Here is a 121,896-nt window from a genome sequence, read left to right on the forward strand (position 1 = left end):
ATAAAAAAACCGATCCTGATACAAATTTTTTTTTTTCAAAAAAATTTCTGCAAAAAAAAAAAAAAAAAAAAAAAAAATCAAGGTCGGTTTTTAATAAAAAACCGATCCTAATAGTATTAGGATCGGTTTTTTATTAAAAACCGACCTTGATTTTTTTTTTTTTTTTTTTTTTTTTTTTTTTTTTTTTAAAAAAAAATTGTATCAGGATCGGTTTTATTGCTAAAAACCGATCCTGATAGTACTATCAAGATCGGTTTTTATATAAAAACCGATCTTGATATTTTTTTCGAATTTTTTTTTAATTAAAAATTACATATCAAGATCGGTTTTTATATAAAAACCGATCTTGATAGTATTTTCGATTTTTTTTTTAAAATTACATATCTAGATCGGTTTTTGAATAAAAACCGATCTTGATACGTACTATCAAGATCGGTTTTTATATAAAACCGATCCTGATGTTTTATTGAGGCTAAAAAAAATATTTTTATTTATTTGACCAGCTTCCATATATATTTTGCTGGCCAGCATCCTAAATTTTTTTTTTTTGCACAGTAAGAAGCAATAATCAATTAAATATCATATACACATTCTAAATTAATTATCATACACATCTTAAACTATTACAAAAAATTCATGTACTTCATACAAAGTTTTGTGAAGCATTACATATTATAACAATAAATTTAAATCCAAAAAAAAATTAATTAACAAACATACAAGTGACTAATTGGGCTATTTCTTCAATTAACACACATTTATGCAATATACACAATTATGCAATTAATGTAAAGCACAACAATAAAAAAATCAATAATTACCTCTTTTGCAATCACATCACTTGAGATTAAAAAAAATCCTAAAAACAAAAACAAAGGTAACAATTAGATAGAAAAACATTTTCCAATAAAAAATACAAAAAAATGTGTTTTAAAAGTATAATAATGAGAAAATTAGATAAAGCTAATACCATGATAGTTGATCGGCCGGATGATTAAGTAACTTGAGAGAGATGTCCTCAAAACTGTAAAACAATATACAAACACCATTAATTCATTTTTGAAACAATAAAAAAAATAAAAAATTGGCACAATTGAGCCGGAGGTGCGAGATGCTCGGATTTGAGAGGAAGAGACGGAGAGAAAGATAGAGAGACACACGGAGGAGAGAGAGAGACGGAGACAGAGAGAGAGAGTACTGAGGATTTGAGAGGGAGATACGGAGACAGAGACAGAGACGCTAAATTGAAAATGAGAGGCGCGAAATGAAAATAAGAAGAACCCTAGCTAAGCTGGTTATATAGAAAGTTATCATTAGGATCGGTTGTTTATAAAGAACCGATCCTAATAGTATCAGGATCGGTTTTTATAAAAAAACCGATCCTGATACTAATTTTTTTGAAAAAAAAATAGTATCAGGATCGGTTTTTTATTATAAAAAACCGATCCTGATACAATTTTTTTTTTCAAAAAAATTTCTGCAAAAAAAAAAAAAAAAAAAAAAAAAAAAAAAAAAAAAAAAAAAATCAGGGTCGGTTTTTAATAAAAAACCGATCCTAATACTATTAGGATCGGTTTTTTATTAAAAACCGACCCTGATTTTTTTTTTTTTTTTTTTTTTTTTTTTTTTTTTTTTTTTTTTTGCAGAAATTTTTTTGAAAAAAAAAAATTGTATCAGGATCGGTTTTATTGCTAAAAACCGATCCTTATAGTATCTGGATCGGTTTTTAGCAATAAAACCGATCCAGATAGTTTTTTTCTTTTATTTGGAAAATCTTTTCATATGGTTATGTTTAAATAAATATAAAAAATTACATATTAGAAATATAAGTTAATTATTTAATAAAAATTTTATTTAATTTTCAAATGACTTGTGCATATAATATATTTTCTTTTCATATGGTTATGCATCAATGACTTGTGCCATATAATATATTTTATTTTCCATTTCAACACTTAAATAAAATGAAGGAAGGGGATTTTTTTTTTCAGCTATATGTTTAATTTGATTATCTTTAGATATATATTGTGGTATATGTATAATTACAATAATAATTTATGGAAGAAACTTTCTTATTAAAACAACAGTTATCGGGTTAATAAATTAACAATGGCTATTTATATGATTTTTATGTAGGAGATTCTCTCTGATTTATAACAATTGACGACCAATGTCAAATTCATTAATTTCTATGTATATTTTGACCGGTTTGAAATGATCAGATTTGCAACGACCAATATTGTTGCTCTTTATACTAGAATTGTTATTGGTCGTCAAAAGAACGACCAAAATGACTTTAAGATTCTCAAATATCATTAATAATAAGACAATAAACTTTTACATTTTTTTTAATTAATGTATATATATATATATATATATATATATATGACAAATGATGTAAGCCTCATATACATATAGTGGTAAGTATAATATGAGTAAGGCTGGGGTGCTATGGATAGCATATAGGCCTCTATGCTACGGCTCAATATTCAAGTTTTTAAAATCCAAACGGTCGATCCGAACCGTTCATCTTATTCTCCATATTAATATCTGCTTGGAGACCAAATTTTATAATTTTCTGAATTTTTTTACTATTTATTAAGCCACTTTGAAAATCGCTAATCCAACGGTTTTACTGTTTTGTGCAGCCACCGTTGGATCAACAATTTTGTAAAATACTTAATAAATAGTAAAAAATTTCATAAAAATGTAAAATTTGGTCTCCAAGCAGATATTAATATGGAGAATAAGATGAACGGTTCGGATCGACCGTTTGGATTTTAAAATATGAAATATTGAGCCGTAGCATAGAGGCCTCTATGCTATCCATAGCACCCAGCCTTACTCGTATAATATATATGGTTCATCTCTCATGAGTCATGATTATTAGATACATGCATTAATTTTGGATTGAGAAAAAAAAATGCACGCTTTCTAAAATTTCTATTAAATAATTAACTTATATTTCTAATATGTAATTTTTTATATTTATTTAAACATAACCATATGAAAAGATTTTCCAAATAAAAGAAAAAAACTATCTGGATCGGTTTTATTGCTAAAAACCGATCCAGATACTATCAGGATCGGTTTTTAGCAATAAAACCGATCCTGATACAATTTTTTTTTTCAAAAAAATTTCTGCAAAAAAAAAAAAAAAAAAAAAAAAAAAAAAAAAAAAAAATAGGGTCGGTTTTTAATAAAAAACCGACCCAGATTTTTTTTTTTTTTTGCAGAACCAATTTTGAAAAAAAAATTGTATCAGGATCGGTTTTATAAAAAAACCGATCCTGATAGTATCAGGATCAGTTGTTCTAAACAACCGATCCTAATAGTTTAACTATTAGGATCGGTTTTTTAGAACAACTGATCCTGATAGTATCAGGATCGGTTTTTTAGAACAACCGATCCTGATAGTTCACAAATTTGGATCGGTTGACTAAAAAACCCGATCTAACTAGTTTTTAGGATCGGTTTTGTTCAGAAAACCGATCCAGATAGGTATTAGTATCGGTTGTTTCATATAACCGATCCAGATAGGCCGATCCTGATTCATGTTTTTCCACTAGTGTTGTATGGGCACACTAGAAATTTTACCAAGATTTAACTCTCGAAGATAGTACCTAAAAGATATTGGAGTGTACCGGGATCTTTTATGAAAAAAAAGTACTACTATTGAACTCAAATAATTAATTTATGTAATTTATTACATGCAAGACTTCAAAATAAATATGATAAATTGTTGTATATCCTAAAATACAACCAAACACAACAATTAGCATGGTACTGCACCACCAGTGCCATGCCAATAACAGTAATATTGCCAAGTTAATACTTATTCAAAGCAAATTCCAAATAATGGAAAATTACAAAAAGACGACCAAATGAAAGAATTACAACAATAAACCCTGCTTCAATCACAACCCCTCCACTATCTACCCAGACGGATATGGAATTTTATCATAAACAGAGCCAACAAAAAAAAAATATAAGATTCATGATACAATTTTTTCATTGAAATAAACAAAGCAAACAACTTTGGTTGGATTGCTATCAAGAGCTTGCAAAAATGCACTGATGTAGACAATTTTTCAAAGTTGCTATTTAAACTTTCTAATTCATATATAAAAAAAATTCAAAAGTATATTTTTTTATATACATGTAGAATAAATAATATAGATCATATATAGCGATTTTATTTTGACACATTTGTTTCAAAAAATTGTGTTATAAAATTAAAATCTGGAGGTATCATGAAAATACAAAAAATGAATGCATTTGAACCTCCTCTTAAAAAAATATATAATATTTAAATTGTTGTTAAGTAGCGTGACCATCGGTTTTTCATCTCAATGAAATTGTCTTTTATATCATCTGATAAGATAAAGAAATAAATTAAGAATTCTAAGTGTTTCTTTCACTTAAATTACCATTTTATTTTTTTTGTTTTCTTTTAACAGCTCCTTTTTAATTTAAGTTTTTCACTTCTATTTGGTTTTACGTTCTTTTCGGCTCAAGTATTTTGAACTTTTTATTTTAACTTTTTAGCATAAGAAACATAATATATAGTGTTCTACACATATTTTAAAATAGAGCAGGGTTCCAGTGCACCAGTATTTTCCTACTCCAAATCCTCAACCGCATATCTCATCTAAGATTAACGGCACCTCCGCATATATCAATATAACTAAACAATTTAATTAGAATGAAAAACAATAGCAGCATCTGATTACAATAATACTTATTTTATAACTTTTTCCACAATCAAACATGGGCATATTGTATAGCTTAATCCTATTATATTACGTGTCAACATTAGATAAGAAAAAGGAAAAACGTACAGGTACATATTCATCTTATGTTGTGAAAACAACCTTCCAACTCTTTTTCAGAAAAAAAGCAAATACATAATGTTTTTGAAGTGCCTTTACTTAAGCTTGAAGGAAGCATCTAGTTCTTCTTTTGGAGGTTAGGAAGCAACTAATTCTTATCTTCTCTCTTTTTTTTTCCACTGTCAATATCCAGCACATTTAAACTGGAAATTAGAAAAAGAACCTCAACTAATCCTGTCAATTCTAAACTGCTAAAGTTACCCAAACTAATCCTTACTAAATGAAGTAAAAAAAAATTACAACTAGAGCTAGAAAAACAAAAAAAAACAAAAAACCTGTCACAGATTTAACCATTTTCAACAGTCCTTGAGATATATATCCTGAAGAACCTTTGTCACTACAGTCATGCCGCGTCTCTCCTCCTTTCTCTCTCTCAAGCAATGACTCATCTATGGTAGCCATCATTTCACCATCCTTGGCCCTGCATTTTATATATCGGCCAAGCTCACATCATCCTCACATCAAGGAAGCTGAATCTCTGCAAGCGCTGCTGGTGCCTTGCTGCATCTGAACGATCAGCAACTTCTCTTTTTCATTGAATAACTACTGGCCTTCACCTGTTTTTATAAAAAAATCTTGATTAAATCCTAACTGCCCATTTTCTTATAACCAAGTAATCTGTGCCCGTAATTTTCTCCTTGTTTCCAGTTTATGAAATAGCTAACATTTTTCTTCAATTTCCTTGGAAGCTTGTTGTAGACTTAAATTCAATCATGTTAACAACATTTAAATGAATATCTCTATCTAAAAGAAAGGGATATATTTGTCTAAAAAACAAATTTGATGAATAAATGGGAATAAAACAACAATTGGTAAATTTATTTGAGCATATTCAATATTAAGATATTTTAATGGAAAAATTGACTATTTGAAAAGTTTCTAAATTTGGTTGATAAGCTTATTTAATTTGCTTAGTGGTCTGTCCACTCATTCATTGTTAATAAATCAAAATAAAATTCTATGTTAAAAGTAAAACTATTGAAATACGAGCTTAGAACAGTGGCGCACACCTTCTCTCTACGGAGAGTTGAGAGACAGATTTAAGAGAAAATTTCTGGTGTATCTATCATACAAACTTTTGAAATAACCAATTTCCCATCAAAACACTATAATATTCAAAATCCCAATAAAATCTTAACATTCTTTCTTATATCACTTTTAAAACATTGACAATATGTCCTTTAATGGAGCATCTCTGTTTCGTTTCTCCTCCCTTAGTCCCCTTATTTTCCACTCTCTGTTTTTTGTTTTAAAACATTGACAATTAGAAGTAAAAGAAAGGAGGATAAAATATAGGGGAGAAAGAAGACAATAATAAGGGCACCTCCATTTAAAATTAATAAACATATTGGTCAAATCAATTTTTAGAATAATTAAATAACAAATTAAATAATTAAAAAGGAATATAGGAAAAAGTGTTAACATTTGGTGGGGATTTTGGATATTATGGTATTTTGATTGAGAAACTGGCTATTTCAAAGAGAAATGTTCTTGGTCCACTGACTGTCCATAGCCTTATCCAATCTCGGGTTCAACTGTCGTTTAACTTCTGACGGTCTCACCTTCTAACGGGTCTCGTCTCCTTCTATTTAAACAACACGGAACCTTCCTTTTTTTTAATTTCATTTATGAATCTTCCATTCCGATCAGATCTGCTCTGCGATCCTTCCTTTTTCATCTCGAGGGAAGATTCAAGCGTGATTTTCCTTCCTCTTTCGTCTCAAGTGAAGATTCAAGAGTTCCTAGTTCGTCGCGAGTTCCTAGTTCTTCGCGAGTTCCTAGTCGCCATTTCATCGGTACTGACTATCATTCAAACGAAATTGTATTTTTTTTGTTTTTTTTTTTGTATTTTTCTTCTCTCATTCAATTTTCCTTTGCAATGACGATTTTTTTTTTTGAGATTATTGACTCAATCCCATTTTTTAAACATGATCGCGATGGAACCTTCAGGAGTGGATCTCGATCGGATAGAAGACGGTGAAATTCAAATCTAGTAAGTTTTTCTGTTGAATTTGTTGTTTTCATTGTATGCAGTAATGTATCTATCATTTTAACATAATTTTTTTTTAATTCTATTGGATTGTTGTAATTTCGTTTGATTTTGTATTTTCTATTTTTTAAAGTACATATATATCTGAATTACAAGATATATGTCACATTTTACAGGATATCGCACATTGAAATGTTATGTTGTAATTGTTGTTTTTTTTATTATTTACCTTCTCTTATTCATTTTTCCTTTGCAATGACGAATTTATTTGATCTATTAATTTTACAGTATTTTTCCTGTTAATTTTACAGAATTCATCTTGTGATTTTATAGTATTCATCTTGTGAAAATCTGGAGGAAAGAGATGATAGAGAGGCAATATGGAGTATTGATCTGTTAATTTTATAGTATTTTCCCTGTTAATTTTACAATATTCATCTTGTAATTTTACAGTATTCATCTTGTGGAAATCTGGAGGAAAGAGATGATAGAGAGGCGATATGGAGTATTGATCTATTAATTTTACAGTATTCATCTTGTAATTTTACAGTATTCATCTTGTAAAAATCTGGAGAAAAGAGATGATAGAGAGGCGATATGGAGTATTGATCTTGTCATTTTACAGTATTCACCATATTAATTTTACAGTATTCATCTTGTGAACAGTTACTAATGTTTAACAATGTAGTTGTGAATATTTGATGTATTAATGATTTATAGTTTGCATCTATTAGTTTTACTATTTACATCTTTTAAATTTATAGTATTGAATTTTCCAGTGTGTTTATCTTAGTTTTATAGTGTTTTAGGTTTCAGATTTACAGTTTTATAGTGTGCATCTGTTAGTTTTATAGTTTACATTTGGAAATTTTACAGTATTGAAGTTCTATAGTTTGCATCTTTATGTTTTACAGTATGTGTAGTTTTAATGTATAGGATATAGATGCATATATATTATATTAATAATTGAAGAAAAAAAATTATGAATTTTTTTCCAAAAAAATTATGAATTTTTTTCCAAAAAAATTAAAATTAATTTTAATTTTGAAAAAGAAAATTTGATTCAAAAAAATTAATTTTGTATAATTTTCGGGACTATTTTGAAAAAACTGCAAGTTTGAGAAGTGGTTCAATTTTAAAATGTTCTAGAAAGTTTTAAAATTGTCATTAACTGTAAGTTAGAGAAGTACATCAAGTGGTCCCTCATCAAGTACAGTTAGTTTGGCAAGTTGTGCAAGTTGCAAGTACACAAAGTGGTCCCGCTGAATGCTAGAAATTTAAAGAGCGTTTTTTATAAGATTTGTTATACAAGTTACAGCATTGAATTATTAATTTTACAGGATTGACGCAAGTCAAATGACAGTTTTTCTGTGGACAAACTGTGGACAATTAGACGCTTTCTTTTTTTTTATATGCATGCGACCTTTTAATTTTTTTTTTAATTATACAAATAAAAAAATCTGTAAGTTGTATATCAGCATTTTTAAAATTGGATATTTGATTCTGAAATTAGTTGTTGGTGTATATAATTTTATTTTTGCATAGATTTGCAGATATTTTGTGAGATTGTTTTGTACACACACAATTATTATGTGACGGGATATGGTGATATGCAACTGGGAGTTTTTGTATTTATTGAAAATATTATAAAATAATATAGAAAAGAGAAAAACTAGTACTTTTGTTTTTCAATATACAAAAGAATTAGTATAAATTTTACCGATTTAAACTTTGGATATGAAAAAAAAAATTAGGTCCATAATTTTTCGGATCCACAAAGGATCCAAGGTAACTGTACAAAAATATTCTTTGGATCGGAATTTCTTTTAGCAAATTAAAGTTTGCATCCAGAAAATTTCTACTAATATTTCTATACACTGAAAATCAACATTACTCTTTCTATATTATTTTATAATAGTTTATATGCATAAAGCATCCACGTCTGAGACCCAGTTGACAGACCATACAATAAAACATATATATTACATAAAGCATTTGATTTTTTTTGTAGCATTGTTTAATGCCATTTTGCCCTGCACAATTAATGTCGTATTCTACCGATACATATTTTTTTTATTATTTTTATTGGGTTCTGTTCAATTTGGCATGTGGTGGTGCCATATATGGTCGGGGACAATAGTCCTTTGTATTTTGAAACAAGTGAAAAATAAATAAACAATAACTGTCCCCGACTCCAGTGTGATTCCAGCGTGATTCTCTAGTCGGAGTGCATACCAACTCCACAACTTCGTAGAAGACTCAAGTGAAAAATAAATTCCACAAGTCTTCTAGTCAAGCAACCAGCCACTGAGTAGAGACTGAAACAGAATACAAAGAGTTTGGATTGTTTTCTTCCATCCAATCCCTCTCTACCAAGCTCCTTGAGGCCATTCGTGGCACCCCTTCCCTCATATCTTTTATATATATATATATATATACTAGTCAAGTGCCCGTGCGTTGCAACGGGGATTGAAATATTATTTTGATTATTTTCTTAAATGAGATTAATTTAGGGTACTTTACTTTAAATTGATCAAACTATGTGTAAACATAACATTAACAGTAGAGGCTTAGAGCCCAATTAACCATTGAGGGAGTTTCACAGTATAGGGTTGTTTTTGCAAGATTTAGAATTTAGGGTATTTTTTTACAAAATTGTGCCCTACCCTGGCAATAATTAACAATCTAATTAAGAAGCTATGAATCTTTCTTCTTATTTTTTTATAATAAGGAATCTTTCTACCATTAAGATTCTGGACAGTATCCCTTCTTTTATTAGTTGCCTGACCACATACAACAAAGCTGTTATTTGCTTACACTCTAAATAATTAATTTGGAGAAAAGCGCTCTGCTGATGTGTACATCTTGTTGGTTCGAAAATATAAGAGAATAATGCCAAATGTCTAGCCTAGCTTTTGAGCTTGCCTTACATTACATATACTGCTCTCAATTTTTTTATTACATAAAGAATTATGGTCAACACAAATAAATAACTGAATTTATGAAAGCAAAAGTCCTAATAGAATTTGGAAGCTAATCATTAACCAACAACAAAAGGCTGTGTGCAAGTTCCTCCTTTCTTTCAATTTATCTCTATTTTTGTTTCATGAATTGATTTCAGTTCAAATGCTCAAACTAAAAAAAATAAAAATAAATCAAATGTAAAACTTCACAGAATTGCTTTTCCAGTTGAAATACAGGCCCATTATTCTTAGCTGGGCCCACATGTCTAATGTCAGCTTCATTTTCCACATGGCGTCGTCGGAAAAGAGAAAAAGGAGCAAGCAGGTTGCGTGGGGAAGGAGGAAAAGAAAAGGAGAAAACGCATGAAAAAAGGAGATTTAGGTGATACAATTTCTGTGTGGCATTGTATATAGCACGGATCTAACTAACTAAATTTAGACTTCTACACGTTTGATAATAGAAAACAGATACATAAAATCAAAATTAATGATTAATGGCTAAGATTGAGATCTGTTTTGATGAGTGACTGAGATTTATAGAATGAACGGCTCAGATTTCCTCTTGACAGATAGAGGATTGGGTCCCAAAAAAATATACGTGCTATTATAATAGCCAGGATATCCAGGATATATATATAGAGAAGGGTTAAAATGCACCCTCACTTTTGTGCTCCTAACATGCAACCTTCCCTCATATTTTTATTTTCAAAGTTCAAATAGTCGATTCAAACATTCCAATGTGTTTTTCATATTAAAATATAATTGGAGACCAAATTTTACATTTTTTGGAAATTTTTACTATTTTTTCAGAATTTTTGATTAAACTAAACAATAATAAAAAATTAAGCAAAGTGATGATTTTCAAAAATTCTAAAGAAAATAGTAAATTTTTTTCAAAAAATATAAAATTTGCTCTCCTAGCCCATTTTAATATGAAGAACAGGTTGGAATGCTCGAATCAACTATTTGAACTTTGAAAATGAAGATATGAGTAGAGGGTGCACGTTAGAAGCACAAAAGAGAGGGTGCATTTTAACAATTGATTGTTCCTAGTCTCCCGTGCAACCAAATCATTTTCCAATTTTAAAGTCCAAATGATCGATCCAAACCGTTAGATGTGATCTCCATATTAAAATGTGCTAGGAGACGAAATTTTACATTTTTTGAAATTTTTTTACTATTTATTAAGCCACTTTGAAAATTGCTGATCCAACGTTGGCTTAACCAAACAGTAAAATCAGAAGCTACCGTTGGATCAGCGATTTTCAAAGTGGCTTAATAAATAGTAAAAAAATTCCAAAAAATGTAAAATTTGGTCTCCTAGCACATTTTAATATGGAGATCACATATAACAGTTTGGATCAATGTTCTAAATAACGCCGCTATAAAAATAATAAGGAAAAGAGGAGTAAATCGAAGTATAGAAGAATTGGTAGGAATTTTCTCGATTCAAATTTTGGTTTAGTAAAAAAAGTTTCCGATCCAAAAGTTTTTTTTTTGTCCTGTTGTCTTGGATCCTCTGTGGATCCAACAAACTTTGGGACTAAAAAATAGCCTTCAGTGATTTGCGGTTTAATGAAAAAGAAAAACATTGAACCGGTAGAATTTTTTTCGAATTTAAAGTGTAGATTTGTAAAAGTTCTACCATTCCTTCTGTAAATCGAAAAAACAAAAGTACCTATTATCTTTTCCTAAATTATTTTATAATATTTTCTATGAATAAAAGTTTTCCCACTGCATATCCCATTACGTACTAATGATTTTACGTGTATATAAAAACAATTTCATAGAATATCTACAAATGTAAGCAAAAATAAAATTATATACACCAACAACTAATTTCTATAATCAAATATTCAATTTTAAAGAAAAGCTGATATACTCTTGTCGCTAAAGCTATATAAGCTGGATAATAAAAAAAATTAACAAGTGAATATTTTAAACAACTTATCTCCTATTTTTTTATTTATTGCATTAAAAAAAATTTAAAAGGTCACCAGCATATGAAAAAAACTCGAAACCTAGCTAAAGTGCAACCTAGGCCAGTATTTTGCCTTTTGTTTAAGGTAATGGACAGATACAAAGTTGATGTTATTAAAAAATTGTAGTTTAGTTTTCAAAAACAAGTTGTAATTGCATGATTTTATTTGAGTGAGTCTATGGTACTATGCATATTACGATTTGGCACCGTGCTACGGCTCTATATTCAAATTTTCAAATCCTAACAGTCGATCCGAACCGTTCATCTTGTTCTCCATATTAATATGTGTTTGGAGACCAAATTTTACATTTTTTGAAATTTTTTTACTATTTTTTTAGATTTATTGAAAATCATTGTTTTTGGATGGTCCAGAATTTTCAGATCAAGTGATTTTTTAAATATCTAAAAAAATAGTAAAAAAATTTCAAAAAATGTAAAATTTGGTCTCCAAACACATATTAATATGGAGAACAAGATGAACGGTTCGGATCGACCGTTAGAATTTGAAAACTCGAATATAGAGCCGTAGCACGGTAACAACCCGTGATATGCATAGTACCAGAGACTCACTCATTTTATTTTGTCTCTGTACGTTTTTATTTAGTAATAGGTATTAATGCATTTTGCGATTGTAGAGAACATTCAATAATGTTGAACACGAAATTAAATAACTTAAGAAGAGACATGACCTAAAATTTGTTCAATTAAATAAACATACACAGTGATCACAATCTAATCACATAAATGGTCGTTACAGGAAATGAAAAAATGATCAACTTTAAAAGTCCTCCATAACTGGTGCTTCATTGCAATTTTATTTCTTCCCATCTTTGTTTTGGTCCTTAATTGTGTGTGATAGGCCCATGTAAACAAGGCCTTAGAAGAATGGATTTGGGTCATGAATAACCCGGTCTCACATCCCGAAATGGGCCAGACCGGGACTAAGAATAAGACCCTCATCCCCAGTCAAGCCAACCGGCATGACCAAGGCCCAAGGCCCGTTCAGGGCGGTCTCGGACAAATGAGGCGAACCCAAGCCCAATCGCAAAGTCATCCCGGCACGACTGCAAGGGCGCTACGTAGAACAATATGCGGACTCTGACAATCCTGACAACACGGAATGATTGTCAGAGGATAACCTATATAAGTCACAAATCCTGAGGGATTAGGGGCTGAACATTTTTAGACAGGAAAAGGTACTAACAGGCTAGAGTAAGAATACCTTTACGATTCCCCTAAGTCGTGACGGCGAGACCCGGGCTGGACCTGCGAGGTCGAGACGAGTCGAGCCATCGAGACACAACGGTCTCGTCCTCCGGGACTTGTTCCGTATCAGTGTGGGCCCATCAATAATCTAATTACAGACCCTTGGGCCCAAAATTCATCAATTTTGGATCCGGGCTTGGTTGTTACCACTGTAGTCCATATAACATATTTGCAAATAAAATTGAGGGTAGCTTTCTTGGAGCTGTCATTCTCTTTTATTTTTTATTTTGTTCTGTGAAATAATGTTACATTGGATTTATATTAAATCAGTTGCCCGGAAATGCTTAGGTTGGTCTTAATCTCTGGAACAAAACCACAAATTTACTGGTATACTTAACGATTTTATCTACCATGTCATCAACAGTCAAATTGTGAGCCCAAATTCCTCTGTTGATATGACATTGAAGACTGGATAAAAGTACCTCTTCAAGCTGAATTGATTTTCAGCTTGGATTAATCCAGTAAAACAAAACCTGCGCAGAAAATAACCTAACTGAAGAAAAAATGGAAAAGAACTAATATACATAGCATAGTATATATTACAAATGACTAAAACAACCAGCAATGAAGTGTTGTCCCTAATGTTGACCTAGAATGAGGGGGCCAATAGTTGCCTTAACAAAAATTTGAACTGCTTCGGCTTAATTTGCAATCAAAGTAAAACCAAAATCCAATAAGATGAACAAGCAAGATGCACAAACAAATTAAAAAAAAAGCAAGTAAAAGAGTTCGGACTAACAAGCTAGACTCCAACTTCCCCGGAGTTCGCAACCACCTTTGTATTTTCCAATAATAAAAGGATTACAATTTAAGTTGAACCAACACTTTCCTGTTGAGACTTTCCTCTTCATCTTCTCTATTATCCGGGGAATTGTCAATAGGATTGAACTGACAATGAAAATTAGACATGATATCAGCATAATACAAGTTGTTTGGTCTTGAAACAACCAAGTATATTCTAGCACTGGAAATCACCCCTTTTTCTTAATTTTTTTTTAGTTGTACTGCAACTTATTTATTTTCTTATGCATTGTGAATCAATCAAAAATTAAGTACAGTTCCAGCTATTAATACATATATATTCAAGGATCTCTAGCTTCTAAATAATCTAATATAATTTATTTTGAATGTTGTACTCATACCTCATTGTAAGTGATGCTATTTCTCTGGCACCAGTCTCTCATCAAAGGACAATCACCAATTGTAATAAGAGGCCTGAACTGGAGGCTTTCAGTACAAGGATAGATACTTATGTTCCTACAGTGCAGTAGTTCCACAGTTTTCAGATTGACCAGGCCATGAAATCCTTCCAACACAGCAAGTCTTGGGCACTTCTTTATCACAAGAACTTCGAGAGTGCTGGAATGGTTTTGAATAGATAGCAATGGCAAGGAGCTCAGCTTGTCACAAGAATCTACTTTCAAGAACTTGAGTGATAATGGCAGTGCTATATCATTCCAATGCCACAACTCTGTACAATATGATATTCTCAAGCGCTTAAGGTTGATGAGGTTATCCAGCCCTGTCACTGATATGACCATTCTGCAGCTCAAAATATTCAGTATTACCAACGAAGCCAGATTTAGCATTATACATTGACAGCTCACCCCAACTAATGGTGCCCATGTTAATGATTCCACTTCTTGAAAATCTTCTTTTGTAAAGGATAGTCTAAAGGACTTTTCAAGAAATGGGATTGTGGAATTGACAGATGACAGACGGATCTCATTATTCCCAAATAAATTCAACACTTCAATCGTTGTATCTCTCTGTTGCATGAGTAAAATAGATCAGTGTTATTAAAGAACCTAGTGTAATGAAAAGATTTTAAAATGCTCATCACATGGTGATCCTTTACCTGATAGACATATCTTTCGCCCAAATCCATTCTGGGACAGTCATAAATTTCAGCCCCCTGGGTCATGGAGTGTAACACATCCTTCAAAGGAAACTGGAGAATGGGACAGTGTGACAGTCGCACATTTTTCAGCCCTTTATGTATTTCGGGACAATCATCAATTAAGAGGTTTCTGTGAAACAATGTCTCACTCTTCACCCACTGAATCGAGGTGAGCATTGGACAGTGGAAGACATCAACCATTTGGATACTAGATTGTAAAGGAAAAACAATTTCCTGAATACTACAATAAGCTATTTTGAGTGTCTTGATTCCTGTTGTAATAGTTGGGAGTTCCAATTTTGGGCAGCTTTCAAAACTAACTTCCTCAACAGAATTTAATCCCCCGTCACTCGAATTAACCGAGATTAGCTCTACACAATTTGAGATTGTTAGGTTCTTAGATACTGACCGGAACATGATTTTGTGAAAACCACAATCATGTATCTTCAATTTCAAGGTTTCAATTGGAATGATTAGGATTTCCAATTTTGGGCAACACTCAAAAGTAACTTCCTTAACAAAATTAAATCCCCCATCAATCCAATTAATTGAGGTTAGGTCGACACAGTTTGAGATTGTTAGGTTCTCAGATATCGACCCGAACATAATTTCATGAAAGCCACACTCATGTATCTTCAGTTTTTTCATTACTAATGGACATGTTAGGAGTTTTAATTTTGGGCAATATTTGAAAGTAACCTCTCTAACTTGCTGTGGAATTGTTGCGATTTTCCATAATTTTGGGCAATTTTCTAAAATGAGCTTCTTAAGACAGGGGAAGTCGCCAGCTTCTGCCCCCCATTCCACCAAATTGAGTGTGTTCCTCAACAAGAGATCTTCAAGTGATGGGTAACTAGGTTCTTTGGGCTGCTTGGAAGAATCATATTCTTCCAACAGTGAATATGTGCTGAGCTCATCTCCCACATTTCTAACACCAGTATTACATGATACTTCGAGAAATTTGAGACATGGCAGTTGACCAAATAGTGGTAAGAAGTTAGGCTCAGTACAAAAGTTAAGAGTAAGAGTTGACAGTTTGGAAAGTAATGGGTTAAGCAACCAAGAAGGAAAAATTCGCCCTTCATAGTTTAATATTGCAAGCTCTGTGAGGTTACCATGAGGTTGGAGGCTCTGGAGTACAACATCCTGAATCTTTTCATCATTCTCATTCTTTGAATTTTTTATTGAATTGACAATTAGATGCAGATGGTGTTTATCTCTGCAATTCAGCATACCACGATCTTCATGGAAGTTTAAAATTAACTTGTGTAAATTTGGCTTTGATGTAAGATTGATGTTCCTGGAGTATTCCGCATCACTGATGTTTCTGAGCCCTGATATGCACAACAACCCGCTAAGCTTATTCATATCCTTAAGCTCACCGAGCCCCCCAAGCATGCCATGTTCCATAACATCAAAATGCCCACTTAACGGTTTAAGAGTTGTTAACTTTCCAATCCCAGATGGCATGTTCATAAAAGATTTAGGTAAATCTAGAATGCACAACCTGGTTAACTGCTCTATGCCCCCTGGTAACTTTCTGAGTTTTGTACAATTACTTAACAATAATGTATGCAAGTTATGAAGCAGGAACATAGAATCAGGTAAATGCTGGATTTTGTTACTGCTTAGCCAGAAGTATCGAAGGCCAATAAGGTTTTTGATGCTTTCAGGTAACTCCTGAAGAGAAAGGCAATTCAGATACAAAGATTGGAGGTTGTAAAGAAGACATAAAGTTTCGGGAAGCGTTTCCATCAGGTGATGTTCAATCGAAAGATAGCGCAAGTGCTTCAATGTGCCAAATGTATTTGGCAACATGGAATACCTCATCTGAAGAGCTCTCGCACAAGAAATCTCAGAGAAGTTTGCAAAGTCAAAGTTCCTCCTTGAGCATATCAGTGTTCTGATAGTGAAGTAGTTGCTGGGTGGTAAAAAAGAACCCAATAATTTATCTTCTTTGGTTAAGTACAAATGGTATACTTTGCTTGAGCCATTGCATTGTTGGTAATTTTCTGAAACAGGTCGGTATGCTTCTTGAGAAATGGATCTTGCCAGATCATGTATTAAATCATGCAAGAAGTATTTAGTGAACGTCCAACAATCAACAAGTGTTCTGCCATGCAATTCATCAAAGTACTCGCTTCCAATCTCTTCCAATGTTTTCAATTTTCTTGTATTGCCATTAATATAGCCTTGTGCCATCCAGAGCCTAACCACCATGTCTTTTTCAAATGGTGTACCTTTCGGAAACATGGATAAATAAAGGAAACAGGGCTTCACGTGTTGCGGCAATTTCTGGTAACTTAACCTCAATGCTGGCATAACCTCTCCAGCCTCATCTATTTCTGATATATCACTCTCCAAAATTTCTCTCCATTTCTCTTCATCCATTTCATAACGGAGAATGCCACCAAGTGCCTTTATGGCTAAAGGTGAGCCTTCACACTTTTTGACAATACCATGACCAATCTTGTGCAGATTTGCATTTTCACTTGCCTCCTTATTGCCAAAAGCAAAATGCTTAAACAACGACCAACAATTTTCCTCAGGTAAGGAACCCAACTGAAAAGGTGATGTTGTTTGCATGATCTTAGCAACTGAGTTATTGCGAGTTGTTGTCAAAATTGTCACAAATTTAGCACCAAAAAATTGAACTTTAAAGCACTCCCACAAGTTTCTTTTTTCATTCCACACATCATCTAGCACAAGAAACAAGCCAATACCTCTTATCTTTTCCTTGAGAACATCTTGGACTAAGTTTAGCTCAGAAAACTCACAAGGGCTGTTGCTCACCGACTCAACGATACATTTAGTTAGCCGCACTAGATCAAAATCTTGAGATACATGTACCCAACATCTCTTGTTAAACATCCGACGAATGCTGGAGTCATTGTAAACAAGCTAGGCAAGCGTAGTCTTGCCGAACCCACCCATTCCAACAATCGGAAGAACCATAAAATCAGGACCATTTGATGGATTTAGGAGGCTAATAATCTTTTCCTTCTCCTTTTCCCTACCAAAAATGGCTCTCTCCTCCACATGAGAGCTGGTTGGTGGTCTAACTTGTGGATCGACAACCAGTCGGGTCCCATCCTCCTCCTTCAACTGAAGATCCCTACGTGCGTTTGAAATCTCTTCAAACCTCTCTGTTATACCCTTGATCTTCTCAGCCATGCCCTCTGGAATGGAGGCCTTCGTATGGGTAAGTGAATAAGAAGCATGGGAGGATGATGCGTACATCTCAGACAATTTTCTCTTAGTCCCTGTAAAGTTGTATATCAAAATTTCTCTTAGTTATCCCCATCTTTATCTCAGAAAAAAAAATTTCGTAGTCTCTTACAAATTCTTTAAAAAGTCATGAAAAATTAAAACAAGGTCAACCCCGATAATTTTTTTTTGTTGTTTTATATTTTTATTTACTTTGTGTTGTTTCGGATGGAGTCATGAGGGTTAAAGTCCCATATTTATAGCCTTTTTTAGGCAATGAGAATTAATAAAATGTGACATTTTAGCTGTATCTTATCATCTTACCACTTAGGCACTAGTGCCGATAAATATAGATGGAAAACAACTTAACTCACATGAGTCAGCATACACACATGAGAGCCAGTAAGACGAAAGAAGTGTGCTAAATTTTGCTTGGTTTTCGTACATCGGACGTTTCGTCCAACATCACCTGTGCAATAATTAAAGTACCAAAAGATACGATTAAAACTTTAAAAGCATACCCCCGTCCCTATGGTAGGCCACAATGGCAGCATCTCCTTTCTCGATGATGAATCTGAGCACCTCATAGTAAAACTCATCGAGCACATCCTCTGCTTGGTAGGCCACACCTCTCAGCTCTTCCAGCCACAGACGAATGGATCTGTCGTAAATCTCCCTCTCTTCAGCATCCTGTTGAACGGCCTGGATCCTCCTAAGCATCCGACTCAGCTTCTCCAAATCTTCGCTAACACTTTTATGTTGGTCGGTAACAGGTTGATCGTGGTTGTGCAAAGTGGAAGGGTTGCCACGAATGGCCTGAAGGAGGTTGGTGGAGAGGGATTGGATGGAAGAAAACAGTCCGGACGCCATTGAATCAAATTGAATTGAATTGAAACTATCTCTCTCTCTGTCACTCGAGTTTCAGTCTGTACTGTGTTGCTGGTTGCTAAACTAGAATAGTGCAAATTGATTTAAATTTTAAATACTAACTGTGTCTAACTCAGCATAGGAAATCATGCTGCAGGTCGGGGACTAGAGTAGCCTTGTTCTTTACTTGCCACACCAAACCAAGTCCCCTCCCATATAGCACAACAACTAATTTAAATCAATTTGTCCAGTTGCATATCCCGTCACATATTGATAAAATATCTACAAATTGAACAGTTTGGTGAACTGAACCAAATAAAAATAATAAAAGTGACAAGTATTGATAGAATATGACACTTGTGGTTGGCAATCTGACCTAAAACAATGCTACAAAATTAAACAAATGATTCATGTAATATGTTTTGTTATGTGCTCTGTCAGCAGGGTCTTAGATGATGTTGATGCCATATCCCTTCACATATAAATATCTGTACCTATATATAAAAAATTATCTCACAAAAATATCTACAATTCTAAGAAAAAATATAATATATACACTAACAACTAATTTCAATAATAAAATTTCCAATTTATAAAAACAGATATACTCTCGTTGCTAATAACTACTTTGACCCATCAATATATTTTTTTAACAATTCAATATTTCAACCAATTTATTTCCCTATTTTTGTGTTTACAGAATTTAAAAAATAATATTCAAAAGCTGGCATGCAGATGAAGAAAATTCGGAACCTAGCAAACCAAGGTCTGTGTTTTACCCTTTTTTTTTTAAGCTAATAGACAAATACAAATTAAGTAGATGTTATTTTGTGCACTATCTTATTAAAAAATTGTAGTTTTATTTGATTTTATTTCACCTCTTAAATTTTTTTATTTAGTAATGGGTAAATACATTTTGCAATTGTTGAGAAGGTTAATTGAATGAATAATGTTGAATACGAAATTGCATTACTTACAAAGAGACATGACTTGAAAATTGTTCAATTAAATAAAATATACAGTCATCACAATATAACCTCATAAATGATATGCTAAAAAAGTCCTACATAAATTGCAACTTAAAAAAAAACATTTCCTCCCATCTTTATCTTGGTGCTTATTTGTGTAGGCCCATCAATAATTTAATTACAAATTTACCCTTAGGCCCAAAATTCATCAATTTTGGATCCGGGCTTGGATGTTAATTACCACACATGGAGAAAACAACAAGTCCGTAAAAAATGTTTGTAAATAAAATTGAGGATAATTTTGTTGGAGCAATCATTATCTTATTCTTATTCTTTTGTCCGTGAAATGTTGTTACATTGGATTTATTTTAGATCAGTTGCACGGACACCCTTTAGGTTGGGCTTAAATGAAGACATCTTGTTGGGCTGCTAAGGCATTGTTTGCCCTAAGTAACACTCTTTGGAACAAAAACACAAATTATGTACTCATTGTGAACCCAAAATTCTCTGTTGATATGACATTCATGAGCTTACAACCCAGCAATAAATTTAGATTAGATAAATCTACATTTAATACATTTTCTCAGGTTTTAAAAAAAAAAAAAAATCAGGTACTATAGGGATCAGTGAAACTACATAATATTGATACATGATAACAACAATTGGGGACTCATGCAACAGTATCTCACAAGGAATTGAACAAAACAGGGAAAAACAACAAGCCTTTTCTTGCTTTCTGATCTCATCAACTCAAATCAGAACTAAAGCCAATACCTGTCCACTTGAGGGCAACAATGATTAGTCACCAAAAGAAAGTGTTGAAGCTGTCAAAACTTAAAACTGAAATCATATCCTCATAAAAGCAAATGTATAAACTGTCTGAGATAAGGGGATCGAGCAAAGGGGGTCCGATGGGCATTGGAGCAAATTCAGTCCAATGCCTGTCCGGGCCGTTAGATCAGCATTGAGATTCACGGACCAGTTAAGTTTCACAAGGCAAGGGCAATTTATAATTTTAATTGCCCTCACGAATATTAATGCAGATTTAACTACCCTGACCAGAATCATATCGAATTTGGCCCGATACCCATCGGATACACCCAGCTCTGGCGATTCAAGACCATTTTTTGGGATTTGGCGTCGCCGGAATTGGGTACAGGACACATTAATCAGATATTATCCAACCATCACACTAATTAAATGAGAAAAGTATATAGAATTCCTATGAGTTGTACTTATATACAATTTTATTACCAGACATGCATATAATAAAATTCTATCTTAAAAATCAAATGCACTATATGTATGAAAATCAAAGGACAAGTATCAATCGAGCATATAGTTATATTCCGCACAAAACCCCATACGTCTAAAGTTGTTATGATCAACTATCCAAATAGAAATTGGTATATGATTATGGTTGTAAAAGAAAATTAAAACTTTACAGCATGCATTTTGGAGGCACCAAAACTGCCTCGAATTAATTTTCACCATATAAATTAGCATGGTTTAGGCATATATACCAGCAGCTCCATAATGTACCTGTTTAGGCAATAAAATTATAATGGTTTTATCAATTCAAGAAAAAAAATTGTTTCTGCTGAATGGAGTTGATCATTCAATAATTGTGCGTTATGGAGAAATTTCTTTCTTTTGGAGCTTGGTTTTATCAATGGAGTTGGGTCTTGCACCATTATCTTTTTCCCTTTGGTTCCTTTTAAAAATGGAGATGAAGAGGTATTGAGAAAAAAACTAAAGATAAAATGAAACAGAAGATATGGGTTTGTTAACAGGTCAGTTATTCCTAAATTAATTTTGTGTTCTTTGCACTTGGTGTGGTCTCGGAACAAAGTCATCGTCTGAAATATCAGGCCCAATCCACAACTTGAAATTTAGTCCATGATAAATTGGATAGTACCTTAGAAATTCTCTCCATTGAGCAAACTCTTCCTGCAAGGTTACCCCACGATTGGAATTTCTACCTCGACCCCTTCTTGACTCTTCTCTCACTATGCCATTTTTATATGATCTAGCTCGGTTGTTACTATTCATTTCTTCGCCTAAACAAATGTCTATTTTCGCCACCAAAATCGTCATTTCTCTTCCTCTTTTTCTTTTCTGTGGGTTTTGAGTGAATTGTGAGTGGGATGAGTGAGAAAATATGATTAAATAGCTCCAAGCCAATTTCCACTGAGATGCCATTTTCAGGACACCCAGAATTCCTAGCATTCCTGAAAAGAAATGGACCACTAGGAATTCTGGCGGTCTAGTCATTTAAAAAAACAGTGGACATATTTGTAATTTTTATTTTTTTCTAGGATATTAAAAAAATCGGCTTTCGTGCTCACCACTTTCCTGTTCATCACATTTCTGTTCAGCTTCTCTATCATCTTGGGGGTTACTAATCAACTGCAAATTTTCACCACTTTTTGGTTCAGCACTTTCTTGGTCAACATTTTCCTGTTCAGCTTCTCCATCATATTGGGCGTTGCCAATCAACTGCAAATGAAAATTAGACATGCAAGTAAGTTATGATTGTTTCAGAGGATTTTATGCTGGACATCAGTATAATACAAGTTGTTTGGTTATGTAACAACCAAATATATTCTAGCACTTTCCTGTTCAGCCTCTCTATCATCTTGGGGGTTGCCAATCAACTGCAAAAGTTCACTACTTTTCGGTTCAACACTTTCTTTGTCACCATTTTCCTGTTGATCTTCTCTATCATCTTGGGGGTTGCCAATCAACTGCAAATGAAAATTAGACATGACATGCAGGTAAGTTATGATTGTTCCAAAGGATTTTATACTGGACATCAGCATAATGCAAGTTGTTTGGTCATGTAACAACCAAATATACTCTATCACTTTCCTGTTCGGCTTCTCTATCATCTTGGGGGTTTCCAATCAACTGCAAATGTTCACCACTTTTCGGTTCAGAACTTTCTTGATCACCACTTTCCTTTTCAGCTTTTCTATCATCTTGGGGGTTGCCAATCAAATCAAATGTTCACCACTTTTCGGTTCAGTGCTTTCTTGATCACCACTTTCCTGTTCAGCTTCTCTATCATCTTGGGGGTTGCCATTCAACTGCAAATGAAAATTAGACATGACATGTAAGTAAGTTATGATTGTTCTAGAGGATTTTATTCATAGAAGGAAAAATCAGAATCGAAATCGGATCAGTCACTTGACAATAAAATTGGAATCGGGTTAATCATATCCGAAACTCGGACTTTTTTGGCTGAAGCTTATTTTATACATGAAAGAAAAAAAAATGGTAAAAAATAATATTGTCAACAATTTAATTTTAAATGAATAATTGAACTCAAATTATCCACTAATACAAATATAATACAAGCATTAGAAAGTTCAACATTAGTCCATTCTGGAAAAAAAGAAGAAGATAAAGACTATGGTCAACTGTGGGCTCAATTGTGATTAAGAAAGTATAATTTCGAATATAAAAAAACCACAGAGTTTACTATTATTTTTTACTTTAGACCAAATATCAATACTTGATTGAATGGTTTCAGACTGTAGTACAACTGTACAAGTGCTCAACGCACACCATATCTGTGGTTGTCTCGATCGGTTTTAACCGGTCTTTCTCTAAACAATCGCAAAAGGAAAAACTCAGCCCAAAATCGGATTGCCGGCGGCTGATTTGGAATCAACTCAGCCGATTTTTCCTTCTATGATTTTATGATGGACATCAATATATAATACAAGTTGTTTGGTCATGTATCAACCAAATATATTCTAGCACTAGAATCACCTCATTTTTCTATTCTTTGTTTCTTTTTTGTCTAATTCTATAACTTGGGCATATTTTTTTTATGCTTTATGAATTGATCAAGGCTTAAGCATGGAATTCCAGAAAAATTACCCACGATTTTTGTACTGATTGGGTCTGCTATTAATAAATATATAGTCAATTGTCTATGGTTCTAAATCATCTAATATAATTCATTTTAAAGTTGTACTCAACCTGGTAGTACGTGATGTTGTTGCTCTGGCACCAATCTCTCATCAGAGGACAATCACCAATGGCAATACGAGGCCCGAATTGGAGGCTTTCAGTAGAAGGAAAGATGGTTATGTTCCTACAGTGTCGTATGTCCACAGTTTTCAGTTTCAATAGGCCATGAAAACCTTCCAACACAGTCAGCCTTGGGCACTTAATTATCACAAGAACCTTGAGAATGCTCGAATGGTTTTGAACCGACAACATGGGCAAGGAGCTCAACTTGTCACAAGAATCCAGTTCCAGGAACTTGAGTGATAGTGGCAGTGTTTTATCCCTCCAATTGCACAACTCCAGACAGTATGATATTCTTAAGCACTTGAGGTTACTGAGGTTATCCAGCCCTGCCACTGATATGACCTTTATGCACCTTAAAATCTCCAGTGTCACCAACGAAGGCAGATTTAGCATTATAGGTTGACAACTCACCCCCACTGATGGTGCACATGATAATGATTCCCCTTGTCGAAAATCTTCTTTTGTTAAGAATAATGTAAATGGAGTTCCTAGAAGTGAAATTGTTGAATCGACTGATGACAAACGGATCTCATTATTCCCAAACAAAGTCAACTCTTTAATCGCTGAATCTCTCTGTTTCATGAGTGAAATAGATTAGTGTAAACAAAGAATATATGAGTAATGAACGAAACAGATTACTGTTTAAAGAATATAGATTAATGAAAATGCTATAAATGCTCATCACATGCTGATACTTTACCTGATAGATAATTAGTTTGCTCACATCAATTCTGGGACAATCATTAATTTTAATCTTCATGGTACTGGATTTGAACACATCTTTCATAGGAAACTGCGATTCCAATTTTGGGCAGCATATAAAACTAACTTCTTGAATAGAATCTAAGCTCCCATCCATCCAATTTATCGAGTTCAGCTCTCTACAATTAAAGATCGAAATCTTTTGAAGTTCAGATTGTGATGAGAAGTTGATTTCTTGAATAAAGCTACAATCTGCTATTTCCAGTTTCTTAACTTCTTTGGGGATGGCCGAGAACATCGAAAAATTGGGGCATCCAAAAAGTGATAAATTGGGGCATCCAGAAAGTGAAATACTCTCAAGAAAAGGTAAGTCCCCACTCTTGTAATAAATAATGTTCAACTCTCTACAATTAGAGATTGAAAGCTTTTTGAGTTCAGAGGGTGAAGAGAATTTGATTTCTTGACAACCACAAGCTTTTACCTCCAACGCCTCAACCTTTTGTGGAATAGTTACTTCCCATAATTTAGAGCATTTTTTTATGGTCAGTTCCTTAAGGCAGGGTTCTTTGCGTGACGAAAAACTAACTACAGGTGTAGGTTGCATGGACAAATCGTTTGTAAAAGTGTCACCGCTCATGTATATTTCGAGAGATTTGAGATGTGGGAGGTTATCCAACAATGGAGGCAAGAAAGTAAGCTCCATCTGGAAGTGCAGAGTTAGAGTTGTCAGCTTGGACATTAATGAGGAATCAAGCAACCAAGGAGGAACTCCTCTTCCTCCATAATTTAATATTAATTACAAGCTCTGTGATGTTACCATGAGGTTGGAGGCCCTCAAGTACACCTTCCTGTATCTTTTCATTATTCTCAATCTTTGCATTGGTACTTGAACTGAGAGCTATGTGGAAAAATGGATATCTGTATCGCCATCTGAAAGCTTTTCCAAGGAATATTGTCTTCCTCAAAGTTTAGAAATAACTTGCGTAGATTTGACTTTGATACAAGATTGGCCTTCCTGGAGTACTCGATATTACCAACGTTTTTGAGCCCTGAGATGGACATCACCCCACTAAGCCTATTCATATCCCTTAATTCTCCCAGCCCCCGGGTCATGTCACTTCCCATGACTTTAAATTGTCCATTTAAAGTTATAAGATTTGTTAATTTACCAATTCCAGATGGCAGGTTACATACAAAATCCTCAGATAGTTTTAGAAGACGTAGGTTTGTTAACTGCTCTATGCTCCTGGGCAACTTTTCGAGTTTGGTACATAATTCTATGGATAATGTATCCAGATTGTGAAGTAGGGATATGGATTCTGGTAACTGCTTGACTTTACCAGTAGACAACTGTAGAAACCGAAGGTTAATAAGGGATTTGATATTTTCAGGTAACTCTAGAATATTATGGCAACTCATATCCAAAGTTTGAAGGTGGTAAAGAAAAAATAAAGATTCAGGAAGGCTTTCTATCTTATGATCTTTAATAGAAAGGTAACGCAAGTGCTTCAATGTGTTAAGTGTGTCCGGCAGCATACAATTCCTCAACTCAAGAGCTCGCACATAAGTAATTTTAGATAAAATGGCCTCATCTATGTAGTTTCTTGGGCATTCCCCAGAATCAGTCATGTAGTTTATTGGCCATTCCTTTACACATGTTCGAATAACATCATTGTTGCAGTTTGCTAAAAAATCTGACAATTCATGTTTCTCGGTTAAGTATAGGTGGATTATTTCGTATGAAATATTCCATAGATTGTCATTCTCTAAACCAGGCTGGTTTGTTCTTTGAGAAATGGATCTTGCTAGATCATGGATTAAATCATGAACGTAGCACTCATTGTAACCCCAAGAATCAATGAGTGATCTGCCTTGCAATTCATTTAAGTATTCACTTCCTATTTCTTCTAATGTTTTCTTAGTTCTTGATGAATTGGTATTAATGTAACCTTGTGCCATCCAGAGCCTAACCACATGGTCTTTATCAATCCATTTACCTTTTGGAAACATGGCTAAATAAACAAAGCATGGTTTGAGATGTAATGGCAATTTCTGATAACTTAACTGCAATGGGGTAAAAATTTTGCCACTCTCATCTATTTCGGATATATCACTTTCCAAAACTTCTCTCCATTTCTCTTCATCCATATCATACCGGAGAATGCCTCCTAGCACCTTGGTAACCAGAGGGGAGCCTCTGCACTTCTTGACAATATCGTAACCAATCTCAAGCAATTTTCCATTTTCACTTGTCTCTCCATTGTCAAAAGCAAAATGCTTGAACAGAGACCAACATATTTCATTAGGTAAGTAATCCAACTGAATAGGAGATGTTGTCTGCATGATTTCAGCAACAGAGGTATTCCGGGTTGTTGCCAATATTTTTACAGTTTTACCACCTTTAAAAGGAACCTGAAAGTGTTCCCACAGTTCTGTATTTTCATTCCACACATCGTCTAGCACGAGAAACAAACTAGCATGGTTTATCATTTCCTTGAGAATATCTTGCAGCGTGTTTAGCTCAGAAATCTCACAAGTTGTTCTGTTGATTGATTCAATTATTGCTCTAGTTAGGCGTACTAGATCAAAATCCTCAGTGACTGACACCCAAGCTCTCATGTCAAACAACTGCAAGAACTTGGAGTCATTGTAAACGAGTTGGGCAAGCGTGGTCTTGCCCAACCCGCCCATCCCAATAATTGGAAGAACCGTAAATTGTGGATCATTTAAAGGGTTGAGGACGCTAATGATCTTCTCCTTCTCCTTCTCTCTACCAAAAATAGCTCTCTCATCCACATGAGAGCTGGTTGGTGGCCGGATTTGTGTACCTTTAACCAGCCGGGTCCCATCATCCTCCCTCAAATGAAGATCCCTACGAGCATTTGAAATCTCTTCAAACATTTCTGTTATACCTTTGATCTTCTCTGCCATGCCATCTGGAATCACGACCTTGGTAATACTAAATGAATAAGAAGCAATGGAGGATGATGTGTCCATCTCGGCAAATTTTCTCTTAGTCCCTGTAGAATTGTATATCAAACTTTCTCTTATCCCCCATGTTTAACTCAATATATATATATATATATATAGGAACCTACTACGGTGCTACGCGTAGCATAGAGGCCCTCCGTGCAACGGCTTAATATTCGACTTTTGAAAATCCTAACGGTTGATCCGAACCGTTCATCTTGTTCTCCATATTAATATCTATTTGGAGACCAAATTTTATATTTTTTGGAATTGTTTTACTATTTTTTTAGATTTATTGAAAATCGCTGTTTTTTATGGTCCAGATTTGCTAAAAACAGTGATTTTCAATAAATCTAAAAAATAGTAAAAAAATTCCAAAAAATGTAAAATTTGGTATCCAAATACATATTAATATGGAGAACAAGATGAATGGTTCGGATCGACCGTTAGAATTTTCAAAAGTCGAATATTAAGCCGTTGCACGGAGGGCCTCTATGCTACGCGTAGCATGCTAGCATATTCCATATATATATATATATTACAAATTCCTTGAGAATTCAATAAAAATTAACACAAGGGTTACCTCAAGGATTTTTTTAGGTTTTCTATTTTTTTTCTCATGTTGGTTTGGATGGAGTGTATGTGGTTAAATTCCATACAGATAACCTTTTTTTAGGAAATGGGGATACAAAAAGTGTGACAATTTGAGCTGTCTTATTCTGGTACCACTTCGGCAGTATGCCAGTAAAGATAAATGGAAAACAACTCAACTGACACAAGTCAGCATACACACATGAGAGCCAGTAATACAAAAGAAGTGTGCTGAATTTTGATAGGTTTCCGTAAAATGAAGAAATAATCATTGGACATTTCATTGAACATCTTGTATTCACTAATTAAAGTACCAAATTGTACAGTTAAAAAGGCAAAAGGTACCAAAAGAACAATTAAAAGCATACCCCCGTCCCTATGGTAGGCCTCAATAGCAGCATCTCCTCTCTCGACGATGGATCTGAGCACCTCGTAGTAGAACTCGTCCAGCACATCCTCTGCTTGGTAGCCCACACCTCTTAGCTCCGCCAACCACAGCTGAACAGATTTGTCATGAATCTCCCTCTCTTCAGCGTCCTTTAGAATGGCCTGGATCCTCCTAAGCATCCGACTCAGCTTCTCCAAATCCTCTCTAACACTTTTGTGTTGGTCGGTAACAGGTGGATGCCGGTGGTGCGAAGTGGAAGGGGTGCCACGAATGGCCTCAAGGAGCTGGGTGGAGAGGGATTGGATGGAAGAAAACAATCCGGACGCCATTAAACTTGTGAGTTGAATTGAATTGAACTGAAAATGATCTCTTTTCAGTGAGAGTCTCTCAGTCCATACTCTGTTGCTGGTTGATAGATAGAAAGAAGGCTAGTGGAAATTGCTTTTTCACTTTTTTTGTTTGCACCTTTGCGGAGTTAGTAAGCAAGCCATGGGTTTATTCACTGTGCCATACTTGGCTTAGGAAATCATGCTGCAGGTCGGAGACGGCTAAAAATTTTATCCGCTTCTTTCTAATTACAACGGACTATTGTCGTTATGTTGCCAGACCGAATCTGCTAGGAAACTGCATTTCGTTCAAATTTTTACATAGACAAATTTCAATGAAAATCAACACTTGGACGAGAAAAAGTAGAAATATGCTTTTTAAAAGAAAAGCAAAAGATTTCATTCCCACCCATATAGTGATATAGACTATTTCCTAACGCGTGAAGGCATCTGTACTAATAGCTGCACATGCAGAGGGCTCCGCCACAAGGGAATTAGCAATTTCTGAGTTAATTCAAATTTTGAGTTTAGATACTGACCGTCTGATTTAAATCCTGAATTATGATGAGACGATCCAGAGCCAAATTCAAACGGTCCAATTTGCTGTAGTGGGATGCGGACTCAGCCAAAGGAATCTTTAATTTACACTTTAATTCAGCCTTTCATGCATGATCTAGACTAGTGATGTAAAAAAGTCACGGTGTCACTCGATATGGCATGGCATGTGTGCCTGTTACGTGTTGTGACTTGTGTGTCTCGTGCCGTGATTATTCGCGCGACGTGACAATTTTTTATAATTTGGTATGGCACGGCACGTTTAAGATCAGATCTCGGCATAGCACATCACATGGTCACATGAGTCACATGTAATTAGGGTCATTAAATCTTGATCAAATGGTGAATCTCGAATAAACTAACTTAAATTATAAGAAAAATTAGTTAAATGTGACCAAACGTGACCTGTACATTTGGGCACATCATATGTGGTCACAACGTGTCTTGGTCATGGAGTGACTACCGTGACCATTCATGTGCCGTAACCATCCTTTCGAATTTGATCACGACATGGCATGACACATAAAAATTTGACTTAATCACGATACGACACAGCACATAATCCAAATCACAATATGACTTGTCACGGCATGGCACAAAAAGCCTCATATTTAAAACCCTGATCTAGACTACCACATCAGACCGACAACAATTGTACAAAATAAATTACATATAAAATAACATTGCATCTATTTGCTATATAAATATAGAGTAGGGTTAAAATGCCCCATTGTTTTTTGCCCCAACCATGCCCCATCTCTATATCTTCGTTTACAAAGTTCAAATAGTCGATCCGAATCGTTCATCTTGTTCTACATATTAAAATGTGCTTAGAGACCAAATTTTATATTTTTTGGAATTTTTTTACTATTTTTTTAGATAGGTACAAAATCACTACATCTGGACCATCCAAAAATGGTGATTTTGTACCTATCTAAAAAAATAGTAAAAAAATTTCAAAAAATATAAAATTTGGTCTCTAAGCACATTTTAATATGTAGAACAAGATGAACGGTTCGGATCGACTATTTGAACTTTGTAAACGAAGATATAGAGATGGGGCATGGTTGGAGCAAAAAATAATGGGGCATTTTAACCCTACTCATAAATATATAATGGTCAATCATTCCATAATAAGGTGGACATAAAAATGACTGTGAGATTGTCAATTGATTAGTCTGACAAAATAATTTGGTTTGCTGAGGGCCATTAGTATTAACTTGGGTGAAACCCAGACTCAAGATGAAATAAGTAATGCAAGTAATGTAATTAATAACATGCACAATTAGGAGTGTCTATGGGTATAGTATACGGGTCGGGTTGAGACATTTTCATACTCATACTTCAAAATTAACTTACTCATATTCAAACTTTTATTCATTAAGAATTAGCTTACCCATACCCTACTCTTCCGGATTTTTTATTAATCGAAAATAAATAAATAAAATATCGCGAAAGGAGATTGATTAAGTGGAAATTCGATATCTAGGTAAAACGGGTTGGTTTGTGAGATGAGACATTTTACCCTGTCCTATCTAATTCAACTTCATCGTCCGCTAATCAAATTAACTTTAAACATAAAAACTAGGGACGTTATATTTGTTCCCGTCCGCTCCTTAATGCTTTGGAATGATACTTGGTCCCTAGTTTGTAACTGAGATAAATTTTTGAGGTTTGAGGTCCCTGGCGAAATGATTTTGTAAAGATTATCTAAAACTTTGTTGTATTGATTTATAACTGGATCTATCCTTGACTTATAACTTTGTTGTATTGATTATCTATAATTTGATTTATAACTTTGTTAAGATTATCCCATCTAATTTCCGAGAAGTATCATTCCAACGCATAAACGTGCAATTAATTCGTTCCGCTTCTCGGACGGGACAATCTGCACCGTACTAGGATTTTTTCTTCTTTTTTTGTTGTCGGACGGGAATGGATTTACCGTCTCTGGTTTTTAATTTTTTTTCATTTTCTAGCAGGACGGGTTAAAATTGCCCGTCTCGTGGGACGGGATAAAACAACCCGTTTTACTTACATACCGAATTTCCATCAAAACCATCCCGTTTTGTGACATTTTTTTTAATTTCTTTTCAATTAATAAAAAAATCGGCCCTATTCTTACCCATACAAAACGAATAACCCAATCAACGTAATGTAGGCAATTTATAATCAACCTGTTATTTTCCAATTTCATTTGCATTTCAACCTTTGATTCTTAACAATAACAGGGACATAGTCAGCAATTGATTCAAATGTAGGCAAAAATTAAAGATTGAGATGCGAAAAAAAAAAAAAAACTGGGCTAGGCAAAGTTGAATTTTGGAATAGGCAAGCCCACATACATATGGATTTAGGCTTAATTTTTAACCGATTTTTTATTTATTGAAAATAAAAGAAAAAAAATATCTTAAAAGGGGATTGATCCGATGGAATTTCGATATCTAGATACAAAGGGACCGTTCATTCCGTCCTATAGATGGAATAATTTATCCCATCCTATTAGTTCAAAATTTAATCCGCCATTAATTAAAAATATGTATATGAGACGGGACAAACTATCCCGTTCAAAGCCAGTGAAAAAAAAAAAAAAAGCTGGACGGGACAATCCCACCTGTCCTAATCCAGTGATTTTTTTTTTTTTATTAAATTAACTAACTCTCCATTGTCTAGTGCCACACAGACGAATTCGTATCCTCTGAGATATCTCAAACTTTGCATGACTTTATGAAAAATTTCAACCGTTTAAAATATGTTATGCACGAATCTCAAAGCATACATAATACTGACCCCACATCACCCCCGAATAGGCACTGGACACGTCGGTCACGCAAAAGTTGAGATATCTCTGAGGATACGCACTCCACACAGACACACACCATTCATTGATTCAAAATAAAACAAATTTCTTTTTAGTATAGAATCTGATCTCTTGTTGCACTAACTGTGTGAGGTTGTGTATAGACACTTTCAAAACTCTTCTAAGACTATAATTACACTAATGTACAACTCTTAAGCACGCATATGAATTATTTATGAACGCAGCAGACGATCCGAATATTTCTAAAATCAATAGGAGGCTATTAGGCTAGCATGGGAACAAGAATAGAAATTCCAAAACCAACTACAAATTTTACCAAAATATATATTTCTTAACTCAAATTTTACCAAAATAAGCCTTGGAAAGGATGGCTTGTCCCGTCCCGTTTTTTAATTTTTTTTTTCCTCTTTCTTCGGACGAGATGGATTTTACCGTCCTATATATTTATTTTCTTAGTTAGTTAGATTGACGGGATTATATTTGAATTAGCGGAACATGATAAATTGTCACTACAACAAAGTAGACACTTTTTGCGAGGGAAAAAGCGCATTGATGACGGCACTCCCTCGCGAAAAGTACCGTCGCAAAAAGAAAAAGCTGAACAATGAGAGTAGTCCGTCGCAAAAAGTCACTTTTTTATCCTCGCGAAAAGTGTCTCATTCTTGTTGTGTGTCCTATCCGTTGGACATAATAAACAGTCCCGTTTTATCTAGATATCAAAATTATATTAAAATTGATTCCCTTCTGCAATATTATTTTTATTTATTTTCGATTAATAAAAAAAACAGTAATTATTTTTAATAACAGAAAATTTCAAAATCCAAAAGTACACAACTGCCTACTCCTGTCCCAAATCAAGGAGGAGCAAATCTTTTAGATCAAGAAGCAAAAACATTAGCTTCTAATAATATGCCCGCAATCTATAGGCAAGGGGTAAGGCATCGTCCTATCCTAGCTTGGGTCAAGTAGCTGAATACCAAAGAAAGTGTTCTCTGTCATTGAAAACTGGATCCCTTAAAAACTTGGAAATAACGTATGCCCCCTCTAAAATTCATAATATCATATTTACTTTTGTAAACTTCAAAAGCTCAGAAATATATCCATTTTCTATTAAAACTTATTTTAAATTTATAAACTATCCATTTTACTCATTAAATATATATATATATATATATATATATATATATATGCAATATGTTTTAGAATAATAAAATTTTAATATAAATCAATCTAAATGTAATAATAAACTTATGTTTCTCCCTCTGTTATTTTATATCATAATTCTTTTCCAACCCTCTCAATTCTTTCGCATTTACCATAACTATAGTTAATTTAACTACAATTTTTTTTTATTATTCTTTCTGTGTGTATTGAAATGGCCCTTGTATTTTATTTATTTGTTTTTCTTTTTTGAGTGGGACATAATTTGAATTTTTACATTATTTGAAAAGTTTTTCATAATCTATCTTCATACATAAATTAAACAAATTTGAGTGAGTCTATGCTACTATGCATAGCACATATTGGTTTGTAATATGAATTCATATTTTCATTTTCAAAATCCTAACAATCGATGTGAACCGTTCAACATAATTCCCATATGAATATGTACTTGTGGACCGAATTTTATATGTTTTAAAAGTTTTTACTATTATTTTAGATAGGTAGAAAATCACAGTTTTTGCATGATTTAGAATTTTCAGATCAAGTCATTTTCTACTTTAAAAGTTGTTAATTCACAATTGAAAATCATCTTTAACTGTTCAATAGTTGTTAATTCACAATGATAAATTAATTAGCAAAGGATCTGACGCAAGGGCCCTACATATCGGTTTCAGCGTGTTTCTTTTGCTTCGATATTTAGGTGAGAGTGGTGTACATGAACCATTTATGGCACGGCAATTAGGTTTCTTGTACTCCGTGAGCAAACAATTCCGAGAAGGGGACCGTTTCGCGGATTTTTTTTTTTAATAGAATTAATGAAAATTGTTTTGTTGAAACAAGTCTTGTTTGGTTTGATTTTTCAAAATTAGCCTCCACCGATCCCTAGGATCGGTGGATCGGTGGAGCAAAAAAAATCAATTCTACACCGGTCCTAGGGACCGGTGCAGCCTCTTTTGCACCTGCCACACATGGCTGCACGAAAAGCCACAAATTAACCCTACACCGGTCCTAGGGACCGGTAGCGCCTCAAAATCGTCCCTGCACCGTTCCTGCAGATCGGTGATGTATTTAGGTTTATTTCAGGTGCCATGACTTTTTCTCTTAAAATCGTCCCTACACCTCAAAATCGTCCCTGCACCGTTCTTTTTCTCTTAAACAATTCCAAAATTTTGAAACAATTGGATTGAGAAATAGTTGAATATATTGAGAGAATAATAAAAAAAAAACGAGTTTAAAGAGCCATGGCTGCTGGAAGGAAGAAGAGGAAGTAAGAAGGAGAAGAAAAGAATCCGTCGGGTCCGTAAATTGCATAAAAGATCTCCACCGATCTAGTGTAGCTCAAACCTCCACCGATCCGTAGGGCCGGTGCAGCCCAATGTTGGATCTTCTGTGGCAACATTCTATCGAGTGCAAAAACGGCTAAAAAAATGCTCCACCGGTACCTAGGACCGGTGTGGGATGGATTTTTTTGTCTCTAGGATCGGTGGAGGCTATTTTACGAAAAATATTTTTTTCCTAGCTTGTTCTGTTTAATTATTTTACAGTAATTCTATTTAAAAAAAAAAGGGTAATTATAATATCCCCCACCTATCCATCCCCCATTTCATCCCCCAACTAATTTTCTATTTTAACTATAACTATAACTACTATTTCTAACAACCTTTATTTCTTTCCTCTTTCTCCCTTTCTCTTCCACCTCTATTTTTCTCTTTCACCTCCATCTTCTTCTCCCACCTCCGCCTCCGCCTCCCTCTCTCACCTTCACCTCACCTCACCTCACCTCCGCCTCTACCTACCTCTCCCACCTCTCCCACCTCTGCATCCCACCTCCTCCTCCACCTCCATTTTTCCATTGATAAGCTCCCCTCCCTCTCCCACCTCGAAATGATAAATACAATAAGCAACATCCCTCTTACACTTTCGTCTTGGTTTTTCCCTCTATGCCTGCTGCTCCTGCTCTAGCAAATGTTCTGCCGGAGATCATCCGTCACTCCATCCCAAATCAAGCACGCTTCTGCCAGGAATGAATACTTCAACGTGTATGAATGAATACTTCAATGTGTTTGAATGAATACTAGAGCACGTCTCTACCGGGTCAGATCCGTCACTGTCGATCGTATCAAAATAATTTTGTATATGTATATGCAATTAATTTTTTTCATGTTTATGTTCCCCTTCCTCATGAAGTAGTGAGTTTTACAAAGAACAAAACTTTATTAATGGTGAATTAGGCCACTGCGTATTAAATAAATGACATAAAAACAAATTTTGAAAAAAAATAGAGATATATGAATGAATACTTGATGTCTTGGATATGAATACTTCAATGTGTATAAATGAATACTTAATATCTTATGTATGAATACTTGCATGACAAGATATTAATATTTGTGCAACAGACAACTCGAAAGTATGTCATCATGGATCTCATTTGAAAGATAAAATTGTGTAGAAAACGTTCGTGGTTTTAGATTTGCAAAACCCTTCCTAGATCGTCAGAAATATTGGTTAGATTGAACGGAGAAAAAAAAACCCACCTCTAAAAACATGTAAAAAATGGATGAGTAATGTGTCCAATTTTTATATTTACACTTACACGATGGGGATTAATACTTTCTCGATAAGAGATGAATACTTGTGCAACGGACAACTCGAAAGTATGTCATCATGGATCTCATTTGAAAGATAAAATTGTGTAGAAAACGTTCGTGATTTTAGATTTGCAAAATTCCTCATAGATCGTCAGAAATATTAGTTATATTGAACGGAGAAAAAAACCACCTCTAAAAACGTGTAAAAGATGGATGAGTGATGTGTCTAGTTTCTATATTTGCACTTGCACGACGAGGATGAATACTTTCTCGATAAGGATGAATACTTGTACAACGGACAACTCGAAAGTATATCATCATGTATCTCATTTTAAAGATAAAATTATGTCAAAAACATTCGTGGTTTTAGATTTGCAAAATTCCTCACCGATCGTCAGAAATATTGATTAGATTGAATGAAGAAAAAAAATCCCACCTCTAAAAACGTGTCCAATTTTTTTTTAAAATACTTGATATATTATGTATGAATACTTGATGTGTTATAGATGAATACTTAATGCATTATAGATGAATACTTGCGCGCGCCAGTTGTAAAATCTTTCAAATATTATGTGGTCCCCAAATAGTAAGTGGTCCCCTTAGTAGTTAGTAGTTATTAAAGTATTTAATGACTAGGGGATGAAATGAGAGATTGTTACGGAGGATAGCTAGATGCTCCCAAAAAAAAATCTCTTTTCGGTAGCATCGATTCCCTGTGCCTTTAAACACATGGGCTCACTTCGTCAGACTTGGTCGAATTATTTTGCTTTCTTCTCTGGTTTTGGTGCAGGCTGGAGATGTCTGGTTTTGCGCTCTGAGGCTCTGTGTAGCGGGTCCACACTGTCAGGCGCTGCGGAGGCTTGTATTTGAAGCGCTGGCGTTTCTTATCTCCGCTCCGATTTAATTGGAATGGATATGTCCATTCTAGCACTCTGTTTCCCTATTTTAATGGGTCCCACTTGTCAGGCGGCTTTCTGAGCCTGCTTATGTTGGATATTCCCCACTTTTTGCACCCAAATTGATCTCCAATCTTTATAAAAGTCATACCTAATTAACCATTTGGAGATTTTCAGCGTTCTTAATATAAAAATTCGTAGTTTCTCCATCTGCTTCTCGTTTGAAGTTTGGTTTTATCAATGGAGTTGGGCCTTGCACCAATTTTTCTTATTTATTTTTTTCCTTTTGCTGCCTTTCAAAAATGGAGATGAATAGGTATTTGAGAAAAACCTTAACAAAAATGAAACAGAAGAGATGGGTTTGTAAATAGGTCAGTTATTCCAAAATTAATTTTTTTCATTTATTTCAGATGTTGCTTTTTTTTTATTTAATTTTTTGAATGAAAGGTTATATAGCCTAGAATTATATTACATTATTACTACTAAAAATTTCATTGCAAGGCTAGAAAACCCACTGACAACCTTTCCTCAAAAAACCCTATTGGATTTTAGGGGCGGTAGCAAAGTCTCAGCTACCCAAAATTTGCATATCAGCCTAGGCAACCAGCAAAACTCAAAACCCTATGTTTGTTCACAGGAACAGAATTACTGCAAAACTCAAATTGGTACGAACACTGGTACACCACAATGTGAGGCAATTTGGTATGTTGCGACAGCAACTTTCCTTGGAATAATCATAATTCTTGCTAGCGGCAGAGTAATTAAAACAGAGGAGCAGAGAAAAAAAAAAAAAAAAACTTTCAGACTAGGAAGCTACAATTTGGCCTGCTAATGAGTGGGTTGAGCCCAAATTCGGTTTGGATCAGTTTATAAAGTGTGAAAAGCCCAGATGGAACTCAGCCCTGATTTGAGAGGTATAAGCTCCAAACTCAGCCCATCCAAACCATTCTTAGCTCAGCTCAGAAAAAGCCCATTTCATCTCGTTTCAGTTCAATACTCGCATTCAATAACAAGTCGCTATCTTGAGTAAATTTGATCATTTTTAATTTAACACTTGTGCTTCTCATCTTTAGTATTGAAAATCCATAGTTCCGGATAAATTGGATTTAACCAATATTTATGAACTTATTAGGTTATTTTTTTTCCCTTCTGTTTCTGAAAACAAAATGGGCAAGCATGCTCCTTCAATGTTTCTATCTAAAAGCCTTTCTCATAATTTTCATTTTTAGAAGTTCAGGAACAAACCCAATCAACGAAATGTGATACTTGGTGGTTGTATTTTATTATCAACACCCGCTATTTGCTAATTTCATTTGAAGTTCAACCTTAATCTGATTCTTAATAATAACAGGGACATAGTCAAGAATTGATTTAGGGGTAGACAAAAGTCAAATAATGTAGGCAAAAATTAAAGATTGAGTTTCGCAAAAGAAAACTGGGCTACACAGTTGAATTTTGGAATAGGCATTATGGGATAGGCAAAGCTCACATACATATGGATTTAGGCTTAATTTTCAATACCAGTAAATTTTCAAAATCTAGGAGTAAGCAACTGCTTACCCCTGTCCCAATGTGACTCTACCCCTAAGCAATAATACAATATTTAAAATACAACAATAATTGTAAGAGTATTTTCAAATTGAAGGGGCAGATTTAAATCAAGAAGCAAAAACATTATATTCTAATCATGTTCCTGTTTTTTTTTGACGTTGTCATAAAGGGCTTATACACCATTAGATGTGATACAATTCCAGCAGCATTTCCTGTACCCAAAAGCTGTTGGGAACGGTCACAGAAGCGTTCAAAGAGTAATTTCGTCGAACACATTGTGAGCATACTCTAATAAATGAATAATTGGAGAAATATAACAGAGACACACAAGATTTTACGTGGAAATTGTTACGGGAGAAAACTATGGGAGCAAGGCTCAAAATCACTATATGAAGGAGTCTTACAATACAAGGTATTAACACTCTCTCACACTCGCTCACAATTTCATATACCAATCTATGAGATTATCAAGTGTATTAGGTGGATTAGTACAAATTAAGAAAGCAAACCTTAGAAAGAAACTTGGAAAAGAGGCTTTGTTCTAAGAAAGAAGAGAGCCGGTCATCACCAAATGATTCACAGATTGGATCTTTCAATTCCAAGTTAACTAAAAAAAGCAAAAGAATCAATTCCATGTCTTCAAATGCAGTAATGCAACCTGCTTGGAAGCTGGCAACTCATAATTGATCTAGTTTTAAATAATGTTGTAGATTACCAGTATCTACTGTTTGGCATATACCAACCTGGTAGTGCTGAAACACATAGGGGTAATGATTCAAAACTCCAAATACTTTCTCCAAAAGATATGCCAACACATCCACCTCATCACCCAGCAAATCAACCTAACAAATACAAACATAAAACCAATAAAAAACTTGTGGCTTTAATGGAATGGAAAATTTTACCCTGACAAAAACTGAAAATACCCCAAGGACCCCATTTTATTTTTCTGACTTCTCTGAAATGGTCACTGTACTAGTTCTTTTTTCACACTCTCACTACTAGATAGGAAGGAATTAATTTACATAATAGTTTGAATTTGACAAGCATGGTACCTCTTTCTTAGCCGTGCAAAGATTATCACTTTTATTTCAGAGGCCTTCTTGTACCACTCTTTTTGAGGACTCTCCTCTTTTACAAGAAAAAGAAATTCTCGAATCTCCTATTTTAACAATAATTTCGAAATAATCCACAGAAATTTTCACTTGGTTCCCTCTTCTTTTGTTTGTTTGCCTTATTAACATTCCCAAAACTCAAGAACACTCTAGGTGTATTTTTGTTTTTGTTTTGCTTGTTTGCCAATATGGCACTTAAACAATCCGAAACAAAAATAATCAAATGATTTATGTGGGCCGGGCAGCCGATGTAATATCATTTTTATTCGGAAAACCGATAGAAAAAACAAATTTGTTTACTTCTCCAGTTGAGTGCACTCGATGTTGCTCTCTTAGTGCAAATGGCCAATATATATATATTAATATGGGGTCCACCATTTTTTTTTTTTTAATATGTAAATTTAGCACAGAAGAAATGGAGCCACCTCATTTTTTTATGCAATATATTTTTTAATATGGGGTCCATGTCCATCTTATTATTTTATTAAATGTCTCAATGTAGAGAAAACAGAGAGAAGAGATGGGACCCATCTCGGATTATTTATCAAGTTTGAATAAAAAACAATGCTTCTAATTATTGTATGAATCTAACAATTGAGATACACTTTCTGTTTTTCTCTATAATTTTTTAAATAATTTATATGAATAACAAATTCTCGAAAACAAATATGGTTTTATCCATCTGAATCTGCTAATGGTTTGGATATAGATATTCGGAGCGGATAATTTTATTCGGATATTAAATTAAAGAAGAGTAAATGATCCAATATTTCTATGAATAATTTTTTTTTCGAAAACATATCCGGTTTTATCTGTCGGAATCCACTATTGGTTTGGATACTGATATTTGGAGTGGATAATTTTATTAAGATATTATATTAAAAAAGGAAAAAATTATCCAAATACGGATACAGATTCTGTAGTTAAAACGGATAAGATATCCGAACTATATATTCGGAACCCATTTTCAGATCCAACACTCTCTTTCCTCTCTCTGCAGCACATGATGGCTCGAAAGTCTTTTAAGTTTTTTATACTTTCCATTTCTAACCACTCCAACTCTATTAATAGAGTTGTAGAACTAAAGACTATCCGGACTTTTATTTTATTTTTTAACAAATGGTCCACATAAACCAAGTCCATTGATGCGCCATATTGCTTTATTTTTTATTCTTTTAACAATCAATGCGCCATATATTGCTTTAGTTGCAGCAGACAATCGATGCATAGATTGTTCCCACAATGAGCTTAGATAAAAGAGCAGGGTTCAAATGCCTTCATTTTTTATGCTTTTATCGTGTCTTCATTTTTCAAAACTTCAATAACTCAAAATTTAAAATTTAAAAGTCAAAATAAAACCGTTAGATGTGATATACATTATTTTCTCTATGTGCTAATAAAAAATTATCACATTTCAATTTAATTTTTGTGTGAATCAATAAGTTGAAAAATCAACATCTATAAATTATCCACATTAGCACATTTTTTACAAGCTCTTGATGACAACCAAAATAAAATTGAAATGTCATAAATTTTTACACATGAATAGATAAAATTATGTAGATTATATCCAATGTTTTTATTTTGAATTTTAAGTCTTAAATTTTGAGTTTTTAAAGTTTTGAAAAATGGAGGAATAACGGAGGCACAAAGAATGAAGACATTTGAACCCTCCTCTAGATACAAACAACAGAACTTAAAAAAAAACAAAATTGCAATGCAATATAAAAATGGATAATTTCAATTTCAATTTTTTTTATTTATTCATTATGCTTACACAGTTACTGATAACAAATTTTAAAATATGAATATAAATATAACTAAAAATATTTATTACAATTATATAAAAGTACTCCCTAATTTACTAGTTTTCACCAAAAACACTGCTAGAAAAATAAAAAAAATTCTTTAACAAGTTAATACTTTTGTAAACAATTTCTGCCGATTTTATTTGTTTATAGCATTTAAAACAAAACAATCAAAAGGTATCACGCAGATGAAATTTTTTTTTAAATGTAGCTTAGATACAAAGTAGTTGTTATTTTGTGCACTACGTTGCTACAAAATTGTAGTATTGCATATTTTATTTTGCATCTTAGACGTTTTTATTTAGTAACGAGTAAATGCATTTTGCATTTGTTGAAAACATTAATTGAATGAATAATGTTAAATATGAAATTGATTAACTTAAGAAGAAACACGACTTAAAAAATTTTTAATTAAATAAATGATCATAACATAAATGGTGCTTGATTGCAACTTAAAAAAAGATCATTTCCTTCCATCTTCATCTTGGTTCTTGATTGTGTTGGCCCATCAGTAATCTCATTACCGATTGACCCTTAGGCCCAAAAGTCATCAATTTCTGTGAAATGTTGTTACATTGAATTTATTTTAGACCAATTGCACGGACACGCTTTAGGTTGGGCTTAAATGAGACATCTTTTTGGGCTGCTAAATATCACTATTTGAAACAAAGCACAAATTAATTTAATGGTACTTGAAGAGCAGTTCAGCTTGGACTAATCCAATCGAACGTTAACAGAACACATCCTAATTGAAGACAAAAGGAAAAGATACTATGAAAAAAACTGGATCAAAATAAAAAAAAAAAAAAAAACCGGATCGAAATTGAACCAGAGTTTCTAATTTTGTACTACTATGGAACATACAAAAAAAGTAAACAAAACTAAGAAACTGCTCTTTCTGATTCAGTCTAAGAACAAAACAATTAATTAGCATGGTGCTGTAACACCAGTGCCAAAAACATCAATTAATTAGCATGGTACCAACTTTTGTACCATGCTAATTTTGCACGGCTAATTTTGTACTGACTCATGATCGTTGGCCCTCGGGGTAAGCATCGGTGGTGCCATCTCCTCATAACTGAACCATGGCACCTCTGTACAGAGATACTCTAGGGCCTCCTGCATGACCTACATATAAATAATATTTGCCGTGATTTTCAATAACTACTTATTTGAAAAAAAAAAAATATATTGTTGTTTGTTACCTATGTGATGTATGCGGGTCCTGCCTCTTGTGCTCCCTCCTTGTTGCGGGATATGCTGGACATACGAATTCCCTCCACACATGGAGTACAACCAGTCTTGATGTCGGTAAGAACTGCCATCTGCAGGGGCATCTGGGATCGGTGTGCTATGTTCCTCTGTGTTCTCGCTAGATGATATTTCACGCCAGTTGGGCGGGTCAGTGTCCTCCAGCATGGAGACTAGTCACCCTTCTAAGCTTGCATACTCGACGCTACCAGCACCATGCATGAGTTGGCATATCCCTACTTTTCTCCAACCCTTTGTAACAACTAGCTTAATAGCGTAAGCACATGCCCTCATAACCTGCAAATGAATACGGATTAAAATAAGAAACATTAACATATGAATTTGTAATTTGTACAAATTAAGGCATTTACCATGCGAGTAAGGCATTTGTAATTTGTAATTTGTACGAATTAAGGCGAGATACCTAGGGTCTGGTAACTCTGAACCAAGTCTAATATTTTGAAAACCTAAATTTGATCTTTTCAAGGCAAAATACCTTGGGTCTGGTAACTCTGGACCAAGTATGGTATTTGTAAAACCTATATTTTCGGGCCTAAATCCTAAACCCTAGATTTATACAAATTCTAATAATTTATAATATTTAATTAATAATAAAAATAAATAAAAACATATTTGTAACAAACTTAGGACTTTGCAAAGTTGCTCAGAAAGGGTTTGGGAGAGAGAGAGAGAGAAGTGGAAAGTGAAATTTTGAAATGGTTTTTTATAAAACCACCGGTATTACCCCTTATTTATAGAAATTCCTACTGCTGACATTGCTAGCGGTACCGACAATAAATGCTACTGCTGGCAATGCCAGCAGTAGGAGACAAATGGTATTGCTGTCAATGGTGGTATGGTTATGTTCTGATATTTTCCAATGTGATGTTATGTTTGAGTTATTGAATTTTGTTGTATTATGAATACAAATTTAGGATTTCTTGGAGCTGTCATGGTCATTTTGTCTATGAAATGTTGCTGCATTGGATTTACTTTAGATAAGTTGCACAGATACGCTTAGGTTGAGCTTAAATTTTGAAAATAGACGGATGGCTAGTTGGCTATGCTAAATTCGACCATCTGATCAAACCAGAACCTTAATCCCACCAAGCTCTTCACAGGCAGATCGACACTCTCTACTCAAATCAATCCAATAAGCCATCAAGGAAGTTCTCAGGATCTTCACAGGCATTGTTTGTGCAAGTATCACTCCTCAGAACAAAATTACAAATGTACTGGTACTGTCGATGCTATCCATCTACCATATCATCAAGAACCTGTGAATCCAAATTTCTTTGTTAATATGACATTGGGTTGCATAGAAGTAAGCCATCAATCAACATTTATTACCCCTTCAGCTTGGATTAATCAAACAGAAGAAAACCTGGTATTATTTGTTGAAAATTGATCCAAAAATAGGAGCACGTTTTTTAGAATAACTGTTAGTAGTGCTAAGTTATTTTGAGTATATGTTTATAATAGCAAGGACAGATTAGTGGGTGCTAAATTTAGAGTAGGCATAGTGGTTAGTTATTTTTAGCATGTTGTGTAGTGGGTGCTTAATTTAGGGAAGTTGTGGGTGTTATTTTAGGAACATTGTATTGCTTTAAATACTGTAGAACTATGTGTAACTGAGTAAGAGAGAAAGGAAATAAAGCGTTGTTTCTATTCAGAAAAATATTCTTCTCTCTTCAATCCTTTGCATGCTGGCACAAAGCAGTGCAGTATTGCTTAGTTTATCCCAACAAAATGGTATCAGAGCCGAAGGTTCGGTGGGCAAGCAATTGAAGGTAGAGACAATTTGCAATTGATGGTAGAGTCAATTGGTGCACAACCTTGAAGAATTGCAGCAGCAACAATTGCTAAAGAAGCATTGACAACCTTGAAGACGGCATTTCAGGGAAGTTCTCGAGTTGTGGCAATCAAACGACAAATCCTACACGGAGATTTGTTGCATATGAAAATAGAAGAATCAATGCAGATTTTTCTGGTGAAGAGTCATGATCGTTGTCATCCAAATTCAAGCATATGGAGACAACATCTTAGAGCAAACCATGGTGGAAAAGGTGCTGAGAAGTGTAGCACAAAATTTGATCACATGGTGGCAGGAATTGAAGAATCAAACAATCTTTCAACCTATTCCTTTGATGAACTGATGGGATCACTGCAGACCCATGAAGCAAAGTTCAGATCAAAGGAGAAAGGAGATGAAAGGGCATTCTACAGAAAGGGGGAGTCCTCTCAAGGCAGAGGTGGACGTGGCCATTGTAGATTTGGCGAGTTTGAGTTTCAGCACGACAAAAAGATGTCTAGTGCTTCCAGTAGAACAGATATGGTTGTGTGCAAGCCGATTGTTTCAGAAAATAGAGGGAAGAACAACAAGCATGCTGTGTATACAGCAGGTGGAAGGCAAAGATCCACAATCTTTGAAGAAGCAAGAGTGAACCCAATTTGTATGTTAAGAAGAGTGAAAAAGAAGAGTTGTTGATCGTGTGCTTGTATGTAGATGATATGATCTATATGAGCACAAGTGAGAAGTTGTTAATAGAATTTCGAGCAAGCATGAAAAAGGAGTTTGAGATGACAGATTTTGGATTGTTGAATTACTTTCTTGGTTTGGAAGTAGAGCAAGAGTATGGCAGCATCTTTGTCTCTCAAAGAAAGTATGCAAATGATTTGCTAAAGATATTCGGTATGCATAGTTACAAGGCAGCAACTACAGCCATGAATAATAATGAGAAGTTAACAAGAGATGATGGTACGGGTTTCTGTGATGAAACAAAGTTTAGAGGCCTAGTTGGAGGTTTGATTTACTTAACCCATACAAGACGAGATATATCCTATGCAGTTGGAGTGATATCTAGCTACATGCATAATCCGACCAAGCATCACTTTGGAGCAGCAAAGAGAGTATTGAAATACATCTCAGGTACAACAGATTTCGGGCTGTGGTATGGTAACACAAATTCCTTTGAGTTATTTGGTTATAATGACAGCGATTGGGCAGGATGTTCAGAAGATAGAAGAAGCACCTCGGGTCACATGTTCTCCCTTGGATCAAGTGCAATAAGTTGGAGCTTGAAGAAGCAAGCAACAGTGGCGCTTTCATCCTCAGAAGCTTAATACATTGCGATCAATTTAGCCGCGTGTCAAGCAGTGTGGCAGATGTTCTAACCAAGGCATTATCACTTGGCAAGTTTGAGAACATGAGGAAGAAGATTGGAGTAACCAATTTTGGATCAAGGGGGAGTGTTGAAAATTGATCCAAAAATAGGAGCACGTTTTTTAGAATAACTGTTAGTAGTGCTAAGTTATTTTGAGTATATGTTTATAATAGCAAGGACAGATTAGTGGGTGCTAAATTTAGAGTAGGCATAGTGGTTAGTTATTTTTAGCATGTTGTGTAGTGGGTGCTTAATTTAGGGAAGTTGTGGGTGTTATTTTAGGAACATTGTATTGCTTTAAATACTGTAGAACTATGTGTAACTGAGTAAGAGAGAAAGGAAATAAAGCGTTGTTTCTATTCAGAAAAATATTCTTCTCTCTTCAATCCTTTGCATGCTGGCACAAAGCAGTGCAGTATTGCTTAGTTTATCCCAACATTATTGTAACTTTGCCTTAACAAAAATTTGAACTGCTTTGGTTTAATTTTCAACCAACAATAAAACCTAGGGAATTTTAGATATATGCCCATCATAACTTGTTCAATTAGATATTTCCCCATCCAAATTTGAAAATTACTTATTTCTCCATCTAAACATTATTATTTTATTAATATACCAAGTTTTATTTTTTTGACTAAAAAAAATCATATTAATATTAATAAATATCTAATTGACAATTTTGAGCCTTACTTTAAGCTATACTGTTATTCTCAATCATTTCCAGGCTCCCTTCCTTTTATATGTGTAAATTTGAGAAACTAAAATGTGGAGTCAGCATAGCTGAATTTCTCGATGATTGTCAGTTCACAGATGTGGAGTCGGTACTGCTAGCACTTGGTTGTAAGGAGTGCCTTGTTCCAATTGAAAGTGCAAAATCTGTTGAATTAAAAGCTTCAAGCCTCTTTATGAAGTTACCTCAAGATGCAATGTACTGTTGACTGAATGAAAAAAGTCCACGTTCAGGTCGAAAGATCTTGTTCAAGCTCTAGGCCAGATTCTGTGGCGGTGCGTGCATTAAATGTATTTGAGAGCAAGACTGACCAGAGCCAGAATTTTAGCTTGTTCGGTCTAATGAACCATACCTGTACTGCTGGTATGGATGAACGTCTTCTACAGTATATTGCAATTGAAAAAAATTATGTGTTTGTTAAATCTGCACAGCAGTATACTACCTTACTATTGGCACCTACAGTATATACCAAATTAGTAAATACATTAGGGAAGTTCACTGCTTTGGTTGAGATTGCCATAGACCTCAATAAAATAGATAACAGGAGTATATGATCTCACCAAGCTATGAGATAGAGCTAGCTTCTCTCAAGGATCAACTGTCCTTCATCCCACACGACCATGCACTGTCACGCGTGATCCTCAACCTTCCTTCCGGTTTTACCTCTGTCACACACACGACACTCATTTCAGTTTTCTGGTATTCTATTAATATGGCAATGCCTGACTCATGGTCGTTGGCCCTCAGGGGAATCATCTGTGGTGTCATCTTCCTCATAACTGAACTATGGCTCCTCTGTACCGTGATCCTGTGAGGCCTCTAGCATGACCTACATACAACTCTCTGCTGCAAAAATAATTACAATTATAATTAATCAAATTGTCACTGTATGTGTGTGTAGGGGGGGGGGGGGCATGTTGAGATAGAGATCCTTTACCTTATAAAAGTAGCAGCTGCTTCCTTGGGTACCAAAATCCATTCTCGGGCAATTACGAATATCAACCATCTCCATCATGGAGTGTGACACATTGCCCGTAGGGAACTGCACCTGCAACCCTTCAATTGCAGTAAGGTTTGCACACTCATGGATGATTAAGCGCTGAAGCTTGGATTGTGGCAAAAGGTGGATTTCAGGAAAACAGCAGTCAACTATCTTTAATTCTTTCAGTTGATATGGAATAGTTAAAACCTCGTGAAATTGGGGACAAGATTTAATGGCAAATTTCTCAAGTAAAGGGAGATCTTGCAGAAATGGAAGTGATATGAGCTTAGGACAACCCTCAAAAAGGAGGTCCTTGAGAAATGGCACGTCCCCATCCATCCAATGAACCAAGACCAGCTCTGGACAGTTACGGATTTCTAACAGCTTACATCTTGATGGTAAAATGATTTCACGAATACCACAGTGGACTATCTTCAGCGTATCAAGTTCTACAGCTGGCATGGCTGAGAAAATCGTTAATTTTGGGCAATTAAATAGAGACACTCTCCCCATAGAACGTGGGATAAACTCTCTGTAGTCAGAGATATTTTGAATTTCAGATTGAAAACCACTATTTCTTTTATCCATCTGTTTCATTTCTTCCAGGATGGCTGAGAATGTTAATAATTTGGGGCATCTAGAAAGTGAAATACTCTCAAGAAAAGGTAAGTCCCCATTTTTGTAATAAATTGAGACAAGCTCACTACAATTAGAGATCGAAATCTTTTGAAGTTTAGATAGTGATGAGAAGTTGATTTCTTGAAAGACACAATTTGCTATATACAGCTGCTTAAGTTCTTGGGGGATGGCTGAGAGCCTCAACAATTTGGGGCATCCAGAAAGTGAAATACTCTCAAGAAAAGGTAAGTCCCCACTTTTGTAATAAATAGTGATCAACTCTCTACAATTAGAGATTGAAAACTTTTGAAGTTTAGATAGTGATGAGGGGTTTATTTCTTGAATAAAGCTACAATCTGCTATATCAAGCTGCTTAAGTTCAGAGTGTGAAGAGAACTCGATTTCTTGACAACAACATCCATTTACCTCTAACACCTCAACCTTTTGTGGAATAGTTATTTTCCATAATTTAGGGCATTTCTTTATGATGAGTTTCTTAAGGCCGGGTTCATCACCTGCTTGCCACTCCCCCACATTGACCATGTTATTAAATGAAGGTTCATGTGACAAAACCATGTTATTGAATGAAGGTTCATGTGACGAAAAACTAACTCCAGCAGGCTGCTTGGATGAATAATTTTCAAATAGAATCTCTGAGCCACCACTCTGGTATATTTTGAAATATTTGAGATGTAGCAGTTGACCCAAGAATGGCGGCAACGAAAGAAACTCCCTTCGGAATTGCAGAGTTAGAGTTGTCAGCTTGGACATTAATGATGGATCAAGCAACCAAGGAGGAACTCCACTTCCTCCATAATTTAATATTACAAGCTTTGTGAGATTACAATGAGGTTGGAGGCTCTCAAGTACACCTTCTTGTATATTTTCATCATTCTCATTCTTTGCATTGGTACTTGAACTGACAACTATATAGAAAAGTGGACCTTGGTATTGCTTTTGCAATGAGCTTTTGAGAGCACCAATATCTTCCTCAAAGTTTAGAATTAACTCGCGTAGATTTGGTTTCGATACAAGATTGGCCTTCCTAGAGTACTCGATATTACCAATATTTTTTAGCCCTGAGATGGACATCAGCCCACTAAGCCTATTCATATCCCTTAATTCTCCCAGCCCATGGATCATGTCACTTCCCATGACTTTAAAATGCCCACTTAAAGTTATAAGATTTGTTAATTTTCCAATTCCAGATGACAGGTTACAGATAAAATACTCTGATAGCTTTAGAACACGCAGGTTTGGTAACTGCACTATGCTCCTAGGCAACTTTTTGAGTTCCCCACAGAGTTCTAAGGATAATGTATCCAGATTTTGAGGTAGGGATATGGATTCAGGTAACTGCTTTATTTTACTACTAAACTGAAGAAACCGAAGGTTAATAAGGGATTTGATGTTTTCAGGTAACTCTAGAATATTATGGCAATTAATATCCAAAGTTTGAAGGTGGTAAAGAAGACATAAAGATTCAGGAAGGCTTTCTATTTTATCATCTCTAATAGAAAGATAACGCAAGTGCTTCATCGTGCTGAGTGTGTCTAGCAGCAGACAATTCCTCAACTGAAGAGCTCGCACATAAGTAATTCTAGAGAAAATGGCAGAATCATCTATGTAGTTTCTTGGGCATTCCCAATCATATTTGTAGTTTCTTGGGTATTCCCTTACATATGTTCGAATAACTTTATTGTTGCAGGATGCTAAAAAATCTGACAATTCATGTTTCTTGGTTAAGTATAGGTGGGTTATTTGGTATGAACTATTCCATAGATTGTCATTCTCTAAAACAGGTAGGTTTGTCCTTTGCGAAATGGATCTTGCTAGATCATGAATTAAATCATGAACATAGCACGTATTGTACTTCCCAAAATCAATGAGTGATCTGCCTTGCAATTCATTCAAGTACTCACTTCCTATTTCTTCTAATGTTTTCTTAGTTCTTGATGAGTTGGTATTAATGTAACCTTGAGCCATCCAAAGCCTAACCACAAGATCTTTCTCAATCCATTTACCTTTTGGAAACATGCCTAAATAAACAAAGCATGGTTTGAGATGTAGCGGTAATTTCTGGTAACTTAACTGTAATGGGGTTAAAATTTTGCCATTCTCATCTATTTCAGATATGTCACTTTTCAAAATTTCTCTCCATTTCTCTTCATCCATATCATATCGTAGAATGCCTCCTAGCACCTTGGTAACCAAAGGGGAGCCTTTGCACTTCTTGACAATAGAATGACCAATCTCAAGAAGTTTTCCATTTTCACTTGCCTCTCCATTGTCAAAAGCAAAATGCTTGAGCAGAGACCAGCATTTTTCATCAGGTAAGCAATCCAACTGAATAGGAGATGTTGTCTGCATGATTTCAGCAACCGAGGTATTCCGGGTTGTTGTCAATACTTTTACAGTTTTACCACCTTTTAAAGCAACCTGAAAGTGTTCCCACAGTTCTTTGTTTTCATTCCACATATCATCTAGCACAAGAAACAAACTAACATCTCTTATTTTTTCCTTTAGAATTTCTTGCAGTGTGTTTAGCTCAGAAAACTCACAAGTTGTTCTGTTGATTGATTCTATTATTGCTCTAGTTAGGCGTACTAGGTCAAAATTCTCAGAGACTGACACCCAAGCTCTCTTGTCAAACAACTGCAAGAACTTGGAGTCATTGTAAACGAGCTGAGCAAGCGTGGTCTTGCCCAATCCGCCCATCCCAACAATTGGAAGAACCATAAATTCTAGACCATTTAAAGGGTTGAGGACGCTAATGATATTCTCCTTCTCCTCCTCTCTACCAAAAATAGCTCTTTCATCCACATGAGAGCTGGTTGGTGGCCGGAATTGTGTACTGCTAACCAGCCGGTTCCCATCCTCCTCCCTCAAATGAAGATCCCTATGAGCATTTGAAATCTCTTGAAACTTTTCTGTTATGCCCTTGATCTTCTCTGCCATGCCATCTGGAATCACAACCTTTGTAATACTAAATGAATAAAAAGCAACGGAGGATGATGTGTGCATCTTGGCAAATTTCCTCTTAGTCCCTGTTGAATTGTATATCAATCTTTCTCTTATTTCCCATGTTTAACTCAATATATATATATATTACTAATTCCTTGAGAATTCAATAAAAATTAACACAAGGGTTACCTCAAGGATTTTTTTAGGTTTTCTATTTTTTTTTTCATGTTGGTTTGGATGGAGTGTATGTGGTTAAATTCCATACAGAACCTTTTTTAGGCAATGGGGATACGAAAAGTGTGACAATTTGAGCTGTATCTTATTCTGGTACCACTTCGGCACTATGCCAGTAAAGATAAATGGAAAACAACTCAACTGACACGAGTCAGCATACACACATGAGATCCAGTAATACAAAAGAAGTGTGCTGAATTTTGCTAGGTTTCCGTAAAAAGATGAAATAGTCATCGGACATTTCATCGAACATCTTGTGTGCAGTAATTAAAGTACCAAATTATATAATTAAAAAAGGGGCACAAAGTACCAAAATATACAATTAAAAGCATACCCCTGTCCCTATGGTAGGCCTCAATGGCAGCATCACCGCTGTCGACAATGGATCTGAAATAGGGCCTTGGCATCGTTCATTTGTTCTTGTTTCTGCTCCGGCGTCAATTCTCCCGTCGTTGGCACGGTAGAACCTTTAACGACTATATCCCACAATCCTTGCGAAAGCAGCAACGTCCGCATCTTGATCTTCCACATGTCGTAGTTTTCTCCGGCAAAAATGGGAACTGTCGATTGCGCCATAGTTGCGCCCCCTGAAGACATCGACTTAGGATGCTTCTTATATTTCACGAACGCCCTTGTCTACTTCGCTAACTTCTTACTCGAACCTGATGCTCTGATACCAAATGTTGGAAATTTAATTCGGATGGTGGTATTGAAACAAGAGGAGTATATATATATGTTGATTTCTTTTATTTATAGTGGTGGTGTTTACAAGTACAGAAGCTTTCTTTTTTTCTCTCTTCTCCCTCACGCCACATGCTACATCTATATATACAAGTGTAAAGTCGGTACAAGTTCTTTCTAGAATAACCAAGTTATTTCATCCACCGACTTTAGTAAAGTCGGTTAGTCCTATCTCTAGATTATTTTACACAACTCTACAAAAGACTACATAGTAATTTCTAGTTCATTCTTTTCTACCGACTTTGACTATTGTAGGTTTGAATCCTATATTCTAATATACAATTCTAGATATTTCTAGGATACCTATACTGCCGACTTCAATTTATATATTCTCTTGAACAATCTAGAAATGTATTTGGGCCTTGGGCCTTCTTTAGAAATATAATATTGGTGCTGTTAATAATTTCAACAGTTAACGGAGTCCTGGAAATCATCACCACTAACAAGGCAACTTTGTATTTCCCAATAACAAAAGGATTACAATCTATGTTTATTGAGGCTTTCTCTGTTCACCACTTTCCCGTTTAGCACTTTCTTGTTCAGCACCTTCCAGTTTAGCTTCTTTCTTATCTTGGGGTTGTCAATCAACTGCCAATGAAAATTAGACATTTTGAAATGCAGGAAAAAGAACGATTGATGGCCTGCGAGTAAGCTTACCAAAATCAGATATTAATGCTGTGAGAGGCAGAAAAATAATGAAAACATCTATCCTTAGCGAAAAAATAGACCATCAAGAGGTCATCACTTTAATCAAACTAATAGCAACATTCAAAACACTTTTTATCTACATGGCCACAATTAACCAGTACAGATTTGAATATTGTACAAATTGGATAATACTACTGAAAAAGGTCCATTTTGATCCACAAATGCACACGCATCATATAATCAGGTCATTTAACCAAAAATGAAGTAATACTGGTAAATTAACTGATTTTACACAATTTTATCTTGTCAGAGAAAAAGAAAATTAAAGGCAGAGAGGTTCTCTCTATTACAAATGTTTCTCTGAGCTAATTAATCCCCAAAGTATCACTAATAGTATAACAATGTTCTGTTGTCTTAATTAATCATGGAAGTTAACAAGTAAGCCCTTAAAATTGGGCACTTTTACAATCTGGTTCCTGTGACCATAACACAAAAAAATAAAAGGTTCGATTGACAAATCAAATGCCCAAGTTAAAATCAGAAAATCACTAGAGGAGATCAAAACAGTCAAGATTATACAACAAACAATTCCTAATCAGATATATAACAAAAAAATGCAAGGACAATACTGTCTGGTTCTATTAGTTTCTCAAATTTCTCTTAATTTGTTCAAGAATCTAGCAAATTGCAAAATTCCCAATATGTACCAGAGAGAGAGAGAGAGAGAGAGAGAGAGAGGAGACTTGCCTTCACTGACATGGAGAGACCTGCCTTGTTGAGGTTTTGAGACGCTTAATGCTTAGAGCATTTTCTGCAATTAAAATAGCAAACAACTGGTCATGTATTCACCATAATAGCAGTTTAGTAGCTGGGTCTTCAATGATATAGTTATGAAAATAAATATACAAATATAAGGTCAGCTTGCTTAAAGTTTAAGGCTTTGAGAAATTTAAGCCCCAATCCAAATTAATTCGTAGGAAGAAAAAATAATCAGGTTCCAAGCTTATTTGGAAGGATATAGGAACGAACTCGAATTGAACCACCAATAGACCCAATTAAAAAACGAATTCAAATGTTAGGCCTTTCTTTTACTTCAAAAAAAAATTAGACGATGCATATCTGTTCTACTTCCAACCTAAACAGAAAAGACCCCTAAATTGTACTTCCAGAGAGAGAGAGAGAGAGAGCTGGGGGCAAGGCGCATCTTTTCTGGTGATGGAGCTGAGGCTTAGGTCGGGGGCGTATCTATGCTGGCGTCAGGGTCTGAGGTGAGAGAGCGAGAGAGAGACACAGATAGGATGTGGGGTGAGAGGGTTTTGGGTCTGGCACCAACGAATTCTTGAAATTTTGGAAACTGACCAAGATATCTAATTGAGGTCATAATATCTAGCAGGGTTTGAGAGAAGTTTTTAACAAATAATGCACCCCCTCTATTATCCGCATTCACAGCCACAAAATAAAATTATATGAACTCTTCATTTATTCATTCTTCTGGTACTTCTTTCAAATGCTATGTTATGTAGCTTCGGCTCTCTTCTTCACCTAGTACATACAAACACAACAATGTAAACATCATTAATTGAATGCTGACATCCTTCTTTAAATTACTGGTGATAATGCTGTTTAATTTCTAGATTTAGTCATTTCTGAACTCTATTGAGCATTTTAGGTTTCAACACCAAATATCAAATAGTACAAATTTAGTGAACAAATCTGGTACAAATACTGCATTGAGTGAGGTCTTAATCAGTAAATACCAGCTCCACTTAATGAAATGGCAATCTTTCGAGAGTACTGAATACATATCTACATAAAGAAAGTTTAGAGTTCTTTATTATTGTCATTTCTATATGTCCAATTTAAAAAAAAAATAATAATTACTAGTTGTAATGGGATCATCAATTTGTGGTCTCAGCTCAGGCAAGACCATGTCTTCCCATTTTTGTCGTGGTGCTTGATTGTATGGGCTCACCAGTTTGTGGATCTAATTTCCAATCAATTGCTTTAAAAGCATGTTTGTCCCTGCATAAAAGAAAAATGTCATGTGCTCACTAGTTGAGAATGTTACCCATATATACCATCTGGCAGCACTTATCCAACTCGATTGCCCTTCGAAAAAGTGAATATCAGTTGAATGAATCAATAATATAATTCACTCAAGTGTGGAATAATGTCTCCTTTTAGTTTAATCTAATTAACTCAAAATGAAGGAGCTAGGTTGTAGATATATATATCAATATAACCTGACTTCTTGCTCACATGTGCTATTAATTTGGCAAAATCATTGTCTAATTTCAATTCAAGTGATCACAGAGTTCTGCTACCAAAGGTTATCTTAAATCGTTGATGCCCGCTGAATCCACTTTGATAGTAAGTAATTATGTTAAAGTGTAGGTTAAGCTGAATTCGCCTGACCAGTAACAACTATAACTGCTGATTCATCTTATGCTTTTTACTTAATTATTTTCAAAATTCTTAAAACTCTAAATTATTACATATTTGAAATTTTGAATAGTCACTGAACTCTTCATTTATAAATATTTAAAGAATTATGAATATATTTCTATATTATGCCATAGATTGCATAAATTAAAATAGAAATATCATGCCCATTCCTTGCATACATTAAAATAGACAATATTTATCCAAATTTCAAAAAGTGTTCTGCATGGCCTTACCAGCATATTTAATATTTAGTTGTAACTTCAGCACTTTCCTGTTCTGCTTCTCTATCATCTTGGGGATTGTCAATAGGATTCAACTGCCACTGAAAATTAGACAAGACATGCAGGTAAGCCACAATTGCTCTAGAGGATTTTATGCTGGATATCAGTATAATAAAACTTCTGGTCCTATAACGACCATTATAGTTCTAGGAATGGAAATCACCTGTTTTTCCTATTCTATATTGCTGGATATCTGCAACTTGGGTATATACTGTATGCTTTATGAATTGATCAAGGCTTAAGCATGGAATTAAAGAAAATTAACCCAACACGTTGGTACCAATTGGGTCTGATATTAATAAATATATATATATATATATATATATAGTCAAGGGTCTCTAGCTTCTAAAATAATCTAATATAATTTATTTTTAATGTTGTACCTAGGCCTCTTGTAGTAAGTGATGCTGTTTCTCTGGCACCAGTCTGTCATCAGAGGACAATCAACAATGGTAAAAGAAGGCCTGAATTGAAGGCTTTCAGTACCAGGAGAGATGCTTATGTTAATACAGTGCAGTAGATTCACAGTTTTCAGTTTCATCAGGCCATGAAAACCTCCCAACACAGCCAGCCTTGGGCACTTAATTATCACAAGAACCTTGAGAGTGCTTGAATGGTTTTGAACTGATAGCAATGGCAAGGAGCTTAGCATGTCACAATACATCACTTGAAGGGACTCCAGTGATAGTGGCAGTGTTCTATCATTCCAATTGCATAGCTCTGGACAGTATGATATGCTCAAGCACTTGAGGTTGCTGAGGTTATCCAGCCCTGTCACTGATATGACTTTTGTGCAGCTCATAATCTCCAGCATCACCAAAGAAGCCAGATTTAGAATTACATGTTGACAGCTCAGTCCAACCGATGGTGCACATATTAATGATTCCAATTCTCGAAAATCTTCTTTTGTAAAGAATAGTTTAAACTGATTTTCCAATAGTGGAATCGTGGAATCGGACAGATGGATCTCATTATTCCCAGATAAATACAACTCTTTTATCATTGTGTCTCTCTGTTGCATAAGTAAAATAAATTAGTGTAAAGAAGGTAGATTAATGAGTAAAACAGAGTGCTTAAAAATTGTAGGGAAATGAAAAAATTATAAAATGCTCATCTACCTGGTAGACATATCTTTCTCCCAAATATAATCTGTAAATTTCAGCCCTATGTGTCGAGTGTAACACATCCTTCACAGGAACATGGAGTTCCAATTTTGGGCAGTATTCAAATCTAACTTTTCCAACAGAATTTAAGTCTCTGTCCATCCAATTTATCGACATTAGCTCTACACAGTTAGAGATTGTTAGGTTCTCAGATACTGCATGAAACATAATTTCACGAAAGCCACACCTCATAATCTTCAAGTATCCTATTACCGATGGACATGTTAGGAATTTCAATTTTGGGCAGTCTTCGAAAAAAACTTGAATGACATCCTGTGGAATTGTAAAGAAGGTAGAGTAATGAGTAAAACATAGTGTTTAAAAATTGTAGAGAAACGAAAAAAATTATAAAATGCTCATCTACCTGGTAGATATATCTTTCTCCCAAATATAATCTAGGACAGTCATAAATTTCAGCCCTTTGGGTCGAGTGTAACACATCCTTCACAGGAACATGGAGTTCCAATTTTGAGCAGTATTCAAAACTAACTTTTCCAACAGAATTTATGTCTCGGTCCATAAAATTTATCGAGATTAGCTCTACACAGTTTGAGATTGTTAAACTCTGAGGTATTGGCCCTGTCTTGATTTCGCGAAAGCCACACTCATGTATCTTCAGTTTTAAAGCTCGAACTGGAATAGTTATGAGTTCCAATTTTGGGCAGCATTCAAAACTAACTTTTCCAACAGAATTTAAACCTCTGTCCATCCAATTTATCAAGATTAGCTCTACACAGGTTGAGATTGTTAGGTTCTTACATACTGAATGTAACATGATTTCCCGAAAGCCACACCTCAAAATCATCAACTTTCTTATTACTGATGGACATGTTAGGAATTTCAATTTTGGGCAGTCTTCGAAAGTAACATCCCTGACGTTCTGTGGAATTGTTGGGATTTTCCATAATTCTGGGCAATTCTCTAAAACGAGCTTCTTTAGACATGAAAAGTCGCCATCATTTGCTTGCCACTCCACCAAATTGAGCATGTTCCTCAAGGAGAGCACTTCAAGTGATGGGTAAGTAGGTTTCTTGGGCTGCTCAGAAGAATCATATTCATCCAAGAATGAATATGTGCTAGGCTCATCTCCCATATTTCTAACACTACCTGATATCTCGAGAATTCTAAGATGTGGCAGTTGACCAAATGGTGGTATGAAGTTAGGCCCAGTACAGAAGTCAAGAAAGAGTGTTGTCAGTTTGGAAAGTAAGGAATTAAGCAACCAAGAAGGAAAACCTCGCCCTTGACAATTTAATATTGCAAGTTTTCTGAGGTTACCATGAGGTTGGAGGCTCTGGAGTACAACATTATGTACCTTTTCATCATTCTCGCTCTTTGCATTGTTACTTGAATGGTCAGTTAAATGGAGATGGAGTTCTTCTTCTTCATCTCTGAAATCCGACATACCACAATATTCCTGAAAGTTTAAAATTAACTCGTGTAAATTTGACTTTGATGCAAGATTGGCGTTCCTGCACAGTTCCACATCAACAATGTTTCTGAGCCCTGATATGCACAATGATCCCCTAAGTTTATTCATATCCTTAAGTACTCTCAGCCCCCCAATTGTGCCATGATCCATGACACTAAAACGCCCCCTTAACTGTTGGAGAGTTGGTAATTTTTCAATCCCAGATGGCGTGTTGGTATGAGATCTAGGTAAATCTAGAATGTGTAGCCTAGTTGACTGCTCTATGCCCCTTGGCAACTCTTTGAGTTTGTCACAGTTCCTTAATGATAATGTTTGCAGGTTAGGAAGTGGGAAGATAGATTCAGGTAAATGCTGGATTACAATACTACTCAACTCAAAATACGAAAGGTTAATAAGATTTTTCATGTTTTCAGGTAACTCGTCAAGGAAACGGCAAATCAAAATTAAAGTTTGGAGGTTGTAAAGAAGGCATAAAATTTCAGGAAGCACTTCCAATTGCATATTTTGAACAAAAAGGTAGCGCAAGTGCTTCAAAGTGCCGAGTGTATTCGGCAATGAGCAATACCATAAATGAAGAGCTCTCGCACAAGCAATGTCAGAGAAGATTGGAAAGTCAGATTTCTCTGACCAGCATCCTTTTACAAAAGTTCTGATAGACCTGTAGTTGCTAGGCACTAAACCCAATAATTCATCTTGCTTGGTGATGTACAGATGGCATACTTTGTGTGCACCATTGTATTCTTGGTCATTTTCTAAAACTGGCAAATATGCCTCTTGAGAAATGGATCTTGCTAAATCATGTATTAAATCATGCAAGATGTAGTAAGAAGGCCCACCATCAACAAGTGATCTGCCTTGCAATTCATCAAAATACTCGCTTCCAATCTCTTCCAATGTTTTCAAATTTCTTGTATTGCCATTAATATAGCCTTGTGCCATCCAAAGCCTAACCACCATGACTTTTTCAAATGGTTTATCTTTCGGAAACATGGATAAATAAAGAAAACATGGTTTTAGATGTTGCGGCAATTTCCAGTAACTTAACCTCAATGCTGGCATAACCTCTCCTGTCTCATCTATTTCTGATATATCACTCTCTAAAATTTCCCTCCATTTCTCTTCATCCATTTCATAACGGAGAATCCCTCCAAGTGCCTTTATCGCCAAAGGTGAGCCTTTACACTTTTTGACAATACCACGACCAATCTCATGCAGATTTGCATTTTCACTTGTCTCCCTGTTGCCAAAAGCAAAATGCTTAAAAAGTGACCAACAATTTTCCTCGGGTAAGGAACTCAATTGAAAATGTGATGTTGTCTGCATGATCTTAGCAACTGAGGTATTGCGAGTTGTCGTCAGAATTCTTACAAATTTAGCACCAAAAAAACCAACCTCAAAGCCCTCCCATAAGTTTCTTTTTTCATTCCACACATCATCAAGAACAAGAAACAAACCATGTCCTCTTATCTTTTCCATGAGAAGATTTTGGAGTTTGCTTAGCTCAGAAAATTCACAAGGGTTGTCACTCACCGACTCAACAATAGCTTTGGTTAGCCGCACTGGATCAAAGTCTTCAGAAACAGATACCCAACATCTCCTATTAAACAACCCATGAATCCTGGTGTCATTGAAAACAAGTTGGGCAAGTGTGGTCTTGCCGATCCCACCCATTCCAACAATGGGAAGAACCATAAAATCTGGACCATTTGAAGGGTCCAGGAGGCTAATGATCTCCTCCTTATCTTTCTTCCTTCCAAAAGTAGCTCTCTCATCCACATGAGAGCTGGTTGGTGATCGGATTTGTGGGCCCATAACCAGCCGGGTCCCATCCTCCTCCCTCAAATGAAGATCCCTACGAGCATTTGAATTCTCTTCAAACCTCTTTGTTATGCTCTTGATCTTCTCAGCCATGCCATCTGGAATCGAGACCTTAGAAGCAAGGGAGGATGATGTGCACATCTCACCAAATTTTCTCTTAGCCCCTGTAAAATTGTATACAAAATATCTCTTAGTGATCACCATCTTTATTTTAAAAAGAAAAGAATTGTCTTAGTCTCCTATAATATCCTGAAGCAGTGAAGAAAGATTAACACAAGGGTTAACCCCAAGGATCTTTTACGTAATTTTTTTTTCTTTGTGTTGTTTTGGATGGATTGCCTAGGGTTAAAGTGTCATAGCTATAAAAAAAAAAATTAAGCAATGAGGATTTAGAAAATGCAACATCTGAGGTATATGTTGTTATCTTCCCGGCCAGGAGGCACTTGGCAGTAAAGATAAATGGAAAACAACTCAACTCACATGAGTCAGCATACACATATGAGTGACAGTACTAGAGCAAGTAAGACAAAATAAGTGTGCTAATTTTGCTAGGTTTCCGTACACAAGAAAGAGCCACTGGAGATAATTAAAGTACCCAAAGATACAGTTAGAAAAGCATACCCCCATCCCTATGGTAGGCCTCAATGGCAGCATCACCGCTCTCCACAATGGATCTCAGCACCTCGTAGTAGAACTCATCCAGCACATCCTCTGCTTGGTAGCCCACACCTCTCAGCTCCGCTAGCCACAGCCGAACAGATTTTTCATGAATCTCTCTCTCTTCAGCATCCTGTTGAATGGCCTGGATCCTCGCAAGAATCTGACTCAGCTTCTCCAAATCCTCTCTAGCACTTTTCTGTTGGTCGGTAACAGGGGAAGTGGAAGTGGTGCCACGAATGGCTTGGAGGAGCTTGGTGGAGAGGGATTGGATGGAAGAAAACAATCCGGAAGCCATTAAATTTGAGAGTTGAATTGAATTGAACTGAAAATGATCTCTTTTCAGTGACAGTCTCTCAGTCCATACTCTGTCGCTGGTTGCTAGATAAAAAGAAGACTAGTGGAAATTGTTTTTTCAATTTTTTTGTTTGCACCTTTGCGGAGTTAGTAAGCAAGCTGTGGGTATATTCACTGTGTCATACTTGGCTTAGGAAATCATGCTGCAGGTCGGAGACAGCTAAAAAAATTATCCGCTTCTTTCTAATTAGAACGGACTATTGTCGTTATGTTGCCATACTAACCTTGTGATGAAAACAAGCTCCAAGTCCCCACGAATCCGAATCTCCTAGGAAACTGCTTATTTTTGTTCAACCGATCAAATTTTTGCATAGACGAATTTCAATGAAAATCAACACTTGGACAAGAAAAAGTAGAAATCTGCTTTTTACAAAAAAAAAAGGCATAAGATTTCTTTCCCACCCATATAGACTATTTCCTAACGTCTGAAGACATCTGTACTAATAGCTGCACTTGGAGAGGGAATTAGCAACTTCTGAGTTAGATTAGATTGCAGTGATCACAAGGGAATTAGCATCTTCTGAGTTTACTCAAAATTTGAGTTTAGATACTGACCGTTCGATTTAAATCCTGAATTTTGATGAGACTCCAGAGCTAAAGTGAAATGGTCCAATTTACTGTAGTGGGATGTGGACTCAGCCACAAGAAATCTTTACACATTAATTCAGCCTTTCATGCATGATCTAGACTAGTGATGTGAAAAAGTCAAGGTGCCACCGGATACAACCCGGTATGTGTACGGTGTACCGGTCACGTGTTGTGATTCGCATGTTTGGTGCCGTGAACATTCGTGTAACGTGTTATTTTTTTAAAAGTTGGCACGACACAGCACTGCACACGAAAGATCAGATCACGTCACGGCAAATAAATGGTCAATTTTGAATAAACTAACTTAAATTATGAAAAAATAGTTAAATGTGATTAAATATGGCCAGTTACTATGTGCCTTGGTCATGGCGTGACTAACATAATGTGACCATTCACGTGCGGTGGGCCATTAGAATTAACTTGGGTGAAACCCAGAATCGAAATTAAATTAACTAATGCAAGTAATGTAATTAAGAACATGCACAATTAGGAGTGTCTGTGGGTATAGTACGGATTGAGTTGAGACATTTTCATACTCATACTTAAAAATTAGCTTACTCATATTCAAACTCTTACTCATTAAGAATTAGCTTATTCATACTCTATCCTTATCCATACAAAACGAATAACGGTAATTAATTAACTAATAAATTGATAGCATATATAATTGGGAGAATTTCATCAATAGGCAAGGGATAAAGCATCGTCCTATCCTAGAAAGTGTCTTCTCTTTGATTGAAAACTGGACCCCTAAAAAAGTTGGAAATAACGTATGCCTCCCTCTAAAATTCATAATATCATATTTACCCTTCTAAATTTCAAAAAGTCACAAATATATCTATTTTATTTTAAAACTTATTTTAAATTTATTAAGTATTCATTTTACCTTTCATTAAAAATATAAAAAATATATGCAATATGTTTTAGAATAATAAATTTTTAATATAAATCATTCTAAATATAATAATACGAATATATAATTATGTGTATAAATACAAAAATATATAATATATAATTTCGTACTTATTAATTACTAATGGATATGAAATAACTCTTATTCATATTCTTATCTAATAAGTTAACAAATCTTTTCTTATCCATATCCATGCATATCCATATTCAATAAGCTAAAAAAAAAAAAAATCTTACCTATACCTACCTTATACAAATCAGATAAATAGTAAAAAGGATTTAATTGACTCCCTATGCACATCTGAAAAAAGAAAAGAAACATGATACGTATATCCTCAAATACAATAAAATAAGTGTGATGCATGGATACAAAAGTTTAGCTCCTTTCATCACATGCACATTTATTAGCTCCTTTCATCGCTCCAAGAAATTAATAACATTCACATCTAAAAAAAAGAAAAAGAAATAAAGAAATAAATATAAAATTTGGTGACCAAGCAGATTTTATTATGATTATTATGTTGAGCAGTTTGAATCGACCGTTTGAATTTTAAAAACAAAAATAAGAATGCGAGACATGATTGAGGAATGAAAAACACGAGACATTTAAACCATGCTCGTACCAAAAACTAGTCTTCACTAGTAATTAGAAAATATTTCCAGTGTAATAATTCAAAAAAAGTTTCATTACTTTAATATGAACTGATTTTATCATCATTTCATATTTAAGAGAATTAATTTCCAGCTTTAATATGAAATGTTTTGTATCCGAAAAGTTCTTCTCCGTCTAATAAACTTTACCTCAAAGTCCCCGAAACTTTCAATTTTCACTAAGGCATACTATCATATATGCTTTTCGACATTTCTTTCATTTTAATTTATTTCTCAAACTGTTATTTTATTTCATAATTCTTTTCCAACCTTCTCAAATTCTTTCGCATTTACCATAACTATAGTTAAGTTAACTATATTTGTATTTTATTATTTTCTCTGTCTGTATTGAAATGGCCCTTGTTTTTTTATTTATTTGTTTTTCCTTTTTGAGTGGGACATAATTTGAATTTTTACATTATATGAAAATTTTATCATAGCACGGAGTGGTCCGTAATCTTCATTTCCTGAAATTTGTATATTCCCTAATATTTTTTATATTCCATAATCTATCTTCATACTTAAATTAAACAAATTTGAGTGAGTCTATGCTACTATGCATAGCGCGGATTGGTCCGTAATATGGATCAGTATTTTTATTTTCAAAATTTTAACAATCGATCCGAAAATCACAGTTTGTGAATGGTCGAGAATTTTAACAATCGAGTCTATTTTCAACATAATTACGATATGAATATGTACTTGTAGACCGAATTTTATATTTTGTAGAATTTTTTACTATTTTTTAAGATAGGTAGAAAATCACAGTTTGTGAATGGTCGAGAATTTTCCGATCAAGTGATTTTCTACCTAAAATGTTATTGATTCACAATTGAAAATCACTTTAACTGTTCAATAGTTGTTAGTTAACAATTGTAAATTAATTGCCAAAGGAACTGACGCAAGGGCCCTACCTGTCGGTTTCAGCATTTTTCTTTTGCTTTGATATTTAGGTGAGAGTGGTGTACATGAACCATTTATGGCAGGGTATTAGGTTTCTTGTACTCCGTGAGCAAACAATTCGGATAAGGGAACCGTTTCGCTAGCATCGATTCCCTGTGCCACTAAACACATGGGCCCACTTCGTCAGACTTGGTGAAATTTGGATCCTAGCACTGTGCCTTTTGCTTTCTTCTCTGGTTTTGGTGCAGGCTGGAGATGTTTGGTTTTGCGCTCTGAGGCTCTGTTTAATGGGTCCACAACGTCAGGGGCTGCGGAGGCTTGTATTTGAAACGCTGGCGTTTCTTATGTCCCCTCCGATATATTCTGAATGGAAATATCCAGTCCCGCAACTCTGTTTCCCTGTTTAATGGGTCCCACTTGTCAGGCAGCTCTCTGAGCCTGCTTATGTTGGATATCACCCACTTTTTGCACCCAAATTGATCTCCAATCTTTATAAAAGTCATATCTAATTAACCATTTGGAGATTTGCAGCGTTCTTAATATAAAAATTCGTAGTTTCTCCATCTGCTTCTCGTTTGGAGTTTGGTTTTATCAATGGAGTTGGGCCTTGCACCAATTTTTCTTATTTATTTTTTTCCTTTTGCTGCCTTTCAAAAATGGAGATGAATAGGTATTTGAGAAAAACCTTAACAAAAATGAAACAGAAGAGATGGGTTTGTAAATAGGTCAGTTATTCCAAAATTAATTTTTTTCATTTATTTGAGATGTTGCTTTTTTTTTTTTTTTTTTTTGAATGAAAGGTTATATAGCCTAGAATTATATTACATTATTACTAGTAAAAATTTCATTGCAAGACTAGACAACCCACTGACAACCTTTCCTCAAAAAACCCTATTGGATTTTAGGGGCGGTAGCAAAGTCTCAGCTACCCAAAATTTGCATATCAGCCTAGGCAACCAGCAAAACTCAAAACCCTATGTTTGTTCACAGGAACAGAATTACTGCAAAACTCAAATTGGTACGAACACTGGTATTCATAAGCTTATTTTTTTCCCTTCTTTCTGAAACAAAATGGGCAAGCATGCTCATTCAATGTTTCTATCTAAAAGCCTTTCTCATAATTTTCACTTTAGAAGTTTAGGAACAAACCCAATCAACGAAATGTGATACTTGGTGGTTGTATTTTATTATCAACACCCGCTATTTGCCAATTTCATCTGAAGTTCAACATTAATCTGATTCTTAATAATAACAGGGACATAGTCAAGAATTGTTTTAGGGGTAGACAAAAGTCAAATAATGTAGGCAAAAATTAAAGATTGAGGTGCGCAAAAGAAAACTGGGCTACACAGTTGAATTTTGGAATAGGCATTATGGGATAGGCAAAGCTCACATACATATGGATTTAGGCTTAATTTTCAATACCAGTAAATTTTCAAAATCTAGGAGTAAGCAACTGCTTACCCCTGTCCCAATGCGACTCTACCCCTAAGCAATAATACAATATTTAAAATACAACAATAATTGTAAGAGTATTTTCAAATTGAAGGGGCAGATTTAAATCAAGAAGCAAAAACATTATATTCTAATCATGTTCCTGTTTTTTTTTGACGTTGTCATAAAGGGCTTATACACCATTAGATGTGATACAATTCCAGCAGCATTTCCTGTACCCAAAAGCTGTTGGGAACGGTCACAGAAGCGTTCAAAGAGTAATTTCGTCGAACACATTGTGAGCATACTCTAATAAATGAATAATTGGAGAAATATAACAGAGACACACAAGATTTTACGTGGAAATTGTTACGGGAGAAAACTATGGGAGCAAGGCTCAAAATCACTATATGAAGGAGTCTTACAATACAAGGTATTAACACTCTCTCACACTCGCTCACAATTTCATATACCAATCTATGAGATTATCAAGTGTATTAGGTGGATTAGTACAAATTAAGAAAGCAAACCTTAGAAAGAAACTTGGAAAAGAGGCTTTGTTCTAAGAAAGAAGAGAGCCGGTCATCACCAAATGATTCACAGATTGGATCTTTCAATTCCAAGTTAACTAAAAAAAGCAAAAGAATCAATTCCATGTCTTCAAATGCAGTAATGCAACCTGCTTGGAAGCTGGCAACTCATAATTGATCTAGTTTTAAATAATGTTGTAGATTACCAGTATCTACTGTTTGGCATATACCAACCTGGTAGTGCTGAAACACATAGGGGTAATGATTCAAAACTCCAAATACTTTCTCCAAAAGATATGCCAACACATCCACCTCATCACCCAGCAAATCAACCTAACAAATACAAACATAAAACCAATAAAAAACTTGTGGCTTTAATGGAATGGAAAATTTTACCCTGACAAAAACTGAAAATACCCCAAGGACCCCATTTTATTTTTCTGACTTCTCTGAAATGGTCACTGTACTAGTTCTTTTTTCACACTCTCACTACTAGATAGGAAGGAATTAATTTACATAATAGTTTGAATTTGACAAGCATGGTACCTCTTTCTTAGCCGTGCAAAGATTATCACTTTTATTTCAGAGGCCTTCTTGTACCACTCTTTTTGAGGACTCTCCTCTTTTACAAGAAAAAGAAATTCTCGAATCTCCTATTTTAACAATAATTTCGAAATAATCCACAGAAATTTTCACTTGGTTCCCTCTTCTTTTGTTTGTTTGCCTTATTAACATTCCCAAAACTCAAGAACACTCTAGGTGTATTTTTGTTTTTGTTTTGCTTGTTTGCCAATATGGCACTTAAACAATCCGAAACAAAAATAATCAAATGATTTATGTGGGCCGGGCAGCCGATGTAATATCATTTTTATTCGGAAAACCGATAGAAAAAACAAATTTGTTTACTTCTCCAGTTGAGTGCACTCGATGTTGCTCTCTTAGTGCAAATGGCCAATATATATATATTAATATGGGGTCCACCATTTTTTTTTTTTTAATATGTAAATTTAGCACAGAAGAAATGGAGCCACCTCATTTTTTTATGCAATATATTTTTTAATATGGGGTCCATGTCCATCTTATTATTTTATTAAATGTCTCAATGTAGAGAAAACAGAGAGAAGAGATGGGACCCATCTCGGATTATTTATCAAGTTTGAATAAAAAACAATGCTTCTAATTATTGTATGAATCTAACAATTGAGATACACTTTCTGTTTTTCTCTATAATTTTTTAAATAATTTATATGAATAACAAATTCTCGAAAACAAATATGGTTTTATCCATCTGAATCTGCTAATGGTTTGGATATAGATATTCGGAGCGGATAATTTTATTCGGATATTAAATTAAAGAAGAGTAAATGATCCAATATTTCTATGAATAATTTTTTTTTCGAAAACATATCCGGTTTTATCTGTCGGAATCCACTATTAGTTTGGATACTGATATTTGGAGTGGATAATTTTATTAAGATATTATATTAAAAAAGGAAAAAATTATCCAAATACGGATACAGATTCTGTAGTTAAAACGGATAAGATATCCGAACTATATATTCGGAACCCATTTTCAGATCCAACACTCTCTTTCCTCTCTCTGCAGCACATGATGGCTCGAAAGTCTTTTAAGTTTTTTATACTTTCCATTTCTAACCACTCCAACTCTATTAATAGAGTTGTAGAACTAAAGACTATCCGGACTTTTATTTTATTTTTTAACAAATGGTCCACATAAACCAAGTCCATTGATGCGCCATATTGCTTTATTTTTTATTCTTTTAACAATCAATGCGCCATATATTGCTTTAGTTGCAGCAGACAATCGATGCATAGATTGTTCCCACAATGAGCTTAGATAAAAGAGCAGGGTTCAAATGCCTTCATTTTTTATGCTTTTATCGTGTCTTCATTTTTCAAAACTTCAATAACTCAAAATTTAAAATTTAAAAGTCAAAATAAAACCGTTAGATGTGATATACATTATTTTCTCTATGTGCTAATAAAAAATTATCACATTTCAATTTAATTTTTGTGTGAATCAATAAGTTGAAAAATCAACATCTATAAATTATCCACATTAGCACATTTTTTACAAGCTCTTGATGACAACCAAAATAAAATTGAAATGTCATAAATTTTTACACATGAATAGATAAAATTATGTAGATTATATCCAATGTTTTTATTTTGAATTTTAAGTCTTAAATTTTGAGTTTTTAAAGTTTTGAAAAATGGAGGAATAACGGAGGCACAAAGAATGAAGACATTTGAACCCTCCTCTAGATACAAACAACAGAACTTAAAAAAAAACAAAATTGCAATGCAATATAAAAATGGATAATTTCAATTTCAATTTTTTTTATTTATTCATTATGCTTACACAGTTACTGATAACAAATTTTAAAATATGAATATAAATATAACTAAAAATATTTATTACAATTATATAAAAGTACTCCCTAATTTACTAGTTTTCACCAAAAACACTGCTAGAAAAATAAAAAAAATTCTTTAACAAGTTAATACTTTTGTAAACAATTTCTGCCGATTTTATTTGTTTATAGCATTTAAAACAAAACAATCAAAAGGTATCACGCAGATGAAATTTTTTTTTAAATGTAGCTTAGATACAAAGTAGTTGTTATTTTGTGCACTACGTTGCTACAAAATTGTAGTATTGCATATTTTATTTTGCATCTTAGACGTTTTTATTTAGTAACGAGTAAATGCATTTTGCATTTGTTGAAAACATTAATTGAATGAATAATGTTAAATATGAAATTGATTAACTTAAGAAGAAACACGACTTAAAAAATTTTTAATTAAATAAATGATCATAACATAAATGGTGCTTGATTGCAACTTAAAAAAAGATCATTTCCTTCCATCTTCATCTTGGTTCTTGATTGTGTTGGCCCATCAGTAATCTCATTACCGATTGACCCTTAGGCCCAAAAGTCATCAATTTCTGTGAAATGTTGTTACATTGAATTTATTTTAGACCAATTGCACGGACACGCTTTAGGTTGGGCTTAAATGAGACATCTTTTTGGGCTGCTAAATATCACTATTTGAAACAAAGCACAAATTAATTTAATGGTACTTGAAGAGCAGTTCAGCTTGGACTAATCCAATCGAACGTTAACAGAACACATCCTAATTGAAGACAAAAGGAAAAGATACTATGAAAAAAACTGGATCAAAATAAAAAAAAAAAAAAAAACCGGATCGAAATTGAACCAGAGTTTCTAATTTTGTACTACTATGGAACATACAAAAAAAGTAAACAAAACTAAGAAACTGCTCTTTCTGATTCAGTCTAAGAACAAAACAATTAATTAGCATGGTGCTGTAACACCAGTGCCAAAAACATCAATTAATTAGCATGGTACCAACTTTTGTACCATGCTAATTTTGCACGGCTAATTTTGTACTGACTCATGATCGTTGGCCCTCGGGGTAAGCATCGGTGGTGCCATCTCCTCATAACTGAACCATGGCACCTCTGTACAGAGATACTCTAGGGCCTCCTGCATGACCTACATATAAATAATATTTGCCGTGATTTTCAATAACTACTTATTTGAAAAAAAAAAAATATATTGTTGTTTGTTACCTATGTGATGTATGCGGGTCCTGCCTCTTGTGCTCCCTCCTTGTTGCGGGATATGCTGGACATACGAATTCCCTCCACACATGGAGTACAACCAGTCTTGATGTCGGTAAGAACTGCCATCTGCAGGGGCATCTGGGATCGGTGTGCTATGTTCCTCTGTGTTCTCGCTAGATGATATTTCACGCCAGTTGGGCGGGTCAGTGTCCTCCAGCATGGAGACTAGTCACCCTTCTAAGCTTGCATACTCGACGCTACCAGCACCATGCATGAGTTGGCATATCCCTACTTTTCTCCAACCCTTTGTAACAACTAGCTTAATAGCGTAAGCACATGCCCTCATAACCTGCAAATGAATACGGATTAAAATAAGAAACATTAACATATGAATTTGTAATTTGTACAAATTAAGGCATTTACCATGCGAGTAAGGCATTTGTAATTTGTAATTTGTACGAATTAAGGCGAGATACCTAGGGTCTGGTAACTCTGAACCAAGTCTAATATTTTGAAAACCTAAATTTGATCTTTTCAAGGCAAAATACCTTGGGTCTGGTAACTCTGGACCAAGTATGGTATTTGTAAAACCTATATTTTCGGGCCTAAATCCTAAACCCTAGATTTATACAAATTCTAATAATTTATAATATTTAATTAATAATAAAAATAAATAAAAACATATTTGTAACAAACTTAGGACTTTGCAAAGTTGCTCAGAAAGGGTTTGGGAGAGAGAGAGAGAGAAGTGGAAAGTGAAATTTTGAAATGGTTTTTTCTAAAACCACCGGTATTACCCCTTATTTATAGAAATTCCTACTGCTGACATTGCTAGCGGTACCGACAATAAATGCTACTGCTGGCAATGCCAGCAGTAGGAGACAAATGGTATTGCTGTCAATGGTGGTATGGTTATGTTCTGATATTTTCCAATGTGATGTTATGTTTGAGTTATTGAATTTTGTTGTATTATGAATACAAATTTAGGATTTCTTGGAGCTGTCATGGTCATTTTGTCTATGAAATGTTGCTGCATTGGATTTACTTTAGATAAGTTGCACAGATACGCTTAGGTTGAGCTTAAATTTTGAAAATAGACGGATGGCTAGTTGGCTATGCTAAATTCGACCATCTGATCAAACCAGAACCTTAATCCCACCAAGCTCTTCACAGGCAGATCGACACTCTCTACTCAAATCAATCCAATAAGCCATCAAGGAAGTTCTCAGGATCTTCACAGGCATTGTTTGTGCAAGTATCACTCTTCAGAACAAAATTACAAATGTACTGGTACTGTCGATGCTATCCATCTACCATATCATCAAGAACCTGTGAATCCAAATTTCTTTGTTAACATGACATTGGGTTGCATAGAAGTAAGCCATCAATCAACATTTATTACCCCTTCAGCTTGGATTAATCAAACAGAAGAAAACCTGGTATTATTGTAACTTTGCCTTAACAAAAATTTGAACTGCTTTGGTTTAATTTTCAACCAACAATAAAACCTAGGGAATTTTAGATATATGCCCATCATAACTTGTTCAATTAGATATTTCCCCATCCAAATTTGAAAATTACTTATTTCTCCATCTAAACATTATTATTTTATTAATATACCAAGTTTTATTTTTTTGACTAAAAAAAATCATATTAATATTAATAAATATCTAATTGACAATTTTGAGCCTTACTTTAAGCTATACTGTTATTCTCAATCATTTCCAGGCTCCCTTCCTTTTATATGTGTAAATTTGAGAAACTAAAATGTGGAGTCAGCATAGCTGAATTTCTCGATGATTGTCAGTTCACAGATGTGGAGTCGGTACTGCTAGCACTTGGTTGTAAGGAGTGCCTTGTTCCAATTGAAAGTGCAAAATCTGTTGAATTAAAAGCTTCAAGCCTCTTTATGAAGTTACCTCAAGATGCAATGTACTGTTGACTGAATGAAAAAAGTCCACGTTCAGGTCGAAAGATCTTGTTCAAGCTCTAGGCCAGATTCTGTGGCGGTGCGTGCATTAAATGTATTTGAGAGCAAGACTGACCAGAGCCAGAATTTTAGCTTGTTCGGTCTAATGAACCATACCTGTACTGCTGGTATGGATGAACGTCTTCTACAGTATATTGCAATTGAAAAAAATTATGTGTTTGTTAAATCTGCACAGCAGTATACTACCTTACTATTGGCACCTACAGTATATACCAAATTAGTAAATACATTAGGGAAGTTCACTGCTTTGGTTGAGATTGCCATAGACCTCAATAAAATAGATAACAGGAGTATATGATCTCACCAAGCTATGAGATAGAGCTAGCTTCTCTCAAGGATCAACTGTCCTTCATCCCACACGACCATGCACTGTCACGCGTGATCCTCAACCTTCCTTCCGGTTTTACCTCTGTCACACACACGACACTCATTTCAGTTTTCTGGTATTCTATTAATATGGCAATGCCTGACTCATGGTCGTTGGCCCTCAGGGGAATCATCTGTGGTGTCATCTTCCTCATAACTGAACTATGGCTCCTCTGTACCGTGATCCTGTGAGGCCTCTAGCATGACCTACATACAACTCTCTGCTGCAAAAATAATTACAATTATAATTAATCAAATTGTCACTGTATGTGTGTGTAGGGGGGGGGGGGGGGGCATGTTGAGATAGAGATCCTTTACCTTATAAAAGTAGCAGCTGCTTCCTTGGGTACCAAAATCCATTCTCGGGCAATTACGAATATCAACCATCTCCATCATGGAGTGTGACACATTGCCCGTAGGGAACTGCACCTGCAACCCTTCAATTGCAGTAAGGTTTGCACACTCATGGATGATTAAGCGCTGAAGCTTGGATTGTGGCAAAAGGTGGATTTCAGGAAAACAGCAGTCAACTATCTTTAATTCTTTCAGTTGATATGGAATAGTTAAAACCTCGTGAAATTGGGGACAAGATTTAATGGCAAATTTCTCAAGTAAAGGGAGATCTTGCAGAAATGGAAGTGATATGAGCTTAGGACAACCCTCAAAAAGGAGGTCCTTGAGAAATGGCACGTCCCCATCCATCCAATGAACCAAGACCAGCTCTGGACAGTTACGGATTTCTAACAGCTTACATCTTGATGGTAAAATGATTTCACGAATACCACAGTGGACTATCTTCAGCGTATCAAGTTCTACAGCTGGCATGGCTGAGAAAATCGTTAATTTTGGGCAATTAAATAGAGACACTCTCCCCATAGAACGTGGGATAAACTCTCTGTAGTCAGAGATATTTTGAATTTCAGATTGAAAACCACTATTTCTTTTATCCATCTGTTTCATTTCTTCCAGGATGGCTGAGAATGTTAATAATTTGGGGCATCTAGAAAGTGAAATACTCTCAAGAAAAGGTAAGTCCCCATTTTTGTAATAAATTGAGACAAGCTCACTACAATTAGAGATCGAAATCTTTTGAAGTTTAGATAGTGATGAGAAGTTGATTTCTTGAAAGACACAATTTGCTATATACAGCTGCTTAAGTTCTTGGGGGATGGCTGAGAGCCTCAACAATTTGGGGCATCCAGAAAGTGAAATACTCTCAAGAAAAGGTAAGTCCCCACTTTTGTAATAAATAGTGATCAACTCTCTACAATTAGAGATTGAAAACTTTTGAAGTTTAGATAGTGATGAGGGGTTTATTTCTTGAATAAAGCTACAATCTGCTATATCAAGCTGCTTAAGTTCAGAGTGTGAAGAGAACTCGATTTCTTGACAACAACATCCATTTACCTCTAACACCTCAACCTTTTGTGGAATAGTTATTTTCCATAATTTAGGGCATTTCTTTATGATGAGTTTCTTAAGGCCGGGTTCATCACCTGCTTGCCACTCCCCCACATTGACCATGTTATTAAATGAAGGTTCATGTGACAAAACCATGTTATTGAATGAAGGTTCATGTGACGAAAAACTAACTCCAGCAGGCTGCTTGGATGAATAATTTTCAAATAGAATCTCTGAGCCACCACTCTGGTATATTTTGAAATATTTGAGATGTAGCAGTTGACCCAAGAATGGCGGCAACGAAAGAAACTCCCTTCGGAATTGCAGAGTTAGAGTTGTCAGCTTGGACATTAATGATGGATCAAGCAACCAAGGAGGAACTCCACTTCCTCCATAATTTAATATTACAAGCTTTGTGAGATTACAATGAGGTTGGAGGCTCTCAAGTACACCTTCTTGTATATTTTCATCATTCTCATTCTTTGCATTGGTACTTGAACTGACAACTATATAGAAAAGTGGACCTTGGTATTGCTTTTGCAATGAGCTTTTGAGAGCACCAATATCTTCCTCAAAGTTTAGAATTAACTCGCGTAGATTTGGTTTCGATACAAGATTGGCCTTCCTAGAGTACTCGATATTACCAATATTTTTTAGCCCTGAGATGGACATCAGCCCACTAAGCCTATTCATATCCCTTAATTCTCCCAGCCCATGGATCATGTCACTTCCCATGACTTTAAAATGCCCACTTAAAGTTATAAGATTTGTTAATTTTCCAATTCCAGATGACAGGTTACAGATAAAATACTCTGATAGCTTTAGAACACGCAGGTTTGGTAACTGCACTATGCTCCTAGGCAACTTTTTGAGTTCCCCACAGAGTTCTAAGGATAATGTATCCAGATTTTGAGGTAGGGATATGGATTCAGGTAACTGCTTTATTTTACTACTAAACTGAAGAAACCGAAGGTTAATAAGGGATTTGATGTTTTCAGGTAACTCTAGAATATTATGGCAATTAATATCCAAAGTTTGAAGGTGGTAAAGAAGACATAAAGATTCAGGAAGGCTTTCTATTTTATCATCTCTAATAGAAAGATAACGCAAGTGCTTCATCGTGCTGAGTGTGTCTAGCAGCAGACAATTCCTCAACTGAAGAGCTCGCACATAAGTAATTCTAGAGAAAATGGCAGAATCATCTATGTAGTTTCTTGGGCATTCCCAATCATATTTGTAGTTTCTTGGGTATTCCCTTACATATGTTCGAATAACTTTATTGTTGCAGGATGCTAAAAAATCTGACAATTCATGTTTCTTGGTTAAGTATAGGTGGGTTATTTGGTATGAACTATTCCATAGATTGTCATTCTCTAAAACAGGTAGGTTTGTCCTTTGCGAAATGGATCTTGCTAGATCATGAATTAAATCATGAACATAGCACGTATTGTACTTCCCAAAATCAATGAGTGATCTGCCTTGCAATTCATTCAAGTACTCACTTCCTATTTCTTCTAATGTTTTCTTAGTTCTTGATGAGTTGGTATTAATGTAACCTTGAGCCATCCAAAGCCTAACCACAAGATCTTTCTCAATCCATTTACCTTTTGGAAACATGCCTAAATAAACAAAGCATGGTTTGAGATGTAGCGGTAATTTCTGGTAACTTAACTGTAATGGGGTTAAAATTTTGCCATTCTCATCTATTTCAGATATGTCACTTTTCAAAATTTCTCTCCATTTCTCTTCATCCATATCATATCGTAGAATGCCTCCTAGCACCTTGGTAACCAAAGGGGAGCCTTTGCACTTCTTGACAATAGAAGGACCAATCTCAAGAAGTTTTCCATTTTCACTTGCCTCTCCATTGTCAAAAGCAAAATGCTTGAGCAGAGACCAGCATTTTTCATCAGGTAAGCAATCCAACTGAATAGGAGATGTTGTCTGCATGATTTCAGCAACCGAGGTATTCCGGGTTGTTGTCAATACTTTTACAGTTTTACCACCTTTTAAAGCAACCTGAAAGTGTTCCCACAGTTCTTTGTTTTCATTCCACATATCATCTAGCACAAGAAACAAACTAACATCTCTTATTTTTTCCTTTAGAATTTCTTGCAGTGTGTTTAGCTCAGAAAACTCACAAGTTGTTCTGTTGATTGATTCAATTATTGCTCTAGTTAGGCGTACTAGGTCAAAATCCTCAGAGACTGACACCCAAGCTCTCTTGTCAAACAACTGCAAGAACTTGGAGTCATTGTAAACGAGCTGAGCAAGCGTGGTCTTGCCCAATCCGCCCATCCCAACAATTGGTAGAACCATAAATTCTAGACCATTTAAAGTGTTGAGGACGCTAATGATATTCTCCTTCTCCTCCTCTCTACCAAAAATAGCTCTTTCATCCACATGAGAGCTGGTTGGTGGCCGGATTTGTGTACTGCTAACCAGCCGGTTCCCATCCTCCTCCCTCAAATGAAGATCCCTATGAGCATTTGAAATCTCTTGAAACTTTTCTGTTATGCCCTTGATCTTCTCTGCCATGCCATCTGGAATCACAACCTTTGTAATACTAAATGAATAAGAAGCAACGGAGGATGATGTGTGCATCTTGGCAAATTTCCTCTTAGTCCCTGTTGAATTGTATATCAATCTTTCTCTTATTTCCCATGTTTAACTCAATATATATATATATTACTAATTCCTTGAGAATTCAATAAAAAATAACACAAGGGTTACCTCAAGGATTTTTTTAGGTTTTCTATTTTTTTTTCATGTTGGTTTGGATGGAGTGTATGTGGTTAAATTCCATACAGAACCTTTTTTAGGCAACGAGGATACGAAAAGTGTGACAATTTGAGCTGTATCTTATTCTGGTACCACTTCGGCACTATGCCAGTAAAGATAAATGGAAAACAACTCAACTGACACGAGTCAGCATACACACATGGAGATCCAGTAATACAAAAGAAGTGTGCTGAATTTTGCTAGGTTTCCATACAATGATGAAATAGTCATCGGACATTTCATCGAACATCTTGTGTGCAGTAATTAAAGTACCAAATTATATACTTAAAAAAGGGCACAAAGTACCAAACTATACAATTAAAAGCATACCCCTGTCCCTATAGTAGGCCTCAATGGCAGCATCACCGCTGTCGACAATGGATCTGAGCACCTCGTAGTAGAACTCATCAAGAACATCCTCTGCTTGGTAGGCAACACCTCTCAGCTCCTCCAGCCACAGCCGAACAGATCTGTCATGAATTTCCCTCTCTTCAGCATCCTGTTGAACAGCCTGGATCCTTGTAAGCATCCAACTCAGCTTCTCCAAATCGGCTCTGACACTTTTCTGTTGGTCACTAACAGGGGAAGTGGAAGTGGTGCCACGAAAGGCCTGAAGGAGGTTGGTGGAGAGGGATTGGATGGAAGAAAACAGTCCGGACGCCATTGAATCTGATGAATTGAATTGAAACTCTCTTTTCACTTTTCAGTCTCTCCGTCTCTACTCTCTCACTTGTGGAAATTAAGTTTCATTTCTTCCATGAAGTTGTTGTCCTTGTGGAGTTGGTATGCAAACCGTGGGTATATGCAAACCGTGGGCTTATAAACCGTGGTCGGAAAGGGTTGTTATTATTATTATTATTTGAGTACAACTAGAATGTTGATAAGCTTATAAGATTTTTTTAGTGAGCTTCACTTTAAAAATAATTGATTGGACACAAACGACGAATTCGAAATGTTAAAATCAATTTACTTACTGACTGATGTGTTTACACGTGAAATGTATAAATATTTAAATTAATTTAGCATAAAATCAAGTGGTCTAAAAAAGAAAGTTTATAAAATTAGTTTTAATACCATTATTTTTTAGTAATTTTTAACCGTTTGATTTATTTAAACAATTTTAATTTGTTATTTATAATTATTTCGTTAAATTTTGAAATTAACATATCAATATCAATCTCAAGAACACACTAGTTCATTTTTTTTTTTTTTGCCTCTGTCTAAATACCACGGACTATTAATTGTCGTTCATCTATTGCCACACCAACCATCAGAAGAAATCTAGCTCCAAGCCAAAATTGAGTTCAATTTTGGTGAACTGAACCCAATCGAAATAATAAAGAAAGAAATATTGATAGAATACGGCACTTCTGTGTGCAAAGACCGATGGCATAAAACAATGCTTAAAAAACAATCAAATTATACATGTAATATGTTTTTTCAACATGATCTGTATTCCACACAGCAAAAAAACTCGGAAACTAGCAAGAGATGCAACCTGGTTCCGTTTGAAATTTTTTTTATGATAATAAATAAATAGATAAAAGTAGATATTATTCTATACTATGTTATAAAAAAAAAGGTACTATTGCATGATTTTATTTCGTCTCTTACATGTCTTTATTTAGTAATGGGTAAATGCATTTTACAATTGTTGAGAACGTTAATTGAATGAATAATGTTGAATACGAAATTGAATTACTTAAGAAGAAACATGACTAAAAATGGTTCAATTAAATAAATATACATAGTCATCAGAATATAATCTCATAAATGATAGTTACTGGAGGAGCCTTGAATGGAGTGGAAATACAAAATCACACCGTAGAATAGCTCATTTTCCCTCAAAACAATCCAATTAGAAGATTGACATTTTTTTAAAACATGCTACATAGTTTTTATTATTTTAATAAAGGATAAAAATATATATTTTATAAATTGAAAATGCACATATTTTTTATTATTTGAATGAAGGTCTCGCCACAAACAATCTTTATACTTATTATCCAAAAAACAATCTATCATTAGCATTAAATTATGAGGGTGATAGTACTACATAAAATTATTTTATAGACTACAACACAATACCAACTACAATTCTACAAAGTAAATGATATAATTAAAATAAAATGACATTACATCTGCTTGCTATATAAATATAGAACAATTATATTACTCCCCCCCATTCCATCCCCCCACCATCCCCCCATTCCAAATTATTTTTATCTCATTTCAATCTCGTTCACATATTTCACGATATATGAGAAATTTTGCGAATCTAAAATCACGAACATTTTCTACGTAATTTTCTCTTTCAAATGAGATCCATGATGACATACTTTCGGACAAGTTATTACAGAAGTATTTATCCCTCATCGTGCAAGTATTTTTACCTACACAGACATATGAAAGTATTACTATCAATTATTATAAGTATTTATACTGATATATGAAAGTATTAATATCAAGTATTATAAGTATTTATACTGATATATGAAAGTATTAATATCATGTATTATAAGTATTTATACTGACATATGAAAGTATTAATATCAAGTATTATAAGTATTATATGCAAAAAAATACTTTCAAGTATAGGTATAAATACTTGCACGATGAGGGATAAATACTTCTGCAACGACTTGCTCGAAAGTATATCATCATGGATCTCATTTGAAAGAGAAAATTACGTAAAAAACGTTCGTGATTTTAGATTCGCAAAATTTCTTATAGATCGTGAGAAATATGGACGAGATTGAAATGAGATAAAAAAAACCCACCTCTAAAAATGTGCATGGTCCCCCATGTGATTTGAGATTCCCCCACCCTCCATGAAAAAAATGTGCATGGTCTCCTAAATACTTTTGTGCTTAGGGATAAATACTTTCGTTCTTCGAGATAAATACTTCTGTACGTAAGTATTAATACCTTATGAAAAAAAATGACAGCTGGAGTTTTTTGGCATTTTGTGCGGGGTTAATTGCGGGGTTGGTTTTGCGGGGTTAATTATCACTGTCCATAAATATATATTATAGTCAATCATGCCATAATACGACAAAATAATAGACAAATATTTTGAAATCGAAAATGACCGGGAGACTATAAAATTATTAGTTTGACAAAGTGGACAATTTCTGATTCAATCCCACGACCAAACTAAAAACAGAACAATTAGGTAATGCTACTGCACCACCTGTGCCTATAACATTAATACAGCGAAGTTAATCCTTATTCAGATCAAATTACACTTCATGGAAAATTACAAATAAGCCCACCAAATGACAGAATTCGAACATTAAGCCCTGCTTCCATCACAGAGCCGGAATTTTATCAAGAAACAGAGCCAACAAAACAAAATATAAGATTCATTGAAACAAATGGTTTAAGAATCTATAATTATATATATACTTTACGATCAATTAAACACAGGCCGTTGCTGAGAATGTTATCTGGATTGAAACATATAATTCTATTGTTATTTTCACTTCATCCACTTGATCAGTTTACTGGGCATTTACCAGTACCACTTTGCCCCAGCAATTCAAAACTATAGAGAAATTTAAGAAAATTCTTGATACTTTTGAAACTGACCAAGATCACTAATTGAGGTCATAACATCAAGCAGGGTTTGAGAGAGGTGGTTAACAAAGAAAGCTCCCCCTCTATTGTTCGCATCCAAAACCGCAAAGCAAATTAAATACTCTTCATTCATTCATTCTTCTTATGATACTTCTTTCAACTGCTATGTTATGTAGCTTTGGCTCTCTCCTCCCCACTAACTTTACATTCATGTCTTCTTCACCTAGTACATACATACATACACAACCATGTAAAAATCATTAATTGATTGCTGACACCCTTCTTTATAATACTGGTGATAATGCTGTCTAATTTCTTGATGTAGTCATTTCCGAGCTCTATTGAGCATTTGAGGTTTCAAGTTTCAACATCAAATATTAAATAGTACAATTTTCGTGAACAAATCTGGTACAAATGTTGCATTGAGTGAGGTCTTAATCAGTAAATACCAGCTCCACTTAATGAAATTGCAATCTTTGGGGATTACTGAATACATATCTATATATGACAAGTTTACAGTCCATTATTGTAATTTCTATGTGTCCAATATTTTCTAAAGAAAAAAAGAATTACTAGCTGTAGCAACATTCTCTAGTGGTCTCAGCTCCAGCAATACCATGTCTTAACATCTTTGTCGTGGTGCTTGATTGTATGGGCTGATGAAATTGTGGATCTAAACAATCTCAGATCAATTGCTTCAAAAGAATGCTTGACCCTATATAAAAGAAAAAATGTCATGTACTGATCTAATTGAGAATGTCACCGATGTATACCCTCTGGCAGCACTTATCCAACTTGATTGCCCTTAGCGAAAGAGAATATCAGTTGAATTCATAATTTAATTTTATAGGGATTTAGGAAATTATCATCACTTAAGTGTGAAATAATGTCTCCTTTTAGTTTAATCTAATTAACTAAAAATGAAGGAGGTTGTAAATATATATATATGAATCTAACCTGACTCTTTGCTCAACTGTGCTATTAGATCAGCAAAATCATTACATTAAATTAAGTTCAAGTGATCACAGAGTTCTGCAACTGAAGCTTAGCATTTCACAATAAATCAGTTGAATGGACTCCAGTGATGGTGGCAGTGTTCTATCATTCCAATTGCATAACTCTCGACAGTATGATATGCTCAAACGCTTGAGGTTGCTAAGGTTATCCAGCCCTGTCATTGATATGACCTTTGTGCACCTCATAATCTCCAGTATCACCAACGAAGCCAGATTTAGAATTACACGTTGACATCTCACTCCAATTGATGGTGCACATGTTAATGATCCCACTTCTCGAAAGTCTTCTTTTGTGAAGAATAGTGTCAATTGACTTTCTAGAAGTGGAATTCTCGAATTTGAAAGATAGAATTCATTATTCCCAGACCAATTCAACTCTTTAATCGTTGTATCTCTCTGTTGCATAAGTAAAATAAATTAGTGTAAAGAAGGTAGAGTAATGAGTAAAACAAAGTGTTTAAAAATTGTCGAGAAACGAAAAAATTATAAAATGCTCATCTACCTTGTAGACATATCTTTCTCCCAAATATAATCTGGGACAGTCATCAATATCAATCCAATGGGTCTAGTGTAACACATCCTTCACAGGAACATGTTCCAATTTTGGGCAGTGTTTAAAACTAACTCTTCTAACAGAATTTATGCCTCTATCCATCCAATTTATCAAGATTAGCTCTACACAGTTAGAGATTGTTAGGTTCTCACATACTGAATGAAACATGATTTCCCGAAAGCCACACTCATTTATCTCCAAGTCCTCTATTACTGATGGACATGTTAGGAATTTCAATTTTGGGCAGTCTTTGAAAGTGACATCCCTGACGTTATGTGGAATTGTTGGGATTTTCCATAATTCTGGGCAATTTTCTAAAATGAGCTTCTTTAGACATGGAAAGTCGCCATCATTTGCTTGCCACTCCACCAAATTGTGCATGTTCCTCAATGAGAGCTCTTTAAGGGATGGGTAACTAGGTTTCTTGGGCTGCTCGGAAGAATCATATTCGACCAACAATGAATATGTGCTAGGCTCATCTCCCAGATTTCTAAAACCATCACTACCTGATATCTCGAGAAATCTAAGATGTGGCAGTTGACCAAATGGTGGTATGAAGTTAGGCTCAGTACAAAAGTTAAGAGAGAGAGTTGTCAGTTTGGGAAGTAAGGAATTAAGCAACCAAGAAGGAAAAACTCGGCCTTCATAATTAAATATTGCAAGCTCTGTGAGGTTACCATGAGGTAGGAGGCTCTCGAGTACAACCTCCTGTATCTTTTCATCATTCTCACTCTTTGCATTGTTTCTTGAATGGTCAGTTAAATGGAGATGGAGATGTTCTTGTTCATAACTGAGATATGGACAAGTACAATTTTCCTGAAAGTTTAAAGTTAAATTGTGTAAATTTGGCTTTGATACAAGATTAGCATTTCTGCAGAGTTCCACATCAACAATGTTACTGAGTCCTGATATGCACAACGATCCCCTAAGCTTAAGCACTCTCAGTCCCTCAATTATGCCATGAACCGTGACAATAAAACACCCCCTTAACTGTTGAAGAGTTGGTAATTTTTCAATCCTTAATGGCATGTTGGTAACAGATCTAGGTAAATCTAGAATGTGTAGCCTAGTTGACTGCTCTATGCCTCTTGGTAACTCTTTGAGTTTGTCACAGTAACTTAATGATAATGTTTGCAGGTTAGGAAGTGGGAAGATAGATTCAGGGAAATGCTCGATGTTATCATTGGTCAGCTCAAAGTACCGAAGGTTAATAAGGTCTTTCATGTTTCCAGGTAACTCCCTAAGATATTCAGCATTCAGAACCAAAGTTTGGAGGTTGTATAGAAGGCATAAAGTTTCAGGAAGCACTAACATTTCTGAAGTTTCAACATAAAGGTAGCGCAAGTGCTTCAAAGTGCCGAGTGTATTTGGCAATGAGGAATACTCCAAATGAAGAGCTCTCACACAAGCAATGTCAGAGAAGATTGGAAAGTCAGACTTCTCTAACCAGAATTCTTGTACACAAGTTCTTATAGACCTGTAGGTGCTGGGCACTAAACCCAATAATTCATCATGCCCTGTTAAGTACAGATGGCATACTTTCTGTGGACCATTGCATCCTTGGTCATTTTCTAAAACTGGCGAATATGCCTCTTGAGAAATGGATCTTGCTAAATCATGTATTAAATCATGCAAGATGTAGCCCCACCACCCATTATCAACAAGTGATCTACCTTGCAATTCATCAAAATACTCGCTTCCAATCTCTTCCAATGTTTTCAAATTTCTTGTATTGCCATTAATATAGCCTTGCACTATCCAGAGTCTAATCACCATGTCTTTGCTAAATGTACAATCTTTCGGAAACATGGATAAATAAAGGAAACATGGCTTTAGATGTTGCGGCAATTTCCGGTAACTTAACCTCAATGCTGGCATAACCTCTCCCGTCTCATATATTTCTGATATATCACTCTCCAAAATTTCCCTCCATTTCTCTTCATCCATTTCATAACGGAGAATGCCTCCAAGTGCCTTTATTGCCAAAGGTGAGCCTTTGCACTTTTTGACAATACCACAACCAATCTCATGCAGATTTGCATTTTCACTTGTCTCCCTACAGCCAAAAGCAAAATGCTTAAAAAGTGACCAACAATTTTCCTCGGGTAAGGAACTCAATTGAAAAGGTGATGTTGTCTGCATGATCTTAGCAACTGAGGTATTGCGAGTCGTCATCAGAATTCTTACAAATTTAGCACCAAGAAAACCAACTCGAAAGCACTCCCACAAATTTCTTTGTTCATTCCACACATCATCTAGCACAAGAAACAAACCAAGACCTCTTACCTTTTCCTTGAGAACATCTTGGAGTTTGCTTAGCTCAGAAAACTCACAAGGTTTTTGACTTAGCGAGTCAATGATAGCTTTGGTTAGCCGCACTAGATCAAAATCATCAGATACAGATACCCAACATCTCTTGTCAAACAACTGACAAATCCTAGAATCTTTGTAAACAAGCTGGGCAAGTGTTGTCTTGCCGAACCCACCCATTCCAACAATGGGAAGAACCATAAAATCTGGACCATTTGAAGGGTTGAGGAGGCTAATGATCTTCTTCTTCTCCTCCTCCCTACCAAAAATAGCTCTCTCATCCACATGAGAGCTGGTTGGTGGCCGGATTTGTGGGCTGATAACTAGCTGAGTCCCATCCTCCTCCCTCAAATGAAGATCCCTATGAGCATTTGAAATCTCTACAAACCTCTCTATTATATCCTTGATCTTCTCAGCCATGCCATCTGGAATTGAGGCCTTGGTAATTGTAAATGAACAAGAAGCAAGGGAGGATGATGTGTGTAGCTCAGTAAATTTTCTCTTAATCCCTGTAGAATTGTATATCAAAATTTCTCTTAGTGATCCCCATTTTATCTCAAAAAAAATGGTCTAATTGTCTTACAAATTGCTTGAGAAGTCAAGAAAAATTAACACAAGGTTGCCCCAAGGATTTTTTATTATTTTTTTTTCTCGTTTTGGATGGAGTGCATAAGGGTTAAAAGTCACACATCTATAACTTCTTTTTAGGCAATGAGGATTAAGAGAATGCAACATTTCATGTGTGCCTTATCGCCTTACCACTTGGGCACTATGGCGGCAAAGATAAATGTAAAACAGCCCAACTCACATGAGTTAGCATGCATACACACATCACACGTGAGCTAGTAAGACAAGAGGTTTCCGTACATTGTTGGGTTTATCCTGGGATGATTTTAATGGGTTGGTGCCCAAGTGGAACGGGATGGTTTTCACGAAACAGGATGGTTTTAATGGAAATTCGATAAGTAGATAAACCGGGATGATTTTTCCGGTCCCATTAGCTAATCTATCTCCGTCTGCCCACTAATCAAATTAACTAAACATAGAAAAGAAAAACTAGGGACGATAAATGCGATCCCGTCCGACTGTGAAAAAAAAAAATCCGGATGGTGTAAACTATCCCGTTCCAGAAGCAGAAAGAAGGAAGGTGAGAAATCATGGTACAGTGGATCCGGATGCTTGACACGTGGAACTGTTTATGTTTGCATATGGCATATAAGGGATGTATCAGCTGATGAAACGTGGAGCTCTTCGAGATATCTATCAGCTGATAGATATATAATATTAGCTAAGAATAATGTATAACTCTTTAAATCCTCCCATCTCAAAAAACTATGAAATTTCAGGAAGAAGAGACAAAAACCGAGATAGTAAAAACCAATGCTTTGGACGGGAAATTTTTTCGTGTGTGGTCTGGATGGGATTGTTTATACCATCCAGATATTTTTTATATTTTGTTAATTAGCAATTTGATTCCAGGAGATTTGATGATGATTAGCAAGACGGAAATATTTATCCCGTCCAGCGGATGGGATAAACCATCCCGTTCGACCTATAAATAAAAATTTCATAGAAACCTAACCCTTTTTCAATATTTTTTATTTTATTTTTCTATTGATAAAATTATCAGGAATTCCATATATACCACTCAAAAACTATGGAACTACGTATTTAACATCCAAAATTGTAATAAATCATATATTCATTAAATTAAAAAAATAAGATTAGTTAAGTTAAATATTATGTAAAATATAATTAAACTCTTAATTAATTAGTCCCTTACCACTACTACTCCTGCACAGAATCATTCACGCCTTCTTCTGACGTGACTCTTCCCCTTTTGCATTAAAACCTCTCCTAGTCTCTACCACTCTCTTTAGCACTGAAACATTTCCTCATCTCTCCTGTCCTCCTTAGAATTTGTGCCATCTGCTTCTCCAACATCACTTTTATTTTTTTTGTTTGTTGTTCATTTATAAAAATATAAATGCTTGCTGATAGTTGATGCTTGTTGATTTCGGTTATGATCACCTCAAAGTTTTCAATATTTTTGTTTATGTGGATATATAATGAAGAGAAAGGAGATACTAAGTGTATCGTCTAGATGGAAAGAGATTAGTTTTAATTAATCCTAAATTAATTGTAGTTTTCATAACCTTAAACTGAAATAATTTGAATTTTGGGCATAATTGATATATATTTAAATTATATTGGGTAAATATGTGAGTTATTAGAATTTAGGATGATAAATATGTAATTATAGAATTTGAGATATAAAATGCCTAATATCTTAGATTTTGTGTGGTATATGAAATTCTCCCTAAAACATAAAATCGTACCCCCGTTCCTATGGTAAGCCTCAATGGCATCATCTCCGCTCTCGACGATGGATCTGAGCATCTCATAGTAGAACTCGTCCAGCACATCCTCTGCTTGGTAGGCCACACCTCTCAGCTCCTCCAACCACAGCCGAACAGATCTGTCGTGAATCTCCCTCTCTTCAGCATCCTGTTGAACAGCCTGGATCCTCGCAAGCATCCGACTCAGCTTCTCCAAATCCTCTCTGACACTTTTGTGTTGGTCAATAACAGGGGATGGTGGATCCTGGTCGTGCGAAGTGGAAAGGGTGCCCCGAATGGCATGGAGGAGCTTGGTGGAGAGGGATTGGATGGAAGAAAACAACCCTGATGCCATTAAATTCAATTGAAATGCTCTTTCTTCAGTTTCAGTCTCTACTATGTGGCTTGTTGGTAGACTAGATTTGTGCAAATTGATTTAAATTTTGTTTCTTCAATGGAGTTCCGTAGTTGTTAAGCAAGCCGTGGGTTGTTTAATTTCTGTGTCACTGTCACACTTGGCATAGAAATTCATGCTGTAGGTAGGGGACGGCTATTATTTTTCTTCTATAATTGTAACTTCTTTCTATTACAATGGACTATTAATTGTTGTTCTTATCTTGCTACACCAACCATGTGATAATCAAATATGGTTTTGCTATATGGTATATCACACAGCAAAAATAAAATAATATATACACCAACAATTAATCTTGATAATCAAGTATCCAATTTTAAAAAATCTGATATATTGTTTTTGCTAGTAACTATTTTGGCATGTCACTATATATTTTTTTAACAAATTAATACTTTAAACAACTTACCTCTCTGATCAAACAGGCTCTGACAGAGCTATAATAAAAATAATGACGAACCTATTTCTCGCCAGAAACAATCTTTATATTTATTATCCATCACCTATCATGTGTGTTAAATTATGAGGGTGGAGTATATTGGAGCACAACGTTATGATGCATTTGAATCCTCCTCGTAAATTAAATATATAATTGTGATTCATATGTCATACGTAAGACAACGAAATGAAAAATAGACATAAAAATAGACAAAATGGTGGACAACTTTAATACCTCAACTAGGATTTTTTTTTAGAAATAAAATAATTATTTCTGCTGGAAAGAGAAGGAAACTGTACTATTGTAAAAAGAAAGAACTCAATTATTTTCTTAATGGAAGTAGGTCCAATTAATTTTTTTAAAAATAAATAAATAAATAAACTGTAGTATTGGTACGGTTTTAGTATTTTTAGATTTTTAGATGTTATAGATGCACTCATGCACAACCACAAAATCCCATTTTGATTGAAATCGCACCATTAGTGCACAATCTCGTAGCACGAAAGGCAAAAAGAAAAAACAGTTACAAAATATGGAAAAAGGCAAAAAAAAACAAAAGAGCAAAGAAAAGTACTAATTCCGAAAAGAAAAAAAGCCTTAAATTACATTTATGGGGAATGGTCCCTCTCAATGGTTCAAATAGCGATTATAGTGGTATAGCAGGACGGTTAAAAAAAATAAGCGATTGTACTAAATAGCTACCTATAGCGCCGATAGCTAGCTATATATAACTCATAGCATCATAGTTTTTAGGGTCCGAAAAAGATATAGCACAGCTATAGCATAGCTATAGCTAGCTATTTAGAACACTGGTCCCTCTTGAAGCTTTAAATAACCCAAGTGGAGTTATTTTATTGGGAATGATGTCTTGAAGGATTAAAATAACTCAACTATCCCTCATTGGTTCTCTCATAGGGTGGAACTGTATTATTGATGAAGTCTCTCTATTTTTCATTTGGTCTTTCGTGTGATTGTTATGGCAAAGGGAAACAAAATGTTGCAGTCCGACTCAAATGTCCTACCTATTTTTTGAAAAAAAAATGTTTTTTTTTTCGGCACATAAATTTTTAATTAATGAAAAAAATCTATCAGAAAATATAGTTTCCATAGGGCCATTAGCATTAGCTTAGGGAAACAAAATGTTGCAGTCCGACTCAAATGTCCTACCTATTTTTTGAAAAAAAAAATGTTTTTTTTTTCAGCACATAAATTTTTAATTAATGAAAAAAATCTATCAGAAAATATAGTTTCCATAGGGCCATTAGCATTAGCTTAGGGAAACAAAATGTTGCAGTCCGACTCAAATGTCCTACCTATTTTTTGAAAAAAAAAATGTTTTTTTTTTCGGCACATAAATTTTTAATTAATGAAAAAAATCTATCAGAAAATATAGTTTCCATAGGGCCATTAGCATTAGCTTAGGTAAAACCAAACGTCGACAAAAAATAATTAACGTAATTTATTTCATGCATATCTGCAAAAGAAACATGACCAAATGCTTGTTGTAATCTCAAGAAATTGTCACATGCGTGTTTGTAATCTGTAGTTAGAAATATGTAACACTGTGAACTTTTAAAATTCAGATTTAATTAAAATAATAAGTGGTTAAATCGAATAATATATATATACGTATGTACGAAATTAGTGACGTGGATGGTGAACAATAATTATACGATTAATTGTGTTAAGAAAGAGGAGCAATAGGTGTTATATAAATCATTTAATCAATATCGAACAAGTGGAGGGTTTATTTTGCAAAAAGACCACTTACAAGTGGGGGCCCTTGTCATTCTTTCCTTTCCCCTCCTTCATTTCCTTTCCTGCGCCCCCATCTCTTCTCTTTTCCTTTGTTTCCGCCAAGAGAGAAAGACAACGAGAGAGTGAGAGAGAGACAACCCCCGGTGACCGTATTGCCCGAAAACGGAGATTTAGGAAGAGGAGCTCAAACCTCGCACATCCATCCGTTCCATTGGTAATTTCCCTTTCTATTTCTCTCTCATTTCTTGATTCCGTGTTTTTAGGGTTTCGGTGAAAACCCGTAGAATCGTACCAAACTGATTATTCCGTGCCTTTGTTGTTTCTATAGTGTAAATTGATTGATTTCGTGTTCCAAAGTGCAACCAAATTTCCAATTTGTGGATTTTCCCAAAAATTGATTAGGGTCTAAATTGTAAAAGTGCCGGAATTTAATGAATTGACCTATGTATAGATCCTAACGAGCACGGCTAGCGGGATTGACGAGCTTACCGAGTCGCGAGATCGCGGACCCTCTACGTGCCCTACGTAACCAGGTGCGGGGGTTCACGGGATATGTTTTGGGGTTTATTCGTAGAACTAAATAACGGTGCATATTATTATATTTATGTTGATTGCTTGATTTAAATAAACTGTGCATAGCATGTTGAATCTCTGATTGAAAGCATTTGTTGCCGCATTGCATTAATTGTGATATTAGTGTAATTGAATTGTATAACTGTTATGATTCTCATGTTGGTACGGTTTATCGATTGTTGATCTGTCGTTTTGAATAAATGAGTGGAACCACAGTATGACTTGGATTGATTGTGTGAAGTGAACAGTGTATCATAGTGGAAAGTCTAGCTAGCTACTAAACTTTCATCCAGGATCCTTATGCGCATCTGGAGAATGGCCCTAGTAAACCCAGTACCGGTTGGGTAAGGGAAGTGCAGTGTAATTTTAGGTAGAACTGTGGTTCAGTGATTCAGTGAAAGTGTCAGTGATTTCTTTTTGAGAAAAGTGATATTCTGTTGCATATTCGCGGAATATGCCCGTGTATAATTTAAGTGATGAATTGATGAAATTGTATGACTTGAAACCAGAAAATAGGACTGTTAAGCCGGAGGTGATCGATAGTTGATATATGTACCTCATAACCAGACTTATATATATATTATATCTGTGAAACCAAATCTTTCTAGAAATTCGTTGATTGATGTTGATGAGATGTGAATTGAAATCTGTTTGAATCTATTCCCGGTACATGTGCATTTATGATTATTGGTGAATAAATAAATAGATGCCCTATTGCTAGTGTATTTAGTTCTGGTGATGGATTTCTCACAAATCCAGTAGCCCTTTAAATTCCGCACTGAGAAAACGGATGACAGGTTTTCTCACCCCCTCCCCTCGGGGAATTTTTCCCTTTGAATTGAAATGTGCAGGTAAACGCGAGTGAAGTGGGACTCGGGCTCGACGCGTGAGTTTAGGCCGAGCTAATAGGTTATGCCAAACCCTTTATGCCATTTTGAATGTGTAGTTGAACCCGTAGTCGGTTATTTTGATGTATAGGTTATTATCGAACCATATTATGTTATAAAACCCTAACGGTATGTTTTAAATTGTTGTTATGACTTAAATGTTGAAATTGCATGTTTAAATGTCATTAAAATTTCTAGTAAATGGGGAATAATTGTTTAATTATACGGGGATTTGATCGGGTTTGAAAACGGGGTGAAATTTCACGAGAATGGGCAAAGGAATGAAAAACTGTACCTTATTGCGGGCCGCAATAACCCTATTGCGGGCCGCAATGAGAGTAGACAGAGGGAATTTCGCAGAATAAAATCCAACCAGGTCATTGCGGGCCGCAATACATTTATTGCGGGCCGCAATGAATGGAGGCAGAGACCAACCAGGTCATTGCGGGCCGCAATACATTCATTGCGGGCCGCAATGAATGGAGGCAGAAACGATTTGCAGAGGCTGGAAAATTTGGAACTTGTTGCGGGCCGCAACAGCCCTATTGCGGGCCGCAATGGGTTCTGAAAAATGCTGGTTTGGGTATAACTTAGCCAAATTAAATCGGATTTTAACCAAACTTGTTATAAATCAAATCATATGATAATTTGACTAATATGGGCCGTCACTGAATATAGGCTAGTCACAATAAAATGTTGATTGATTTGTCAAATTATTTGATATGAATAATGACAGTAACAATAATTTCCACTGGCAAATATTCCAAATAAAATGGAATAACATGTTTATTAATAAATAAATATTTAAAATAAGGGGTTTGTAACAAATATAAAATTATAAATATAAAAAATATATGTGCAAGATTTGATTACCGATTTTGTTAGCTATAAATATAGAAATGTTACTATGACATCGCCAAACTTGTGAAAGTGATATAATAATAGATGCACATAGAGAGGTCTTGCCACAAAAAATCTTATTATTATTTATAATCCCACACTATCATTAGTGTTAAATTATGAGGATGGTACTAGATAGAAATTATTTTCCAGACTACGACATAAGACCAACTACAAATTAATATTGTACAATGTAAACAATATAACATTGCTTCTATTTGTTATATAAATATATAATGACATTGCTTCTATTTGTTATATAAATATATAATGACATTGCTTCTATTTGTTATGTCAAAATATAATGATCAATCAGGCCATAATACGACAAATGATTAGTTTGACAAAGTGGTCAATTGCTGATTCAGTCCTCAAAACCAAACTTAAAACAGAACAATGAGCCTATGGGACTGCAACACCCAGTGCCAATAACATTAAGACAGCCAAGTTATAATACTTATTTAAAGTAAATTATACTTTCATGAAATATTGCAAATAAGACCACCAAATGACAGAATTCCAACATAGTCGCTGCTTCCATCACATGATAAAACATGAGTTAGAAAGGAATAACTTCAGAAGAAGCATGACTTAAAAATTGTTCAATTAAATAAACATACACAGTGATAACAATAAAATCTCATTAATATATGATCATTACAGGAAATGAAAAGTTGATCAACTTAAAGAAGTCCTACATAAATGTTGATTGGAAAACAACTAAAAAAACCATTTTTTTCCATCTTAATTTAACTTGGTGCTTGCTTGTGTGGGCCCATTAATAATCTAATTACAGATTGACCCTTAGGCCCAAATATCCTCAGTTTTGGATCCGGTCTTGGTTGTTACCACGTGGAGACTTGAGATAACTAGAAGTCCATTAAAATTAATTGTAAATAAGATGGGAGAGTAGTTTGACAAAGTGGTCAATTTCTGATGCAGCCCCAAATACCAAACTTAAAACAGATCAATTAGCCAATGAGACTGCAACACCAATGCCAATAACATTAAGACAGCCAAGTTAATACTTATTCAAAGCAAATTATACTTTCATGAAATATTGCAAATAAGACCACCAAATGACAGAATTCCAAAATAGGCCTTGCTTCCATCACATGAGGAAACATGACTTAAAAAAGAATAACTTCAGAAGAAACATGACTTAAAAATTTTCAATTAAATAAACATACACAGTAATAACAATAAAATCTCATTAATATATGATCATTACAGGTTGACCCTATATTATGGTGATTGGATTGTAACTCAAAAGACAATTTTTTTCCCATATTTGACTTTGTGCTTGGTTGTGTGGGTCCATTAATAATCTAATTACAGATTGACCCTTCAGCCCAAATATCCTCAGTTTTGGATCCGGCCTTAGTTGTTACCACGTGGAGACTGGAGAGAACTACAAGTCCATAAAAATAATTGTAAATAAGATGGGAGAGTAGTTTTTTCGAGGCTCATTGTCCTTTTCTGTGAAATGTTGTCATCTTTGGGTTTAGGTTGGGCTTAAATGAGACATGTTTGGGCTGCTAAGGCATTGTTTGCACAAGTATCACTGTTTAGGAAGAAAAACACAAATTTATTGTTACTAATCGATTTTATCCAACTAGCATGTCATCAACAACTTATGAACCCAATTTTTTCTCTGTTGATATCTCATCGAAGAGCATACAAGTAAACCATAAATTTTGGATTAGATAAATCTACATTTAATACCACTTCAAGGTAATTTGCAGTTCAGCTTGGACTAATCCAGCAGAACAAAACCTGGTGTTATTGTAACTTTGCATGAAAAGTGTTGAAAATGAATAATCAATTATATATAAATTACAATGATAGCATATCAATTTGATATTAGAGATCAATTAGTATTAGTTAACATATATATAAAACTACTAGTATCATGCCCGTGCGTTGCAACGGGATATACAGTAAGAGAATTTTTTTTGAAAAGAAAACATTCAATAAAATTAATAATTCTTAAAAAATTGGGGAACATGATCTTTGAATAGAATTATATTATTATGTATTTTTAATTACTTTGAATCATGATCTCTTATAATAATTTGATGATGTGATGATTATGTATTTTAAGTACCAATGATTTCAAATAATAGCTTTCTAATTTTAAATTAATTTGTACAAAATATAATAATTGATACAGTTGATTAGATATAATACCCATGCCGTAAGCAAACTGAACGAAGAAACCTGAAATTAAAAATACATTGGTATTTTAAGTACCAACGATTTTATATTTTTGGTGACCTTTCTAATTTTTTTTTTCTTTCTATTCTTCCTGTCATGTATAGAAACAAAATTGATAAATTTCTAGAATTCTCACGGCAATAGCTATAGAAACATAGAAGAGCGGTAAGGAATGAAATAAGAAAACATAATTATATCACTAAATTGGAGAGGGAGAAATAAATAATGAATGAAATAAGGAAACAAATTATATTGCTCAATTTCAGAGTTTATTTAATTTTAATTGTAATACATCGTGTGGCGGTATGTGTGGTGAGTATGTTTTTAGTTAAATATAGACTTCTATACATTATTCAGATGCATTTAATCAACATAAGATATATTATGTAATTGAAGGGTTGAGATTAAATCCGAAATTTTATTTTTCAATTATAGCCGTTGGCGGATCGGACACCCAACGTGCTTAATAATGGAATGGAGATAATATGTATCTATTATATTAAAACTACGCACCATATTATAAGAGATTGAAATAATATGAGAAATTAATAAAATTAGTTATTTTTTCTCAAAATTCAACCTGGTATCATAAGAGGATTCAATTCCGGAGGGACGGACCAAGAAGAAGAAGAAAAAAGAAAGAAAAAAAAGATGTTAGACCTTAAAAAACAACAATCCAAGACATTTCTTTCTTCCTCAACACTCTCAATTTTAAAAATCTAACCGACTCAAGTAAGCAAGTGTAAGGCACAAACCAGCTTAAGGAATAGTTAGAACGACCAGTCAAGCAACATGATGCACAAATACATGCTGGCTTGAAAAAAAAAAGTCGAAGATGAATTTTGTGCAACCCTAAAATCTCCGGTCTCACCATCGAAGCCAGATTTAACGTGAGGGTATAGTGCATGTACACCTATATTAGTCGGATACTCTAGATTGCATTTTGTACCTATAACGGACACGTATCAGATACCGATACATGTCTGATACGGCACTGATACGTATCCAATACACAAACTAGCGTATCAGATTATGTGGCATATCTTTAACGCCTAGATACGGTTTCTGATACTGGTCAATACTGTGCGATATGTCAAAGTTACGTTTCCGCTTACTGATTTTGGTTCCCTGGTCCGATATGGCCGAATATTCCTTTTAGGAATAATGCATTTTGTTTCGAACTACGATAGGGCCCAAGATTCATTGCATTATACGGGGCGGCACAAGATTTCTTCTAGAGTAATGAATAACGTTGGCTCCCAACGCAATTTGAACCCCTACCACTTCGGTTCAGTGCCAATTATATCTTAATTAGCCACTGCTATACACATTTATTCAATCATACAGTTCATGTCATGCTCAACACATTCTATTCATGCAAGTTCATTGGTCAATATATGAATCCTATCATTTCATGCAAGTTATTTGTGTCTACTCAAGTCATACGAATGGTTCGACAACAACATGCATAAATTCAACCAATGCAATAATAATAAACAATTGAATGACAAAAGAAAAGTAAAATAGTTTTATAAAGTCTAGGAAACCCGCACCTGTTGCTGTAGGAGATTCCTAATCGGTCTTCTTTTCTTCTAGTACTTTCAAACCCGAACCTAAGTCATGTAAATACTACTTCTAATTAATATGGTTTGATGACAGTACTTATCCGTATTTTCTAAAGTTCTTTAATACTATTTACAATTATTTTCACAGATTATTAGACCTAACTTCTAAACTTTAACTAGTTTAATCCTTTGATATTATAGTACTATTAATTAAGTCTAGACAAATAATTTAATAAGAATCCAAAAAGTTTTATTTAGGGAATATTTAATAAATTCATTTCGAAACTTTGATCCTCCAGAAAAAGGAATATAATAACAATAATAATAATTGTATCGATCTGATAGCAATGAAAATAAATAACTAAATGTATAAACAAATTAAATATAAGCCTTTTATCTATTAGAATTAAAATAAAAAAGCATCAATTAAAGGAAAGGATCGAATCCGAAATTTTTGCAAGGTATAGCAAGCATTTCTACAATGAAAGAAACATATATCCTCTTACCCATTATAATTTATGAAAATAGGGTGACAGTTGTGGCTGGTGTTCAGTAGGGCAACGCATGACGATCGAAGCATGGTGGCTGCCGCAATCTTTATTCATTTTTGTTTAAAAAGAAATAGAGGCGCTGTGTATTCTAATGGGCAACATTCTCTGTATGGTATATTTATAAGAAACTTTACATGGTCCTTTTGGTTGTTTAATTGGCTAGATTCATTCAGAGGAATCATGGAAGTTAGTGGATTTAAGGAGCAAATTTGTGGTATGCTTTTATTCTTCATTTAAAATGTAAATTTGAGCATTTTGAGAAGAGCCTTCCATATATATTCATAGCTAGATTATATCAAATGGCAATCCATCAAGTTATCATTCTTGATTAATTACATCAACGTGTTTCCGAGTCCAAAATCCAATATCTCGCATGGTCTCTCTCTCTCTCTCTCTCTATATATATATATATATATTTATATTTCTTTATATATTAACTTATAATTCTATATCTATATATATTAGACTTTTTATTTTGGTGAGTTTATTTTGTTCCTATGCATATGTAGAACTTATACATTCAGATTTTAATTAGAAAGCTCAAAATATAAAAGTTCTAGGTCTCTTTATTATTCACCTTTAGATAAAAATTGCACGTAGAAATCATTAATGTACATATATACCATATTAACTTTTAATAAATTTTCAGAACATAATTGTAGAATTTATTACATGAATTAAATATTTGAACACGACTAATATTGCATAGACAATTTCTGAAAATATATGATTAAATTAGTATTTATTTATTGCGTTCAATATTGTTCTTTTCTAAGTTCATTGATTAATAAATATATATATATATATATATATATATATATATATATAGTCAATGTGACGGAGTATTAATTTTTAAAATTTATTTTGTTGTTTTCCTTGCAGCAAAAATTGACAGGGATATTCAAGATGAGCTGTGTGTTCTTTCTTATATTTCTCATAAGTTGTCATATTTTTCTATAATAAAGTTGATTTGATCTAAAAAAAATAAATCTTTTGAAATAAGTATATATTATTGTAATGTTTAGCTTGAAAAGAAAACCTTATTTTTAACAATAACATGCTACATATTGATTTTTCACCTTGCCATTTTCTTGAATTATCATAATATATATAAGAGATACACAGTATAAGTAACGTAATTTAATATATTGAAATGTTCAAGTGAATCACGCTATTAGTCCGCATGCCTAAAGAAATTCATCATGGCAAATTGTTTATTTATTTTTCACTTGTTTCAAAATACAACGGACTATATATTGTACCGGACAATATATGGCACCAACACATGGCAAATTGAAAATATATAACCCTAATGAAAATAATAAAAAAAAATGTATTGATACAATACGATACTTGTGCAGGCCAAAATGGCATTAAACAATGCTACAAAAAGAATCAAATGCTTTATGTAATACTAGTAATCGTGTCCGTGCACAACAACGGGAGCAAATTATGTAGTAAAAAACATTAAGCTCCTTAATAAGGAGGAGAGATAATTTAAATCAAATTTGTAGAGAAAAGTAGTTAAATACTATATTTATCTACAAGATAACACATGTGAACTCTAGTGTAGTGGTAAGAATTTTGGCACCAACAGAATCCAATTGGGTTCGAATTCCGCCTTCAGCAAAAAAAAGAAAAAGGGTGCGCGGTGCACAGGCTCGGTCCGCAGGTGCCGTACGTGGTTCAGAGGCGCGGTCCACGGATGCGGCGCACGGTCTACGGGCACTGGGATCATATGTGGCGCGACCAATGCATACTTAAGTGTTGAAGCTCATAATTTGGAAAATTCATCTATGTGCGATCTGGAAATAAGCTCCTTAATAAGGAGGAGAGATATATGTTCTATTGTGTGGTCCGTTAACTGAGTCTTAGACGAGAATGCTTTTATTCATAAAAAAATATTACAAAATAGTATAGAAAAAGAGAAAGAGTAGTTTTGATTTTCTAGAAATATTAGTAGAAATTTTCTTGATCCAAACTTTAATTTGTTAAAAAAAATTCCGATTCATTTTATTTTGTCGATCAGACAAACTTTGGAAAAAAAAATTTCTGATCCAAAATTTAAATCAGCGAAACTTCTACAAATCCTACTTATCTATCAAAAACAAAAATACTCTCTCTTTTTTATTCTACCAATCCCGTCACGTACTAATGGTGTATATAAAAACCAATCTCATATAATATCTACAAATCTAACCAACAAAAACAATTATACACTAACAACTAATTTCATATTAAAATATCCAATTTAAAAAAAAGCTGATATAGTCTTCATGCTAATAACTATATCATCTCGTCAATAAGTTTTTTAACAAATCAATATTTGAAACAATTTACCTCCTGATGCTATTATTTAGCATTTAAAAAATTAAAAGGTTGCACGCATATGAAATAAAACTCGAAACCTAGCAAAAATGCACCTAGGTCTGTGTATTACCTTTTGTTAAAGGTAATAGACAGATACAAAGTAGATGTTATTAAAATATGAGTAAAGCTAGGGTGTGATGCGCTCACCAAGTGGGTTTGGTGAGCACAACTCCAAACCCTCTTGGTGAGCACATCACACCCTAGCTTTACTCTTAAAATATTCCAGTTTTGTATGATTTTATTTCGCCGCTTCCACTTTTTTATTTAGTAATGGCTAAATGCATTTTGCGTTTGTTGAGAACGTTAATTAAATGAACAATGTTTTTTATTTTCTTTTTTTTTCTTTTTGAAGGTCAGATGGCAAGGATCTGTATAATTGAATGAATAATGTTCAATATGAAATTAAATAATTTACTAAAAACCATGACTTAAAAATTATTCAAGTAAATATAATATACCGCCATTACAAATATAATATAAGATCGTAAAAGCTACTAGCGTATAAGATGAAAAATAAAAAATAAAATCTCCCCAACCACCTCTTGCTCCTCTCTGATCAAATCAATACTAAAACATCATCTGTTTGCCATCTCCTATACAAAATCTGATAAAAAAAAAATCCCCTTCCTCCTTAATTCGTCTTTGAGAGCTTCACAGGACAGGAAATGAAAAATGGAGAACTTAAAAAGTGCTACATAAATGGTGCTTGATTGCATCTTAAAAGGACCATTTCATCCCATCCTTACCTTGGTGCTTAGTGCTTGGTGCTTGATTGTCTGGGCCCATCAATAATCTAATTAAAGATTGAGCTTTAGGCCCAAACGTCCTCAGTTTTGGATTCTAGCTTGGTTGTTACTCCCGTGGAGGTAACTAGTAGAAATCCGTATAAAAATATTGTAAATAAAACTGATGGCAGTTTTGTTGTATCATCCTACGTTGCAAATAAAAATAATCTGAAAAAATAATAAACTCAACTTAGGGCTGGCAACGAGCCGGCTTGATCCGAGCTAGACCAAGCTCATGGCTTGCTCGTTTTAGCAATGAGTGAGTCATGAGCGAGCCAACATTCAGATCCAAGCTTAAAAAGTGGCTCGTGGCTCGCTTGTTTTGACAATGAGCGAGCCGAGCCAGCTCGCGAAAGCTCGTGGGCCAAAAGCCCAAATGTATTAGATAATGTAATATAAAGTTAACTACCATAAATTAAGTTTGTAATTAAATTCATACATACTAAAATATTAAATCTCCAAATTCATGCAAACATAGTTCACAAAATAAATTCGTGCATACTAAATTCACATAAATTCATACCATTTCATAAATTCATAGTTGGACCGAGCTGGCTCGTCAGCTCGCGAGCGAGCTAGGTCCCAGCTCAAACTTGTTAATTTTGGATCGAGCTAGTGATGAGCTGGCTCGTTAATAGCTTAAGCCACTAACGAACGAGTTGTTAGCGAGCGAGTTAAATGCGAGTCGCGAACGGTCCACGAGCTACGAGCTTTCTTGCCACCCCTAACTCAACTGTACAAATAACTTATTTAACGCACTTTTATGAATAATTTATTCAGAACTGAATTATCCATAAAAATATATCAGATTGAGTTTTCATATTTTAGTTGTCGGATCTAGGTTTTCAGATAATACCATAGTGAATCTCAAAAACATATTCATATTCCTAGACCTAATATCCTGTTATATATGCCCTCATAATCCAACATCCACATACATTTTTCATAATGAAAACTCAAATTATAGAAATCTGATTGCCTAATAGCGACATATTCCAAAAAATCAAATCAAATTGCAATTAATTATTCAACATTACCGGCAACGTAGGATCGAACCTTCAATGTACGGAGTACAAAATTTGCTTTTATTCTTTCATTTTTCTTTATCTGTTCTCTCTTATCTTTCTTTTTTTTTTTTCAGATTTTTTTTTTTGGTTTTCTGTTTTCTTTTCTCTGTTGTTAAGTGAGAATGTTAATAGAAAAAGAGGGCAAAAACAATAGTGGGTGGTTGGAATTGGGTCCGGATTCCCTAAAGCAACCCAATTTTGAGTTTAGATCCGGACTGTTCAATTCGAATCTGGACCAGTTCCATTCGAGGTGGAGCGCACGGGTCCCTTTAATCTAACGGCCCGATTTGAATCTGACACCCGAATCTGAATTAAAAAATTGAGTTACTTTAGGAAATCCGAACTATTGTTCAATTAGAATTAAGTGGGATGGATGCCATGCATGGGGCCACATGGCAGCCACTTTTTTTTCTCTTGAGGTTAATATATTCTTAATCAAGTACTTCAATCTTTTATTCTATAAGTAAATTCAGCAAATAATTTCAAAAATATTATTAAAATTAATGAGGAATATAGTCAAATATTTCAAGTGTTACTAAAAAAATATGCATAAAGATTTACAATTTAAATTTTAAAAATATCAAATTGAAATATTTATTTTCAAAATATTATTAAAATTACGGGATAAAAATAAAATATTTGAAATCGATAACGACTACGAGACTCTCAAATGATTAGCTTGATAAAGTGGTCAATTTCTAATTCAATCCCACTAATCAAATTAAAAACAGAACAATTAGCCAATGATATTGCACCAAGTGCCAATAACATTAAGACAGCCAAGTTAATACTTTTTCAAAGCAAATTATACTTCATAGAAAATTGCAAATAAACCCACCAAATGACAGAATTCCAACATTAAGCCCTGCTTCCATCACAAAGCCAAAATTTTAACAAGAAACAGAGCCAACAAAACAAAATATAAGATTCATTACAAAAACAATTTCATTGAAACAAACGGTTTAATTAATAAGCTATAATCTATAATTCAACACAGGTTGCTGCAGAGTGTTATCTGTCATGAAATTTAACAGGGTTTGAGAGAGACGTTTAACAAAGATAATGCTGTTTAATTTCTTGATTTAGTTATTTCTGAGTACTATTGTGCATTTGAGCTTTCAACATCAAGTATCAGTTAGTACAATTTTAGTGAACAAATCTGGTACAATGTTTCATTGAGTGAAGCCTCAATCAGTAGAAACCGGCTCCACTTGATGAAATTGCAATCTTTCTGGAGTACTGAATACATATCTATATATGAAAATTAGAGTCCTTTATTGTAATTTCTATATGTCCATTTTTGAAAAAAAAATACTAGCTGTAGCCTTGTTCTCTAGTGATACATAATGTTAACATTCTGGGACTCATGAAAATGCTCTCAGAATGAATTGAAAAAAAATAAAAAATAAAAATATTTTCTATTTTTTTTAATCTCATCAAGTCAAATCACAAATTAAGCCAATATTTGACCTTTGCACTGATGAGACACCAAAATAGAAGGTTGAAGCAGTCAAAACTCAAAACTGATACTATATCCCACAAAAGCAAATGTATAAAATGTCTGAGATATTTGATGCTCTAAACCCATTTGGAGTTGGTTGGGATTTTCCATGGCAGAAATTGGGTACTGCCTAGGAGGCATTACTCAGCGCTTCTCACTTTGAAAAGAACAGTCACACTAATTAAACAAAAAAAGTATTTAGAATTGCAGCGAGTTATTTTGTTAAACAGACATTCATCTCATACTATCATACTTAAAAATCAAAGGATAAGTAGCAATCGAGCATATGGTCATATTCCACACGAAATGAAAATGGCTATATGAATTATGGTTCTAAAAATTTTAAAACCGTAAATCATGCATTTTGGAGGCACCAAAACTGTCTCAAAATAGTCCTGACCATATAAAAAACTACCATAGTTTAGAAAATATACCCGATCTGCGATGTACCTGTTTAGGCAATTAAATGATTATTACAGATGCAGATAGTTATAAACAATCTCAGATCAATTGCTCCAAAAGAATGCTTTACCCTTCATAAAAGAAAAAAAATGTTCAAGCTCAGCTGTCCTATTAGTTTAGCAATTCAAGTGATCACAGTGTTCTGCTAGGGAAGATTACTTTCATAGTCGATATCAGCTGAATCCGCTAATTCTAAGTAATTATGTTAATCCGCCTGACCAGTAACAATTATAACTGCTGATTCATCCTATGATTCTTATTTAATTAGTTTGCAATTCTTAAAAATCCTAATTATTACATAAATTAATATATAAAATAATTATCCAAAGTTCAAAAAGTCTTCTACATGGCCTTACCAGCATATTTAATCTTTAGTTGTTCATCCAGCACTTTCATGTTCAGCTTCTCTATCATCTTGGGATTTGTCAATCGGATTCAACTGCCAATCAAAATTAGACATGACATGCAAGTAAGCCACGATTGTTGTAGAGGATTTTATGCAGGATATCAGTATAATAAAACTATTTGGTCCTATAACGACAAATTATTGTTCTAGGACTGGAAATCACCTCTTTTTCCTATTCTATAAAAACTTGGGTATATTTTTGTATGCTCTATGAATTGATCAAGGCATAAGCATGGAATTCAAGAAAATTTATCCAAGGTGTTGGTACTGGTTGGGTTTCTACTATTAAATATATAGTTAAGGGTCTCTAGCGAGCTTCTACATCACTCTAATTAATCGAGATTAGCTCTACACAGTTTGAGATTGTTAGGTTCTCAAATATTGACTGCAACATAATTTCATGAAAGCCACACTCGTCAATCTTCAGTTCTTTTATTGCTGATGAACATGTAAGCCACACATGTTGACAGTTTGGCCCAAATGTCCTCAATTTTGGATCCTCGTGGTTAGAGTATTTTTGTAATTTTTTATATAATTGAGGATATTAATAAAAAAAATCGGTGGAGAGAGCTACAAGACCGTAAAAAGTAATTGTAAAAAAAGTGATGGTTGTTTTGTTTGAGGCTCATTGTCTTTTTCTGTAAATGTTGCCACATTGGATTGATTTACTTAGATCAGTTGCACGGAACGATTATACTTAGGTTGAGCTTAAATGAGACATCTTTAATTACGCTGCGGAGGAATTATTTGCACAAATCACTCTTTGGAACAAAAACACAAATGTAATGCTACTTGTTGATTTTATCGAACTACCATGACACCAACAACTTGTGAACCCATGCCCAATTTATCTGTTCAGATGACATTGAAGAGCATACAAGTAATCCATAATTTTATATTACATAAATCCACATTTAATACCTCTTCAAGGGATTAATCCAGTAGAACAAAACCGGGTATTATTGTAACTTTGCTTGAAAAGAAACAAGTACAGTTAATGAAATGACCTAATTGAAGACAAAAAGGAAAAGAAGTACTAATATACATAGCATAGAAAATTATTAGAAATGACCAAAAAAACACCAGCGTTCAGGTATTGTCCCTGACGGAAACCTTGGGGGGAGTTGAATGGTTGCCATAACAAAAATAAAAATAGTTTTAGGCTTAATTTGCATCTGACAGCAAAACTGAAATCCAACAAGATAAACAAGCAAGATGCACAAATACATTCACAAACAAGCAAAATAAAGAGTAAGAGTAAGAAACATTCAGGCTTGTTAACTGACTTCGGACTAGCAAGCTAGATTCCTACTTTGCCAGAGATCGTAGCCACTAGCGGTGCGCCTTTCTATTTGCCGGGGTTCGAACTAACGCACTCAACTGTTAGAGAGTTGGTAATTTTCCAATCCTAGATGGCATGCTGGTAAGAGATTTAGGTAAATCTATAATGCGTAGCCTACTTAACAGCTCTATGCCCCTTGGTAACTCTTTGAGTTTTTTACAATATCTTAATGATAATGTATGTAGGTTACGAAGTAGGAAGATAGATTCAGGTAACTGCTGGATTTCATCACTGCTCAGCTGAAAGTACCGAAGGTTAATAAGGTTTTTGATGTTTACTGGTAACTCCGAAAGAAAATCACAATGCAGATCCAAAGTTTGGAGGTTGTAAAGAAGACATAAGGTTTCAGGAAGCATTTCCATCTGACTATCTTGAACACAAAGGTAGCGCAAGTGCTTTAATGTGTGGAGTGTATTTGGCAACAAGGAATAGCTCAACTGAAGAGCTCTCACACAAGCAATCTCATAGGAGATTGCAAAGTCCAAGTTTTGTTCAGGGCATCCATTTACCAATGTTCTGATAGAGCAATGATGGCTGGGTGAGAAAAAAGAACCCAATAATTTATCTTCTTTGGTTAAGTACAGATGGTATACTTTGCATGGATCATTGCATTGTTCGTTATTTTCTAAAGCTGGTCGGTATGCTTCATGAGAAATGGATCTTGCTAGATCATGTATTAAATCATGCAGCAAGAAGTACCGAGTGAACCAACAATTAACAAGTGATCTGCCTTGCAATTCATCGAAGTACTCGCTTCCAATCTCTTCCATTGTCTTCAAACTTCTTGTATTGCCATTAATATAGCCTTGTGCCATCCAGAGCCTAACCACCATGTCTTTTTCAAATAGTGTACCTTTTGGAAACACAGATAAATAACAGAAACACGGCTTTAGATGTTGCGGCAATTTCCAGTAACCTAACCTCAATGCTGGCATAACCTCTCCCATCTCATCTATTTCTGATATATCACTCTCCAAAATTTCCCTCCATTTCTCTTCATCCATTTCATAACGGAGAATGCCTCCAAGTGTCTTTATCGCTAAAGGTGAGCCTTTGCACTTTTTGACAATACCATGACCAATCTCATGCAGATTTGCATTTTCACTTGTCTCCCTACTGCCAAAAGCAAAATGCTTAAAGAGTGACCAACAATTTTCCTCTGGTAAGGAACTCAATTGAAAAGGTGATGTTGTCTGCATGATCTTAGCAACTGAGCTATTGCGAGTCGTTGTCAGAATTCTTACAAATTTAGCACCAAGAAAACCAACTCGAAAGCACTCCCACAAATTTCTTTGTTCATTCCACACATCATCTAGCACAAGAAACAAGCCATGACCACTTATCTTTTCCTTGAGAACATCTTGGAGTTTGTTTAGCTCAAAAAACTCACAGGGGCTGTTATTCACCGACTCAACTATAGTTTTGGTTAGCCGCACTAGATCAAAATCTTCTGATACAGATACCCAACATCTCTTGTCAAACAATCGACGTAGCTTAGAGTCATTGTAAACAAGTTGGGCAAGTGTAGTTTTGCCAAACCCACCCATTCCAACAATGGGAAGAACCATAAAATCTGGACCATTTGAAGGGTCCAGGAGGCTAATGATCTTCTCCTTCTCCTCCTCCCTACCAAAAATAACCCTCTCGTCCAAATGAGAACTGGTTGGCGGTCGGATTTGGGTACCAATAACCAGTCTGGTCCCATCTTCCTCCCTCAAATGAAGATCCCTACGAGCATTTGAAATCTCTTCAAACCTCTCTGTTATATCCTTGATCTTCTCAGCCATGCCATTAGGAATGGGGGCCTTGGTATTAGTAACTGAATAAGAAGCAAGGGAGGATGATGCGTACATCTCAGCAATTTTTCTCTTAGTCCCTATAGAAATGGATATCAAAATTTCTCTTAGTTATTCCCATGGATTTTTTTCATTAGTGAAGAAAAATTACCCCATGGATTTTTTACGTTATATATATGTATATCTTTTCTTTGTTGTTCTGGAGGGATTGCACATGCGTTAAATTTCCATAAATATAAACCTTTTTAAACAATAAGGATTAAAAAAATGTGACATTTCAGGTATATATATGTTATTATCTTACTAGTAATTAGTCACTACGGCAATAAAGATAAATGCAGAGAAGGAAAAATGAGAATCGGAATCAGAATCTCGTGAATTGGTAGGAATTGATTGAATTGAATTGAAAACTCGGATTATTTTGTGAGAAGTTTTTTTTGTACTAAAAATAAGAAAAAATAATTTTTTCTAAACAACATGTGAAGACAAATGAATATTACTAAAGTTGATTACATTTATAAGTTAGATACATGATATCCATGTTTTATTTTTAACTTCAAGTTTAAAAAAATATATGAAAAAATAAAATCATAATTGAAAATAATAATAATAAAATTCTTCCATATAACTTGTGACTTTGATAATTTTTGTAGTAATTTAAAATTAAACTGATGTTTAAATACACTCAGAAATAAATTCATAAAATATGATAACTATATGGCACAAAAATAAAATCGAAAGAATAGTAATTCAGCCTATTTTAAGCAAGCTTTCCTGGGCCATGTTATTTTTTTGGACCATGATACATTAAGAAAAGCATACCCCCGTCCCTATGGTAAGCCTCAATGGCAGCATCTCCGCTCTCCACTATGGATCTCAGCACCTCGTAGTAGAACTCGTCCAGCACATCCTCTGCTTGATAGGCCACACCTCTCAGCTCCGCCAGCCACAGACGAACAGAGCAGTCATGAATCTCCCTCTCTTCAGCATCCTGTTGAACGGCCTGAATCCTCGCAAGCATCCGACTCAGCTTCTCCAAATCCTTTATAACACTTTTCTGTTGATCGGTAACAGGGGATGATGGATCCTGCTGGTGCGAAGTGGAAGGGGTGCCACGAATGGCCTTCAGGAGTTTGGTGGAGAGGGATTGGATGGAAGAACACAGTGCTGACGCCATTAGTGGAATTGAAACGATACTCTCTCTCTCTTTCTCTCTCTCTCTGTGTTCAGTTTCAGTCCCTATACTCTGTGGCTGGTTGCTTGACTAGAAGACTTGTGAAATTTACTTTTCACATGATTCTTCTACGAAGTTGCGGAGTTGGTGCGCACTCCGAGCAGGGAATCACGCTGGAGTCCGCATGCTAAAGAAATAGGGGCCAATCCGAATCACTTTATTTATTTTTCACTTGTTTCAAAATACAACGGACTATTGTCCCCGACCATATATGAAACCACCACATGCAAATTGAACAGAACCAAATGAAAATAATAAAAAAAGATGTATTGATAGTATATACGACACCTGTGCAGTCCAAAATGGCATTAAACAATGCTACAAAATGAATCAAATGCTTTATGTAATATATGTGTTTTATTGTGTGGTCCGTTAACTGGGTCTTAGACGAGAATGCTTTTATTCATAAAAAACATTATAGAATAATATAGAATAATATAGAAAAAGAGAAAGAGTAGTTTTGAATTTCAATGTATAGAAATATTAGTACAAATTTTTTTGATCTAAACTTTATTTTTTATTAAAAAAAAAATCCGATTCATTTTTTATTTCCAATCCAAAATTAAAATCAGTAAAAATTCTACCAATCCTACTATATATCAAAAACAAAATACTCTCTCTTTTTTCTACCAATCCCATCACGTACTAATGGTGTATATAAAAACCAATCTCATATAATATCTACAAATCTAAGCAAAAAAAACAAAATATACACACCAACAACTAATTTCATATTGAAATTAATTACCCAATTTTAAAAAAATTGGTACAGTCTCAATCCTAATAACTATATTGTCTCGTCAATAAGTTTTTTAACAAATTAATATTTTCAACAATTTACCTCCTGATCCTATTATTCAGCATTTAAAAAAATATAATAGGTCGCACGCATATGAAAAAAAAACTGGAAACCTAGCAAAAATGCACCTGGCAATATAGCATTAAACAATGCTACCAAAATAATCAAAAGATTTATGTGGGGGCACCTCAAATATATAATATCATTTTTCTCAATAATGGTCTGTCCACTCAATTTCCTAATCCCACTCACTTTGCAAAATTAGGTTCATAAGCTTATTTAATTTGCTTAGTGGTCTGTCGACTCCATAGTTGTTAATAAATCAAAATAAACATTCTATGTTAAAAGTATAACTATTGAACTATGGGCTTGGGTCCTATTCTCCTCCTCTTTCTTTTTTTTCTTTTTTTTTTTTTGGTTTTGTTTAGGCAAAAGCCTGTAGGCTGTACAACCAGTAGTTTATATATTTCAATAAATACCACTATCGAATACCAGTAACTATAACTTCTTAAAAGCAAAAACAAAACAATGTTTTAATCTCTAAATATTGGGTATGTATACCCAATCTATTCCAATGATGGCATTCGAAATTGGAGTTCTCCTTCAAAATTTTCGAAATCTCATTCGAATTTGGAGTTCTCCGAAACCGTTTGGCTTTCTTTTTGTTGTTATCGTCAATAAATCTAAATGGAGCGTCTCTGTTTGGTTTCTCCTCCCTTGGTCCCTTTATTTTCCACTCTCTGTTTTTTGGTTTGAAAACGTGACAATTACAAGTAAAAAAAAGAAACGATAAAATGTAGCAGAGAACATATTGGTTAAATCAATTTTTTAAATAATTAAAAAGGATATAAGAAAGAATGTTAATATTTGGTGGCGATTTTGGATATTATGGTGTTTTGACTTTTGATGGAAAAATAGGCTATTCAAAAATTTGTATGGACAAATTAAATTTTTTCCCTAGATTTAACTCTCGAAGATGGTATATAAAAGATGTTAGAGTGTACCGGAATCCTTTGATAAAAGAAAAAAAAAATACTACTATTCAACCAAATAATTAATTCAATGTAATTATTACATTCAAGTCTTAAAAATAAGCATAGAAGATAAAGTGGTGTATATCCTGAAATACAAGAAAGCACAACAATTAGCATGATACTGCAATACAGCCGAGTTAATACTTATTCAAAGCAAATCATGGAAATTTAAAAAAAAAAAACAACAACAACAAATGGAAGAATTACAACATTAAACCCTGCTTCAGTCACTGCCCCTCCACTATCTACAGAGATGGATCTGGAATTTTATCATGAACAGATCCAACAAAATAATAAATATAAGATTCATGATACAATTTTTTCATTGAAATAAACAGAGGATTGCTATCAAGAGCTTCCAAAAATGCATTGATATGAACAATTTTTTAATGTTGCCTTTTAAACTTTTTAATTTATATATAAAAAAATTCAAAAGTGTTTTTTTATTATATACATGTAGAGAAAATAATATAAATCATATCTAGCGATTTTATTTTGACACATTTGTTTTACAGATTGACTCTTAGGCCCAAAATTCTTCAATTTTGGATCCGGGCTTGATTGTTACAAAGAATTATTCCAGAATAAGGCAGTTTGGGCAAGAGCAAGATTTCTGGATATTAGATGGAATATTACTTGCACATCAATGATATGTCAAGATTTCAATTATATCTTGTACGTGTTTAGTCTTCACTTTGTGTTTTAGCCTTTTTTAGATAGATTCTCTCGGTTTGTTTTGAAAAAAGGCATTAGTGTTTTCTTTTATTTAACATAGCTTCTATTAAATGAGGCAGGTACATAGTTTATTTTATTTATTCTTAATAGTTTGTTTTATTTATTTGATAGGACCAGGTATATAGCATTTTTTATCCCCCACGCACACAGCGCGCCTTTCAAATACTCTATGTTCATTTTCCATTTTAGGATTCTGATCGGACGATGCAGATCTAAACATAAATATTGTGTTACCTCAGAAGATTTGGACTCAAAAATAATAGCTGCATCTGATTACAACAATACTTATTTTATAAATTTTGCCACAATCAAACATGGGCATACATAGTATAGCTTACTCCCGTTATATTACGTGTCAACATTAGATAAGAAAAAGTAAATAAGTACAGGTACATATTCACTTATGTTGTGAAAACAACCTTCCAACTATTTTTCAGAAAAGGCAAAACATAATCTTTTTGAAGTGCCTTTACTTAAGCCTGAAGGAAGCACCTGGTTCTTTTTTTGGGGTTAGGAAGCATCTAATTCTTTTTTTTTTTCACTATCAATATCCAGCACATTCAAAACCGTAAATTACAAAAAGGACATCAACTAATCCTGTCAATTCTAAACTGCTAAACTTACCCAAACTAATCTTTACTAAATGAAGTTAAAAAATTACAACTAGAGCCATAAAAAAAAAAAAACTAATAACCTGTTAAATTTGCTTCAAATCGTTAACTGCATATTGCATCTAAGATTAACAGCGCATTCGACTCTCCGTTTACAAAATCGCGCACTCTTCGTTATTATGTTATGAATCCAGCTTTCAAATTTCTGGTTCAAATTCTTTTTTGAATTGGTACATCTGGTACCAGATTTAACCTTCGATACAATCCATGCTCCATATATATTGCTTTAGTTGAAATAGACAATCGATGCATAGATTGTTCCCACAATGAGCTTAGATACAAACAACAGAACCTAAAAAATAAATAAAACATAATCGCAAAGCAATAATAAAAATGGATAATTTCAATTTGAATTTTTTTTATTTATTCAATATTCTTACAGAGTTACAGATGACAAACTTCAAAATATGAATATGAATATAACTACAAATATTAATTACAATTAAAAAAGTACTCCCTAATTTACCAGTTTCCACCCACAACGCTGCCAAAAAAATAAAAATAAAAACTATTTAACAAGTCAATACTTTTAAACAATTTCTCCCAAATTTTTTTAATTTAAAGAATTAAATAAAAACAATCGAAAGGTATCCAGCAGATGAAAAAAAACTAGAAATCTAGCTTAAGTGCAACCTCTTTCCACGTATTATCTTTTGTTTAAAGGTAATAGACAGATACAAAGTAGATGTTATTTTGTGCACTATGTTACTACAAAATTGTAGTTTTGCATGATTTTATTTCATCTCTTACACCTTTTTTATTTATTAATGAGTAAATACATTTTGCGATTGTTGAGAACGTTAATCCAATGAATAATGTTGAATACAAAATTAAATAACTTAACAAGAAACATTAAAAATGGTACTCAATTAAATAAACATATACAATCATCACAATATAAACTCATAAATAATCATTACAGGAACATAAATGGTGCTTAATTGCAACTTCAAAAAGACCATTTCCTTCCATCTTTATCTTGGTTCTTGATTGTGTAGGCCCATCAGTAATCTAATCACCGATTAACCCTTAGGCCCAAAAGTCATCAATTTATGTGAAATGTTGTGACATTGAATTTATTTTAGACCAATTGCACAGACACGCTTTAGGTTGGGCTCAAATGAGGCAGCAGCAGCTAAGGCATTGTTTGCGTTATGTATCACTCTTTCAAACAAAAACGCAAACTAATTTACTGGTACTTGAAGAGCATACGAGTAAACTATAAATTTAGATTGCATAAATCTTCATTTAATACCACTTCAAAAAACTTAGCAGTTCAGCTTGGACTAATCCAATCGAACATTACAGAATACATCCTAACTGAAGACAAAAGGAAAAAAAATACTAAATGATCGAATAAAAAAACTGGATCGAAATCGAACCAGAGTTTCTAATTTTGTACAACTATCAAACATAAAATGACAGTAAATGAAACTAAGAAGCTGCTCTTTCTGATTCAGTCCCACAATCAATCTAGGAACAGAACAATTAATTAGCATGGTACTGCATCACCAGTTCCAAACAACCATGTTAATACATATTCAAGCAAATTACACTTCATAGAAAATTACAAATAAGCCCACCAAATTGCACAATTCCAACATTAAGCCCAGCGGCAACCCCAGCCCCTCCACTATATACTATCGATTGAGATGGAGCTGGAATTTTACCATGAAACAGAGCAAACAAAACAAAATATAAAATTGATGTTAAAAAAAAAATTCATTGAAAGAAACGGTTGAAGAATATATAACATTCTGGAATGAGCCACAAAATTCTATTGTTATTTTCACTTATAGCCACTTAATCGGTTTACTAGGCATTTACGAGTACCATTTTGCCACAACAATTCAAAACTGGAGAGAAATTTATGAAAATTCTTGAAATTTTTTACACCGACCAAGTTGAGGTCATAGCATCTACCAGGGTTTGAGGGACGCGCGGATAACATTAACAAGATAATGTCGTAAACATTACAAATGACCAAAACACCCAGTAGTGAGGTTAGTGAAAGGCAAATTTAACAAATGACCAATACATCAGAATATGGGCCTAACTGTTAGTATTCAGTATAAATCCAGGCACTCTGTACTGATCTAGGTATGGTGAAACTATATAATATTGGTACATAATAGCAACACGAAACACCATGTGTCTAAAGTTGGTATGATAAACTTACAAATAAAAATTGCTATATGAATCATGGTTCTAAATGAAAATTAAAGCTGTAAAGCATGCATTCCGAAGGCAACAAAACTTCCTCCAATTAATCTTGACCTTATAAATTATCATGGTTTAGGCAATATACCTGCTGAAGCAACAAAATGGTTATTACAGACGAAGGTGGGTCTAAACAATCTCAGATCAATTGCTTCAAAAGAATGCTTGATCCTGCATAAAAGACAAAAAAAATCATGTTACTCTAGTTGAGAATGTTACTGATATATTAACACACACACACACACACCCCAAAATAAAGAAAAAAATAAAAATACTACCCTTAGAAAAAGTGAATATCAGTTGAATCCATAATTTAATTCGATAGCGTTCTAGGAAATAAGCATCACTCAAGTGTGCAATAATTTCCCCTTTTAGTTTAATCCAATTAACTCAAAATGATGGAAGGTAGAAATAAGTATCAATATAACCTGACTTCATGCTCAGCTGTCCTATTAGTTTAGCAAAATCCTTAAGTCTAATTTCAATTCAAGTGATCACAGAGTTCTGTTATGGAATATTATCTTAAATAGTTGATATACACTGAATTCACTTTGATTGTATGTAATTATGTTAAGCTGAATCCGCCTAACCACTAACCAGTAACAACTATAACTGCTGGTTTCATCTTATGCTTCTTACTTGAAGTAGTTTGCAATTCTTAAAACTCGTAACTATTACATATTTGCATACTGGAGTCTTCATAATTTTATAAAATTTTCAAGAATTATGAATATATTTCTATATTATGCCTAATCCTTGCATAAATTAAGTGAGAAAATATTTGACCACAGTTCAATAAGTCTTCTACATGGCCTTACCAGCATATTTAATCTTTAGTTGTTGCTCCACCACCTCCCTGTTCTGCTTCTTCATCATCTTGGGGATTACCAATAGGATTCATCTGCCAATGAAAATTAGACATGACTATCAGGTAACAAAAGATTAATTGTTCTAGAGGATTTTATGCTGGACATCAATATAATACGAGCTGTTTAATCATGTTCTGCAACTTGGGTATATTCTAGTACTGGAAATCACCTCTTTTCCTATTCTTTATTTTTTTTGTCTTCTTCTGCAACTTAGGTATACATTTTTATGCTTTATGAATCAATCAAGGCTTAAGCATGGAATTCCAGAAAATTTACCCAAGATGTTGGTATCAGTTGGATCTGATACTAATAAATATATATAGTCAAGTGTTTTTGGCCTCTAAATAATCTAATATAATTTAGATTTAATGTTGTACCTTGACCTCGTAGTAAGTGATCCAGTTTCTTTGGCACCAGTCTCTCATGAGAGGACAATTACCAATAATAATATGAGGCCTAAATTGGAGGCTCTCAGGAGAGATGCTTATGTTCCTACAGTGTAGTAGTTCCACATTTTTCAGTTTCATCAGGCCATGAAAACCTTCCAACACAGCCAGCCTTGGGCACTTCTTTATCACAAGAACCTTGAGAGTGCTCGAATGGCTTTGAACCGATAGCAACGGAAAGGAGCTCAGCTTGTCACAAGAATCCAATTCCAGGAATTTGAGTGATAGTGGTAGTGTTTTATCATTCCAATTGCACAACTCTGGACAATATGATATGGTCACGCACTTTAGGTTGCTGAGGTTATCCAGCCCTGTCACTGATATGACCTTTATGCATCTATAGATCTCCAGTATCACCAACGAAGCCATATTTAGCATTATACACTGGCAGCTCATCCCAAATGATGGTGCACATGTTAATGATTCCACTTCTTGAAAATCTTCTTTTGTTAAGAATAAAGAAAAGTGATTTTTTAAAAGTGGAATTGTGGAATCTGACAGATGGATCTCATTATTCCCACACAAATTCAACTCTTGAATTCTTGGATCTCTCTGTTGCATGAGTGAAATAGATTAGTGTAAGTAAAGAACATGAGTAATGAGTGAAACAGATTAGTGTAATTAAAGAATATAGGGTAATAAAAAAGGTAATAAAATGCTCATGGTATGGTGATCCGGTACCTGATAGACATATCTTTTGCCCAAATATAATCTGGGACAGTCACAAATTTCAGCCCTCTGGATCATGGAGTGTAACACATCATTTGCGGAATCTACTCTAGCATAATTTAAGACATCATTCGTCCAATTAATTGAATGTAGATCTATGCAGTTTGAGATTGTTAGGTTCTCATATACTGACCATAACATGATTTTTCGAAAGCCACACTCATGTATCTTCAGTTCCAAGGTTCGAACTGGTATGGTTATGGATTCTAATTTTGGGCAGTATTCAAAAGAAATTTTCCAAACAGAAGTTGAGCCACTGTTCATCCAATCAATTGAGATTAGCTCTACACATTTTGAGATTTTTAGGCACTGGGATATTGACCCAAACCTAATTTCACAAAAGCCACACTCGTGTACTGTCAGTCTTTCTATTACTGATTGACATGTTAGGAGTTTCAATTTTGGGCAGTACTTGAAAGTAACGTTCCAAACTTTCTGCGGAATTATTCCAATTTTCTCTAATTTCGGGCAATTTTCTATAGTGAGATCTACAAGACGTGGGAAGTCACCATCATGTGCCTGCCACTCCCCCAAATTGAGCAAGTTGTTCAATGAGAGAGTTGTAAGTGATGGGTAACTAGGTTCCCTGGGCTGCTTGGAACGACCATATTCTGTTAACAGTGAATATGTGTTGAGCTCATCTCCCACATTTCTAACCTCAGTATTACCTGATATTCTGAGATCTCTGAGATATGAAAGTTGACCAAATGGTGGTATGAAGTTAGGCTCAGTACAAAAGTTAAGAACAAGATGTGTCAATTTGGGAAGTAATGGAATATGCAACCAAGAAGGAAAAATCCGCCCTCCATAATTTAATATTAAAAGTCGTCGGAGGTTACCGTGAGGTTGGAGGTTCTGGAGTACAGCTTCTTGTATCTTTTCATCATTCTTATTCTTTGAATTTGTACTTGATTGCACATCTAAATGGAGTTTGGGTAATTTAGTAACGATTAGACAACTAGGATCTTCCTGAAAGTTTAAACCTAAGCCGTATAAATTTGGCTTTGATGCAAGATTGGCATTCTTGGAGTATTCTGCATCACTGATATTTTTTAGCCCTGATAAGCAAAGCCCCCATCTGAGATCATTCATATCCTTAAGCTCTCCCAACCCCCCAATCATTCCATGATCCATGACACTAAATTTCCCAAATAGTGCACTTTTAAGAGTTGTTAATTTTCCAATCCCAGGTGGCATGTAGATAAGAGATTCAGGTAAATATAGAAAGTGCAGCCTAGTTAGCTGCTCTATGCCCCTTGGTAACTCTTTAATTTTCATACAACAATTTAAAGATAATGTACGCAAGTTGCGAAGTAGGAAAATATATTCAGGTAACTGCTGGATTTTACTACTATTCAGCCGGAAGTACCGAAGGTTAATAAGGTTTTTGATGTTTTCAGGTAACTTCCGAAGAGAAAAGGTTTTCAGATCCAAAATTTGGAGGTTGTAAAGAACACATAATGTTTCAGGAAGCGTTTCCATTTGACTATTTTCTAAAAAAAGGTACCGCAAGTGCTTCCATATGCCAAATGTATTTTGGAACAAGGAATACCTCAAATGAAGAGCTCTCATACAACCAATCTCACAGGAGAGTGCATTGTCAAAAATCTGTGTTGGGCATTCATTTACAATTGTTCTAATAGACCCGTAGTTGCCAGGTGCTAAAACAGAACCCAACAATTTATCTTGTTTGGTCAAGTACAAATGATATACTTTGCATGGACTACTGCATTGTTGGACATTTTCTGAAACAGGTCGGTATGCTTCTTGAGAAATGGATCTTGCTAGATCATGCATTAAATCATGCAAGACGTAAAAATTAGCAGGGAAGAAATCCGTACAGAAAAGCCCACCATCAACAAGTGCCCTTTCAACAAGTGATCTGCCTTGCAATTCATCGAAGTACTCGCTTCCGATCTCTTCCAATGTTTTCAAATTTCTTGTATTGCCATTAACATACCCTTGCGCCATCCAGAGATTAACCACCATGTCTTTTACAAATGGTGTACCTTTTGGAAACATGGATAAATAAAGAAAACATGGCTTAAGATGTTGTGGCAATTTATGGTAACTTAACCATAATGCTGGGATAATCTCTCCATTTTCATCTATTTCTGAAATATCACTCTCCAAAATTTCCCTCCATTTCTCTTCATCCATTTCATAACGGAGGATGCCTCCAAGTGCCTTTACGGCCAAAGGTGATCCTTTGCAATTTTTGACAATACCACGACCAATCTCGTGCAAATTTGCATCTTCACTTGTCTCCCTATTGCCAAAAGTAAAATGCTTAAAAAGTGACCAACAATTTTCCTCGGGTAAGGAACTCAATTGTAAAGGTGATGTTGTCTGCATGATATTTGCAACCGAGGTATTGCGAGTCATTGTCAAAATTCTTACAAATTTAGCACAAAAAAAAACAACTGAAAAGCACTCCCACAGGTTTCCTTTATCATTCCACACATCATCTAGCACGAGAAACAAGCTTAAACCTCTAATCTTCTCCTTGAGAACATCTTGAAGTTTGCTTAGCTCAGAAAATTCACTAGGGTTGTTACTCACTGACTCAACAATAGCTTTGGTTAGTCGCACTAAATCAAAATCTACAGATACAGATACCCAACATCTCTTATCAAACACCTGACAAATCCTAGAGTCATTGTAAATAATCTTGGCAAGTGTGGTCTTGCCGAACCCGCCCATTCCAACAATGGGAAGAACCATAAAATCTGGACCATTTGAAGGGTTCAGAAGGCTAATGATCTTCTCCTTCTCCTCCTCCCTACCAAAAATAGCTCTCTCATCCATATGAGAGCTGGTTGGCAATCGAATTTGTGGACTGACAATCCTTCGGGTCCCATCCTCCTCCCTCAAATGAAGATCCCTACGAGCATTTGAAATCTCTTCAAACCTCTCTATTATACCCTTAAACTTCTCAGCCATGCCATCTGGAATTGAGACCTTGGTAGTAAATGAATAAGAGGCAAGGCAGGACATCTCATCAAATTTTCTCTTAGTCCCTGTAGAAATGTATATCAAAATTTCTCTTAGTCATCCGATATTTATCTTTAAAAAAAAAAGCAAAACCATCTCTTTCACAATTCCTCGAGTAGTCGAGTTACCCCAAAGATTTTTTTAGGTTTTCTACTTTTTTTTGTTTGTGTTGTATTTAATGGAGTGCTTAAGGATTAAAGTCCCATATCTATAACCTTTCTTTTTAGGCAGTGAGAATTAAGAAATAGAACATTTCAGGTGTGTGTTATCATCTTATCACTTAGGCACTATGGCAGCAAAGGTAAATGTAAAACCATAGTTCTGAAACTCGGAATCGGATTTTTGACCGCCGAGTCAGAATCGGATGAATTGGCCGGAATCGGAAGAATCGGATCGGTAACTCGGGTTTTTTTGACAGAAGCCTTGTTTTGTAGCCAAAAAATAGAAAAAAATTGATAAAAATAATTTGAAAAAAAACTATGTTAATTAAGACAATATTACACTCACATAATCCACTAATTATATAATATATTACAAACATTACAAATAGAACACACTTTTATTGCCAAAAGCTATGCCGAGCTGGCTGGATCATCTCATTGTCCTTTGTTATAAATTGTCTTTCTTCTATCTTGTTTCCATATAAATTTGATTTTCTTTCTTCTATCTTGTTATAACCCGTAATTTTAATTAATGTTAAGTAAATTTAAACAAATTATTGATAATAAAATCTCGACTAATTAAAACTTTTGAAATTTCAAAAGGAAATTTTATATTAAGATTCAACGAAATAAAATTCACTAACGAATTAAATAAATGGGCAACTATAAAATTATAATTTGTAACTGAAATCAAATTTAGTGGATCGAAACATATTATGAGTTAGAAACATCTGAACAATAAATTTGATGTATATATAATTATTCTTAAACCAATTTAAAAGTTTGAAATTTATAAAATTAATTGTTATAAATACAATTGCATATTTAGAAATCCTAATTCTTCTGACATGTTAAGAATGTCAGGTTTCATTTAAATAATATGGTTATTAAAAAGAATTTTCTAAAAACTATAAATTAGAGTTATAAATTAGAATAATTAATGTTTCGAAACTGAAAGTTCAACATAGATCGAACTTACATAACGAGTAAGTTTTTAACGAAGAAACAAAATAACTATGTGACCACACGAAATGCCACACATCTCCATCCTCACCATATTTCTTTTTCTTTCTCTCTTCATTTCCTTTCCAGCGGACCCCACATCTTTAAAGCCCGCCTATTCTCTTCTCTCATTTCCAAGGTTCTAAATAGCGATTATAGCGGCATAGCGGGGAGACAAAAAAAAAGCTATTGCGAATAGCGTAGCTATAGAGGAAGCTATCACACATAGCGATTTTCCTTTTTCAAACTTTATATTATATATTTCTACTAACTATTAATAATCCACATATTATATATCAACATAATCAATATTATATATTATATTATATATTATATATCAACATAATCAATATTAGAGAATTAATATAATAACTAAATGACAAGTATCTAAGTCTATACTTTTTATCAATTACGCAAATAAGAAGGAAAAAAAATCTAAAAAGTAACATTATTTAATAGTTTTTTTTTTTGAGTGAAAATTATTTAATAGTTTATACTTCATGGTATTACATATTATAATAGACAAAGAGCAATTAATTTTATAAGGTAAATAAAGTCAATATACATATTTAAATATTTTATAATTATAATAATAATCAAAATCAGCTTTCAATTGAAACAAACGATAATAATTTTACAAATGAATACTATAAAAAGAGTAATCAAAATGAAGAATTAATATTTGAATATTTATCGATATAGAATGATAGAATAAATCACAAATAAAAATAGAAGCATATAGTTTGGTTTAGTATATTTATCGTAGAAGACCATGTAGCATTAGAAATAAGAATAGAAGTACAGAAGTCCATATAAATTGCAAAAAAAAAAACTATGTAGCATAGCGGTAGCTATAGCGGGTCTCATATAGTGGTAATAGCGGTTAGCTATTATAGCTATAGCGGTCGTAGCTGAGTTAGCGCAATTTTATCTCATAGCTTAGCGTTTATGGTCTGTAAAAGCTATAGCGTAGCTATAGCGCCGCTATAGCTAGCTATTTAGAACCCTGCTCATTTCTCGGAGAAGGCATTGGCTGCCAAAAAAAACCAATTCAATTTTGGATTCAAATCCGTGCCTCTTTTTCTATTCCTCTTACAGATGGACCCCACCTTCATTAATTCATTTATCTCTTTTGTAGTCTCTCTCACTGACCCGCGGACCCCACCCATTTAATCTCTTCTTCTCCATCTCATTTCCTTCCTGGAGAAGGAAAGTCGCACGCCCCTCTCTCGCTTCTTCTCCAAAATTTCGCTGTTTCCCCGTCAACCCAAGCCTTCACCTCAGCAACTCAAGCCATCTTGACAATGGGCAGCAACTCAGCAACTCAAGCCTTCTTGACGATTGTCAATTTTATTGTTTTTCTGCACATAACTCGCACAACCGAGTTAACTCGGGAAAAATCGGCTCACCTCCAGTTGAATCGGTGAGAACTCGGTTGACTCGGCCTAAAAATTGGCTAACTCGGCCGAGTCAAGCACTGTTCATCCGAGTTTTGCCGAAAAACTCGCACGAGCAAGAAACTCGGGTGAAACGCGGCCCGGTCCCGTCCGATTCCGAGTTGACTCGGAATCGGCCGATTTTCAGAACCATGTGTAAAACAACCCAACTAACATGAGTTGTTATACACATGAGAGCTAACTCATGTGTGTATGCATATAAACTTAAAGTGCTATGATAAAAGTGCCAAAAGGTATTTTTTTTAAAATGCCCACAATATACCAAAATATACAATTAAACTTAAAAGCATACCGCCGTCCCTATGATAGGCTTCAATGACAGCATCTCCGCTTTCAACAATGAATCTGAGCACCTCGTAGTTGAACTCGTCCAGCACATCCTCTGCTTGGTAGGCCACCCCTCTCAGCTCTGCTAGCCACAGACGAACAGAGCTATCGTGAATCTCCCTTTCTTCAGCATCCTGTTGAATGGCCTGGATCCTTGTAATCATCCGACTCAGCTTCTCCAAATCCTCTCTAACACTTTTCTGTTGGTCGGTAACAGGGGATGGTGGGTCCTGCTGGTGCGAAGTGGAAGGGAGGCCACGAATGGCCTCAAGGAGCTTGGTGGAGAGGGATTGGATGGAAGAAAACAGTGCAGACGCCATTGAATAAAATTGAATTGAATTGAAACTCTGTGTGTGTTCAGTTTCAGTCTCTACTCTGTGGCTGATTGCTTGACTAGAAGACCTGTGCAAATTAATTTTCACTTCTTTATTCCCTGAAGTTGCGGATCTGATATGCATGCAACCCGTGGGTTTATTCACTGTGGCACATTCCTACTAGAGAATCATGCTGCAGGTCGGGGACAGCTATTATCATTACTATTATTTTAAGCATAGTAGGAAATATCGGCCGATACGTATCGGTATCGGCCGTGACCGATCCGATACTGGTCCGATACTCGCGATAGTGTGTTAAGCTCCAATCTATGGTATTGGCTGATACTGGTCCGATACGTATCGGCATTGGCCGTGACCGATCCCGATACCGAATACCGATATTTCCTACTATAATTTTAAGTTCTTTCTTATTACAACACTCTCATTGTTCTTCTTAAGCCACAAAAAATCAAGTCCCCGTCCATATAGTACCACCACTTGGCATCTCTAGCCATGTGAACCGTTTGGAAAATAATAAAAAAGGTTGCATTGGTGGAATCATAGAATATGATAATAGTGCAGGGCAATATGACATTAAACAATGCTACAAAAAGAATCAAATATATCAAATATATCCCTCAAGTTCTTCAATTTATCTTTCAAAACTTTTCCAATTTTCTATTTACCCTTCTACTCTTTGTTATGTCAAATATATACCTCAACTTTAATATTCTTTCTTCAAAAAAAAAAAAACCTTTGATATTCTTTTTCTATTTAACCATAAAGTTAATTCTTCACTATTTAATATTGTCTGATTTATTTGTACACAAACCTTCATCAAAGAGCTAATGCTGTAATGCATCCTCTAATTCAAAGAAATATAAAGATGGTACGATATTATTTATTTGAAGCAAATGTTAGAACTTCATTGCACAAATTTTGCAAAACAATCCTAATATGGCTGTGTAAATCAAATTATTTTTGGCACCCGAAGAAGGAATCACCTATTGTGGGGTATATTTGTATTATTGGTAATGCAAATTAATTCAAAACTACCATCTTGACAAAATTCACCATAAGCATATACTTATACCTGAAAAGGAGACTTTTTTACTAAAAAGTGGAATAGCGACCAAGAACACAAGAAGACTGCTGAAGAAGGCAGATCACCACAACAACAATCCGAAGGGCGGAGTGGAAAACGGAAAACATGAGTGCATGGGAAAAAAGAGAACAATAAACTTACAAAAATAAAAATAGAACAAAATAGAAAAGAGTATTCTTGTCTTTTATTAATTTAATCAGGATTTAACTATGATTAACTCCATATATAGTTAGTGTATAATAGATAAAAAAAGAAAGAGTTATAAAAATTAACGAATAAATTAGGTAAATTAAAATATTTAGGGTTAAATAAGAAATTAGAAAAATTTATAAAGGTATACAAAAAATTAAGTCTTTATGTAGTATTTATGTTTTGCTATATGCATTTTGTCATCAGCGTCTTAGACGAGAATGCTAGTAGCAAGAGAATTATTCATAGAAAACATTATAAAATAATATAAAAGGAGAGAGAGTACTTTAGATTTTCGATGTATAAAAAAAACAGTAGAAAATATGTTGATCCTAAGTTTCCGGTTGCCTTCAACTTCCGTGGATTGGAAAAACTTTGGATCTTCAAAAATATTACCTTCAAATTTCTTATCTTGTTTGTCACAGGAGTTCCCAGACTGTTTTATTAGAAGAAAGCTTTGGATCGGTAGACATTTTTTCTGATCCAAAGTTTAGATCATTGTACCAATCCTTTGAATGTACTCTCTCTTTCCTATATTATTTTATAATTTTTTTTATGAATAAATTTTTTTC

General features: G+C 34.4%; 7 protein-coding genes across 7 annotated transcripts; all 7 read right to left on the reverse strand.

Moving 5' to 3' along the window:
- Positions 1-12,782: 12,782 nt before the first annotated feature.
- On the reverse strand, positions 12,783-120,036 carry LOC144554497 (putative disease resistance protein RGA3). The gene is made up of 7 exons (XM_078302812.1): positions 119,682-120,036; positions 114,133-116,795; positions 14,951-15,436; positions 14,235-14,861; positions 13,898-13,980; positions 13,515-13,565; positions 12,783-12,933 (listed from the first exon to the last, which is right to left on the reverse strand). The coding sequence occupies exons 1-7, from the start codon at positions 120,034-120,036 to the stop codon at positions 12,783-12,785; spliced, it is 4,416 nt and encodes a 1,471-aa protein (XP_078158938.1).
- Positions 17,894-61,052, reverse strand: LOC144554362 (putative disease resistance RPP13-like protein 1). The gene is made up of 2 exons (XM_078302686.1): positions 60,649-61,052; positions 17,894-18,255 (listed from the first exon to the last, which is right to left on the reverse strand). Exons 1-2 carry the CDS (start codon positions 60,980-60,982, stop codon positions 17,894-17,896), a joined length of 696 nt encoding a protein of 231 aa, XP_078158812.1. The 5' UTR covers positions 60,983-61,052.
- Positions 21,309-29,226, reverse strand: LOC144554226 (putative disease resistance protein RGA3). Its single transcript, XM_078302552.1, has 6 exons — positions 28,710-29,226; positions 24,779-27,800; positions 24,025-24,651; positions 22,383-23,123; positions 21,953-22,152; positions 21,309-21,576 (listed from the first exon to the last, which is right to left on the reverse strand). The coding sequence occupies exons 1-2, from the start codon at positions 29,056-29,058 to the stop codon at positions 25,648-25,650; spliced, it is 2,502 nt and encodes an 833-aa protein (XP_078158678.1). The 5' UTR covers positions 29,059-29,226; the 3' UTR covers positions 21,309-21,576; positions 21,953-22,152; positions 22,383-23,123; positions 24,025-24,651; positions 24,779-25,647.
- On the reverse strand, positions 47,486-52,075 carry LOC144554363 (putative disease resistance protein RGA1). The gene is made up of 3 exons (XM_078302687.1): positions 51,967-52,075; positions 47,639-51,348; positions 47,486-47,530 (listed from the first exon to the last, which is right to left on the reverse strand). Exons 1-3 carry the CDS (start codon positions 52,073-52,075, stop codon positions 47,486-47,488), a joined length of 3,864 nt encoding a protein of 1,287 aa, XP_078158813.1.
- Positions 56,688-60,279, reverse strand: LOC144554364 (putative disease resistance protein RGA3). The gene is made up of 2 exons (XM_078302688.1): positions 57,142-60,279; positions 56,688-57,050 (listed from the first exon to the last, which is right to left on the reverse strand). The coding sequence occupies exons 1-2, from the start codon at positions 60,229-60,231 to the stop codon at positions 56,688-56,690; spliced, it is 3,453 nt and encodes a 1,150-aa protein (XP_078158814.1). The 5' UTR covers positions 60,232-60,279.
- Positions 72,191-76,874, reverse strand: LOC144554366 (putative disease resistance protein RGA1). Its single transcript, XM_078302691.1, has 3 exons — positions 76,541-76,874; positions 72,347-76,056; positions 72,191-72,235 (listed from the first exon to the last, which is right to left on the reverse strand). The coding sequence occupies exons 1-3, from the start codon at positions 76,872-76,874 to the stop codon at positions 72,191-72,193; spliced, it is 4,089 nt and encodes a 1,362-aa protein (XP_078158817.1).
- Positions 102,943-106,215, reverse strand: LOC144554367 (putative disease resistance RPP13-like protein 1). The gene is made up of 2 exons (XM_078302692.1): positions 105,861-106,215; positions 102,943-105,118 (listed from the first exon to the last, which is right to left on the reverse strand). Exons 1-2 carry the CDS (start codon positions 106,213-106,215, stop codon positions 103,284-103,286), a joined length of 2,190 nt encoding a protein of 729 aa, XP_078158818.1. The 3' UTR covers positions 102,943-103,283.
- Positions 120,037-121,896: the final 1,860 nt, after the last annotated feature.

Source organism: Carex rostrata, chromosome 5, assembly GCF_964058835.1.
Source record: "Carex rostrata chromosome 5, lpCarRost1.2, whole genome shotgun sequence".
Taxonomy (NCBI): domain Eukaryota; kingdom Viridiplantae; phylum Streptophyta; class Magnoliopsida; order Poales; family Cyperaceae; genus Carex; species Carex rostrata.

Excerpts from the sequence above, each read along its gene's own strand:
- LOC144554226 (XM_078302552.1), bottom strand. The coding sequence starts at position 29,058 with ATGGCGTCCGGATTGTTTTCTTCCATCCAATCCCTCTCCACCCAGCTC. Across the intron at positions 27,801-28,709 it reads GGCCTACCATAGGGACGGGG|GGACTAAGAGAAAATTTGCC; the intron begins GTATGCTTTTAA and ends ACAATTCTACAG.
- LOC144554363 (XM_078302687.1), bottom strand. The coding sequence starts at position 52,075 with ATGGCGCAATCGACAGTTCCCATTTTTGCCGGAGAAAACTACGACATG. Across the intron at positions 51,349-51,966 it reads GTGGGATATAGTCGTTAAAG|GGACTAAGAGGAAATTTGCC; the intron begins GTTCTACCGTGC and ends ACAATTCAACAG. Across the intron at positions 47,531-47,638 it reads GCAGCTGCTACTTTTATAAG|GTCATGCTAGAGGCCTCACA; the intron begins GTAAAGGATCTC and ends AGTTGTATGTAG.
- LOC144554364 (XM_078302688.1), bottom strand. The coding sequence starts at position 60,231 with ATGGTGATCACTAAGAGATATTTTGTATACAATTTTACAGGGGCTAAG. Across the intron at positions 57,051-57,141 it reads GAGAAAGATATATCTACCAG|GATGTCATTCAAGTTTTTTT; the intron begins GTAGATGAGCAT and ends ACAATTCCACAG.
- LOC144554362 (XM_078302686.1), bottom strand. The coding sequence starts at position 60,982 with ATGGCTTCCGGATTGTTTTCTTCCATCCAATCCCTCTCCACCAAGCTC. Across the intron at positions 18,256-60,648 it reads GGCCTACCATAGGGATGGGG|GGACTAAGAGAAAATTGTCT; the intron begins GTATGCTTTTCT and ends ACAACTTTACAG.
- LOC144554366 (XM_078302691.1), bottom strand. The coding sequence starts at position 76,874 with ATGGCGTCCGGACTGTTTTCTTCCATCCAATCCCTCTCCACCAACCTC. Across the intron at positions 76,057-76,540 it reads GGCCTACTATAGGGACAGGG|GGACTAAGAGGAAATTTGCC; the intron begins GTATGCTTTTAA and ends ACAATTCAACAG. Across the intron at positions 72,236-72,346 it reads GCAGCTGCTACTTTTATAAG|GTCATGCTAGAGGCCTCACA; the intron begins GTAAAGGATCTC and ends AGTTGTATGTAG.
- LOC144554367 (XM_078302692.1), bottom strand. The coding sequence starts at position 106,215 with ATGGCGTCAGCACTGTGTTCTTCCATCCAATCCCTCTCCACCAAACTC. Across the intron at positions 105,119-105,860 it reads GGCTTACCATAGGGACGGGG|GGACTAAGAGAAAAATTGCT; the intron begins GTATGCTTTTCT and ends CCATTTCTATAG.
- LOC144554497 (XM_078302812.1), bottom strand. The coding sequence starts at position 120,036 with ATGGCGTCTGCACTGTTTTCTTCCATCCAATCCCTCTCCACCAAGCTC. Across the intron at positions 15,437-114,132 it reads CAGTAATAGAAAGACTGACA|ATACATGATTGTGGTTTTCA; the intron begins GTACACGAGTGT and ends TTGAAATTGAAG. Across the intron at positions 13,566-13,897 it reads GTGTTGGTTCAACTTAAATT|GTTTTGTTTTACTGGATTAA; the intron begins GTAATCCTTTTA and ends TTTTCTGCGCAG.